This window comes from Bos taurus, chromosome 10 (genome assembly GCF_002263795.3).
Source record: "Bos taurus isolate L1 Dominette 01449 registration number 42190680 breed Hereford chromosome 10, ARS-UCD2.0, whole genome shotgun sequence".
Taxonomy (NCBI): Eukaryota; Metazoa; Chordata; class Mammalia; order Artiodactyla; family Bovidae; genus Bos; species Bos taurus.
In genome coordinates this window covers 10063515-10207693 of record NC_037337.1, presented here as the reverse complement: position 1 = coordinate 10207693, position 144179 = coordinate 10063515, and the positions used below count along the sequence as shown (strand labels likewise).

The 144179-nt window shown below is 40.4% G+C and overlaps 3 protein-coding genes across 6 annotated transcripts in view; 1 reads left to right on the top strand and 2 right to left on the bottom strand.

Moving 5' to 3' along the window:
• BHMT (betaine--homocysteine S-methyltransferase) overlaps window positions 1-15460 on the bottom strand; it is a 22563-nt gene extending 7103 nt beyond the window's left edge. The window contains 5 exon segments of one of the 2 annotated variants that reach the window (NM_001011679.1): window positions 1208-1355; window positions 1994-2185; window positions 3288-3406; window positions 10565-10697; window positions 15374-15460. In NM_001011679.1, coding sequence (NP_001011679.1) covers window positions 1208-1355; window positions 1994-2185; window positions 3288-3406; window positions 10565-10697; window positions 15374-15406 — 625 coding nt within the window. In that variant the 5' untranslated portion in view covers window positions 15407-15460. 2 annotated transcript variants of the gene reach the window in all.
• Window positions 15461-34379: 18919 nt separating this feature from the next.
• On the bottom strand, window positions 34380-64810 carry BHMT2 (betaine--homocysteine S-methyltransferase 2). Its single transcript, XM_003586514.6, is given in 10 exon segments — window positions 34380-49322; window positions 49325-49373; window positions 52580-52808; window positions 53036-53218; window positions 54554-54683; window positions 56501-56692; window positions 57690-57774; window positions 59579-59715; window positions 62293-62683; window positions 64750-64810. Coding segments are annotated over 9 exon segments (1119 nt in total). The 5' UTR covers window positions 62374-62683; window positions 64750-64810; the 3' UTR covers window positions 34380-49289.
• Window positions 64811-64885: 75 nt separating this feature from the next.
• Window positions 64886-142870, top strand: DMGDH (dimethylglycine dehydrogenase). Of its 3 annotated transcripts, none has more exons than NM_001205545.2 (16): window positions 64936-65036; window positions 65830-66004; window positions 74590-74688; window positions 76402-76566; window positions 79686-79890; window positions 86488-86736; window positions 89401-89599; window positions 97216-97385; window positions 97858-98011; window positions 100005-100170; window positions 100604-100734; window positions 102455-102672; window positions 104308-104465; window positions 106952-107011; window positions 131947-132081; window positions 137659-138615. In NM_001205545.2, the coding sequence occupies exons 1-16, from the start codon at window positions 64936-64938 to the stop codon at window positions 137872-137874; spliced, it is 2601 nt and encodes an 866-aa protein (NP_001192474.1). In that variant the 3' UTR covers window positions 137875-138615. The 3 variants fall into 3 exon arrangements, with proteins under 3 accessions (XP_059746238.1, NP_001192474.1, XP_059746237.1); XM_059890254.1 differs by lacking the exon at window positions 64936-65036 and adding an exon at window positions 65110-65213 and having other exon boundaries at window positions 74594-74688; window positions 137659-142870; XM_059890255.1 differs by lacking the exon at window positions 137659-138615 and having other exon boundaries at window positions 64886-65036; window positions 131904-132075.
• The last annotated feature ends 1309 nt before the right edge of the window (window positions 142871-144179 follow it).

Below are 144179 nucleotides of genomic sequence, written 5' to 3'. Positions count from 1 at the left end.
GAGGGGCTACTCTTTGTTGCCAGCTTCTCATTTCAGGGGTGGCTCAGACAGTAAAGAATCTGCCTACAATGCAGGTTCCAACCCTGGGTTGGAAAGGTGCCCTGGAGACGGAATGGCAACCCACTCCAGTATTCTTGCCTGGAGAATCTCACGGACAGAGGGGCCTGGAGGGCTGCAGTCCATGGGGTCTCAATGAGTTGGACATGACTGAGCAAGTAAGACTTTCTCATTGCTTGTTGCAAAGCACAGGCTCCAGGTGCACGGGCTTCAGTAGTCGCAGCACATGGGCTCAGTGCAGGCTCTGTAGTTATGGATCATGGGCTTAGCTGCTCTGCCGCATGTGGGATCTTCCCAGGACAGGGATCAAACTGGTGCCCCTTGCATTTCGAGGTGGATTCTTAACCACCAGACCACCAGGGATGCGCTCTCCTCATTTTTTGTATTTATAATCAGAAATTCGGATTCTACAATGTCATCCTAAACCTAAATAATTGTAATTATTAGTGACAAATATGAAATAACTTTCATGACATAGCAAGAGTTGGATAAAGATGAGAAATTAAATTAAATTTTGATTGGCTAGATAAGACTAGCCAATAAAAATCTCTACTTCACCGAGTGAGTAGGACTTTTCCATAGACACTGTGCTATTCCTCAGGTTTAAAATGAGGCAGCTTTGAAAACAGTCTGTGAATTTTCCCTAACTGAAATGAAACCCCATATTAGGAATGGAAATTATATAAAAAGATAAATTGAATACTCAATATTTCATATCAAAGGATTTTAAATTTTATGATACCAATTACAAAAAGTTAAGCATACCAGTAATTTATGGAAAATGGAAAAACTTTGGCAAATAGGGCAACCATCTTGAAAGATATGAATATCTAAAGCCTCAACTTGAGATAAATTTTAAGTAAAACATAATTTGTCCTAATACTCTCTATGATTTACCAAAATTCTTCTCACTTCTAGATATTAAACCTTCAGTGTAGGTCTAGTTGCCCCTTTCAAAAGGCTGATGGGTGTACCGTTTTGTTTTGTTTACACTTTTTCTCTTTGAGATGCAATAATGTATCAGCATTCTTAAAGTAAATGAATGATTTTCCTGTAACAAAAATAGTATATAGTGATTCATAGATGGACCTGTGTTTGTATGTCATTTAAAAGACACACTAGTTGCAAACCAATCAAAATCTATCATCACCTGCTTTAACCAGGCGCACTGCACACTCGCCAGGGGTCACGCTGTGCAAGTCTCCCTCTGGGCCGATGCACATAGTTGCCGCCACTGGTTTCCCTGATGCTTTCAAGGCTTCAACTGCCCATACAGCCTCTTCAACATGTTCAAAATACTGAAATAAGTTAAAGTCAAAGTACTTTTAATTTTGTTTTTCCCCAAATAATTTGAAAACTTATCCTATTGCATATTAACCTAATTATCCCCAGATGACTGTTTCTTAAACTCTTGAGTTGTGATTCATTAGCAAGGCAATGGCACCCCACTCCAGTACTTTTGCCTAGAAAATCCCATGGACGGAGGAGCCTGGTAGGCTGAAGTCCATGGGATCGCTAAGAGTCGGACACGACTGAGTGACTTCACTTTCACTTTTCACTTTCATGCATTGGAGAAGGAAATGGCAACCCACTCCAGTGTTCTTGTCTGGAGAATCCCCAGGACGGGAAGGCTGGTGGGCTGCCATCTATGGGGTCGCACAGAGTCGGACACGACTGAAGCGATGCAGCAGCAGCAGCATTTTGAAAACAGAATAGAATGGTGATTTCTGTGAATTGCAGTCCAAAGGTTTGAAGAATGCTATATTACATCAACTGAATCACATTTAGTTGAAGCCCTAAACTGGAAGAAGTTTTCGAAAATAAGTATTACTGGACTAGTCATGACTGGTACCTAACCCCAAATAGTCCTCATGAGAGTAAAGGCAGATAAAATGTACGAAGTGTACTCGTCTCATCTTTGATAGTATCTATTTACCTCTGCGATCAAGAAGTCCACGTTCTTCTTTACGAAGACCTCTAACTGTTGCTGAAAGACTTTTTTGACTTCAGTTTCGCTCTTGCAGCTAAGGTACGAAGGTGTCTGGCTCACACCCCCTGCTACCAAAGCATCTCCTTCATCAGCCACTTGCCGGGCAATGTCACAAGCGGCTTCATTGACTTTCTGCCCCTAAAAAGGGTGAATATACAGTATGGTTACATTTTCATGTGAAATTGAAGCAAAATTGTTATTCAAATGTCTACATCTCAGTTGTATGTTACAACAGTGATTTGATTTCAGAAAATGACAGTGATGGAGTAGTTCAGTGCTTTACAGAGTTGAACAATTTGTAGTAACAACACTGCCAATAACAGTGATAAAAAAATAAATCTTACGATGGTATTTAGGGAATATTACATTTATACCAAAGATCTGTGAGAGTGTAAAAGTCTTTCCGTAAAAGGATCTGGTATCTTCTGGGACTTCTCTGGTGGCCTCGTGGTTGACTCCACACTTCCACTGCAGGAGGCCTGAGTTCAATCCCTGATCAAGAACTAAAATCCCACATGCCACAACGTGTGACCAAAATAAGTAAATAAATAAAAGGATCTGATATCTTCCAATGCTTAAACTGCAGTTAGAAGAATACCTAGCAAATAGTGGTGGTGATGATGATTTGCTTTTTTGATTAATAAGAATAAACTCAATTAAAATAACTACAGAATTCATGACTTTTTGTCATTATATACTTTCTCAATTAACAGATAAATGTATCACAAGTAAGGTCTTTATGAAGTATTTAGACCCTAAAAACTGACTCTTGTCCTCAAAATATCACACAGATGCATGGATTTTAGAATTCGTTTTTCATTTTAGAGATGAAGTTATTGATATGATGGGATAGGTAAATGGTTTGCCCAACATCACACAGTTAATTGTAGCTCAACTAGGAATATTCTAGAGTCACTGATTCCTGCCACATATGACCTTTCTCCTATTCTGTCACATTAAAAAACTGTAAAGATCTAAGAGTTTGTAAGGATACTCACTCAAAAACTTAGTCAAAAGACTTGGAAAATTATTAATAGTTAAACAGTTCTTTGATCTGCTTCATTAAATGCCTTTCTGTTAATCTGGGGGACTCTAGCTAAGACCTAAGAATATTATTCACACATACATCATTTCTGTTTTGTTTAAAACAAAACGAAACTCTAACAAGGCTTAACATTTTTTTTCTCTGGGAGCTTTGTTGATGATGCACGTGCCTGAGACACAGTATGGTGATACTCACGGATATTTTCTCTGCAACATAGTTCCCCCTGTTCTCCAGCTTGTCTTCACTGGCATAGAAGGTGAAGGTCTGCATGACATTCGAGCCAGCTCTGAGGAACTCTCGATGAAGTTGGCGAACTGGGAGATTGAAAGACATTCTTTGCTATCAGTTTATCAGCCTGTGATGCTTTCAGAAGGCTCTTAGATAAACAATGAAAATATGTGCTTAAATTCCTGGTTGCCTGGCATTTGCTCATCCTGGGGGCTAATGAGAGGTCGATATGGAGTCTCTTGCTAGGAGCAATAGATTATCTCTGCCAGCAGTGTGGGGTGAAGGGAAGAGGGAGGTCCCACAGAGGAGGAATCATCTCAGCGATTGTGCTAGGCAAAGAACATGGGGAAGGGCATTCCCTAGAGAGGGAACAGCCCAAGCAAAGACAAGAAGGCAGGAACAGTCTTGGCCTTTCGGGGAATGACAAGCAGCCTGAATGGCCGGGGCTGAGGATATGCTGGAGAAGTGATGGGAGACAGACTTGGAGAGGTGGGCTGCCAGACAGAGTGCAAATGGCCTTGCACATCGTCCCAGGGACTCTAGGCTCCAGACCATAGATACTGGGGAAACATCAACGGTTTTAAAGCAATTGATTAATATGATTAGCTCAGTGTTTTTGAGAAATAATTCTGATAGCAGAGTTGGAGCAAGGTTACCAAGCTAGGTCCACAGATGAATACCATGTGGCAAAGCTTTCATGGCTGCAGGAAATATAGTGGGATGTTTTTGTTTTCTATTTAATCAAATGTATGCAATTTTAAGAGTTATCCATTATCCTTTGCTCTAAAATAGTGGTCATAGACTCTGGTTGCCCATTACATAGCCCTGCAAACTTTTAAAAAATTATGAATGTTAGGGTCAAATCCATGTATATTCTAATTTAATTGGTTCAGGGTAGGGCACAGGCAATTTTTTGGAAAGGTTTCCCAACTGATTCTTACTTTCAGTTTTGTTGAGCATCACCATTCCAAGACAGCAGAAGAATGTTCCTTTTATAAAATAATAGTGAGACTTGGTGTTTTGTTTTTGTCAAGAGAAATGACTGGGCAGAGTAAGAAATCAGCAGTTGTATTTTGGACACTAAAATTCATTTCTAAATTTCAGAGGCCTATAAAATGCACAGGTTTGGGAGCAACCACATTAGCGTCTAAAAAATTACCAGGACACTGGTGTTCTTAGTCCTTCAGGGACTAAGACTGGAGATTAGTCTGGTGGCTTTGCAGCCTAGATGCCTAGTAGAGTGCCAAGAACATAGGAAGCATTTCTGTTTGTGTTTGTTTATAACTGGACTTAAAGGTGAGGCAAAAAAAAAAAAAAAAAGACCTGTAGTGTATTTCAGAAAATGGATTCCTAAGTTTGAAGCCAAATCTTTGCTTTTAAAATCGTGGGAACTTTAGTTCTCAGTGGGAACTTGAAAACATTCATAAATTAGGGAGTTTCAAAGTTGTTTTAATTTGTAACAGAACCAACTGAAAACCCTTACATAGAGTAATCAGGAAAACACAGTGGTGTGGCTGGAGTAGGGGAGAAGGGACTACAGACTTGGCTCCTGTTCTCCGTGACAGAATTTCTTATGAAGAACAAGTCCACCCAGCTGGTCCTTTGATAGATTTCCAGAGACTGTACAACACAAAACGAAAACCCTGGAGTAGTGTGCAAATTGTTTGCATGTACAAACATTTTATGGTTCTCAGAGGGCCTATAAGTTTTATCAGATTTTTCCAGAGGGCAGTGATTCAGAAAGGTGAAGACAACTTTCACTTTTAATTGATTTGATTATTCCTTCATGCTTCTTAAAAATGGAGAGCTTCTCCAAGTGTGATCTTACTAGGTTCACCTGGGAACAATTAAATATTCAGATTCCTCAAACCCTTCCAGACCCAAATTCATTTCCAAATACAATACTAATTCCACTGAGTGCAAGAACCACAACTTTTGGCATAAACTTCAGTAGGAGAATTACTCTGGTGATTTCTGGATATCCACTCAATATCTATTTTCTGTTTCCTCTATTTTCTGTTTCTGTTTTATCCTCTCAGGATAAAACTCTTGAGTCTTTATCCTGTAACCAGTAATATAGGATGTGACTGGTTCCTACAACAATGATACACCTATACTAATTATATTCATTTTATAGCTTTAAACGCTCCATTATACTAGTCTCATTTTAGCATCATAGAAGCTAAATATTACAAAGTATGTATTATACTTGACATACAATGTAATATACAATATTATAGAAGTATATATTTGTGTATACATGTATATCGGAGAATGCAATGGCACCCCACTCCAGCACTCTTGCCTGGAATATCCCATGGATGGAGGAGCCTGATGGGCTGCTGTCTATGGGGTCGCACAGAGTTGGACACGACTGAAGCAACTTAGCAGCAGCAGCAGCATACATGTATATGCATATATATATATGATCATATATGTACATGATCCAGGTATATATGTATAGAACATTGCTTTTACCTAGTAAATTTTCTTGAGAAAGGTGATTCCTTGGAATTCCACAGCTAACTCTAAAAAGTCAAAAGAATTTTGCAATATTTCTTCACTGGGATAATAAATTTGTAGCAAAATAACTTGGGAGCAAAGTGACTTGAACTAATGTGAGGATATTTATAACTGTATCCCATTTAGAGTGAGTAGTCATATATTTGGAGAAGGCAACAGCACTCCACTCCAGTACTCTTGCCTGGAAAATCCCATGGATGGAGGAGCCTGGTAGGCTGCAATCCATGGGGTCACTAAGAATCAGACATGACTGAGCGACTTCACTTTCACTTTTCACTTTCCTGCATTGGAGGAGGAAATGGCAACCCACTCCAGTGTTCTTGCCTGGAGAATCCCAGGGACGTCAGAGCCTGGTGGGCTGCCGTCTATGGGGTCGCACAGAGTTGGACATGACTTAAGTGACTTAGCAGCAGCAGCAGCAGCAGTCATATATATTGATGCAAAAAGAGTATTAATGTGTTTGATGCAGGTTGGGGGAGCACTTTAGACCCTAAAGAGAGTGTTACACAATATATAGCATATGTAACGTATTAACTATCTAAAATTCCCTCAAATTCTGGCATTTGGCCCCACAAGGGCTTGGATAAGAGATGGTAGATCTGTAGCATAACTTTCCTTTCCTCACTGCTTACAGCCACCAAAAGTCAAGCCCAGGCACCAATCTTACAAAAATGTTTTGGGTGTCATTCAGTTTGCAGGGAAACTTATCAGAATCTATAAGAATTCCAGCTATCACCCACTCAAAATTAGAAAAGCACCTGCAGAAAATAAACTCATTTGCATAAACCAGCATGACACAGATCATTCTCTCATTTAGAGCATGAGTGTGCATGCGTGCTAAGTCGCCTCAGTTGTGTCTGATTCTTTGCAACCCCGTGGACTGTAGCCTTCCAGGCACCTCTGTCCTGTGGGCTTCTCCAGGCAAGAATACTGGAGTGGGTTGCCATGCCCTCCTCCAGGGGATCTTCCCAACCCAGGGATCAAACCCATGTCTCTGATGTCTTCTGCATTGGCAGGTGGGTTCTTTACCACTAGCGCCACCTGGTTTTAAACACCTTTCACCCCTCCCCTCCTTGAACAGGTTAAATACATCTGAGGTCCTATGAAATGTTTCTATGAGGATGCATTTACAAGCAGGAGATTTGTCTTTTCTGATGCATCCTGGAGTTGCACTGGGGTTGACAGAGTTTGATCTAGGCGCTGGCAGACTTGAATATATGGGATGTCAATCTGTAGCAGAAAGGATTAAATCTAATAACTCAGAACTATGGAGTTTTCATTAATTCTTGAAAAAGCAGGCAGCTCCCAGAAGAAAAAGTAGAGCAAATGCTCAATACATTTAAATAAGCTTAAAATATTCAAGACACAAATGGCCAAGAGATCAAACGTGCTGTTTCTGCATTAATAAAATCAAAGGAAATCAGAGCAATTTCTCTTGAGCTCCTCTAATGTGTAACTTTAAAAAAGAAAATTTGACTCACAAAATTGAAACTTGCAGTTTAAACAAGAGTCTTATTTTGTTTTCAAGGCAGAGTTTGGGCAAAGGTAGTTTATTGTTAATGTCAGTTTGGCCCAAGAAATATTTCATTCTGAGTTTACCCCAACACTCAAACCTTAAGAAACAAAACATGGATATATTAGAAATCCTCTGTCTGAGGTCTTAATTACTCCACTATGTTTCTTACATCCCTTTAATGCAGTGCTTCTGAAAGTGGGGTTCACCTTGCCATTATTTGGGGTCAGGTATTATAAATATGCAGGCTCCTGGACCCCCTCAAAACCTGATGAAATTTCTATAAATGGGGGCTAGGAATTTATAATTTTTAGCAAACTCCACTGGTGAATCTAAAATTTGAGATCTACTGTTGGTTTTGGAGAAGGCAATGGCACCTCACTCCAGTACTCTTGCCTGGAAAGTCCATGGACAGAGGAGTCTGGAGGGCTGCAGTCCATGGGGTCGCTAAGAGTCAGACACGACTGAGCGACTTCACTTTCACTTTTCACTTTCCTGCATAGGAGGAGGAAATGGCAACCCACTCCAGTGTTCTTGCCTGGAGAATCCCAGGGACGGGGGAGCCTGGTGGGCTGCCGTCTATGGGGTCGCACAGAGTCAGACACGACTGAAGCGACTTAGCAGCAGCAGCAGCACAGCAGCATTGGTTTAGCTTCCCAAGCCTCCTCATTTCACTTTTTTTTTTTTTAATAGTAGAGCACACAGTATTATTTCTACTTTTATTTGGACATATAAAAGTTGTGTACATTTGCTAGGTTTCACAGTGTGACTATAGCTCTTTTACTTTTGATACTTTTTAGGGACTGTGTGAACTGAACACCTTTCTGTACTTCTCTAGCAGAAATAGATGAATACAACCAAGAAACAGACTGTTCAATTGCTAAGTCGTGTCTGACTCTTTACCACCCCACAGACTGCAGCAAGCCTGTCCTTCACACTCTCCCAGAGTTTCCTCAAACTCATGTCCATTGAGTCAGTGATACCACCCAACCATCTCCAAGAAATACATTAATACAGCCAAAAATATTAACAAGATAAGAAACAACTCGGTCAAGTGAATAATAACAGTAGTTAATACTTGTCATGTTTAACATGCACAGACACTATTTTAAATACTGCACATATAATTTATTTAATCCTCATAACAAATTCATGAGGAAGATGTCAATATTATCTCAGTTTATACACAGGGAAGCTGTGTAATTTCCCCGAGGCCATACAACCTAGTGGTTGTGTCAGGATTTGATCCAGTTAGTCTGGGTCTAGAGTCTGTACTGGAGAAGGCAATGGCACCCCACTCCAGTACTCTTGCCTGGAAAATCCCATGGATGGAGGAGCCTGGTAGGCTGCAGTCCATGGGGTTGCTAAGTCAGATACGACTGAGCGACTTCACTTTCACTTTTCACTTTCATGCATTGGAGAAGGAATTGGCAACCCACTCCAGTGTTCTTGCTTGGAGAATCCCAGGGACGGGGGAGCCTGGTGGGCTGCCGTCTATGGGGTTGCACAGAGTCGGACACGACTGCAGTGACTTAGCAGTAGCAGCAGCAGCAGAGTCTGTACTGGATCTGAAAGCTGTACTGTCTCTGATTATGTTCTTCATTAGTTTCCATCCTTCATTTCTGAATTCATGGAAACATGCTCTCCTTTACCATAAAAAAACAACTGTTTATTATCTTATATAGTATTCACAAGAACTCTGGCTTCCTCTGAAAGATTCAGATTCTTTCCAAGTGTTGATTGCTGTTGACTTACAACCGACCCTCCTTAGGAAGTGCCTTAGCCCAAAGCGGGAGGGGAGATCAAGGTTGTATGTAGGGCTTGGTCTATTCACAGGGGAAGAGCACAAACTAGCCCCCTTGCCTCCATCTGGGGCAACTCTGAGGGGCCTGTCCAACTCTGAAGCCCCCTGAGGGGTTGGCTGGGACCTCTGTTGCAACTCATCACAGTTGAGCTCTTTCTGCTGCTCAATCCTGCTTCCCTTGCTCCCTTAGAGGTACTGTTTCTTGAAAATACTTCCTAGTAGAACTCTTGAGCACAAATCTCTGCTTCATAATGTGTTTCCTGACTGGTCTGACCCGCAAGAGCTGAAGCCACAACCAGCCACAGGAAATTACTCTTCAAACATTGTTCTGGAGTCAGATCTCTTTCTGGCCAGCTAGAACACCCACCCATTGAGAGTTCTCAACCAGAAAAGTATTCTATTGCCAAAAGTTAAGATCTGATTAGGAAGAAATGGGACTTGAGACCTGGAATAAAGACATAATTGGATTAACCCATCAACCTTGAGAGCCCCACATCCTCCTGAACTCTCTGGGCCTGTAGAAGTGGCCCATTTCCTCCCCTTTTAAAGATTAATCCTTCTCTATTGCTTAAGGATGATACAGAGGCCCTGAAGACAACATTTATTCCTTTCAGACTGCATCCTACCTCCCTTCCTAGCCAAAAAGATCTGTAATCAAGAAGATAAAGTGAGAATAAGGTTTGTGGATACAGATGCAGCATAGGTAGATGGTTGAATTTAAATAGGGTGGAGCTAGTATACAATGAATTTAACTAGTTGGCAAATATATAATGGAAGAGGGCTTATCTGCAAGACGGTGACTGATGCTGTATCATGGAACTTAAAGTGGGTTAAGGAGGGAAGGTGGACTTATGGGGAAGAATGGCTAAAACTCACTGAAGGACAGATGTGATGAGACTGAAGAACAGGAGTACTAGAAAGAATGAGCAGAAAAGATAGGAGGAGGCGTGGTCAGAGAATGCAGTACTTGTCCTTGAGATTTCAGAGGTGGACAGCTATTGATGGAGTGGGTTGCTGAGGTGGGGAAGGAAGAACGTTTGTTGGAGAGGAAGTCAGGGTACTAATAGGAAGAGTGCTGGATGAATCACATGTATGGATGTTGGAGTCATCTAGAGTGTTGGAGGAGGTAGGTAGGGGCAGAGGAGGAGGAAGAGAGCCAGGTGCTAGACTCATCTAGAGCAGGGAGCAGGGAGCAAGAGGTAGACACAGGTGACAGAAATAAGGAGGGGCCACTGGTATTTACCCAGCAGGTGGATCTATATTTATACACTGGCACAGTGCCCAGCAGGCAATAATAAATACTTGGAAACCATAGCATGGAGGCATCTGCTTGATGGCATGCTCCTAGGCATGGGTCAGCACAGTGGTCTTTTACGAGAGCTTAAAATAGAGCTGTGCACCAACCTGCTTCTGGGTGTTCCACAGCAGCTTCTGGGGTCCAGGGCCCTGCCTTCACGTAGCCCCTCTTCTCCAGCGCAAAGACAAACCCTCCGTCTCCGATGATGACCTCTCCAGAGTTTAGCCGTTCTAGGATGCCCTAAAGTTATGGGGCGGGGGAGGGAGAAAATGGATAAATGAAATATTTGAATGTTAAATACAATTTTCTACTCATTTCTACAACAGAACTTTTGCTCCCATATTGTTTAAAAGTATGATTTCTTTTAAATTCTCAGAAAATATTGTTGAGAAGTATGATTTCTTTAAAATTCTCAGAAAATACATATATATTTTATTCAGAAATTTGTGACTATAAGGCAAACCATCAGAATGCTCGTATAATGCAAGCTTGTGTTTCCATGTGTATGTGCCAGGGATGGGGGCTTTTCAGAACACACTAGATAGTATTTGAAGGATACTGTGGGAGATGTTATGTTTGAATAAATATCTTCAGAAAGATTAAATGAAAAGGTTTTGTTGTAAAGCCTCAAATGAATACTTAAGCACACATTCTTAAAATGGTGACTGTTAAAGTCTTTCTCCTTTTTCTATCAATAAACAAAAGAGAGGATTATATTTTATAAAGAAGTTGAAGTGGCATATGACGCTATGAAGGCGTTTTGAGACTGAAAAGTCAAAATATATTTGGTGAGAACAGAAGGCAGAATATACCACCACAAAGATGGCCAAATCAATTGGCCATGTCTTTGGTGCTAAAATTCAGTTTCCATAACAGCAGCTGCATTATGCTGTCCGGAAAGTTGTAAGTATGCACGGCCTGCTCTCTGCAAGTGAGAGAACTGGGAAGAGACCAGTAAATAAAATATTTGTAAACTGATTTCTAGTCCAACTTGCATACCTATTCCATTTACTGTACATGCAATCATTACCCTGGTGTTAGAACAGCAACTTTGAACTTAATATTTTTAAAGCGATTTGTGAATTAGTAATATTCTTGTAGAATCATTTTTTTATTTCAAAATATCATAAATTTTAAAGTAAAAGGTTACTCTGATTTTGTGTGCTTGTGTATGCTAAGTCGCTTCAGTTGTGTCTGACTCTTTGTGACCCTGTGGACTGTAGCCTGCCAGGCCTTTCTGCCCATGGGATTCTCCAGGCAAGAATACTGGAGTGGGTTGCCATGCCCTCCTCCGGGACATCTTCCTGACCAGGAATAGAACCTGTGTCTTCTGAAACTCCTGCATTGCAGGCGGATTCTTTACCACTGAGCCACCAGGGAAACCTCTCTCTGATTTTACAAAGTCCAGAGTCTCTGAGTAATTTACACAGTCTCCCAGGTCAGCCCCTAGAGGGCTCACTGATTCTTTTACCCTCAAATAGTATCTAGATTTGATTTTAAATGGGAGAGAGGAGAGTGGGACAGCCCTGAAAAAATCATGTAAAGTAATAACCTGGAATGTACATATCTACTGTGTTCCATTTATTGCCATTAATGGTTAATAAATGCTGATATAACAAGGGTTACAAAAATATGTGAGAGGCATTCATAAGAATTTGAATGGCATCTTGAGTCCTTATCGCCTTCTGCCCCTCCCCATGTGAACTCAACAGCTGGTGCTCAGAGAAAAGAAACATCTGAAAAGAAACATTTTTACTTTAAAGCAGTAAAACAGGAGGATTGTGCTATCTATTCTTTTTTAATTGTGAAGTAATTTTACAATTGCTTCACAATGTTCCGTTAGTTTCTGCTGCACAGCAAAGTGAATCAGCTATATGTATACATATATCTGCTCTTCTAAATTTCTTTCCCATTTAGGTCACCACAGCAAAGTGAATCAGCTATATGTATACATGTATCTGCTCTTCTAAATTTCTTTCCCATTTAGGTCACCACAGCAAAGTGAATCAGCTATATGTATACATATATCTGCTCTTCTAAATTTCTTTCCCATTTAGGTTACCACAGCAAAGTGAATCAGCTATATGTATACATGTATCTGCTCTTCTAAATTTCTTTCCCATTTAGGTCACCACAGATCATTGAGTAGAGTGTCCTGTGCTAAACAAGAGGTCCTCATTAATTATCTATTTTATACACAGTAGTGTACATACATCAGCCCCAATCTCCCAGTTCATCCCACCCCACATTTCCCTCCTTGGTAACCATAAGTTTGTTCTCTACATCTGTGACTCTATTTCTGCTTTGCCAATATGTTTATCTGTACTATTTTCCTGGATTCCACATATATGTGTTTTCTATTCCTGAATAGCTTTTCCAGATAGAAAAAATTCAAGTGTTGAAGTCCGTGAGATAACAACTACAAAGTATAGAATTCACCACATGCAATTTTGAAATCCAAATACCTGTCATGATTACAATGTGTCTAAATGTCACATCTTAGAACTACAACTTTGATCATTATGACCCAATTAATAAGAAAAATGGATATATTGCTAATCAGTACAGTTGTATAAAAATATGAACAACAATCAAATACATGAAATATGACTGGCTACTAATTTTAATTTGCGTGAAATAATTCATATTTTTTTCAGTCACCTAGAAACTCTCATTGAACTCTTGTGTGTGTGTTCAGACTTTAGTGCCACAACATCTGGATGTACAGCATAACTAACAATATGATATTTGGTGGCAAAGTGGCTAGTGGTGATTCAGTTACCATGCTGTCCACTAATTTATTGAACAATTTCATCAGGAAAAACACTTGGATTCTACTGCATTTTAATTATAAAATTTTATTTATTTTTAATTGGAGGATAATTTACAGTGTTGTGTGGGTTTGGATGAACCCAGAGCCTGTTAGGCTTTCCTGGTGGCTCAGATGGTAAAGAATCTCCCTGCAATGCAGGAGACCCATGTTCCATCCCTGGGTTGGGAAGATCCCCTGGAGAAGGGAATGGCTACCCACTCCAGTATTCTTGCCTGGAGAATCCCACGGACAGAGCAGCCTGGAGGGCTACATCCATGGGGTTCACAAAGGGTCAGAGTCAACTGACTGACTAAGCACATGTGAAGCCCAGAGCCTGTTATACAGAGTGAAGTAAGTTGGAAAGAAAAAACAAGCATTATTTATTAATACATATATATGGAATCTAGGAAAATGGTACTGATGAGCCTATCTGCAGGGCAGAAATGGAGATGCACATGTATAGAATGGACTTGTCTACTGCGTTTTTAAATAACTTGAACTTCAGACTTTTCTGTTCCTTTTTTTGTTTTAAAATGGAATGTGCTATGAGAAATTGCTCAAGACATTTTTTGTGAAAAGGTGTTGCAAAGCAATGTGTTTAATATCAGACTGTTTTTGTTTAAAAAGTACATATTTGCTTAGACAAACTAGCAGAATATACATCAAAATGTAGCAGACACTGCTGTTAGTGTTGTTCATAGTTGTTTATAATGAACAAGTGTTAGCTTTGTAACATTTTAATTTTAATCAGAAGTGTAGACATAGTATTATCCATATTTTAACAGTGACATAGGGGTGGAAACCAGGTTACCAAAGAAACTTTTTTCTCCTCATTTTATGTCCATCTTGCTAAAGTAATCCTTTAAAATGTTTCATTTTGTGAGTTTGGGGAGTGGATTAGAATTTATGGCAATGCAAATGGGGCCAAAGCAAAAATATTTTAAAAATCTCTATGGGAATCATCCTTTCCAGCCATACATTATTTTAGTAGATGTAGGGATTGGCAAAAATTCTCCCCCGAATTGAACAGGTGACAGTCTATAAGCAATTGCCATCTCAACATCTTAAATCTTTGACTTCATGGCATTTAAAATTTTTAATTGAATTAATTTTTGTTTTTCCTTATGTGGAGGTGTTCTTGAGGCGGGGTCATCCCCTTAGAAACTAGGTACAACCCATTTCTAGAGGCATGTCTGGCAATGAATTTGTCCTCACGGGTATAGTTGGCCGGCCCTGTCTCCTTCCCTGCCATTCCCGGGCCTCTGCCAGACATGGGGCCGGGCGCTCTGACACCCAAGGGGCAAGGATACTCCCTCCTCCCTCCGTCCTTCTCATCCCGCTTCCAGCTGTAACCTTATTATCAGTCCATCCACCCCTTCACCCACCCCTTCCCTCCCCCACTCCCCGAAGGCCCACAGTCTGGACGGAAAGACTAGTCCCAAGGGAAAGGTGGGCATCTTACTGCGTTTTTATTTTAGAAACTCAGCAGTCCTTTCTCAGTATCTTAGGGCCATTGTGCTTAATGTTTCGTCAACAGTCTTTTCGAGGCCTGCACGGTACACTGTTCTGTGATTTCTAAATCCAGACTGCCTGCGAAAACTTACCATCATCCAACCAATGGCAGAGCCTTAGGACTGGCGAGAACCTTGCGGGGTGGGGTCCCCAAGACGAAACGGTCGCAGCCTAGGCTCGCGCCTTCTCTTGCTAGGGGCGCCGAGGGGTGCGCGCAGACCCAGAGGAACCCAGGGTGCCCAGCAGGCGACCCCAAGTCCCACCGCCGGAGGGGAGAGAAGTCGCACCTCTGGGTCTAGGAGCCACATCTTGGGGGAGTGCTCTGGTCTTGGGGTGCGGGACTCAGAGTTTTAGGGGTGCCCTGGAATTGGGGGGGTCACACAGCTCTAGAGGGCGCTGTGGTCAGAGGACAGGGGTCGGGGCTCAGAGGTGCCTTGGTGTTCCGAAGCAGCAGTTCGGGGTGGGGGGCGGCCCTCTGCTCTCCCCAGGTTGGGGATGGGGGTGGGGCTGGGGGCCTTCTGATCTCTCCAGGCTGGGGTGCGGGGCTGGCCGATCTAAACCCAGAGCACCCTTGGGTCCCCCGCACACTCACCTTCTTGACATTTTTGCCCCCAGCCGGTGCCATCTTCCTGGTGTCCCGGACTGCACCTAACACGGATGAGGATGGACGAGGAGAGCGCTTCCCCCTACGAAGCCTGGAGCCGTGGCCGGGTTCTTTATACCCGTTGCTCCGGGTGTGGGTTTGTTTCCCCAGCCTCTGCGCGGTCCAACAGGGGCCTTGGGCGGGGAACACGCCCACCAGCCCTTTATCCTTGCCCGTTGCTGCTTGGGAACTTGTATTAGGAGTTGGTGATCGAAATTGTTCTCCCAAATGGGGGAAATTATCCAGAAGTAAAATAAGAAAAATATAATTAAACAATGAGGTTGCCACTCGCTCAGGTTTCAGACCTATCTGAGCTCGGCCCTTCTTTTCCCCTCTCAGGTCCACGAACTGGATTTCTCCCTTGCCTGGGATCATGTCCCATTAGTCATGCACCTTCAGTCGCTAGGCCAGACCCCCAAGAATTCCATCCAATGCCCAAACATTTGTCAAAGGCCAAGGATACAAGGTTATTGAATGAGGATTATTGAATGACTATAAAATGTGACCTCCAGTGTGATACACACCCAGTGGTTATGTATCTGAACAAAATATGACATTTTCCAATACTAACTCTGCGTGTGTGTGTGTGTGTGTGTGTGTGTGTGTGTGTATGTTCAGAATGAACTTTGCCCTTATATCCAAACATGCCTTACAGTTTCTAATGATATCTTTGCAATATTTGACAAGGACAAACACTTGATGTTTATATATGATAGTGGAAATGTACTTTGTAGACTTAAAAATTCAGTGTGAAAACTGTGTTTAAAAATGAAAAGCATTAGAGAAACCGAAGGAAAACAGAAATGTTAACAGTAGTTATCTGTTGATGTTAGAGTTAGGTCTTGCTTTTATTTTATTCATTATGCTTTACTGTGCCAAAATTTCTTTACAGTGGGAACATACTTTAAAATAATGAAAACATTACTTTTAAAAGTGTATAACATGACAATAAATAACATAAAGAACAACTAAAAAGTATGAAATAAAGTTCAGAAACTTTTACCTAAATACATAAAAGGTTTGTATGTGGAACAACACCTCTATTTGAACAAATGAAGAGAGGGAAATTACTGCAGTAAATGATGATTTAATACAAATAAAATGATGTACACAAGATAAAACTGAAAAAGCAGAGAAGTCCTTTTGCTTCAGGTAATTGTCTAGAATGGAAAAAAAAAATGAATGCATATATTGTAATGCAAATGATCTATTATTTCACTTGTCCACCAAGAATGAGGCATGAGTTATTGTAGGCATTCTTCACAGTGCCTAGATTTTTGATCATGACAGGGTTGGACTATATGAGTAGGTAATAGTTCAGTATTTTAATGCATTAACTACTCATAGTCTTAACCAGGGGATTTTAGATTGAGCCTGGCTAGGGTGGCTCAGACTGTAAAGAATCTGCCTGCAATGCAGGAGACCTGGTTTCAATCCCTGGGTTAGGAAGATCCCCTGGAGAAGAGAATGACTGTCCACTCCAGTACTCTTCCTGGAGAATGCCATGCACAGAGGAGTCTGGCGGAACATGGTCCATGGGGTCACAAAGAGTCAGACACGACTGAGCAACTAACACTTTCACACAGGACTTCAGAGGAGGCCCTAGTGGTAAAGAATCCACCTGCCAATGCAGGAGACATAAGAAATGCAAGTTCCATCCCTAGGTCGGAAAGATCCCCTGGAGAAGGAAATGACAACCCACTGCAGTATTCTTGCCTGGGAAATCCCATGGACAGAGGAGCCTGGTGGTCTATAGTTCATGGGGTCACAAAGATTCAGGACCGAAGCACCTTGGCACAGGGTTTAACAAAGAAGTTGTGGTGGCGGGTACCAGGCGCTAGGGGGCGGTATCAGTGCTCGACAATTAAAAACTGAAAACAGCCATTCTCAATTTCAGTTTGTCCACCTTCAACAAAATTTAGGATAGATTTTAAACTAGCAGCGATTAATTTTAAAATGAATTGCAAATTTTCAGTAGATAATATAGACACCTGGCAAAAATTTAAAAGTCTTTCCCCAGTTGCTGTTCCCAGGTCAAGGCGTCCCTGGAGATAACCACTGTTATCTGTTAACTATTCTTCCAGAATCCTATGTGTATCTAAGTGTACACATGTATCCACAAATATTTGTATTTAAATGAGGGGAATTTAGTTTATTTAGACAACTGTCCACTTTCACCTTTTCTAAAATGACTAATAAACAGCTGTTGAAATACTTTTGTTTTTCTTCAGCTTCTCAGTTTGTTCTACCTCACCCCCACCCCGCCCCCGCCCCGCCACCACTCCAATTAGGTCAATTAAAAAAAATTCATGAGCCTACGAATTCCTGTAATAGCTAATAGTATCCACAAGGCACTTGGTGCTTACAATGGGCCAGGCACTACATTAAGCCTTTTATGCATATAATGTTATTTACTCCTCACAATTCTGTGAGGTAGACACCCCCTCTTTGTCCTTAAGAAGCATGAAGTCGGGGAGATATAGAAAGGTTATTGGTGTGATCGCTGAAGGCCTTGTGCCCCATTTCCAAAGTACCAAGTGCTGAGGTGGCTGGAGGCCACCTGGGGAGTGAGTTCTGTGGTAGCTGTTCTTGGGAAGCTGCCCATGTTCTCTGTTCTCTGCTGGAGCAATGAGATGAAGAAAATCATACAGCATTGAAGTCTTCCGCCTCCTATGAAGACATTTGGCTTCAGTCGAAATGGTAAATATTCATGATGTTTGAAACAGCATGATACGTAGCTGTATGATCTTACATAAAAATGGATGCTTAGTTGTGAAAAGGCACAAATGAGACCTAGAGAGGACACATCAGATGGTAACCTGCTTGTGATTATGAATGACTTCATTTTTTGCTTCTTGTGTTTTTTGGTTTCCTATTATGCACATGTTAACTTTTAAGAAATAAATGTTGTTTTAAAAACTTACACACACACACACACAAAATCCTGAAGAGAAAGAGGAGGGTTAGAGTTGAAGGTCCACTCTCCTACTTTTATAACCTCAAAAACAGAGGTCATGGTTCTGTCTCCAGCTCTAACGCTTTGCTCTGCTTATAACGCCATGCATTCATTTAACAGACACTTAAGGCCTGTTCATGTTCATGCGTGCTCAGTCGAGTCTGACTCTTTGGGACCCCATGGACTGTAGCCCACCGGGCTCCTCTGTCCATGGAATTTTCCAGGCGAGAATACTGGAGCAGGTTGCCATTTCCTACTTCAGGGGATCTTCCTAATCCAGGGATAGAATTTGTGTCTCTTGCATCTCCTGCATTGGCAGTCAGATACTTTACCACTGGGAAGCTCAATTTATACAATGTTTCAAAGACCAAGGTTGGGGGTAAAGGACATTTCCTCCTTTTCCCCAAGGGGAAAATAGATTTCATCTTGTGTAAGAGTTAAAATGTCCCCTTTATCAATATGCAGATGAAAAAAATGTCAGGACTTTTCATTCCATTCAATTTGGATCATCTTTAAAATGAAAGTGGCTTTTCATAGAGCTTTTTAGACTAAAAATGTTTTAGCCTTTAAACCATTGAACACATTTTATGTTTTAACATCATGTAGAACAGTGTTTGCAAACTGGTGACATAGAAATGGGGCCAGCTTCTATGTTTCCTTTGGCAAGGTCAGTGTTGTTTGTTTTTTAATAGAATGTGGATTCCTTTATGTGGCGCCTTCCCGTTTGCCAGTCTGATCCACACCCGGTTAGTTGTTCTACTTTCAGAGATTGGTTCGTGTACTCACCTTACCTGGAAGGCATATGAGGTTTTGACCTCTGCTATAAACAGAAGGAATATGGCTGCTGCTGCTGCTGCTGCCAAGTCGCTTCAGTCGTGTCCGACTCTGTGCGACCCCATAGACGGCAGCCCACCAGGCTCCCCTGTCCCTGGGATTCTCCAGGCAAGAACACTGGAGTGGGTTGCCATTTCCTTCTCCAATGCATGAAAGAGAAAAATGAAAGTGAGGTCGCTCAGTCGTGTCTGACTCTTTCCGACCCCATGGACTGCAGCCTACCAGGCTCCTCTGTCCGTGGGATTTTCCAGGCCAGAGTACTGGAGTGGGGTGCCAGAAGGAATATTAGGGATTATCAAATATATGTGAGATGTCCTTTGGTCCAAGTTCTCCCAAATAGCCCCCAAACCGAAAGTTTCACTTTCCTTACATTTTTTCATTGCCACTAATCTCAGTTACTTTTTTGTTGCCACTGCTGGGGATCATCATAAAGGGTTGATAAGAGTGGGCTTTTTACCTAAAACTCTCTTCCCTGGGTACACAGCCATTCCTCATTTTATCTTTTCTGGTAGTCCAGCTGGTGCCAGCATAACTCAGGAATTAGGGAGCCAATCCTCTGCACAGTTGAAAATCTGCCTCCTTATCAGCAGTTCCTCTGTATCCATGATTCAGCATCCTCAGATTCAACCACCAGCAAGTTGAATATTTGTTGTTTAGTTGCTAAGTTGTGTCTGACTCTTTGCGACCCCATGGACCGTAGCCCTCCAGGCTCCTCTGTCCATGCGATTTCCCAGGCAAGAATACTGGAGTGAGTTGCCATTTCCTTCTCCAGGGGATCTTCCCGACCCAGAGATGGAATCCGAGTCTCCTGCATTGGCAGGTGAATTCTTTAACACTGAGCCACCTGGGAAGTGAAATTCCATCTTACTGTAGTATTTGCTATTAAAAAAAAATCCATGTATAAGTGGACCTGTGCATTTCAAACCTGTGTTGTTTAAGGGTCGTCTGAGCTTCATTCCCTCCGCCCATTGCAGTGGCCGCACTCAACATGATCCCAGGACAGTTAACCCACATCACACAGTTCCTCCCCTTCTAAGGGCCCTGTTTACTTATTTAAAATTCAAGTTAAAGCCAGGTGACTTCTCAGATTCTTTTCTTGCAATTGGCTTAGCATATGCTTAGGGCAAAAACCAGCCTTTTCCCATGTTCTTCTTTTTTTTTTTTTTTTTGCATTCCTCTTGTAATCAGCAAGCACTTGCTTGAGCTGGCTAGGAGGATACCTCTGGCTCCTATTCCTGCCTTCAACTTCTGCCCATTCCTAGTTTCTGGAGAAATAGTGGTTTTCATTTTTGCTGGACTGTTCAGAGCTTATTTCCACCACAGGTAAAAATGCTTCTCTCAGAGCTCACACATCTGCCAACTTGTTCAGTTTCCTGGATTCCACAGAGAAACCCTGTAGCCAGTGTTCCTGTAAATTCTGGACACCCCCAGTCTCCCAGACTGTCCTCCCAGTATAATTGCTTCCCAAGTTCTATTTCTAGCTCTGAAATTTTCTCTCCTCTCCTGCCTTTCCTTCAATGCCTTCTAATGGCATAATTAGCCAGTCTTCTTCAGTCAAGTGCCCTTTTCCTCTTTTTCTTTAAAAAAAGAAAACCCAGAAACTATAACTTATGAGCACTTACTATGTGGAGTTTGCTGTGCTAAGTGCTTCATAGGCATCGTGTAATCTTTACAGTAACCCCAAGAGGTAGGTATTTTGCCATTCCCATTTTATTGATGACAATACTGAGGCACACAGGTTAAATGGGAACCTTCCCAAGATTATGCCAATAAGAAGCGCAGAACTGAGAGGAGGACTGCAGCCCAGGCCAAATGACAGCAGAGATCATGGTCTTTAAAGAGACTTTATTCTTCCTTTTTAGTAAACTGTTTCTCTGAAAATAACTCCCCAAACTCTCTATAACCTCATCCAACTCATGGCCCTTCCCACTCACCTGACCCAACACAGAGGTCCCTTCCCCTGATCAAGAGAAGTTTAGATTCGCCGGACATACAATTAGTTACTGACAGAAAACAGTCTGCCCCGTTCAGGCTATCATCCACATGACGACTCTTAGATTGTGTGTAATCCCTGGCTTGTCCAGTCATAGTGAAACTTTGATGTTTTAAGTGGGTACGGGAAAAGGAATACCATAATTCCTGAGATAGGCAATCTAACCTTGATTTCCTTCATCTTTGAAAGATCAGTAAGACTTCATTTGCTTCTTTGAATGGGAGAAGCTGGAGCAGAGGCCAAAGATTCCCTTTTCCTGTGGGGCTGGCATGTGATGTTTATATGGCCCCATCAGCTCCCACACAATTCCTGATTTAGGAGTCATACTCTGGGGACAACCCCGTGTCTTGGTCTAGACCCTTCAGGGGAAATACTCACCAGGTTGGTGGGTGTGCGGCATGAGAAGGGAGACATGGTGGCATAAAGAAAATGTCATGGGTGTTGGGGTGAGAGTGGTATCCAGCCCAGGAAGTATTAGACATGAGGACCTCGCTGAGGAGTTTATATTTGATGGGAAACTCTTTTGGACTAGACCAAAAGATTCCCTTCCCTTTTTCTTTCTTACAAAAGAGCATGCTGTTTTCTCTTTTCTGTTTCCTATTGGTTTGCACATCACTGTTTTATTCATCAGTTGATTCTGAAGAGGATTTGGTGAGGGTTTTTAGCTTGGTGATGATAGTAGAAATCTTTGTCCATGTAAAGCATTTTTTGGGTACAAGCTGGTATATGACTTTAGTTTAAATGCAAGAAGGTAAAGTGGTTGTCTGAGGAGGCCTTAAAAATAGCTGAGAAAAGAAGAGAAGTGAAAGGCAAAGGAGAAAGGGAAAGATTTACCCATTTGAATGCAGAGTTCCAAAGAATAACAAGGAGAGATAAGAAAACCTTCTTAAGTGAACAATGCAAAGATATAGCGGAAAACAAAGAATGGGAAAGACTAGAGATCTCTTCTAGAAAATTGGAGATACCAAGGGAACATTTCATGCAAAGATGGCCACAATAAAGGACAGAAATGGCCAGGACCTCACAGAAGAAGAGGTGACAAGAAATTAGAAAAGAATTGTACAAAAAAGGTCTTAACGACCACACACGATGTTATGGTCACTCACCTAGAGCCAGACATCCTGGAATGTGAAGTCAAGTGGGCCTTAGGAAGCACTGCTACAAGCAAAGCTAGCGGAGGTGATGGAATTCCAGTTGAGCTATTTCAAATCCTAGAAGATGATGCTGAGAAAGTGCTGCACTCAATATGCCAGCAAATTTGGAAAACTCAGCAGTGGCCACAGGACTGGAAAAGGTCAGTTATCATTCCAATCCCAAAGTAGGGCAATGCCAAAAAATGTCCAGACTACTGTTTAATTGCACTCATTTCACACATTAGCAAGGTAAGTTCTTGCTAACTTACCTCCAAATCCTTCAAGCTAAGTTTCAACAGTACATGAACCTCCAGATGTACACAGTGGGTTTAGAAAAGGCAGAGGAACCAGAGATCAAATTGCCAACATCCTTTGGATTATATAAAAATCAAGGGAATTCCAAAAAGACATATACTTCTGCTTCTGCATTGATTATACTAAAGCCTTTGATTACACTATGTGAATCACAAAAAACTGGAAAATTCTTAAGAGATGGGAATACAAGACCACCTTACCTGCTTTCTGAGAAACCTGTATGCAGGTCAAGAGGCAAAAGTTAGAACCAGACATGGAACAACGAACTGGGTCAAAATTGGGAAAGGAGTATATCAAAGCTGTATATTGTCACCCTGCTTGTTTAGCTTATATGAACAGTACATCATGTGAAATGCTGGGCTGAATGAAGCACAAGCTGGAATCAAGATTGCCTGGAGAAATACCAACAACCTCAGATATGCATCTGATATCACTCTAATGACAGAAAGCCAAGAGGAATCAAAGAGTTTCTTGATGAGGGTGAAAGAGAAGAGTGAAAAAGTTAGCTTAAAACTCAACATTCGACAAATGAAGGTCATGATATCTGGTTCCATCACTTCATGGCAAATAGACGGGAAAAAGTGGAAACAGTGACAGACTTTATTTTCTTGTGCTCCAAAATCGTGGAGAACACTGACTGGAACCACAAAACTAAAAGATGCTTGCTGCTTGGAAGAAAAGCTGCGACAAACCTAGCCAGTATATTAAAAAACAGAGACATCACTTTCCTGACAAAGGTGTAGTTTTTCCAGTAGTCATGTATGGATGTGAGAGGTGGATCATAAAGAAGGCTGAGCACTGAAGAACTGATGCTTTCAAATTGTGGTGCTAGAGAAGACTCTTGAGAGTCCCTTGGACTGCAAGGAGATCCAACCAGTCAATCCTAAAGGAAATCAGTCCTGAATATTCATTGGAAGAACTGAAGCTGAAGCTCCAATACTTTGGCCAGCTGAAGGAAAGAGTTGACTCATTGGAAAAGACCCTAATGCTGGGAGAAATTGAGGGCAAGAGGAGAAGGGGTTGACAGAGGATGAGATAGTTCAATGGCATCACCAACTCAATGGACATGAGTTTGAGCAAACTCTGGGAGATAGTGGAGGACAGGGAAGCCTGGCGTGCTACAGTCCATGGGGTTGCAAAGAGCTGGGCAAAGACAGTGACTGAACAACAAAAATATCATTATCAGTGCACAGCCCTCAGTTAACTTAGGAAAGTAGTAACATATTTCTAAGTAGTAAAAGTCTTATCATCCTCCAGTTTCTGAACCTCAGGATTACAGGAACCTATATGTTTTTCAAATTAATATGTGCATATAATAGGAACCAAAAAGAGTAAAGCAAGGGATACATTACAAATAAAATTCTCTCTAATTTATTCTTCCCTGGTTTCCACTTTTCTTGGTTTTTATAACCTACCCAGCTTAAAGAATTTTAAAAAGAAGCTGGCACTTTCAGAAACGAGCTCCCAGCCATACAATTACAAATAAACTAGAGTAACTAACAAGAAAAATAGAAAATGTTGGGAAGGATGGGGAACCAGAGAACTCTCATCTCTGCTGGTTCAGTTCTGTTCAGTCATTCAGAAGTGTCCAGCTCTTTGCAACCACATGGACTGTATCACGCCAGGCTCCCCTGTCCATCACCAACTCCCAGAGTTTGCTCAAGCTCATGCCCATCAAGTCAGTGATACCATCCAACCATCTCATCCTCTGTCGTTCCCTTTTCTTCCTGTCTTCAATCTTTCCCAGCATCAGACTCTTTTCAAATGAGTCAGCTCTTCACATCAGGTGTTCAAAGTATTGGAGTTTCAGCTTTAGCATCAGTCCTTCCAATGAATATTCAGGACTGATTTACTTCAGAATGGACTGGTTGGATCTCCTTGCAGTCCAAGGGACTCTCAAGAGTCTTCTCCAACACCACAGTTCTAAAGCATCAATTCTTCGGCGCTCAGCCTTCTTCACAGTCCAACTCTCACATCCATACATGACTACTGGAAAAACCATAGCCTTGACTAGACAGACCTTTGTTGGCAAAGTAATGTCTCTGCTTTTTAATATGCTGTCTAGGTTGGTCATAGCTTTTCTTCCAAGGAGCAAGCATCTTTTAATTTCATGGCTGCAGTCACCATCTGCAGTGATTTTGGAGCCTGCAAAAATAAAGTCTCTCACTGTTTCCATTGTTTCTCCATCTGTTTCCCATGAGGTGATGGGACTGGATGCCATGATCTTAGATTTCTGAATGTTGAGTTTTAAGCCAACTTTTTCACTCTCCTCTTTCACTTTCATCAAGAGGCTCTTTAGTTCTTTGCTTTCTGCCATAAGGTGGTGTCATATGGGTATCTGAAGTTATTATCTCCCAGCAATCTTGATTCCAGCTTGTGCTTCATTCAGCCAAGAATTTCGCATGATGTACTCTGCATATAAGTTAAATAAGCAGGGTGACAATATACAACCTTGATGTACTCCTTTTCTGATTTGGAATAAGTCTGTTGCTCCATGTCTAACTGTTGCTTCTTGACCTGCATACAGATTTCTCAGGAGGCAGGTAAGGTGGTCTTGTATTCCCATGTTGTGAAGAATTTTCCACAGTTTGTTGTGATCCACACAGTCAAAGTCTTTGTTGGAGACAATAAAGCAGAAGTAGATATTTTTCTGGCACTCTCTTGCTTTTTCGGTAATCCAACAGATGTTGGCAATTTGATCTCTGGTTCCTCACCTTTTCTAAATCCAGCTTGAACATCTGGAAGTTCTAGGTTCATGTACTGTTGAAGCCTTGCTTGGAGAATATTTAGCACTACTTTGCTAGCATGTGAGATGAGTGCAATTGTGCAGTAGATTGAATATTCTTTGGCATTGCCTGTCTTTGGGACTGGAATGGAAACTGACCTTTTCCAGTCCTGTGGCCACTGCTGAGTTTTCCAAATTTGCTGGCATCTTGAGTGCAGCACTTTCACAGCATCATCTTTAGGATTTGAAATAGCTCAACTGGAATTCCATCACCTCCACTAGCTTTGCTTGTAGTGATGCTTCTTAAGGCCCATTTGACTTTGCATTCCGGGGTATCTGGATATAGGTGAGTAATCATACCATCATGGTTATCTGGGTCATTAAGATCTTTCTTATATAATTCTTCTGTGTATTCTTGCCACCTCTTCTTAATATCTTCTGCCTCTGTTAGGTCCATACCATTTCTGTTCATTATTGTGCCCATCTTTGCATGAAATGTTCCCTTGATAATCTCTAATTTTTTTTGAAGAGATCTCTAGTCCTTCCCATTGTATTGTTTTTCTCTATTTCTTTGCATTGATCATTGAGAAAGGCTTTGTTATCTCTCCTTGTTATTCTTTGGAACTCTGCATTCAAATGGGTATATCTTTCCTTTTCGCCTTTGCCTTTAGCTTCTCTTCTTTTCTTTGCTATTTGTAAGGCCTCCTCAGACAACTGTTTTGCCCTTTTGCATTTCTTTTTTTTAGGAATGGTCTTGATCATTGCATCCTGTACAGTGTCAAGAATCTCCGTCAATAGTTCTTAATGCACTCTAGCAGATCTAATTCCTTGAATCTATTTGTCACTTTCACTATATAATCATAAGGGATTTAATTTAGGTCATACCTGATTGGTCTAGTAGTTTTCCCTACTTTCTTCACTCTAAGTCTAAATTTTGCAATAAGGAGTTCATGATCTGAGCCATAGTCAGCTCCTGGTCTTGTTTTTGCTGACTGTATAGAGTTCCCCATCTTCAACTGCAAAGAATATATAATCAATCTGATTTTGGTATTGACTCTCTGGTTATGTTCATGTGTAGAATTGTCTCTTGTGTTGTTGGAAAAGGGTGTTTGCTATGACCAGTGCATTCTCTTGGCAAAACTCTATTAGCCTTTGCCCTGCTTCATGTTGTACTTCAAGGCCAAGCTTGCCTGTTACTCCAGGTATCTCTTGACCCCCTACTTTTGCATTCAGTCTTCCCTATGATGAAAAGGACATCTTTTTTTGGTGTTAGTTCTAGAATGTCTTGTAGATCCTCATAGAAGAGTACAACTTCAGCTTCTTCGGCCTTAGGGGTTGGGGCAGAGACTTGGATTACTGTGATACTAAATGGTTTGCCTTGGAAACTAACAGAGATCATTCATTCGTTTTTGAGATTGCACCCAAGTATTGTGTTTCAGACTCTTTTGTTGACTCTGAGGGCCACTCCATTTCTTCTGAGGGATTTCTGCCCACAACAGTAGATATGATGGTCATCTGAAATAAATTTGCCCATTCCAGTCCATTTTAGTTCACTGATTCCTAAAATGTCAATATTCACTCTTGCCATCTCCTGTTTGAGATGGCAAACACTTCCAATTTACCTGGATTCATGGACCTAACATTCCAGGTTCCTATGCAAAATTGTTCTTTACAGCATTGGACTTTAGTTCCATCACCAGTCACATCCACAACTGGGTGTTGTTTTTGCTTTGGCTCCATCTCTTCATTCTCTCTAATTATTTCTCCACTCTTCTCCAGTACCATATTGGGCACCTACGGACCTGGGGAGTTCATCTTTCAGTGTCGTATCTTTTTGCCTTTTCATACTGTTCCTTGCTGGTAAGAGTACAAATTGGTACAACTCTTTAGGAAAAATGTTTGGCGGTATCTTTTGGAGCTGCACATATCTGTATCAAGCAATTTCGTTCCTGGGTGAAACATGTATAATTGTTCCTCAAAAGAAATGTACAACAAAAGGCCCAAAGTGGGAACTGCCCACTGATAACAGAGTGGATAAAGGAATTGTGACACACTTACACTGCGGCATTCTATACGTAAAGTGAATGATTCACTTGTAACTACGTGCAACAAAGTGGATGAATGTCACACTGTTGTGTAAAAGAATCCAGACACAAAAGGGCATTATTGTAAGATTACATGTATATTGTGTACAGAAGCAGGAAAATGAAACTGTGCTCTTAGAAGTCATGATATTTGTTACCCTAGGGGAAGCGGGGAGTGACAGGAAAGGCAGGGAGTACTTTTGGGTTGCTGGTAATGTTTTAGTTCTTGGATATTAGTGCTGTGGGCACCATGAACTTTGCCCATACAAAATGACAACCTTGGTAAATGTTGTGTGTTCTGCCTATTACAACTGATTTGCCATTACCCATCTCTCTCCCTCTCCTTGGGCTTCCCTATTCCCTGAGACACAACAATACTGAAATTAGGCCAATTAATAACCCTGCAACGGCCTGTAAGTGTTCAAGTGGAAGAAAGAGTCACGTATCTCTCAACTTAAATGAAGTATCTTGGTTTAAGCAGAGATAGGCTGAAAGCTAGACCTCTTGCATTAAACAGTTAGCGAAGTTGTAAATGCAAAGGTAAAGTTCTTAAAGGAACTTAAAATGGCCCCTCCAGTGAACTCACTATAAGAAAGTGAAACAGCCTTATTTATTATAAGATATGGAGAAAGTTTTAGTGGTCTGGACAGAAGACCAAACCAGCTACAACATTTCCTTAAAGGAAGATCTAATCCAGAGCAAGGCTCTAATTATTTAAGTGCATTCCCTTTGTCGTGTACTCTCTACTACCATCCCTTTCTAGAACTTCTCGAACCTTTAAAAATATCTTCTCAAACTGAAACTCAGTACCCATTAAACAATTAATCCCCATTTTGACCTTCCCTCATTTCCTGGACCATTCTATTTTCTGCCTCTATGAACTTGACTACTCTGGGAACCCTATATAAGTGGGATCCTATAGCATTTTTTTCTTTTATGACTGGCTTATTTCACTTATCATAATGTCTTCAAGGTTCATTCACGTTGTTGCATATGAGAATTTTCTTCCTCTTTAAGGCTAAATAATATACAATTTTGTGTATATACTACATTTTGTTCATCAGTCCATCTGTCAGTTTACACTTGCGTTACTTCTACTTTTTGGCTATTGTGAATACTGCTGCTGTGAACATAGGTATACAAAAATATGGTTGGGTTCTGCTTTCAGTTTTTGGGTATACGCCCAGAAGTAGAATAACATGATAATTCTTTTAGGTAAAAATAAAAAGTCAATCTAAAAGTGAAATCGAGAATTTTGTTCAAGCCAGTCTGACAGATATAACCCAAGAGACAGTCTTCATAAAACTCCGAGGACTATTCCTTTTGTTAGAAATCAAAGGCGCAGTGTTACACATTTTCAAGACAAAGGATTATACATCAAAATGACACACTGACGTTTTACATAAAGTTTACCAAAGATACATAGTCCAGATAAACTTGTACTAAGCAAGCTACAGGTCACCATGATCCTTTACAGAACTAGGAAAGGAAAAATTAATCTTCTAAGGAGTTACACTGCTGTCATCAGAAGAAGTAAAAAAAAGCTCATTGATCTTAATGATCTACCAGGGGTTCCTGGCTTTGGTTAATGGTTAATGTAAAATGAAGACACACATCACGCGTAAGGGAGCAGTCAATATAGACAGAAAATATGTTATGCTAAATTTTCTTGTCTTGCCTTAAAACTTAAATTTTATCCCATCAGTTCTATTTTTAATTTTGTAAGGAGCCACTGTACTCTTTTCCTTAGGGGCTATACCATTATACATTCTTGCCAAGAGTGTGCAAGTGTTCCAATTTCACCACATCCTCACCAACACTTGCTATTTCTAATGGGTATGAGTTGATATCTCATTGTGGCTTTGGTTTGCTTTTCCTTAAAGTTTAGTGTTGTTGAGCATCTTTTTATATGCTTGTTGGCCATTTCTATATCTTCTTTGGAGAAATGTCTATTCAAGTCATTTATCCATTTTTCAATCAGACTTAAAAAGTGCTGAGTTGTAGGAATTCTTTATGCATTCTGGGTATTAGCCCTATTCAGGTATATGATTTGCAAATTTTCTCATTCCTTGTTGTTGTTTAGTTGTTAAGTCGTGTCTGACTCTTTTGCAACCCCATGGACTGTAGCCCAGTAGGCTTCTTTATCCATGGGATTTCCCAGGCAAGAATACTGGAGTGGGTGGTCATTTCCTTCTCCAGGGGATCTTCCTGACCCAGGGATCGAACCCACATCACCTGCATTTACAGGCGGATTCTTTACCCCTGAGCCACCAGGGAAGCCCTCTCATTCCTCAGTTTGTCTTTTTTCCTGACTCTCGTTTGTTTTTAAGAGACTGGGGCTGAGAGTGATTTAATGATTTGTGAAGGTCACACATATCTTTATTGGAGCCTTTATTGGACTTGAACATGGGTCCCTACTCTTTACCTAATCTCCTTTTTTCACTATCTCACCCCACTCTCTATCATTTGGTCATATCAACATTAACAGTAGTTTGTCCTATGGCAATTGATACTGTGTAGGCAAAGAACCAAGCAACAGAATTTTAACTGGTCCTTTGGATGGCCCAGCCTCTTAGTGCTCCTCTCCCATTATCCACTGGTGATGCTTATAGAGATATAGAACATAGCTGGGTGCCTTTAGTTACATTAATTAGCTAATTAATTAAATTTGTTTTCCACATCATATCCTCCTTAAAATGTTCTATTCTGTTCCTTAAAAATGTTTCTAAGAATCAGAACATGTTCTTCAAAGGCTATTTATTCACTTTAACAACTGCCCATTATTTCATGGTGATGACAGCCAGTGGGTTTTTCTACCATATTTTAAAGAAGAGACTAATTAGATGGAGAGCTTCTGTGCTCTCCAAATTAATCCCAAAGCACTAATGCATTTAGATTCAGACCATTGCCTTGTATGGTGCTTGACACAAAGTAGGCCTCCAGTAAATATTTGTCAAATAAATGTCATGATGCTACAATGAAGGGAGAGGATTTGCAGGGAAAGCTGATTCAATTGTTTGATTTAGCAGGGGGAAATAAGCAGTATTTTCCACATTATAGCCTCTGTGGAAATTGATTTTATTGATCTCATTCTTCATGTCTGAGGCTTTGGGATGCAGCATTCTTGGGAGGAGATGGGGATAAATCTCTCCAAAAGAATGGACACGGCGAGTGCAAGCAGCCCTTCTCGTTGGATGTTGAAGGCAGCCAAGATTTGGGCTCTTTTGATCAAAGAAACTTGCTTCCGCACTCTACTGTGGGAGGCTCTGAAAAGGAGTTCTTCAAACAACAGGAAACTATTTGGCCTTTCAACATCATTTCTTTTCAACAATGACCCTTGAGTAAATCACTGAGCTTTCCTGGGCTTCAGCGTCCTTTCATCAACAACAATAGAGTCAAACCAGAAGAGTTATTCTCCCTGGGCTCTAAGATGCTGTATTTCTATTTTCATTGGAAAGAAAATCTGGAAAAATAAATTGAGCAGATCTAAGAGTTATATGTACATACTCTATTTTAAATCAGATCCTCACAGTCATTAAAGTTAATGGAAAACTTGAATAGATTTTCCCCCTCTTTCTAGTTTTGATTTCAATCATTATCTCTAACTTGAAATTTCAGTTTACAACCTCAATTAGAAAGAAAGCTGAGTGCTGAAGAATTGATGCTTTTGAACTGTGGTGTTGGAGAAGACTCTTGAGAGTCCCTTGGACTGCAAGGAGATCCAACCAGTCCATCCTAAAGGAAATCAGTCCTGAATATTCAGTGGAAGGACTGATGTTTAAGCTGAGACTCCAATACTTTGGCCACCTGATGCAAAGAGCTGACTCATTTGAAAAGCCCCTGATGCTGGGAAAGATTGAAGGCAGGAGGAGAAGGGGGCAACAGAGGGTTAGGTGGTTGGATGGCATCACTGACTCAATGGACATGAGTTTGAGCAAACTCCAGGAATTGGTGATGGACAGGGAAGCCTGGCATGCTGCGGTTCATGGGGTCGCAAAGAGTCGGACACGACTGAACTGAATTGAACTAAACCTCAGTTATGCATTCAACATGATATATATCTCATATGTATGGTTAGATTCTCATGTGAGAGTACCATAAGGGTTTTTTATTGCTGCTGTTCTGTCACTAAGTCATGTCTGACTGTGACCTCATGGACTGCAGCACGCCAGGCTTCTTTGTCCTTTGCTATCTCTCAGAGTTTGTTCAAATTCATGTCCATTGAGTTAGTGATGCTATCTAACCATCTCATCCTCTGCTGCCCCCTTCTCCTTTCACCCTCAATCTTTCCCAGCATCAAGGTCTTTTCCAATGAGTTGTCTCTATTTCTAGTCAACTGAATATTTGATTTCTCTTGGTTAATGTGGTCGTATTTTCTGGCTGCCTACCAATCTTTGACTATCTTTCCTATGTTTGGGGGTAATTTCCCATTCTAGAAGTCTTGCCTCAAGTTAACCACCCCCCCCACCCCGCAATTCACTTTCCCAGCTTTCCTGACAGCGAGGATTAGCAGGTGCATGATTGAGGCCATACATCAGCTTGAGAGTATGAGTGAGAAGCAGTGGGTGTATTGAAGCAGGCATCATGTAGACCCCTTATTTGAAGTGGGTGTGGCCAAAGCAGCAGTGAAGGAGGGACGTGGGCCTCATATTTCGTGTCAGCAGTGGGCTCACTCATGGACTGGTTTGAATGTTCCTTGTTAAGATCAGTCTGACTCTAGTCCTCCTGAAGGTTCTTTGAACTTCTGAATAGTCTTTAATGAACCTTTTCCTGCTTAAACTTGATAGAATGTGTTCTGTTGCTGGCACACCAGAACACTGGCTGATAGAACTTATTTCTAAGATAATCTCTCTTGTGTCCAGGGTTTAAATATTTACTTTCCAAGGCAAAAGATGGTCTTTAAATTATCTGTTCTTAAACTCAATTTTTTAAGTTCATAAAATAATATAACTGTTCTTCTTTTTCCTGTTGCTTTATGTGTAATATTAGGTTGTCTATTTGATGTTTCTCTTTTTTCTTGAGGTAAGATTATATTGGTGTAAACTTCCCTCTTAGAACTGCTTTTGCTGCATCCCATAGGTTTTGAGTCATTGTGTTTTCAGTCATTTGTTTCTAGGAATTTTTGATTTGCCCTTTCATATTTTTAGTAACCTGTTGGTTATTTAGAAACATTGTTTAATCTCCATGTGTTCATGTTTTTTTTACAGTTTTTTTCCCTGTAATTGACATCTAGTCTCATAGCATTTTCATCTGAAAATATACTTGATATGATTTCAATTTTCTTAATTTACCAAGGCTTGATTTGTGACTCAAGATGTGATCTATCCTGGAGAATGTTCCATGTTCACTTGAAAAGAAAGTGTTATTTTTCTGTGTTTGGATGGACTGTTGTGAAGATATCATTTAGGTTCATCTGATCTAATGTGTCATTTAAGGCTTGCGTTTCCTTATGAATTTTCTGTTTTTATTATCTGTCTATTGGTGTAAATGGGGTGTAAAAGTCCCCTCCTATTATTGTGTTACTGTCAATTTCCCCTTTTATGTCTGTTGCTGCTGCTGCTGCTAAGTTGCTTCAGTCATGTCCGACTCTGTGCGACCCCATAGACGGCAGCCCACCAGGCTCCCTCGTCCCTGGGATTCTCCAGACAAGAACACTGGAGTGGGTTGCCATTTCCTTCCCAAACGCATGAAAGTGAAAAGTGAAAGTGAAGTCGCTCAGTCGTGTCCAACTCTTTGCGACCCCATGGACTGCAGCCCACCCGGCTCCTCCATCCATGGGATTTTCCAGGCAAGAGTACTGGAGTGGGGTGCCATTGCCTTCTCCTTATGTCTGTTAGTGTTTGCCTTATGTATTGAGGTACTCCAGTGTTGTTTGAATAAATATTTAGAATTGTTGTGTCTTCTTCTTGGATTGATCCCTTGATCATTTTGTACTGTCCTCCCTTATCTCTTGTAATCTTCTTTGTTTTCTCTAAAGAAGACACACATATGGCTAGTAAACACATGAAAATGTTCAACATCACTTATTATTAGAGAAATGCAAACCAAAAACTACAATGAGGTATCACCTCACACCTGTCAGAATGGCCATCATCAAAAAAATCTACAAACAATAAATGCTGGAGAGGATGTGGAGAAAATGGAACCCTCTTATACTGTTGGTGGGAATGTAAATTGATACAGCCACTATGGAGAACAGTATGGAGATTTCTTAAAAAATTAGGAATAAAGCTACCATAAGACCCAGCAATCTAAACTGGGCATATACCCTTACAAAATCACAATTCTGAAAGACCCATGTACCCCAGTGTTCATTGCAGCACTATTTCCAACAGCCAGGGCATGGAAGCAGCCTAGATGTCCATTAATAGATGAATGGGTTAAGAAGTTGTGGTACACACACACACACACACACACACAATGGAATATCACTCAGCCATAGAAAGGAACAAATCTGAGTCAGTTCTAGTGAGGTGGATGAACATGAACTGTTATACAGAGTTAAGTATGTGTCAAAAAGAGAAAAATAAATATGATGTATTACATATATACGGAATCTAGAAAAAATGATACCATTTGCAGGGCAGCACTAGAGATGCAGACACGGACAACAGACCTGTGGACACAGTGGGGGGAGGGGAGGGTGGGATAAACGGAGGGAGTAGCGTTGAAACATATACACCATGTGTAAAAATAGATAGCCAGTCAGAATTTGCTCTATGATGCAGGGAGCTCAATCTGGTGCTCTGTGATGACCTAGAGGGGTGGGATGGGGTGGGAGGTGGGAGGGTGCTTCAAGAGGGAGGGGACATATGTATACCTATGGCTGATTCATGATGATGTATGGCAGAAACCAATACAACATTGTGAAGCAATGATCTCCCAATTAAAAATAAATAAATTTTAAAAATATGATGCTTTAGTAACAGTTTTTTATTCATTCAGCAAATGTTGTGCTCAGAGCTAAATATGGATGATTAGTAAGTCACAAGCCCTATCTTTGAAAGCTCACATCTGTTTCAAAGCTGAGCCTCTGTTGCTGGATGACTTAATAATTATGAGAATGCATAACATTAATGAGCACTTATGCTGCTCCAGGCACATGTGTTAACTCATTGAATTGTCCCAGTAGCTCTATAAGTACAGCTCTTATTCCTACAGATGAGAGAACATTCCAAGGAATGTCTCTAAGCTAAGCCGCTTGTTCAAGGCCAGATAGTACGCAGCAGAACTGAGATTCAGACTCAGGTGGTCTGTCCCCAGACCGCACATCCTTAACAACACTCCATGGCAATAAGTTTGTGCCACTGTGAGACTTTCAATTTCGATAATACTGTTAATGTTCATCATGTTTAAAACTGCTTCCCTCATTATAAAAGTGAGAATCAGCCATCACGATTAGAGAAGGAAAGAGTAAAGACTCCTCCCCCTGATCTCTTTCTTTTAAAGATAAAACTGAGCCCCCAGATGGGCAAAAATTTTTCCTTCAGTTTCCGTGGGTACAGCTAAGAGGAATCAGAACTTTCAAAAAGATGGTTTAAATCTTATACCTCTCTTTCCTCTCTCTGACATCTTTGTGGTTTATTCTCAATGCAGCAACCAAAGTAATCCCATCCTCTCTTGGTTCAAACCTCTTCTGTGTCCTCTCATATGATTCAGAGTAAAAGCCAAGATCTTTGTTAAGACTGCCAAGTCCTGACATAATGAGACTTTCCTAACTTCCAGATCTCAGCTCCTGTGACTTTCTCATCGTGTCTCCTGGTTCCTCAGCTGTTCCTCGAAAATGTGGGGCAAGCTGGCTACCTTGGGCTTTGACCTCTTTGGACTTCTCCAAGATATCCTGTGTTGCCATCCTTATCTCCTCCAAGTGTTTTCTTGAAAATAACCTTTTGAGTAAGGGGCCTCTCTATTTAAAATTTCAACCTCACCTCACTGATACAGGCTTTAGGAGGACCAACTTTGGCCTAGGAGAGAGGGGTTTCCCAGGACACAGGGCTTTCAGTGCTAAAACTGGATTTGTCCCAGGCCAACCAGGCCAGTTAATCACACTGTGAATTTCTAGAACAGTGTCTGACTCATAGCAGCCTTAATAAATATTTATTGAAGAGAATGAATGAATAAGTAGGTAAGAGAAACAAGTACTTTTAGAGGGGAGTGAAAAGGATTATTTATTGCCCCTGAAGTCAGAAAATATAGGTATATCTGTTCATCATAGCCATGTTTAAAGCTTCTTCAGCATGGAAAGAAGCCTACATTTCATGAGTGTGGAACCAATATTTCTTAATCTACTAAACAGAAAGGTATGATTTATCATTTTGCAGTTACCAAAAGTAGTTTGTAATCGTGTGTTCCATACTCATCTTCTCCAGAAACAGTTAAAATGGCTATGTTGGCTTTACTTTTTTTTAGACTTCAAAATGGTTTCCACATTTTAAAAACTATGTATGTATTTATTTTTGGGTGCTCTGGGTCTTCATTACTGTGCATGGGCTTTCTCTAGTTGCAGGGAGTAGGAGCTATTCTCCAGCAGTGGTGTGCAGGCTTCTCATCGCAGTGGCTTCTCTTGTTGTCAAGCACAGGCTCTGGAGGTTGGCGGGCTGCAGTAGTCCTGGCCCATGGGCTCAGTGGTCGAGACTCGTGGGCTCCAGAGTTGTGGCACACAGGCTTAGTTGCCCCAGTCATGTGGGATCCTCCCAGATTAGGGATTGAACCAGTATCCCCTTTATTGGCAGGTGGATTCCTAACCACTGGACTACAGGGAAGCCCTGGTTTCCACATTTTAAATGGCAATGATGCATTTTTAAAGGTGAAGTTTTTTCCCATTGGTAATGGTCCTGAGTGCGAATTCCCCCCTCTACCCTAACACTTCTTCTAGCTACTCCAGCTAGAACCTGCCTGGGGTTGCTTCCTGAGCCATTCTTCTTGTATAATGTGCTGTTCCAATGCCTCTTATTTTCTTGCACCAGTCTCTCCAACACCAGCTTCTTCAAATGAACACAATCTGATGCTGGTCTGTCATATATCATGTACTTGTTCCTCAAAATATTTTTGGCAAAGTGAAGTGAAAGTTGCTCAGTCGTGTCCAACTCTTTGTGACCCCATGGATTGGATAGTTCTAATAATTCTATAGTAGACTGTATAGTTCTAATATAATTCTCCAGGCCAGAATACTAGAGTGGGTAGCCTTTCCCTTCTCCAGGGGATCTTCCCGACCCAGGGACTGAACCCAGGTCTCCTGCATTGCAGGCCAATTCTTTACCAGCTGAGCCACCAGGGAAGCCCAAGAATACTGGAGTGGGTAGCCTATCCCCTCTCCAGTGATCTTCCTGACCCAGGAATCAAACCAGGGTCTCTTGCATCGCAGGCGAATTCTTTACCAACTGAGCTATCAGAGAAGAGAATTCAACAAAGCAACATAGAGAGTTACTCATCTTTGCATCCCTTGACCCTAGCGTGGTTTGTACATTCACTCGCCCACTCATTCATTCATTTAACATATCTTTTTTCAGTTCTACAATATGTCAGGTGCTGGGAATACATCAATGAAGAAGACATCTTCTCTGCTCCCTCTAGTGGGGACAGGCAAGTAAACAGGAATGATCAGGAAGAGCATTAAAACTACATTGTACTTATTCACAATAAATATAGGGTACTACAGAAGCACATAGAAACAGGGGGCAGTAACTATCAGAAGTCAAGTACTAGGGAAATGTTTAACAAATGGATGAGTGAGTGGTTGGGTGAATGAATGAATGAATATAACTGGTATGGGAGCACAGAATCTTCAAGGTGAATAGTCACCATCACATGGAAAGATGCTTCTCCAATTTCAGTATTTTGAAAAGGTCAGCTCATATGAATCCATATCATGAAAAATACAACTTTTATTTCCCCCTCTCTCCTCTTCTCTCCTTTCTCTTCTGACCAAATATCAGAATGGAATGAAATGTGATTGTCAGAGTGCCAGCAATGTCCGAGTCAGCAGGCCCCCATCTGCTTTGCTCAAGACTCTAATAACTCTGATGTCAGGCAAAATTGCACCCTTCTGAAACTCTTTTCAGCATTTTCATTATTGATTAGACAGAATATCTGCTCGTCTTCAAGGCAGCAGGCTGTACAGCCAAAAGGAGTTGCTTAACTTTGCTTACGATTTTGCTCAAGGGTATCAAATTCTGGCTGTGTTCACTGAAAAGCAGGAATTGTTTTTCCAGCTGAACTTTGCCTCTTAGCTTCAGCACATCTCTTCGATCCTCTGTGATTGTTTCCATGCCAGCTATTTGCAGGTCTGCATTGCTGATTCTACACACAGCACAGCAGGGTTTATCCAAGGGCCATCTACTGTTCCTGGTAACTCCCCAGTAAGGTAAACATCTGCTGTGGAACTGGAAAGAGCTGGTTCAAACCAGTTGTTCTTAGTTTCACTGATCATTTTTAACTTTTTACAATGACCTTTTCTTAATTTCCCTGTACCAAGTCAGAACCTGTAAGAATTTTGCTTTTGAGGAAAAGCCTCATTTTTTTCTAATTTTAAAATTTGTTTTTAATTGGAGAATAATTGCTTTACAATATTGTGTTGGCTTCTGCCATAAAACATCGTGAATCAGCCACAAGTACACATGTGCCTCCTCCCTCCTCAACCTTCCCCCCACCTGGCACCCCATCCCACCCCTCCAGGTTGTCACAGAGCCCTGGGCTGAGCTCCCTGTGCCCACACAGCAGCTTCCCACTGGCTCTCTGTCTTACACACGTTAGTATACATATGTCAATGCTATGCTCTCGATTCAGCCCACCGTCTCCTCCTGCTGTGTCCAAAGTCTGTTCTCTATGTCTGTGTCACTCTTCCTCATTTCTATATGTTAAAATAGTTAAAGTGAATTATAAATAGTAATTTAATATTTTAGAATGTATCAAAAAAGTCATATGCATCTTTGAAAAGGAAGGACAAAATTAATTCAGATTCCTTAATACCCAGTACATATTAAATTTTACCCAATTTGTACCTAACAGGCCTTTTATAGTATGTTTGTCAAATCTAGGATCCAATCCAGAACTTTGTATTGCATTGGTTTGTTTTGTACATGTGTGTGTGTTAGTTGCTCAGTTGTGTCCAATTCTTTGTGACCCCATGGACTAGAGCTGGCCAGGCTCCTCTGTCTGTGGGATTCTCCAGGCAACAATACTGGAGTGGATTGCCATTCCCTTCTCCAGGGCATCTTCCCAACCCAAGGAAAAGACCTGGGTCTCCTGTACTGCAGGCAGATTCTTTACCATCTGAGCCATCAGGGAAGCCCTTTATACACGTCAGCTTTCCCAATACACTGACTTGTGGAATGGACTGGGCCAGCTGTCCTGTAGAATATATGATTCACCTGATTGCTTCCTTGCCGTATTATTTACCTTGTTCCTGCTGCTGCTAAGTCGCTTCAGTTGTGTCCGACTCTGTGAGACCCCGTGGACGGCAGCCTGCCAGGCCCCTCCGCCCATGGGATTTTCCAGGCAAGAGTACTGGAGTGAGTTGCCATTGCCTTCTCCACCTTGTTCCTAATCATCTATAGTTTCTCTAAATTGGAAGTGGGATCTAAAGGCTTGATTAGTGTCCAGTCAGGCACCCTTGGCTGGTACATCATTGATGATATAGTGTTTCTCATTCTGTATCATGACAGGAAACTCATCGTAACTGATTTTCCCTCTTGCAATCAGAAATCTTGATATGAACTTTAAGATTATAAAAAATAAAATTTTTTATTTCATTGGAAAAGTAGTAACTACAAAATTAACATATTTGAACACTAAAAAGGTATCAGAGAAAAAGAAGTCTTCTACACTAAACTTTCAATCACAAGTTTCCCTTTCCTAAGAGGGAAGCAATCCTCCCAGAAATATTCTACACACATGTAATGGGAGCATGCTTTCACTTAGAACTTATTTTGGGAATCCTTCCATTTCCATACATGTTGAGCTCATGTATTCTTTTTCTTTTTAATTTTTGAATATTTTTTTATTGAAGTATAGTTGATTTACAAAGTTGTGTTACTTTCAGATACACAGCAAAGTGATTCAATTATACACATGTATATATGCATATATATACATATATATTCTTTTTCAGATTCTTTTCCATGATAGATTATTACAAGATAAGTACAAGATAATGAATGTTGTTCCCTGTGCTATCCAGTAGATTCTTCTTGTTTATTTTATATATAATATTGTGTGTATATTAATCTCAAACTCCTAATTTATTCTTCCCCACTTCCCCATTGATATCCATGTTTGTTTTCTATTTCTACTTTGTAAATAAGTTCATTTGTATCATTTTTTAAGATACTACACATAAGCAATATCATATGATATCACAGCATGTATTCTTTGGAATGACTCCATGGTCGTTATCCTGTACATGGTCCATAAATCACTTAACTAGTATTTCATTGACTGATATTTTGGTGGTTTCCAGACTTGTGTGACTAAGTAAGTGAAAGTCGCTCAGTCGTATCCAACTCTTTGGGACCCCATGAACTATACAGTCCATGGAATTCTCCAGGCCAGAATACTGGAATAGGTAGCCCTTCCCTTCTCCAGGGGATCTTCCCAACCCAAGAATTGAACCCAGGTCTCCCGCATTGCAGGCAGATTCTTTACCAGCTGACCCACAAGGGAAGCCCTTCCAGGCTTATGTGTTTTTGCACAAATATGAAAATAAGAGTAGGTTACATTCTTAGAAATGACATTGCTCATCCAAGGGTCTCAGTTCAGTTCAGTTTGCCGCTCAGTTGTGTCCAACTCTTTGCGACCCCATGAATCGCAGCACGCCAGGCCTCCCTGTCCATCACCAACTCCTGGAGTCCACGCAAACCCATGTCCATCAAGTCAGTGATGCCATCCAACCATCTCATCCTCTGTCGTCCCCTTCTCCTCTTGCCCCCAATCCCTCCCAGCATCAGAGTATTTTCCAATGAGTCAACTCTTTGCATGAGGTGGCCAAAGTACTGGAGTTTCAGCTTTAGCATCATTCCTTCCAAAGAAATCCCAGGGCTGATCTCCTTCAGAATGGACTGGTTGGATCTCCTTGCAGTCCAAGGGACTCTCAAGAGTCTTCTCCAACACCACAGTTCAAAAGCATCAATTCTTTGCTGCTCAGCTTTCTTTATAGTCCAAATCTCACATCTATACATGACCACTGGAAAGACCATAGCCTTGACTAGATGGACCTTTGTTGACAAAGTGATGTCTCTGCTATTTAATATGCTGTCTATGTTGGTCATAACTTTCCTTCCAAGGAGTAAGTGTCTTTTAATTTCATGGCTGCAGTTACCATCTGCAGTGATTTTGGAGCCCCCCAAAATAAAGTCAGCCACTGTTTTCCCATCTATTTCCCATGAAGTGATGGGACCAGATGCCATGATCTTAGTTTTCTGAATGTTGAGCTTTAAGCCAACTTTTTCACTCTCCTCTTTCACTTTCATCAAGAGGCTCTTTAGTTCCTCTTCACTTTCTGCCATAAAGGTAGTGTCATCTGCATATCTGAGGTTATTGATATTTCTCCCGGCAATCTTGATTCCAGCTTGTGCTTCCTCCAGCCCAGCGTTTCTCATGATGTACTCTGCATATAAATTAAATAAGCAGGGTGACAATATACAGCCTTGACATAGTCCTTTTCCTATTTGGAATCAGTCTGTTGTTCCATGTCCAGTTCTAACTGTTGCTTCTTGACCTGCATATAGGTTTCTCAAGGGGCAGGTCAGGTGGTCTGGTATTCCCATCTCTTTCAGAATTTTCCACAGTTTATTGTGATCCACACAGTCAAAGGCTTTGGCATAGTCAATAAAGCAGAAATAGATGTTTTTCTGGAACTCTCTTGTTTTTCGGTGATCCAGCGGATGTGGGCAATTTGATCTCTGGTTCCTCTGATTTTTCTAAAACCAGCTTGAACATCTGGAAGTTCACGGTTCACATATTGCTGAAGCCTGGCTTGGAGAATTTTGAGCATTACTTTACTAGTGTGTGAGATGAGTGCAGTCGTGTGGTAGTTTGAGCATTCTTTGGCATTGCCTTTCTTTGGGATTGGAATGGAAACACCTTTTCTAGTCCTGTAGCCACTGCTGAGTTTTCCAAATTTGCTGACATCTTGAGTGCAGCACTTTCACAGCATCTTTCAGGATTTGAAATAGCTTAACTGGAATTCCATCACCTCCACTAGTTTTGTTTGTAGTGATGCTTCCTAAGGCCCACTTGACTTCACATTCCAGGATGTCTGGCTCTAGGTCAGTGATCACACCATCATGATTATTTGGTCATGAAGATCTTTTTTGTACAATTCTTCTGTGTATTCTTGCCACCTCTTCTTAATATCTTCTGCTTCTGTTAGGTCCATACCATTTCTGTCCTTTATTGAGCCCATCTTTGCATGAAATGTTCCCTTGGTATCTCTAATTTTCTTGAAGAGATCTCTAGTCTTTCCCATTCTGTTGTTTTCCTCTATGTCTTTGCATTGATCGCTGAGGAAGGCTTTCTTATCTCTCCTTGCTATTCTTTGGAACTCTGCATTCAAATGGGTATATCTTTCCTTTTCTCCTTTGCTTTTCGCTTCTCTTCTTTTCGCAGCTATTTGTAAGGCCTCCTCAGACAGCTATTTTGCTTTTTTGCATTTCTTTTTCTTGGAGATGGTCTTGATCCCTGTCTCCTGTACAGTGTTACAAACCTCCGTCCATAGTTCATCAGGCACTCTGTCCATCAGATCTAGTCCCTTAAATCTATTTCTCACTTCCATTGTATAATCATAAGGGATTTGATTTAGGTCATACCTGAATGGTCTAGTGGCTGAAATTCTAAATTTAGATATATATGGCCAAATTATTTTACAAATAGTTCCTACAAGTTTACAATTCTCCAAAAAGGTATGTATGATAATAGCTTTTCCTTTACATCCTCATCAATGCCAAGTATTATCAAAAGTTTTGTTTTTGTTAATAATAGAGGGAAAAATGGCTTATTCCTTTCATATGCATTTACCTAATTTTGAATGTGTTGCATATCTTTTCCTATATTTAATAGGTTAAGGAAATCTTTTTTTCTAATTTACAGGTTAAGGAAAATCTCCTTTGGTATATCAACTGTATGTAAATATTTGTGGCAGGATATTGGATTGCTTTGTACATAATAAAAATTTATAGATTAAAAATAAAAAATTATTGTTCTTTCCCCCGTCTTTTTCTTGCAATGGAAAGACGAAGAGCAAATACTTTCCACACTTCCAATAAGGGTGCCTTTTAGGAATGTGGACCTCATTTCTCCATTATATTTTGTCTAATATACTGTTATATCGACAGAGCAAGAGGGAAAGAGGTTTTCCAGAAAATCTTAAAAGATTATAGACATTGGAGAATGTGGAGAGGAGATGGTATGAGCTGCATGTGGGCTATGGGAGCTGAGAGTTAACCCCCAGAAGTTTCCTAAGAAAGGAGAGGGCCTGCTGCCTAGGAAGGAAAGAGTTAAGTTGGACCCAGGAGGTACCACATTAAGGGATACTGTGTCAGCACTCAGAAGTTGCCTGAATTCTCTGTCAGTGCCTGCAGACTCACTACCATCACCTCACATCATCTCTACCAGGTGCCCTGTGCTTCCAGGGGCACCTACCTCACAGCATCATATCCTATAGTGGAAAAGTGATCATCAGGCAAGGGTGATGATGCTAGCACTGACCCCAAGGCTTTGCTTGGTCCCTGGCTGTGTACATTTCCCTATCATAACACTTGTGTGCCCAAGAACCCAGGGTGGAATTCTGAAAGCCAATAATGTAGGCAGCCCCTCACAGCATCTGCATAGATGGGAGGACGCTTGAACTAAGACAGTTCAAGACCCCTAACTGGAATCATGGTTAAACCCTTGTTACACATTATTCCCACTTGACTTTACCTTTGTTTAGAGTATTTCAGGTTTTGTGCACACATTTAAATTTTTTATATGGTGAAATTTATGAGTTTTTTTTTCTTTTATGGCTTTTCTTTTACAGATTTATATTTCAAACTTTGATCAACCTTGAACTTGTTCCAAGAGATCCAGTTTTTTCTTTCTAGGTGATTGATCAAATGTCCAATATTATTAAACAATTCAGCTTTTCCTGACTGACCTGAAATACCTCCTAACCAATCCAGTTTTTCCTTACTGATTATCCCTTTATCTCTCTCTTTCTCTGATCCCTTTATCTCTCTCTTTCTTTCTCTCTCTCTCTCTCACAAACACACACACACACACAGACACACACAGACAGACACACACACACATATATATATAGGCTTCCCAGGTTGTTTAGTGGTAAAGAATCTCCCTGCCAATGCAGGAGATGCAGGAGATGTGGGTTCGATCCCTAGTTAAGGAAGATCCCCTGGAGGAGGAAATGACAACCCATTCCAGTATTCTTGCCTGGGAAATCCCATAGACAGAGGAGCCTAGCAGGCTATAGCCCATAGGGTCACAAAATAATTGTAGGTGACATTCTATTACCTTTCAAAAAAAAAACCTATGTTTTAAAAACAAATTCCATATATATATATATATTTTTTTTTTTTAATTTTTGTGATTGATTTTGTTCTGTATTTTTATAATGTATTTTTGAGAGTCTAACCTCTAGTCTAGGTTTTTAATCTTTGCTTTTTGATATTTGCTATCACCTTTATGAATCTAATCTTCAGTACCCATTTTCACTTAGGGATTTGATTACTGGCTTGATTGCTGTCTCCCTTTTTGACTCTCCCTTTCCTCCTCCAAGTCACCTCTATCTCCTTCCTCCCTCTCTCTTCTCTACATAACTCTCTGAATCTCTCTGGGTGTTCCTGGCTGCAGAGAATTGCTTCACCATTAATCTAGGGGTTTTATCTTCTGTGTGGTATGGATGGAGAAGTCCTGAGGCTACTGTAAGAGGACTGAAAGTCAGAGGCAGGAAGCTTAACTCCAAAACTTTAGAACATCAGAGAACTCCTGATTCCAGGAACATTAATAGACAAGAGCTCATGCAAAAGTCTCCATACTTATCCTGAAACCAAGTTCCACCTAAGAGCCAACAAGTTCCAGCGCAAGATACACCACACTAATTCTCCAGAAAACAGGAACACAACCCTGATCATTACAAGATGGGCTGCCCAAAGCCATGCCAAACCCATAGACACCCCAAAACTCACCACTGAACACTTCATTGCACTCCAGAGAGAAGAAATTCAGCTCTACCCACCAGAACATAGACGCAAGCTCCCCCAACCAGGAAACCTTGACAAGCCACCAGTCCAAGCCCACGCACAGGGAACAGACTCCACAGTTAAAAGGAGCCATGAACTTCCAGCCTGCAGAAAGGGCACCCCAAACACAGCAATCTAAACAAAATGAAAAGGCAGGGAAATATTCAGCAGGTGAAGGAACATGATAAAAACACACCAAACCAAACAAAAGAGGAGGAGATAGGATGTCTACCTGAAAAAGAATTCAGAATAATGATAGTAAAGATGATCCAAAATCTTGAAAACAAAATGGAGTTACAGAAAAATAGACTAGAGACAAGGATTGAGAAGATGTAAGAAATGTTTAACAAGGACCTAGGAGAAATAAAGAAGAGTCAATCAATAATGAATAATGCAAGAACTGAGACCAGAAGCACTCTGGAGGGAACCAACAGTAGAATAACTGAGGCAGAAGAGAGGATAAGTGAGGTGGAAGATAGAATGGTGGAAATAAATGAAGCAGAGAGGAAAATAGAAAAAAGAAAAGAAAAGAAATGAGGACAACCTCAGAGACCCCTGGGACAATGTTAAATGCCCCAACATTCGAATCATAGGAGTCCCAAAAGAAGACAAGAAAGGGCGTGAGAAAATACTTGAGGAGATAACAGTTGAAAACTTCCCTAAAACGGGGAGGGCAATAGCCACCCAAGTCCAAGAAACACAGAGAGTCCCAAACAGGATAAACCCAAGGTGAAACATCCCAAGACACATATTAGTCAAACTAACAAAGATCAAACACAAAGAGCAAATATTGAAAGCAGCAAGGGAAAAGCAACAAATAACACAAGGCTAACAGTTGATCTTTCAGTAGAAACTTTTCAGGCCAGAAGGGAATGGCAGGACATACTTAAAGTGATGAAAGAGAAAAACCTACAACCAAGATTATTCTACCCAGCAAGGATCTCATTCAGAATTCAGATATGAAGGAGCAGTCAAAAGCTTTACAGACAAGCAAAAGTTGAGAGAATTCAGCACCACCAAACCAGCTCTTCAACAAATGCTAAAAGATCTTCTCTAGACAGGAAACACAGAAAAGGTTTATAAAAATGAACCCAAAACAACAATGGGATCATACTTATCAATAATTACCTTAAATGTAAATGGGTTAAATGCTCCAACCAAAAGACAAAGATTGGCTGAATGGATACAAAAACAAGACCCCTATATATGTTGTCTACAAGAGACCCACCTCAAACACAGGGACACATACAGACTGAAAGTGAAGGGCTGGAAAAGGATATTTCACGCAATTAGAGACCAAAAAAAAGCAGGAGTAGCAATACCCATATCAGATAAAATAGACTTTGAAATAAAGACCATGATAAGAGACAAGGATACTACATAATGATCAAGGGATCAATCCAAGAAGAAGATATAGCAATTATATATGCACCCAACATAGGAGCACCTCAGTACGTAAGGCAAATGCTAACAAGTATGAAAGGGGAAATTAACAGTAACACAATAATAGTTCAGTTCAATTCAGCCGCTCAGTCGTGTCCGACTCTCTGCAACCCCATGAATCACAGCACACCAGGCCTCCCTGTCCATCACCAACTCCCAGAGTTCACTCAGACTCACGTCCATCGAGTCAGTGATGCCATCCAGCCATCTCATCCTCTGTCGTCCCCTTCTCCTCCTGCCCCCAATCCCTCCCAGCATCAGAGTCTTTTCCAATGAGTCAACTCTTTGCATGAGGTGGCCAAAGTACTGGAGTTTCAGCTTTAGCATCATTCCTTCCAAAGAACACCCAGGGCTGATCTCCTTCAGAATGGACTGGTTGGATCTCCTTGCAGTCCAAGGGACTCTCAAGAGTCTTCTCCAACACCACAGTTTAAAAGCATCAATTCTTCGGCACTCAGCCTTCTTCACAGTCCAACTCTCACATCTATACATGACCACTTAGTGGAAGACTTTAATACCCCACTCACACCTATGGATAGATCATCCAAACAGAAAATTAGCAAGAAAACATAAGCTTTAAATGATACAGTGAACCAGTTAGACCTAATTGATATTTATAGGGCATTTCATCCCAAAACAATGGATTTCACATTTTTCTCAAGTGCACACAGAACGTTCTCCAGGATAGATCACATCCTGGGCCATAAATCTAGCCTTGGTAAATTTTAAAAATTGAAATCATTTTAAGCATCTTTTCTGATCACAATTTTAAAAAACAATTAAAAATACATTCCTACTATATATATAAATTCCATTGATTTTTAAAAATTCATCATATCTGGTACCTTTAACCACTAGGTTATATATAGAGATTATCTGGCAAGGCCACACCTTTCTTACTATCTCTCTTTTTCTAATTTTCTCATGAGCCCTACAGTATCTGCCCCCATGTGAACTTGAGAGTTTGCAAGTCTATTTCCCCTCAATCTTCATGATTTTTCCCCTGGGATTTTATTACATTTATTAATCAATTTAGAATAACTTTGCATCTTAAAATACTGTCTTTCTCTTTATGACCATGTGTATGCTATGCTATGCTATGCTAAGTCACTTCAGTCATGTCCGACTCTGTGCGACCCCATAGATGGCAGCTCACCAGGCTCCCCCATCCCTGGGATTCTCCAGGTAAGAACACTGGAGTGGGTTGCCATTTCCTTCTCCAATGCATGAAAGTGAAAAGGGAAAGTGAAGTCGCTCAGTCGTGTCCAACTCCTAGCGACCCCATGGACTGCAGCCTACCAGGCTCCTCTGTCCATGGGATTTTCCAGGCAAGAGTACTGGAGTGGGGTGCCATTGCCTTCTCAGGACCATGTGTATAGATTTCTTCATCTTATTTTGCATCTTCAAATTTACTTCAACAACTCTTACACATTTTTTGTAATATTATTCCTAGATATTTAATCATTTTGCTGAAAATATAAAATAGATCTTTATCCACTATACTTTCAAAATAGTTGTTGAATGTGTATAGAGAAGTGATGACTTTTGTATATAACATTTTCAACCAGTCACTTTACTGAATTCTGTTGTTTGTAAGAACTTTCCAGATCATCTTGAGATTTCTAGCTATATAATCATTTCATCTACATAAATTTTAATTCACTTTTATATTATTTTAAGTTATCTAAATGCATTGTCTAGTATTGCCAGACCAAGGTAATAACAGAGAGGAACTGACCATACTTCCTTGACTTTATTTGGGGGCACTTTATTGATCTTATTAAATTGGAGTTAGAACCACATGGTTTGAAATAATTTTCCCCAACTTGTTTTTATTATTACCTAAAATTTGATCCAATTATTATATAAAATTTGAATCTTTCAATGTAGGAAATCTATTTTTTAAAGACTTTATTGGCTATCTGTTTGTCTCTTGGAAGTTTTATCAATGTCCGTCTCATCAACATTCTATTCTGACCATTGTACTTATTATACCCAAAATGAAATCTGTGTGTTTCATAAATCTAGGATGACTTTTGTCATACATACATATATATATTACAGAGAGAGAGGAGAGAGAGAAGGAGATGGGGAGAGAGAGATAAGGAGAGGGAGAGAGAGAGAGAAGAAAGAGCCTGGAACATAATAAATGCTTGTTGCTATTACTTTGCAAAAATATCCATGAAATTTAAATGTTCAAACACTTATAAAAGATGAATTATTTTTAATTTTATTAATTATTACAAATTGATATATTGTTTTGAAAAATAGAGAAATCAGCACATAACAAATAGCTCAAACATGTCAAGAAAATATTAGACTATGACAAATTTCAACTCTGACTTTTATAAATGTCTTCTTCAGCTGTTAATCTATTTTTACTTATTTAATTTATTTATTTACTTATTTAAAACAATCAACAATAAGTGTTTCACTGAGCATCTATTATATGCCTGGCACAATGCTAAATACTTTGAGGAAAAATATAAGAAGCATCTCGCATGGTCTTGTCCTTAGTGGTTTATAATCTAGATATTTATGATTTATAGAGATACACTGAAAAAATTCTGGGACCTAATACCTTTAAGTAAAATTATCTTTGAATTTAATCACTTTGGAAGGCTATATGATTTTTTAAAAATCCTAAAATATTTTATGCATCTGTTCCTTTGGGATTGCCTTTGGAGTCATTATACAAATCACTCAAGAAAGGCAGACTCATTACTTTAATTTTAGTTTAGAATGCTGCTCTATCCTTCTGTACCTAGTTTAGTCACTTGAATTAATCACTGCGTTTGTTGCTCACTAACTTTGGGTTATTTTAAAATCTCACATTCACTCTAACTGACACGTTTTACTATTCTTGATGCCCTTCCAAGGGATGTCCTACAGCAGTACTGGACACTCAGTACCTGGAGGACGAGAAGCCTTTCTCATCAGCTTTGCATCTCGCCCAGCATCCAGCTCTCGCTTAAGCACAGCAGGACTGTAAAACGAACCCTGTATTGAATTGTCAGCGCATAAGCTGACACTTGTTCAACAGCTGGAGACATCAGGGTAGGCTGAGGATAGAGGCATGGAAAGGTTCCAGATGGGGCTTGAGGGGGATTTCTTCCCATTCTGCTATTTCAGTATTTTCGTTCATTACTCCTTAGGCATCTGGCTTTGACAATGAAGGACAGAAAGAGGTCTGCCAGAAGCCAGCCGCAGATTCTCCCAATACTCCCTTCTAGCCCTGTGTTTGAAAAGATATATAGTTAGTCAATTAAAAGATTTATGTCTATTGTATAAGTCAATATATTATATGTGTGTGTGTGTGTGTGTGTGTGTGTGTGTGTGTAGGCTAAATACACCTAAGTTTGGTGGATGATCAGGCTAAAGTTGAATTTCAGTTTTAACATATACACAGAAAAACTGTGCCCATATCCATTAATTTCAGGAGTCTTTCCATATTTCTGTTCTTAATAACAGTCAGGGGTTTCAAATCACCTTTCAGAAAAAGACAATGTGTTTGAATTTTACATGTTTTTGTGAATTTTATTCATCCAGAAATATCTAGCAGGATCCTACTAACCCTATTCAATATTTTAACATAATGACAAGTATATGAAGCCAGTTTTTAAAAAATTTTAATCAATTTACTTTTGGCTGTTCGGGGTCTTCACTGGTGCGTGGGCTTTTCTCTAATTGCCGTGAGCGGAGGCTGCTCTCTAGCTGCAGCATATGGGCTTCTCATTGCAGTGTCTTCTCTTGCTGAGGAACACAGGCTCTAGAGAGCGCAGGTTTCAGTGGCTTCAGTTCTCGGGCTCAGAAGTTGAGGTTTCCGGGCTCAGAGCACAGGTTCAACAGTCATGGCGCCTGTGCTTAATTGCTCTGAGGCATGTTCGATTCTCCCTGACCACGGACTGAACCCGTGTCTCCTGCAATGGCAGGTGGATTCTTTACCGCTGAGCCACCTGGGAAGCCCCTGAAGCCAGTTTTTAACATAAGGAGACAAAGTAAAATTCTTCAGAAACTAAAAACAGAATACAAATTACTCAGTATTTGTATCTTGTTTTTAGAAAAAGAAAGAACACAAGGTTCCTGGTCACAGACTTTTGTGTTAAAAATATTTTTACAGGTTTTTTCACTTTACCTATTAAACAACTAATAAGCCAAAAAAAATGTCAGAAGTCTATAGGTTTTTGGGTAATTACGAAGTTTTGTGAACATCAGTATGTTTGGGAGTTTAGGGTACAAGAAATGTCTGTCTTTAGTCTACAGAATAATGTTTTAAGTTGCTAATGAATTTCAAAGATCCTTAGACAATGTATATTAAAATAAGCCATTTCTCACTTATCTGAACTATTTTAATCATCATCAAAGTATGCTTTCCTCACCTTTTAATTATATTTCTATTTAGTTGTTTTTTTTTCTAAGCATGAGACCTTAAAAAAAATCTTTCTGAATACATTTCAGAAATACATTCAGAAATACATACATTTCAGGAGAAATGTTCGCCTAAATGATTTCTTGCGTACGTCTACAATCTAAACATATTTGCATTCAGAAAATGTCCCAGTTCAAAAATGGAGACTATTCTAAATCTCTTCCCCACTGAAATGGATAAAGTACAAAAATGGATTAAAGACATAATAGCACTGATTAGAGAAGATGGCAGAGAAGATAGCTGGTTTATGAAAGATGGAAAAGGGATGGCATTGTTTGACAGGGGAAAGAGAGAGGGAGATGGGAAGAGGATAATTCGAAACAGAACAGTGATTTAAGAAGCCTCCCAGAAAAATGTCTCCAACAATAAAGTGATTGATTATAACAAACAGCATAATTTAGATACTGGAGAACCTTAGAGAAGGGGAAGGCCTGTTATTCTTCTTTCAAAAATAGAAAAGAAAGTTAATTAGACTTTCCTGTAAAACCAAATGTTGTATAAAGGAAGTTGTGTCCATCTATGATGTAAATTAAAATGTCTGAATTTGGACTATGAATGAAATGTGAAAGGAAAGACTCAGTTTGACCTTGATGCTTGGAACATTCTCCTACACAGGGCTCAGGTTCTGTGAAATAGGTTTATTCCTATTTCTCTTGGTTCTCTAATGAATAATGTTTAGAAAATCATGACATAGTACCAAGATATTAGGTTGGAAACTTGATTAGTGGCACAAGATACGATAGAGATCAGATATTAAAGCAAGACGGACACTGCAGAATTTTCAGAGTAGGTGGCTAAGAGCCAGTCAGCTGACTCACTCACTCACTAAACACTGGAAAATCAGATCATAGAGACCAATGAGTCAGATACTTTGCTTGTGGTTAAATTGAGATTAGACCACACTCTTAGAATTCGTCTCCATGAAGGAAGGATGAAAAGTCTTGTAGTCAGTTTTGAGCCTAATAGGAGAGGGTGCGCCTAAAATCAGGCTCAAGAGAAACACCAAGAAGGAAAATGAGACTCTCACAAATAGGGTATATCTGTAGTTGATCCATTGAGAAAGTCAGGATCTGAGAGTGAAGCAGAGAAAAAAAATTTACAGAAAAATGCAATGCCTGTGGCATGAGAAATAACAAAATTTCCTGGTGGAAACCTCTGAAGAGCTGTAAATACGCTCATGAGGACCTGCCAGGCCCAGGGCGTGTGGTCTTGTAACAGCGTGCCCGTCAGGCAGTAGCAGTTTACTGCTTTTCCAGCTTCTCTCCTCACTCTTTGAATCTGAAGAGGTCAGAAAGAGTGGTCAGCAACATGGGAAGGGAGGGTTGGGAGCAAGACAGAGAAAGAGAAAGATCAGAAGAGCCATCCCTGTCTTCCTACATGTTAAAATCTTCTGCTAGAAAAAAGGAGAATTTTAAGCTTGAAACAAGTTCCAAGTTTTGATTTCACATGGAATTGAACACTTAATTACTGAATTGCTGTTGTGTTTTCTTATACTGTGTTTAGTTATAAACACTGATGATCTAAAAGGAATGGTATACCATAAAGAAACCAAGTACATGAGGGAGGAAAAGCGGGAGGAAATAGAGGGAGTCAATTCTTATTTTACAGAGAATGGAATCAAGAGATACTGCCTTATATTAATGGATTAAAAAATAGGTGGTTAAATATGAAATTCCAACTTGTAAAGATAACTAACAGAATAAGCAAAAATGTGACAAGGCAAAATTGGCAAAAGGAGAACAGGGAAAGTGGGAAGATCATCTGATTTAAATTTTTCAGCTTTCATAATTACCACTTAAAATTGATGAAACAAAAGTTAGAGGAACAAGACTTCAAAATATGAATGGCAAATAGGTTATCCTTGGGATAGGATGGATGTCAGGAATGGACTGGCTTTTACCCTTCATTTTATACATCTCTATACTTATGAATTTTTATTACCATGTGCATGCATAATGTTAACAATAAATGAGATTAGAGGAAAATAGTAATGTTAATTTAAAAATTCCTACCTGGCTCTAATCCAGGGTTTGGTGTGCATATTGAGACCACTTCCCCAGCTGCCATGTTTTTCTGAAGCTGGTGACAAAAATCCCTTCTCTGGGGCCAGCTCCTCTGCAATCGCTCTGATGTGATAGGGCTCAAAGCCACAGCACCCGCCTATGTACCTGACCCCCAGGTTGTAGGCTTCTCTGGCGTTCTTTTGAATATCCCATCTGGTTGCAACTCTGGGCTCCAGCACTGTAATACTATAGATATGGTACTATATTTTCAAATTTTTTTTTTCCAATGACAAAACTAAATTTTAGAGTATGAGTTCTTCAAATAGCTCATTTTTGGTTGACTTGAAAGCCTTTGTCTTATGCAATCTCGTATGATAAGTCTGTGTTGTATTATAGTTGTTCCTTACAGTCATTTCTATTTTGTCACAAGAAATCACAAGATTGCTCATATGCGCCCGAGCTCACCAAAGGGATATTCAGGGAGATCCAGAAACCCTCCTTTGCCACAGTCGGGCATGTGGAACCCCAGGGACCACACCATCAAGGGCGCTTTCAGCTCTGCAGCCTGTCGGGCTTCCTTCATGAGGCTCATTGTCTTCAGGCTGGTCCAGGGCCCAAATCGGCAGTTCACACCAACAACTGAGGCCCCTGTGCAAAGAAATACATTTATTTACTTGTTTCACAATTTATTTACTTGTTTATTTTTTAAAATTGAAGTCTAGTTGATTTACAATGGTGTGTTAGTTTCAGATGTACAGTGAAGTGATTCAGTTAAACATATATCTAAATATATATATTCTTTTTCAGATTCTTTTTCATTATAGGTTATTACAAGATATTGAATATAGTTCCCTGTCCTATACAGTAGGTCCTTGTTGTTTATCTATTTTATACATAGAAATGTGTATCTGTTAACCCCAAACTCTTAATTTGTCTCTTCCCACTTCCTGTTCCCCTTTGGTAACTATAAGTTTGTTTTCTAAGTCTATGAGTCTTTTTCTGTTTGGTAAATACATTCGTTTGTATTATTTTATTAGATTCCACATGTAAGTGATATGATATGATATTTGTCTTTCTCTGACTTCATTTCTATAGACTAACAACAAAACATCAGAAAGAGAAATTAAGGAAACAATCCCATTTACCATTGAATCAAAAAGAATAAAATACCTAGGAATAAACCTACTTACCTAAGGAGGCAAAAGACCTGTACTCTGAAAGCTATACGACACTGATGAAAGAAATTGAACATGACACAGACAAATGGAAAGATATATAGTGCTCTTGGATTGGAAGAATCAATACTTTAAAAATGATCATACTACCCAAGGCAATCTACAGATTCAATGTAATTCCTATCAAATTATGAATGGCATTTTCCCCAAAACTAGAACAAATAATTTTAACATTTGTATGCAAACACAGAAGACGCTGAATAACCAAAACGATCTTGAGAAAGAGGAACAGAGCTGGAGGAATCAAGCTCCCTGACTTCTGTCGGTACCACAAAGATACAGTTTGGTAGTTTGTACCAAGTACATTTTGGTGAAGTGAAGTTGCTCAGTCGTGTCCGACTCTTTGCAACTTCATGGACTGTAGCCTACCAGGCTCCTCCCTCCATGGGATTCTCCAGGCAAGAGTACTGGAGTGGGTTGCTATTTCCTTCTCCAGGGGATCTTCCTGACCTGGGGATCAAACCCGGGTCTCCCGCATTCCAGGCAGACGCTTTAACCTCTGAGCCACCAGGGAAGCCCCTGGTACAGTACAGTTTGGTACTGGCACAAAAATAGACACAGAGATCTTTTTTTTAATAGTTGGAAGGTGCCTTAGAAATTAGCTATCCCCCTCCACTTCTTAAGTTTTACTGATAAATCAATTCCTATTAATGATTTTATTTCCAAACTGCTCTCCCAATCTTAAGAAACATTGTTAAATTTCATAAACAATAACTGAACTGCTTATCACACCATGGGTCCACATCACCTGCCTTCACCAGCTTCACAGCACATTCTCCAGGTGTTACACCATGCATGTCTCCCTCTGGGCCGATACACATAGTGGCTGCCACAGGCTCTCCAGATTCTTTTAAGACTTCTACAGCGTGTTCAAAATACTAAGAGAAATTTAATGTTTTTCTATTGGTCCAAATAGAAAGCACACTTTAAGTGGTAGACCATAAATGTTGCAAAAAATAGTTATAAAAATTACCAAATATATATAACAAAATGTGCTAAGAAATGTGTCTCTATCAGACTGACTAAAGAATATTTTTTCTCAGTAAATTTTAATTCTTTTAACAATAACATATAGATTTTCATTCAGATATTATACTACTAATTAAAAAGATTTTAAAGTAATTAAGTACTTAAAATTATGACTTTGAAGGAACAAAAGTTTTACTTATAAATTTTGGACTCTTTTTTGTTTTAATGTAACTAGGGTGGTCTCTGAAGAATAGTGAATAGTAATAGTTTTTTATGATTTACACTTCAAAATACTTTTCTATTCACTTCTAGTTAGATAGTCGTACACTCATGACCACGTTCAGTCTCTAAGTCATGTCCTACTCTGTCTGACCCCAGGGACTGTAGCCCACCAGGCTCCTCTGTTCAGGGATTTTCCAGGCAAGAGTACTAGAGTGGGTTGCCATTTCCTTCTCCAGGGGATCTTCCTGACCCAAGAATTGAAACCATGTCTCCTGTGTCTCCTGCATTGGCAGGAGGATTCTTTACCACCGAGCCACCTGGGAAGCCCTGTTATTCATAAGTGCTTCATGAAATAGGAATGGAAATCTGATTATTTCCCCAGGTGAGAATACTGAGGCCCAGAGAAGGGAGGGGTACCTATTGAGTGTCTTTGCTGATGGTGGAGAGGACACCTTGTCTAGTAAACCCAGGCCATTTGCTGGGGTGCGTCCCCTGCACTTAAGGAACCCCCTAAAGAGCCACAATTGAAGAGCTGATCTTAGTTTAAGTAGGTGGAGAAAAGCTAGCAGAAATCTCTGTGTTTCTTCCTTCTTGACTTAGATTCTGCAGAAGCAATGGAATCGTGGAGAAAGTCAAAAGAGAGGCTTTTAAAAAACAAACTTATGTTCTCACCCATGTGGAGAACATGCAGGGTGGAGTTTGCCTTCATTTTTGTAGATGACTTTCCAGGTGGATTAGCCAGGCATGGGTAGCCCTAAGCCTTGAGAAGGATGATGAAGCAAGGTTTCTCATAGACTCGGTAGGATGACTGGGGAACTGGCAGTTGGGAGGCTATTGTCCTTGTCAAGGGTAAAACCTGGGTTGAGGCCTTGACTCAGACAGTAGCAATCATGATGGGAAATTAGGGAGATGGGAGGAAGAGAATACTCTGGGACTTCATGTGTAGTCAGTGACAACTTTTATTGATTCTAACTTCAAAATATTGCTCATGTGTTACAACTTTAGTGAAAGCGGAGAGATGGGGTGAGCAAGGCATGGACGGAGGTGGGCAAGTAAACACTGCTTGGCCCTGAGTGTTACTGGGGGGCCTGGAGGAGCCCCAGCAGCTGCCTGTCCCCTAGGTTTCGCTCCCTGACAGCCTCTGCTCCCCAGCCCCCAGCTCCTTCCTGCCCTGCCTCTCCTGTAGGAGAAGATGCTCCCAGAATCCCTGTCCCCGTTCACTTACCCTACATTGTAGGGTCCCCCAAGAGTCAGCTGCTGCAACCACCCAGAATGAAACCAAAGGCTACAGGTCGGCCTGTCCTGGCTCTGTTCTTTGGCTTCACAGAGAATCTAGCACACAAGTGAGAGGATGTTGGCTTTGACCATAGTGCATGTAAGCAAACCTTTGACCATGCACAGGGAGGGAATGAGGCCACAGGGCAGTCCCATACTCTTATGAAAGTTGAAGACTATGCAGTTATATCAAAATAGAGTTAATTTTTTCCCTATAACATTGGCTTACCTCTGCAATCAAGAAATCTACATTTTTCCTGGCAAAAATCTCTAGCTGTAGTCGAAAAAGCTTTTTAATTCTAACTTCATCCTTGTGGTGTGCGTACAACGATGTCCGGCAGATCCCCCCTGCTACCAAAGCATCCCCTTTGTTGGCTCCTTCTCTGGCGAGGTCACAGGCAGCGGTGTTTACAGCTTCCCACTGAAGTTAGAGAGCAAGAGTTCAGATGGTGAGCCTGGCATTTGAAACGTGGAATGTAATAAGTAACAAAGAGGGCAATGAGCAAGTGGCATGAGTACAAGTCACTGGTTTAACCTGAAGTTCGAGAAGACCAGCAGAGTTGGGTACCATCTCCTGTACTCCCAATGAGCTTGTATTTCCATTATTGTACTTACCACGCTGGTCTTAGTGAATGCTCATTTTTGGAGAATCCCATGGACAGAGGAGCCTGGAGGGCTACAGTCCATTGGATTACAAGGAGTCAGACACGACTGAGCGACTTAGCACGCATGCATGGGCCTCCCCACTGGGCTGTGAGCCACTTCAGAATAGAGTCTATGCCTTTGTATTGTCTCTGTATTTAGCACAGAGAATGGACTATAACAGGTACTCAGTAAATGTTGGTTGGTTGAATGAATAAATGTGCGTTAATGTTTACAAGTATTAATACTCTCCATTTGCAGAATATCTAGCAATACTTCCATAGCCTTCACCTTATCCATTTTTCCCAACAACCCAATGCATGTAAACATGTTATCACACAGCCAGTAGATGGCAAAGTTGGGTATCAAACCCAGTTCTCCTCATTCCTAGCCAGTGATGCTGTCTTCCCTGGAACCATCCTGTCTGCAGATGTCAGAAAAAGAAGAATGTGAAATGAGAAGGTAAAGAGAGATCTGTAGTGTCCTTTCTCAACAAAAACCTAGCACGGAGAATGGCCATGCCCTTCCAATAGCCTGTTTTCCCCCAGTCCCATCCTCTACCCTTCCCCTAGATAAACAAACAAAAAATAATTATTTTTTTATATAAGTTTACATAATGATGAATTACTTAATGAATATTCTATGTGGAGGAATTTGTAATAAAGCACAGTACAGCATCAGGTCAGTTCCATGGATTCTCTTCAGGAGGTTATTTCTATTATAGATGACCCCTCTTCCCACCCCACCCTACCCCCAGCTGCCACAGTGCAGTCTACCAGGCTTTCCATATTGTTCTCACTGGCAGAAAAAGTGAAAGTCTGCATGACATCTGATCCCACCCTCAAGAATTCCATGTGAGAGCTGGCGAACTGCCAAGGAGTTGTTTTTTATTTTCCATTGAAATTTTGAAAAAGTAAAAAAATCACAGAAACTATCATTTTTAGCAGCAGCTCATCCACTCACATCTCTTTCAATCATACACACTTCCAAACCAAGGACTTATACAGAAATTGCAGATTCAGGTCAGTAGAATTCAGGGATGGGAAAAGGCAGAGTCCATATCAAACAGGGGCTGTTGAAAGTAACCTCATGTTGACCTGCCAATGGGCCTCTTGGCCTGGTGCAGTCACAGGCAGGCCTTAAGGCTGGGTTGGCCCACTGATCCTTGGTCTCTTAGTATAACAAGGGTTTATTCATTTGCCAGTGTCAAGAAGGATGTAGCTGGTCTACTTATAGTCAGTAGTGGGAAGCCCTCCAAGTAGAATGAGGGAATTCTCACAGCAGGCAGAATGCAGATGGTAGAGCCCCCACCAAATGGGGTCGAGTCAAGCAGCTGGGAGATGCGGCCAGAGAGCTTTCCTTGTCCATCGGACTCGCCTTCCTCTTGCTCTTCATCCCTCTCCCCCCACTTCAATCTCCATCCTACTATTTCAGCACTTTGTTCCTGAGAGTGCAAAAAAGATCTTCTAAAATTAAGAATGAGTTCTTCTTGGGCCAGATGAAGTCTCTCTGCTAACACCAGAAAGACAGAACTTTGTCCTACCATCTAACTCTGAGTGTCTGATGGAACAGTAATCGTGGCCATTGGGTACTTATATGCTGGGCATTTCATGTGGGTTAACTCATGAGTCCTCACAAGCAGCCCATGTCATGCTCCCGTGTGACAGATGAAGAAACTCATCCTCAGAGGTCAAATGACTTGCCCAGGGTCACTCAGCTGGTCAGTAAAACCCATGTTTGTCTGACACACTGTGCATGTATGAACAAAAGGAGAACAAATCAAAAGTCCCATCCCAGCTTGTATCCTGTTTCACCCATTTCTTCTTTGGCTGTATTTCCCACTTTAATTTAGGAAGCAAATACAAAGAAGAGCAAACTTTACAGAATTAAAGTTTCAATTTGATGTTACCAACCAATTCTATCACAGTTTCTACCTCCAACTCTTTTTTTTTTTTTTTCCAGCCAAGAGGACGAAGTAAAACTGTGTTTATTTCTTTGCCGCTTTTCTCCCCACAACAGAACCTGGTTGTCTCCTGTCTAAGCTCTGTTAAGTTTAAAAGTGAAAAGTGAAAGTTCCTTAGTTGTGACCAACTTCGTGACTCCATGGACTATACAGTCCGTGGAATTCTCCAGGCCAGAATACTGGAGTGGGTAGCCATTCCCTTCTCCAGGGGATCTTCCCAACCCAGGGATCAAATCCAGGTCTCCCGCATTGCAGGCGGATACTTTACCAGCTAAGTCACCTGGAATTACCATTAATCATCCCTATCAAACATACTGTTTTAATATCATATGCAAATTAGCCAGACGGATGATTCTGAAGCAATAATAGTTTTCTTGTGTTACGGAAACTCTTGAATATACATAAGGTAAATAAATATTCATGGAACAAATATTAGGATATATATTTTAGCACTCCCTATACGTAAAGATGTAAGTGTATGTGTGTGAGGGAGAGAGAGAGAGCTCACACACACATGCAAGAGTGGGGAGGATGGGAGAGAGAGAAGCCATTTTTTCTATTTGATTCGTTTACAGCCAGTATCACCACATCTTAGCAATTCTGGCAAGTGAAACAGTGCTTAGAAAACACTCGCTGTTTAGCTTCTCTCAGCCAGATCTAAGCAATTGTCACCCAGTTAACCACTGAGGGTGATGCTGGCACCGACCTGCGTTTGGATGCTCTACTACGGCTTCTGGAGTCCAGAGCCCGGCCTTCACGTAGCCCCTCTTCTCCAGAGTTAGGAGGAAGCTGCCATCTCCAACCACAACCTCCCCACTATCCAGATGTTCTAAAAGGCCCTGAAGAATAGAAAGAAAAATCACCTTCTTTTTATTTTTCCTAAAAGCAGTTTCCAGTTGTAGGAAAGGTGGGTACAGTGGTCTTACAGCTCCAGTTTTGTGAAAATCATCTGTGCCTGATAGTATTTCAGAAAACTTGAGTAGACTCTATTGGACAATCCAGGTACTTATTTTGCCCCAAGTTCTGTGACTATTTTTTCTTAAATACCATTTAATATGAATCAAATTATAGTGAAAATGCTGATTCCATGATATTTTGATTTTTCAAGATGTTTGTGGTAGACACTGCTTATCGCCTAACTAACATTCATTTTTTTCTCCTCGTGTTTGCTAATGTATTTTGTTTGGGGAGACAATGTCCCCAACTTAAAAAAAATTCTCGTGTCTCAGGCTCCTTTGCTGTGGGGGACTGGCCATGTGATACAGTGGTGGCCGATGGGTATAAGTGAAAGCCTGCTGAAAATTTCTAGAAGAGATTTGTTTTCCTGATAGAGATGCCCACACCCTTCCATCTTGTCCCTTTTTCTCCTTCCTGTCTGGACTATCAGCTCAAGTCCTGGTGCCACAGCCATCATCTTGCAGCCATGCCATTGAAAGCCACGTGCTAGGGCTGAGGGCACAGGCTGATACCTGCAGCCTGGTGTCTTGACCACAGCTTAGAGGAGCTGCAGAGGCCGTGGACCATGACTGCATTTTTTAGGTGAGAAAAATAAACCTCTTTTTTTGTGTGAACCATTGGACATAATCCTACTGGACACAGCATTTCATAGTTCTGCCCTACATTTTTCCGGGATGTCCCCAGACTTGTTATCATTTGGTACTCCTAACAAGTCTGGGAGCTAGGCAGGACAGACAGTTTTTATTGCAATTTTATAAATGAGGAAACTGAGGTTCAGAGAGGCTGAGTGAATTGCTCAAGATCATAGAGCTCAGTAGCTAAAACAGTAGACGTCAGACCTTCTAAATTTCTAATCTAGTCTCTCTTTTGCCTCCTTTCTAGTCAGCCCACCTATAACCTGAATAAAAGATTGCATCCAGAGCAGTTATCCAAGGGCTAATGGTGTCCATTGAGTACAAAGTACGTCCCCAGATACCTACATGGTTCATCCTCTCATTTCCTTCAGGTCATTTGTCAAGTGTCATTTTCTTCCAGAGAGACCTTCCTTTTGATTTATAAAAACTGCAAATAGCCCCATGGGAATCCTTATCCTTCTTGCATAGACTACATTAGTTGAAGATATAACCTTTTCCTCTCTTTTTTATTTTTACAATTTTGAAAGTATGATAACACATTTACAGGAGACTTGGGAAATACAGAACAAAGTTATGTATAGTTTATTTTTTAAGTAGATAAATTAAGATTTTTAGTTGGGGTTTCAATATCAAATTCTCAAAAATTAGTAGAATGAATATACAGAAAGACAGAAGAATATAGAAGATCTGAAAAGCACCAAGTGTCTCCTAGTTTATAGTCTATGGGAACTTGAATAAAATTTGTATCCTACTGTTGTGTGAAAATTGTATGAATCTTAACTAGGTTGAATTGGTTTGAAGATACAACCTTTTAGTGAGAATATCAGCCAGTTCATCTCAACTCTGCCTACAGCTAGACACAGAGCAGTGCGTGAATAGGGGAGCTGCCCCTTGTAACCAGTCACATCTGCAGCTCAGGAAAGTATGTTAGAAGTGGCTGCCCTGAGGCTAAACCCCAGGCCACCGTCCTCCTCCGTTTTCCTGTGGAGGGAAGTGGAACGCAGCCCAGCTGTGTCAACCAGCAACACTGTTTCGGCAGAGAGAGCTCCTGACTCTGGTTATTTTTCCATACTTCATATCCAAAGATAAATTTTAGCTGAATGTAGAAGAAATGCTAATGTATTCTATGATTCTCACCTCTCTCCCTACTCCCTCCATAGAGTGAAATTTGCTCCTTTCATTTTGTACTTTTGAAACATAAAAAGGACTTAAACTTTCACTGAGACCTTCCCACATACTAGATCCAGTTTCTAGGCAAGAGGGATAAACATTGGAATAATGGTCACTGCCCTCAAGAAGCTCTAAGTTCTGGTTGCCTTGGGGAAGGCCATTATATCGACAGACCATCACAGTACAGGGTAATGACTAAATGCTGTGGAGGGATGTGGAAGAGAGAATCAAAGGTATCATCATTTGTCTCAAATTCCAAATTGAAAATCTAACATATTTCAATGAAGCTAACTTTGTTAAGAGTTGGATTGAATATTACACATTCAACAATTCTAGAGGGGAAAATATTAACACACAATCTGGCTATTATAGGTTGATCTCTCACCTCCCACATCCGATCTGTCATAGGGTTACACCAAGCATATCTATTTAACACATCTCACATATGCCCCCTCCCCTATCCTTACTGCCCTGGACTATTATGATGGTCTCCAGTTCACTCCAGCCCGCTCTAAACTATCTTCCACTGCTGCCAGAACAAAGCCTTGTCTGACCTACTCTTATTTATGATTACATCCCCTTTTGTCTCTTGCTGAAGTTCGTATAGCTTCCATTCCTGCATCCATCATCTGTGTTGCATATCTGGTCACTTACCTGTTGCCTCTGTTTGGCTGTAAGATGCTTGAGGCTCAGGTGACAGGCCTGTCTTGTCACCTTCTTGTCTCTCCACCTCATATAGCACCCAAAGTGAAGTGAAGTGACAGTCGCTTAGTCGTGTCCATTCTTTGCGATCCCATGGACTGTAGCCTGTGAGGGTTCTCTGTCCATGGAATTCTCCAGGCAAGAAAACTGGAGTCAGTTGCCACTCCCTTCTCCAGGAGATCTTCCTGACCCAGGGGTCGAACCTGGGTCTCCCGCATTGCAGGCAGATTCTTTACCATCTGAGCCACAGGGGAAGTAGGCCCTTAATAAACTATGCCAAGAGTTAGCAGATGACTGGATTGTTTTGAAAATGTCACGTATCTCATATGTTACAAGTTTGGTCCTGACAAGGAGGGAAAAAAATAATACTTTAATAGAAAATTAGCTAGGGTTTTAAGAAAATGATGGTGGAAATTCGACTGTTGCCTTCATGATAACAAGTAAGACATTTTTATCTGTCATCTGGATGTTTGTCCAGTATTTTAAAATTTTGCCAGTTTTCTAAACAGCTATTAGCAAAATAAATTATCAAGATATGCAATCAGAGCATCTTTTAGCCCCTCTTTCACTGCTAGACTTAACACCTCAGTTAACTGCTATACCTTTACAATCTAAATATAGCTCTAAAATGACAGAGGACTGTGTAAAATAAAGAACACTGTAAATTATTTGCACTATATCTATATTTTCATTCCAGCCTCCCTTTCTGTTTGGCAGTGACTCTCCCTGGGATCTGAGTTAGCTCTGAGAGGCACCGATGCCCTTTTTGCAGATAGCAGTATCTAGACCTCTTGGATTTAAGATCTGGCTTCAGGGCACCTTTATTCACATACAGAGGAGTAGGGCAACTTCACTTTGTGGCAGGAAGCTGCCAGAGGTCCAGTCTACTTAAAATCTCTCTCCATCTGCCTGAAATTGCTACCAGGACTGCTCATTTGTATTAAAGAAAGCAATTGGAGCTGTCCTCTGTGGCAGTTAAATGAATACTTAAGATGCACCTGTTAGCTGAGAAGAGTGGTGAGCTTAGCTCTACCCCACTAACATTTAACTCCCAGGCCCATATTAGCATGGGCTCTCGTATGAAAATCTTGGTATTGCAAAGAGCAGAGCCCAGCAGGAAATAGAACAGGGAAAGCATATTGAAGAAGAAAAAAAAAAAAACCTTTAAAGAAATGAACTGAAAAGTAAACATAATATTAGAGAAAGAAATCATCATAAGGTTCTTTTTATCATGCTTATTTTCTTCAATGCCCATATTTTACTTTTATAACCAGAAAAATATATCCAAAATATGTTTTTTGTTAAGTTTTTTAAACTCATATTCCACATCTTATGTAATTACTATCATTATTGTGTCTTTCTGTACAGTGTGTGTATAAATATTTTTAATATAGTTGGGATCAGTCTGTGACATTTCATATCTCCTTTTGTAACTTATTGCCAAAGCACTTTGCCTGTTTCCACACTCAACTTTTTAATTGGCTGCCTAATAGCTTATTAAGTGAGTGATCTTTATTTACAGAGCCAGGACTGTGGGGCATCTTGGTTGCCCCTATCTTTTTAGTATAAATGAAATGGTGGTGCACGTTTCCACTTCTATCCTGTCGCTGCCTTGCCCACCCTCTCTTCTGAATTATCTGGCACAGTTGGCTCGCTTTGAGGAGTTTGGAGATGTTCCGCGCCCAAGTTCACGCCCTTCCTAATTGTGTTTTGTCACGTCTCCTCCCCACCACGCGCGCATCTAGTGTGAAAATGGGGGAACAGGGCGACAGCTGGGAAGCACATCAGGAAAGGGGAGCTAGGAGACCGTAACTGCCGGACTACATGAGGTGGAGCCCCTACCCCTCCGCCCAGCACACCCCCACCCTAATCCCCGCTGCGGGTCTGAGATGTCCGCGTCCGGGACTGGTTTCAGGCCAGTGCGAGGCTTGGGGGGTTCAGACAACCTCTCTTCTTCAAACGTGAGAGGAACGCGCTTTGGGACAGTTGAGTGGAAGAGCTGTGGGTGCAGGTGGGCTGAGGGTAGAAAACGTGAGTGCCATCTAAGTCTGAAAGGCTATATTTCAAATACCTGCTCCACCTGGACCCGATCTATGAGCCTGAACTAGTCTGCTGACTCTGAGCCTCAGTTTCCTCACCTGTAAAGTGGGAATAAAAGTGAAGCGGAGATAATTTGCATAGAGCACTAGAGCGGTGCAGGTACCGAGGCGAGGCTCCATAGCTGGTACCTAAGATTGCTATCTCATTCTGACACCGAGGCGGTACTGTAGTCCTGCGGACTCGCGAGGGGGTAAACGGAGGCTCAGAGCCCTCCAGGTGCCTCGCCCGGGCCGCAGAGCTTGGCCAGAAACTGAGGTGGAGCCCCCCGGCCAGGAGGGCTGACTACCTCCCGGGCTCCCCGAAACTCACCTTCTTGACTCTGGGCCCCTCGATCGGTGCCATTGCGCCTCTCGGTGCAGCACAGAGTGGCGGGAGCGCGCGCCGCCAGGAGCCCGCCCCACGTCCGGGGGAGGGTCCCGCCCGCCCGCCCGCCCGCCTGCCCTTTAGTCCGCTGGCTTGGGAGCCGATGCCGGCGCCCTCGCCCTCAGCCTCGCCATGCTCCGTCCGGGCATACGGCGGCTGCGGGGCCTCAGGCTGCTGGGCTTCCCGCCGAGGGGCTCCCCCGGCTGCCCGCGCTCAGTCTGCAGCCGCCAAGGGTGAGTGGGGCCGGTCTACGCGGAGATCCGCGCCTGGACAGCTGCGGGGTTGCAAGCGAGGGGCCGAGACGTCTCCGGCTATGGGCACTTGGGCACTTCTAACCCTCACCTTCTTCAGTCAATTGTAGTGTCTTCTGTATTTATCCAGAGATGGTTCGTGGGAAGGCAAACACAGGGGTATATATGATCTTCCTTGGCTTATTATACCTTGTTTCTTTACAGTTCATCCTGGAGAAACTCATGATCTAGCTAGCTAGGAAGACAGTCATGCATATAAACATATCCAGCCGCTGAGCAATAATTATAATTAGAGAAGCAGGTACACGGAGAGAGGACCTTAAGCGAGGAAGAACATTACACTCCTGGCTTTCTTCAACCTGGAAAACATTGGAGAGAGGAGGTGATCCAAGATTTATAGATAATGGACTTCATGATGATTATGGTTTTTCATGTAATAAAATGATAAGTGTGTTTTTAAAGTAGATTGAGATAGATTATTCTCTATGTTTCTTTGCGAAAAAGAAGTCATTTGTTCAATTCTTTAGCTCTATTAGTTATCTACAGTTGGTCAGAATTATGGAAAATGGGGTTCAGATCCGTCCTCCTCCCTCTCCCAACTAAGTCAGGCTGAGGCTCCCCAGATGATTAGATCAATAAATGCAAATCTCACAGACACTAGATGTTAAGTACTAGAAGAATAAATAAGGAGACTCATACTAGTCAGAAAAAAACAAACAGAAAACTTTAAGTATCATAGCCTAGTAAAGCTATTATTAAATAAATTGTCTTCCAGAGAGGAAAACCCACCCTTATCTGCAGAATCAAGATGGAAAGACAGAGCAGAAACAGTGATCATTGGAGGTGGCTGCGTTGGTGTGAGTCTGGCTTATCATTTGGCCAAAGCAGGCATGAAAGATGTGGTCCTTCTGGAGAAATCAGAGCTCACTGCTGGATCCACCTGGCACGCAGTAAGAGAACACCTCAGCACTGTCACAGGCACCAAGCTATGCACTTGCAGGATTGGTTTCTTTTCCGTTCACAGCTCCCCACTGTGAGCCCTTTAGAGTGAGTTCCCTTTTCATAGTGTTGGAAAGTGCAATTGCAGCTTAGCTGATGGACTTCCAGGGGGGTGATCAACATTTATGATGTTGGTCATCTTGATAAGATCATCTTGAACATATGGCTTCTGGATTCACAACCTGGTTCTGTCCTTTTCTACTTGTGTGACTTCCAGCAAGTTACTTAAGCTTCCATTTTCCAATATGTGAAATTGGAATAATATTAATAAGTGAAAGTGCAAGTCGCTCAGTCATGTCCGCCTCTTTGCGACCCCACAGACTATACAGTCCGTGGAATTCTCTAGGCCAGAATACTGAAGTGGGTAGCCTTGCCCTTCTCCAGGGGATCTTCCCTGGAGTCGAACCCAGGAATCGAACCCAGGTCTCCCATGTTGCAGGCAGATTCTTTACCAGCTGAGCCATAAGGGAATATTAATGGTCCCTACCAAATAGGGTGATGATGAAGATTGAGTTAATATGTGTAAAGTTATTATGGTGAGCAATTAGTAAATGTTAGCTTTTGTATCCAAGGATAGTGGCTGAATATAGGCCTAAGACCTATGTACCCTCACCTGGCTTTAGTCATCCTTTTATATTTATTAATTTAGAATTTTAGTTTAATGCTGGGCGACAACAGCTTGGCTTCATGAGGACTTAACTATGACAGCTGAGAACGTGTGACATAGCTCTCGTGTTAATTAAGACACACAACCAAGTTTATCTTGCATATTTAATGGTATGCACAATTGTTCCAGTTCTGTACAATAATTGGGCTTAGATGGAAAGCTGCTCAAGTAAATGAGGTGATTGGCAGTACTTTCATACTGCCCATCTAGTTATTTCTGAAGTCAGGATGGGAGAGGAAGTTTTTAACAACATTAGATTCCATTTATGTTTGGAAGAAGAGTTGGGATAAACAACAAGTTCCAACTATATAGTACAGGGAACTGTAATCAATATCCTGTAATAAACCAAAATGGAAAGAATATGAAAAAGAATATATGCATGTCTATTTACATATATTTGAGTCACTTTGCTATACACCAGAAACTAACACAACATGGTAAATCAACTATCAGTTCAGTTCAGTGGTTCAGTCGTGTCTGACTCTGTGATCCCATGGACTGCAGCATGCCAGGCTTCTCTGTCTATCACCAACTCCCAGAGCTTGCTCAAACTCATGTACATTGAGCTGGTGATGCCATCCAACTATCCCATCATCAACTATTCCTTGATTTAAAAAAAAAGAGTTGGGTAGTGTTACCTTCTGCCTATCATCCCTTTCTGTCATTGGCTTTCTTCCATTGAGACAAGAGGGAATGCCACTTTTAGAGCCTTTTGACACCCAGAATGTACTCTTGGTATGGGATATAGTGGATCTCCTTTCTCCAGCCGAGTTTGGGGGAGGGCACTGCCCAGACTTAAGCCTAGTTCACTCCAGAGTCCCCATGGTCATGTAGTCAGACTACACCTGCCAACTGGACGGAGACTTCTAGAAAAACAGCACCAAGCCCAGTTTCTCTCCCTTCTTTCCTGCCAGCCCCCTCACCCCTCAGTCTGGGATGGAGGCCGGGTCCTCCTTGAGTGTCTCTCTCTGTTTGTTTTTCCCGAGTATCTCTTCTGCGCCCCCACTGGCACACTTGTCTCTTGTGTCACCGGTCCTGGCTCAGCTTCTTTCCTGGTATCTGGAGAGACGGTCCAGGAAGCCATTGACACTTCTGGCTCTTCTCCCCTCCCTGAACCAGACTTCCTAGGCAGGCTTCCTGTTGTCATGTAATAGAAAGCTTGTATTTATCCCCCACCTTTCTCTAACTCCTTTTTAGCAGACATTTGGTCATTCTTTCAACAAATATTTATGAAGAGCCTGTATTGTGTCAGGGCTTCCCTCATAGCTCAGTTGGTAAAGAATCCGCCTGCAGTGCAGGAGACCCCAGTTCGATTCCTGGGTTGGGAAGATCTACTGGAGAAGGGATAGGCTACCCACCCTAGTATTCTTGGGCTTCCCTGGTGGCTCATCTGGTAAAGAATCTGCCTGCAATGTGGGAGACCTGGGTTCAGTCCCTGGGTTGGGAAGATCCCCTGGAGAAGGGAAAGGCTACCCACTCCAGTGTTCTGGCCTGGAAAATTCCATGGTCTGTAAAGTCCATGGGGTCGCAAAGAGTTGGACACGACTGAACGGCTTTCACTCACTCACTGTATTGTGTCAGGCCAGAACTGTTCTAGGAGATGAGGACACAGAAGTGCCCAAAAGAAAGCCCTGCCCTCACAGAGTCACATTCTGGTGGGGCAGATGGAAACCAAATCAGCGATGCTCTTGAGTAATCAGTGCCAGAAGAGTAGAGCTGGGTAAAGGGATTAAGAATGATGGGGGCTGAAGAGCCTGAAGGCTACTTTGAAAAAGTGACACTTGAGCAGAGATGGGCAGAGGTGAGGGAGTGAGGGGGCCATGAGGCTGTCCTGGTGAGAGCAGGTGGGAAGATGGAAATTTTTAATGAGTGGGAATACCCGAGAGGGTGGGCTTACACCTTTGTCACACTTCTGGATTGTAAAAGGAGGGTGTGCATTTTAACATTTTAATTACTAATTTTTTGATTTATAGTTGATTGATTTGATGTAACCTGCATTTTAGTTACTGGATTCCCTGCACTATCACTTCTTAAACATCTCATGCATAATAATGGTAACAATAAAATGGCATATCCTTAGCTTAAGATCTTTTTAAGAAAAGTAGGCAAAATTTTTAAGATGAAAGCTTCTTGTTAAAAGTTAACTGTGCAAAATAATTTCTATTTAAGCAGAGAGATACCAGGATGAGTTGGAAAGGCATTATCTGCTTTGTGAACAAAGTTGTAGACTCTGCTTCACAAAATGAGGTTCATGCAGTATGAATTGAAGGTGGACTCAGGCATCAGGAGCCAGGTTATACGGGTCCCTGCAAATACAGACAGCAAAAATAGAATTGTCCTAGGAAGCTGATTAGAGGAATTCTTGCAAATCAAGGGGTCTCCCACTAAGGAGCATCATGAAGATATCCCACATGTTAGAATTTTTTGAGATGTAACTGACATATTAGTTTCAAGTATACCACATAATGATTTGATATTTGTATATATTGAAAAATGATCACAATAAGTCTAACATCCATTACCACACATAGTTACAAAACTTGTTCTTGTGAAAAGAAAAATGTTTTAAGATTTACCCTCTTCAGTTCAGTTCAATTCAGTTCAGTCACTCAGTCGTGTCCGACTCTTTGCGACCCCATGAATTGCAGCACGCCAGGCCTCCCTGTCCATCACCAACTCTCTTAGCAATGTTCAAATATGCATTACTGTATTGTTAGCTGTAGTCACCATGCTGTACGGTACATCCCCTGGGACTTATGATCTCATAACTGGAAGTTTGTGCTTCGACTTCACTTTCACTTTTCTCTTTTATGCACTGGAGAAGGAAATGGCAACCCACTCCCGTGTTCTTGCCTGGAGAATCCCAGGGACAGGGGAGCCTGGTGGGCTGCCGTCTATGGGGTCGCACAGAGTCGGACACGACTGAAGTGACTTAGCAGCAGCAGCAGCGGCAGCACCCATTTTACCAATCCTCCAACCCTTGCCTCTAGGAACCATCAATCTATTCTCTATATTTCTGAGTTCTGTTGTTTTGTTTGTTTGTTTTTAGATTCCGTATGTAAATGAGATCATTCAGTATTTGGTATTTGTAGTTCTTTGCCTGTTTTGTTTAGCATAATGCCATTAAGCTTCATCTACGTTGTTGCAAATGACAACATTTCTTTCTTTTTTATGGCTGACTAATATTCCATTATATATATATAATTATATATATATCTATGTGTGTATACATATATATGTATCTCCATTCATTTTTAACATAGAGAAGTTTTGGAGGTGATATGGAAATGTGGAAGTTTGAGGGGCCAGCTGGAGGGACAGACTACAAAAATAAAGGCAGTTTCACTGAAGTACAAACATGTGCTCAAGACTAAACATTTCTGGAGCAAGGGGAATCAGATGCTTTGGGGAGGAAGGCGCAGCTTGTGAATATTCAAAATGGAGTCACAAATCCCCAAAGTCCTGAGGTTTCACTATATTTTAATGAGACTGCTTTGTCAGCACCTGATACTACTATTGATACTAATATAGAACATTTCTTGTAGGATGGAAGGAAAGGGGAGAGGATGGCGTAAGAAATGGTTTTGGCCCAAGAGGTCCCTGGGAGAGGCTGCCCCTGGGAACGGTGCTAAAGAGGATGTTTTGGAGGGCTGAGAACTAAAGATGCAAAACTTTCCATTTAGGGTATAAGAAAACAATATCAGGCCTTCTATTTATTTTATGTAAAATATAAGAAAGAAATTAATCTTTATTGATCTTTATAAATAGCCCTTGCCTTTGATGTGGTTGACGTATTGTGTATGATGACAAGGTTGGCCAGGGAGAGGTTGACAGTCTACAGTGGAAGCATCCTCATTCTCTGGTCTGTCTTCACTCAACCATGACATACTGCAGATCACATGTTGTAGGATATCAACAGGATACTGAGCTCCAGGATATTGTGATTGATTTTACAGAAACAAGGCTTTAAATAATATTGTTTGTGATGAAAGGGAGAGTGAATGACTTTGAGAGTGTTGTACTACACAGAGATTAATTGGTTATACTGTAACAGTAATTAAAAGAGTTGTAAAACTTAAAGTTTTTCTTTTGAAAAAAGACAAATGTCCCCAGTTTGGTGATCTTTGTAGTAATGGAAATAGCTTCAGGCAGTCTATGTAGTATAAACATATAAAACAATAGACATAGTCTATTCCTTCAAAGTCAAGGTGATGTTCACAATAAGTGAAAAACAATGAATTTTAGCAAAATAGTCCTGTTGGAAAGAAAGCATTTTGAGAAGGGATGTTTGGAAATGTTGATATCATGATTAGATTTTTTTCTTACCAAAATGATATACCACCTAGAAAAACTCTCATGTATGCAAGAGATACATTTAAATGTAAATACATTTAATGTTTTCCCAAATAAGGAGTTTCAGTAGGGTTTGTATCCATTTGTTAAAAATATAAAATGTGAAAGTGAAGTGAAAGTGTTAGTCACTCAGTCGTGCCCTACTCTTTGTGACACCATGGACTATAGTTCACCAGGCTCCTCTGTCCATGGGATTTTCCAGGCAAGAATACTGGAGTGGACTGCCATTCCCTTCTCCAGGGGATCCTCCCAGCCCAGGAACTGGACCCAGGTCTCTCGCGTTACAGGCAGATTCTTTACTTCTCACTGCCCTAGCAGCAGGGAAACTAGGCTAGTGTGAGTTGCTAATAGAAATAGTTATTCTAGTTCAGTAAGAAAGATGAACTTTTCCTTCACCAGAAATTCATAGAAGAATTTGTTCCCTAGGCAAAGGATATTGGGCTAAACATTTTGAGTAAAAGTTTTACAAAAACAAATCCGTGTGACTCTTTCAGAAGAGAGATCATTAACCTGTGAAAATAGCTTCCCAGGCTGGGAAAGAAGACTGATGTAGTGTAGATAGGTCACTTTCTGGTGGCCTGACTTAACCTAGGTTAAACTTAGAGGATCTTGAGGAGTGAATGATGGACAGAATCCTAGGCCCAGGCTCATGAAAATACATTTTCTCAATTGACAAAAGATACAAGGGAGACAAAATTGAGTTCTCTAGAAGATACCTGAAAGCCAAAGATTCTCTATTATTGAACTAGAAATGTTCCTATCAATCTAGATACCAATCATGTAAATAAGGATGAGATGTTTGGCTAAAAGTTAGGGAGTCTGACTCACAGTTGCATCATTACGGGGCTGGACTATGAGAGAACTTATAAGTTGGGGCAACATTTTTCTCAGAAAAGTGGCCAAACACTTGAACAAGTACTTGATAGACACCCCAAGATTCTGGTCCATAAAAGATGATTGATGAACTTTGATGGTTTGTTTTTTTTTTTTTTTTTTTAATATAAGTACAGTTGATTTACAATGCTGTGTTAGTTTCAGGTATACCATTAGGTTGGTACAAACAAACTTTCAGTTTTGGACCATGAATTTTAAATCATTATAAGTAGACTTAAACACATCCTTATTAATCAAAATAGAACCATTACGATCAAAACATTTTTGCCAACAAAAAATAAGTATGTTTTTTCCTGTAACATAAAAGTCTGTGCTTCGGGGTTTTATGAGTTCTTGGAAAGCATTTTCTGCTTACCGCCAGTTGTAGATGTGTGTTCGCTGTAAAAAGTTGTCAAGATGCTTGAATAAGTGTAATCAGTTGGCAAGAGATCAGGTGAATATGGCAGATGAGGCAAAATGTTGTAGCCCAGTTGTTCAACTTTTGGAGCGTTGGTTGTGCACCGTGTGGTCAGTCATTGTCTCGGAGAAGAACTGGGCCCTTTCTGTTGACCAATGCTGGCTGCAGGCATTGCGGTTTTTGATGCATTTCATCGATTTGCTGAGCATACTTCTCAGATGTAATGGTTTCACCAAGATTCAGAAAGCCGTAGTGGATCAGATGGGAGCAGACCACCAAACAGTGACCATAACCTTTTTGTGTGCAAGTTTGGCTTTGGAAAGTGCTTTGGAGCTTCTTGTCAGTCCAACCACTGAGCTGGTCATCACCAACCAATTGTCATATAAAATCCACTTTTTGTCACATGTCACAATGCCATCAAGAAATGGTTCATTATTTTTACATAGAATAAGAGAAGATGACACTTCAAAATGATGATTTTTTTCTTCAGTCCGCTCATGAGGTGCCTACTTATCAACTTTTTTCACCTTTCCAATTTGCTTCAAATGCCGAATGACCATAGAACAGTCGATGCTGAGTTCTTCAGCAAGTTCTTGTATAGTTGTAAGAGGATCAGCTTCAACAACTGCTTCTCTATTGGTCATTGTCAACTTCCAATGGCCAGCTACTATGCTCCTCATCTTCAAGGCTCTCGTCTTTATAAAACTTCTTGAACTGCCACCGCACTGGGTCAAATGAGTTGTTGATGTTGTGAGTTGTCTCTGCTGCTTTACGAGCCATATTGAACTCAAATAAGAAAATCACTTGAATTTGCTTTTGTCAAAATCATTTCCTTAGTCTAAAATAAATATAAAATACATAGCAAGTAGTAAGTCATTAGCAAAAAAACATAAAGTGAGAAATGTGCATTGAAATGATGTATAGCATAACCACACTTATTTAAGAATGTATTCCAATATCAAATGGCAAAGTTCAACAATGCAAAACTGCAATTACTTTTGCACCAGCATAATACAAAGTGATTCAGATATATATTTTTTTTCAGATTATTTTCTATTATAGGTTATTACAAAACATTAAACATAGTTCTCTGTGCTAAGCAGTGGATCCTCATTATTTACCTATTTTATATATAGTAGTGTATATCTGTTCATCTCAAGCTCCCAATTTATCCCTCCCGCAGCCCTTTCCCCTTTGGTAACCATTAGTTTGTTTTCTACATCTGTGAGTCTGTGTCTTTTTTGTACACAAGTTCATTTGTATCTTTTTTTAAATTCTGCATCTAAGTGATATCATATGATATTAATGGGGGTGTCTTTGAGTTCAAGAGAACCAAATGCCCCATACAATCCTAGAAGAACCTTATAAATACTCCTAAACAGATTTTATTTTAAACAGATTGTGTTTGGATGAGCCTTCCAGGGTAAATTAGCTACAGAATGGGGCCCCAGACATTTAATTGAGAAAATTTGCTTCATATCATTGCTTCAAATTCTTTGTCTGGATGCTATATCATATCTGCTAGAATTGATATAAGAGCTTTTGGAATGTAGTATTTAGATATTTTCTTGAAACGGATTATTCAGTATTGACTTAGGAAATATTTGTGGGGTAGAGTCTATGTGCTCATTCATGAAACTGGTTAAGCTATGACCAAAGTCTGTTTACCACTCAACAGGCTCTAGTTCTTGGGAATGTTCTAGTTCTTCACTTTTGGAAATTTCAAGAAATGAAACAGGAGGGCTGCTCAATTCAAGGGAATGGTGGGGACTGGGACAAGGAAAACTTTTTGTTTGCTTGTTCATAGTTCTTCTCCTTAAGGGAACGCATATGCTTTGTTAGTTTGAGTCCACATTATATGTCACCCCCCGCCATTCTTCCTAATAGTGCATATTCCTAACATAAGTGATTCCATCTAAGTCATCCCATTTCTGAATCTGCAAACAACTCTTTCTCTAATAACTTTTATGGACTTAACGTATATGTTTGTTGGCTGGTTCTTGCATTATTTATGTGGTTCAGATGGGTTCTTATAACTGTCATGAGCCTTAAGCAATGTGTGTTCAAACTGATTCTGATGTATTTTCACCCCCAAAGGACTGGCTGGTACTTCTCAGTTTCTCACCAACAGTAATTTAATTCTTAACAGATAAATCATTAACATTTTGAAAATGTTAATTTTTTTTTTTTTTTTTTTGGTATTTCCTTTCCTTCCCACTTTTAAGGCAGGTTTAACAACTTACTTTCATCCTGGAATAAACTTAAAGAAAATACATTACTATAGCATCAAACTTTATGAGAAACTGGAAGAAGAAACTGGACAGGTAAATGCATTTAACTTGAAATTATCTTTTAGGTCAGTTTCTGAGATACAGAAGATTACTGAAGGATTTTGATATCATCATGTTTCACTGTCTGTAGTGATGTCTATGGGACGTGAAATGTCTAACGTGGTAGAAGATTCTGATGAGAGTTTAAGATGAGAACCTCTAGAGCTTGCTTTTCAATCAATTGAATTTCTTGAAGTATATTACCCATGTAACTACCTGCTCCTCTTGATTTTTTAAATGAGAAGAGAATAAAAAGCAGTCTTTAAAAATATCTTTGGTCAGCTACTATATCTGGAAACTAAGAAATCAGAGCCTTTCAGCCCTGATTTGCAAAGGATCTGATGATCATACATGCCAGATTGTCACATGACTTTGAAAAGTACTTCCCTTAAAGCCCCTTACTTTTATTTTCATCTCATCTCATTTGTATTAGTACTTTCAAAATAAAGTGGCAGGCAAAGAGTATCCATAGACTGACTGAAGTCTACTTAAAATTTTCAAGCCATTTCCCTTTCCTAAAACCATCACATGGCTCCCCACAGTCTACAGGACAAAAGCCAGAGGGCCCTTTATTAGCTAAGCCCTGCCTGCTTTCCCAGCATTTTCTCTTGCCACTCTTTGCTCTGCTTATATGCTTCAGCTATTCTTAATTATATACAGTTCTAGATTGAGCTGATCTCTGTCTCTGAGACGATATTCCCTCTGGTCCCCGTTTCAGCATCACCCTCCACCTTCCCGGCAGTCATCTGCGCTTTGAGAAGCCATCCCTAACTTTCTTCACCCAGCAATCAGATGGGACTGAGCGTGCATCTCTTGGTTCTAAGAACATGAGTGCACGACCCTCTTATAACACGAATCTCTCTCAGTTGTGGTAGTTGCTTTATTTACTTTATTTAATTGGTCTTTCCTACAGACTCTGAGCAAGTCGAGGATAAGGAGTGCATCCTTGTGACTCTTCTGGGTCTTCACTGCTATGTGCGGGCTCTAGTTGCTCCGGCAGGGGCTGCTCTCCAGGTGCAGCGTGCAGGCTTCTCAATGCAGTGGCTTCTCTAGTTGCAGAGCATAGGCTCTACGGCATGTAGGCTCAGTAGTTACAGCTCTTGGGCTTTGCTGCTCCACAGCATGTGGACTCAAACTCATGTCTCTTCACTGCAGATGGATTCTTAACCCCTGGGCCACGAGGGAAGTCCAAGGACTTCGTTTTTGATCTCTGTCACTCAGGGCCTCGCTGAGTGCTTGGCCAAGTAAAGAACTTCAGTAAATGCCAAATGAATGTTTCTTTCAGTTCATACTTATTCTCCTTGTTGCAACATTCTAATTCTTCATGTTCCTTCTTCAACTTTTTCTTTTTCCACAGAATTTTCTTCCACTCTGTAGATGAACACCATCTCACGTTGTAATTATGCATTTAGCTATCTGTCTTTACCTGCAGACTGTAAGCTCCATCCAGGCAGGGTCTTCCTCTCTCTTGTTCACAACAGCATCTCTAAGGGCTTAGTGTGGTGCCTGGCTCAGAGGAGGCACTTAGTGAATACTCCTTGAATGAATATCTTTTTGTATGCGGCAAACATGGTGTGTAGTTATCACTATCATGCAGAGTGAATCTCTTTTCTGGCACACCTGCATTTTTACTGTGCTGGAGAAGAACCATGGTTGAGTGCCAAATCATGATTTACTTATGAGTTTTTATTGGCATCATTGTTGCAGGTGGTGGGATTCCATCAGCCAGGTAGTATCAGAATTGCTACCACTCCTGTAAGGGTAGATGAATTTAAATATCAAATGACTCGGACTCGCTGGCATGCAACAGAGCAGTATATTATTGAACCTGAAAAAATTCAAGAAATGTTTCCTTTACTCAACATGAATAAGGTATTTATCCTAAGGGCATTTTCACCATTTGTTAATTTTAATTAAGATTAGAAAATGTTATTTTAGACAGTTAATTAAAAATAGAAAAACTTTGTGCATACATTTTGAATGACAAAATCAGATGTTTAATGCTGAAATTTGGGTAAATGAGAAGGTGGGATATTATGTATGTTAAATAAAGCAAAAGTAATGAACAATCTGATTAGTTTTCTACCTATGACAACCAAGGAAATATTTTCAATACCTCTCTATTACTGTGTCCCTCAGATCTAGAGGTTTTTATAATAAACCTTCTGCTTGAGACATGCAAAGAAAATAACTGCGTGTGATAAATGTGTGTGTAGAAAGAATATATTAATAATTTTTTTATAAAATCAAAGATAGAAATACATGCTGTCCCTAATATATATTGCTACACAAATATCACCTAACTCAAATAAACTAGCTTGACAATCTCTGTATCAGGTTATTGATCTATTTAGTGTCTTTTTGCTGAGTGATAATCCCTTTTGAATAATAGTAAAAATGACTAATACTGCACTACCTCACACTACAGCACATAATTATGTACTAGATATTTGCTAAGCCTTTCACATGTATAATCTTATTTAATCTTCACAATAAAAATAAGAAGCATTTGGGCTTCCCAGATGGCCCAGTGGTAAAGAATCTGCCTGCCAGTGCAAGAGACACACAAGAGATATGGGTTCATTCCCTGCGTCAGAAAGATCCCCTGGAGTAGGAAATGGCAACTCACTCTAGTATTCTTGCCTGGAAAATTCCATGGACAGAGCAGCCTGGCAGGCTACAGTCCATGGGGTCACAAAGAGTCATACAGGACTGAGCGACTGAACCTACCCACACCAACACACCCACACATTATCAAGAAACAGGAAATTGCAGCGTGGTTCACATAGTGGGCCCAAGACCATCCAGTTAGAAAGTTGGAGCAGAGATTTGCACCTAGGCTCTCTGACTCCTTTATACCTACTACCTCAGGGTATCAGGCAGGGCTGTTCAGGGAAGCAGAGGCTTGTGTTTCTCCCTGGTAAGTCCGGCAGTGTCTCTGATCCAAGAGAGTTCATGGCTTTGATCTGGGAGCTGGGGTTGTTTGCCTCTGGGAGTCTTTACAGGCTGCTGCACTCCCTTGTCTATAGTTTTGTGTGATTCCAGTGCGATGGCAGTTTGGTGTTGCATCACATTGTCTGCATTAACATTCTGCCACCACTACTAGGAAGCATATTCTATTTATATGTCAATCTTGGGGTGCTTTGCTGCAAGTCCTCACCATCACAGATTTTTCTCAAGAAAATTAGGCAGTGGGAATGTGTGGGAAGAGTATTCTCTGCATATGGGCAGGGTTCCAAATCAAATAGATAGAGGATCACTGCATAAGGACATATCCATTATAAAAGACCAGTGTGATGTGTGTGTGTGTGTGTGTGTGTGTGTGTGTGTGTGTGTGTTAGTCACTCAGTCTTGTCTGACTCTTTGCAACTCCATGGACTGGAGCCCACCAGGCTCCTCTGTCTATGGAATTCTCCAAGCAAGAATGCTGGAGTGGACTGCCATTCCCTTCTCCAGCGGTTCTTCCCGACCTGCATTGTAGGCAGTTTCTTTACCATCTGACTAACCAGGGAAGACAAGTGATATTTAGAAGTTTACAATAATACAAATGCCATTGAAATAAAAATTCTCTTGCACTAAACCTGTAACCAGAGATTGGATTAGTAATCCAAAACTTCCCACAAAGGAAAGCTGGGCCCCAGATGGCTTCACTGGGCCCAGACATTAAAGAAGAATTACTACAATTCTTCACAAAGTCTTCCAAAAATAGAAGAGAAGTGAACCCTTTCCAACTTAGTCTATGAGGCCAGAATGTATACCAAAACTAGACAAAGATGTCATGAGAAAAGAAAGACCTGTATCTCTTATGAATACTGATGTAAAAATCCTCAACAAAATACTAGCCAATTGAATTCAGCAACTTATAAAAAAAAGATTCTTTAGCATAACCAAGTGGAATTTATCCCTTATGCCGGGTTAGTTTTAACATCTGAAAAATCAACCAATGTAACTTTGGATAAATAGAATAAAGGATAAAAAACACATGATCATCTCAATAGATGCAGGAAAAAAAAAAAATTGACGAAAGCCTCTTGCCCATACTTGGTGCTTAATAGATTTTTGTTGAATAGGTGAGAACTAAGTATATATTTCACTGCTCCCTCCTTGTTTCATCTGAGCTGGATTCTTCTTTGTTTCTCCCTCAGTATCTCAAGCCCTAGCACAAAGTAGGTATTTAAGAACAAGTTGTTGAATGATTGAATCAAGTACACATTTCCCCGATACCAGTTATATATTTAACATGTGAATTTATTAATAATATTAAATAATTAAATATAAATAACTGATCAATTAGTATTAGATTTGACTACAGATGTCAGAAACCAAAATAATAATGCTTAGACAAGATAGGTGTTTATTTCTCTTTTATTTAGGTAGTCCAGGGCTTGAATGGTGACTCTTCTCCATGAAGGCTTCAGGGACCCAGTTGCCTTCTAAATCATTGCCCTGCCATTCCTAGGGTGTGGCTCTTTTGTTCTTATTCCAGGATGGCAGCTAGAGCACCAACCATCATGTCTGCCTCACAGGCAGCAGGGTGGAGGAAGGGACAAAGAAGGGACAAGAGGCATATGCCAGTTGTTTTTTAAAAATGATTCATGTGACTGTGATACTTTCATTTGCATTTCATTGACCAGAATTTTGTAACAGTTTCAGTTACCAGCTGGAACGAATGGCTGCCAGCTATTGGACACTCTTTGTTCTTAGTGGTTATGTGTCTAAAAAAACATTTGTCTTCCATTGCTTTCTAGGGGAGGCAAGAATGAATGTTGGAGACAATTGCAAACTTCTTTCAAATAGCTTGTTTACTTGGCTCTAAATGTGATTCCTACCTAGGTCTGACCTTGGACAGGGAAAATAAAGTGAAGATGGAGCAATCTGATGCCATGATGCATTTTTAAAGTTAAGCTTTACTAAGTATTTGCTGGCAGGATAGTGAGTGAGTATATATATATAAATTCATTTGAATATTGACTCTTGTATGATCCATTTAGATTTTAGCTGGACTGTATAATCCTGGAGATGGTCACATTGATCCGTACTCTCTAACTATGGCCCTGGCGGCTGGGGCTAGGAAATATGGTGCCCTTTTAAAATATCCTGCCCCAGTGACTTCTTTGAAACCAAGGTCAGATGGAACATGGGATGTTGAAACACCACATGGATCTATGAGAGCAAATAGAATTGTGAATGCTGCAGGTAAGCATCTTTTCCAATAGTGGGTTTTTGTTTTTTTTCAAGTGGCAAAGAAATAAGATATTTAGCTATAAAGTAATGTTTTATACTCTAAACATTGTTATGAAACACTGTGATGCTCTCATGTTGAACATTTTGTCTGTTTCTGAGCTACAAATCTCTCCCTCCATCACCTTGTTCTTCATATGTGAGATATGATGCTGCCCTTGGTTATCCATAAGAAGTTGGTTTTCCATCTTATTCTGTTCCGGGTCATATTTTGCCAAACTATGCTTCTTTTTCCTTCCTAAATTTTTGCCTTCTTTACAATAATAACCAAATTCTAATGTTCAAATTCATGAGCATTGTCTTTTTGATTTTTAGAGCAAATTTGATCATTTGTATCCTTTCTCATCCATTTTGATTACTTGACTCTATTCAAAAAACTTTTAACTCATTAATGTATTGCCTAATCTTTTCTTTAGTATGCTCTGTTACAATTTAGACTCAGAATGTTGAAGCCAAAAGGGATATTTGAGATAATCTAACAACTCACTCATCTTCCATTTGTGAAGATCAAAGTCCAAGAAGTTTATGTTTATTGCAAAGTGACAATTATGCTAATTGGCAAAATGACAGTTGTGTCAAAACCAGGACTTGAACCTGGGTCTTTGGATTCTTGAGTTAACATACTTTCTATCAGGTCCTTCGCCTATGAAGTAATTTTCAAATAACACACTAAAAATAAATTATTGTGCAAATGAAACTGCTTGTGCAGTCTAACCTGGGATAATAATTTATATTTACCTATGGTACATAATGGTTAATTTAAAACCTAAAATAAGCATGAGGCAGCTGTTGATTTTCTCATGGTCTGCTCTTTGAGTCATTGCTTATATTTACAAAGTGAAAACAACCTTTATTATTTATCAGATCAGATTATATGCCATGAGAACATGCCAGAAGCAAGTACTCTTAGGATTCTTTCCTTTAGATTGTATCTTCTGTTTGATGTTATTTTTTTAACAAAACATTTTTAGTGACCCTGGAAAAAGTAATGTCTTCAATATTTAAGAGTTTATGTTAGTATTTCTGACTCTTTCCAATCCATGCTCCCATTTGTAAAGCATAAAAATCTCATTCTTTGCCATCATTTGAAATTCTAAATAATGTAAGATGACTTGCCTAAAAAATAAAAGCAAAAGCATTGCTTTGTTTTTGAACTTCACTTGCCCCGCCCCCAAGGAAATCTCCATCAGGAACTCCCTCCAACCCTCCCCCGTCCCCCATCACTGTCCTTGGGCACACCTGGTCTAAATTCTGCCAGAAGATCTAAGGCAATAAAACTGTTCGTTCTCTTTTTCCAAGTAGCAAAAATTCTTTGTCATCTTGCAACTTTCTTTATGGTCTCATGAATTCAGCCTCTAAAAACATTTGACAGTTTTCATAGTGATAGTAAATACTAAACAGACATTCTCTGACTTCTTATCCAGCACCTGTGACAGACATTGCTCATTGATCACTGAACTCATTTCAGAGAGACTTGGACAAACCCCATGATTTTTCTTACACAATGGTTCAGGCAGCCACATGCTCTTAACTGTTTTGAGAAATAACATAGAAGACCTTAATTTAACACATTTATCTCTTATTTTCCTAAAATGGATAAATATTTATTCATACAATTCATTGCCATCATAATATTTCTTTTTTCTAAAGCACAATTTGTGAGGAATAAGGCATCATTGAAGAGAAAGAATAATTTCCAAAGAGATCTGACCTAAGTCTAGGACATTGGTTACCAAATGAGGTCTTCTGTGCAGCTGTGCAATCCTGTGGGGTGGCCTGGGCAGAGGAGAACAAGAGCAGAAGGTCCTGGAGAAATATTTCTGGTGCTGGCCTCAAAAAGCAAATCCCAGAGCAGCATCAGAAAAACTGTTCTTCAGATGTCCTGCTTCTGAATGCCTTTGCTCCTGATGCCTTTAACTCAGCCACATCTGAGTTCCATCCTCAGGTCTTGATAACTCCAGGTAGCTCCTTGTTCACAGTTGTATGAAGAACTGTGTGCTTGTGCACTTGGTTGGTCAGTCGTGTCTGACTCTTTGCGACCCCTTGGACTGCAGGCCACCAGGCTCCTCTGTCCATGGGATTTCCCAGGCAAGAATACTGGAGTGGGTTGCCGTTTCCTTCTCCAGAGACTCTTCCCAACCCAGGGATTGAATCTGCTTCTCTTGCATTGGCAGGCAGATTCTTTACACTGAGCCTCCTGGGAAGCCATACAAAGAACTGTGTTGTCTCAATTCTCAGTTCTTTATGCCATTCAGATCACATCTCAGCCCCATATCTTTTTTTTTCCCCCTTTTCTTCTCCATCTTTTCTTCTATTGGCAAACATTATTGGAGAAAATCTAACTTATCACATATTAGTAGTCTGTGGAAGGTATGGAGGAGTCTGTTTTTTTAAAAACACCTTTCTAAAGTATGGAGGTTCCCCTAAATGTAAGCCTTAGCAATTGGGGGTGAAGTTTTGGATATACCCTCTTCTGTTCTTCAAGCTAGCAATGATTGATTTTATGAATAAAAGCAACCATCTGCAGAAGGCATTGTACTGACCTGATTTAGAATGTGTGTCTGATGGAATGTTTCCCAGAGTTATTTGGTGAGACCAAGATGTCTCATAAATTTCAGAGCTAGCCTTCTGGCAGCTCTGAAACCTAATTAACATCACTGGGATATAGATTGGAAATAGAACCAAAATGTAAAAGATGTAAAGGCCGCTATTAGTTACTCAACTGCACCATAACCATGGGAGGCTGCCAAGTCTTCAGGATACCATGAAAAGGGAAGTCTAAAAGCAAAAATTTTTCAGTTTGCTGATGTATCTCCAGCACTGTCCAGGGCAGTGGGGCTCTCTTGACCAGAGACACATTATTGCCAGCTGTGTGACCTGGGAAAATTGCCCATTTGTAAAACAGATGTGTGTGAAAGTGTTAGTCATGTCTGACTGTTTGAGACCCCATGGACTGTAACCTGGCAAGCTCCTCTGTCCATGGAATTCTCCAGGCAAGAACACTAATTGCCATCTCAACAAGTTGTTATGATCAGTAAATGAGCTAATAATGCGAAGTACCCAGATAAGAGACTTCCCTAGTGGCTTAGTTGGTAAAGAATCTGCCTGCAATGCAGGAGACCCAGGTTCCATCCCTGGATGGGGAAGATCCCCTGGAGAAGGAAATGGCAACCCACTCCAGTATTCTTGCCTGGGGAAATCCCATGGACAAAGGAGCCTGACAGGCTATAGTCCATGGGGGCGCAAAGAGTTGGACACAACTTAGCCACTAAACCACATAGAAAGCACTAAACAAATTCAGTAGAATAATGATAATAATTTTGATTACTATAATTATTTCCTGGAAGACCTATGCCCTGGTCTAGGAAACACTAGCATTGGGTGTATAGCTTCTTGGTACCCGCCTTAAGATTTCCCCGCTCCTTTCAGTTGCTCTGTGGTCATTCAGCACACATTCTGCTGGTAACCTGACTTCCCACAGAGCTTGGTTTTCAAGCTAGGTACATAAGAGTCACCATGAGAAGTTTCCCAGGTGGTCTGGCTGGGGAAGCTGTATTTTAAACAAGGCTCCAGGTAGTACTATACTGTCGTACCAGATGGACTGTAAATATCTTTTGAGAAACACTGCTATATCAGTGTTTCCTGTATATCTTGTTCCTTCAGAAGAGGGAATGTGGGAAGCTTTTAGTTGTGCAAGCAGAGCTGAGGAACTGTTTCTCACCCTGCTGACCTCTTGGTGTGCAATAAGCTAACCTGCCTTTAACGTTGCTCTGAACACAGCTTTGTTCAGATCCTTGGGGATCCAGCCTGAGCTCCAGTGCAGCTCAAAGGCAAGGGCAGGAGCTATTTGCTGTGATGCCTGATGATGAATGTTTCTCTTGACCTCATTTCCAATCTACTCATTAAGCCCAAGTTAACACTGTAAATTTTACTTCAGAATTTTCCTAACATGGTAAATCAGAAATGTGACTGGGTCATGCCAACATGAAGTCCAGTATTCAGCCAAAAAGAAGTGCTTAATTTTGTCCAGGCTTTGCCTCAGAGAATGTCACTGTATAAACCATCTACTAGAAGTAAACTTGTCCACAAACCCGTACTGTTCATTTAAACTCCATTTCTATTAATCACTGCATTTTTAAAATGGAAGCCATTTCTAGTGATCATTTTTATCGACTCTTCTATGTTTTTCCGATGATAATGGTAGATTATAGAAGATTCCTCCACACTTGTTTCTCTTCCCTTTGAACTTGGTCAGTGGGTGATCTAGCAAGGGTTAACGTGTAATCCTGGCAAGATTTAGGTTAACTTGATTGACATATAGAGGAAGAGAATGCCAACAAACACCACCACAGTGTAGGGGAAGACAGTGTAGGGCTTGCTATGGGATTTGGAGTAAGATAGTTATATGATGCTTATACATACATTTCCACTTTATTTTAATGATGAAGTATATTAACAAGCAAACAATTAGGTTCAGAAATTTGTAAATATGTTTGAGTAGGACAGAATTTATTTTCTTTAATTTTTGTTTTTAATTGAAATGAGCTTATTAATTACTGCAGTGGTTTGAAATGCTAGGCTAAATATTTTGGCTTTTTATATTTTAAAACTGCTCCAGTGCATATAACTAGAACATGTGGCTTTACTATATTATCCTGCAAAGTCTTGATATTGATAATCTACATCTTTCTATTAACAAGAATAAATTAAATCTTTAAATTATTCAAAGACCAGCAGGCAGCTCTAATGCCCCCAGGTAAGATTTTTGGTTTGCAAATGGACACCCATTTCTGTTATCCAAGTATGACCAGCTTAGCTGTCAGGCTAAAACAAAACGAGAATCCAAGAGTGATGTTTGGATGTCACATAAGAGAACACCATCAGGGTTTTCATATTCGATTGATAATTTGTGTCTGGCTCTGAACTTCATAGTGACAGAGACTTCAGGACTGCTTACCAGGTTGCCCCCACCAAAAAGATAACCAACAACAACACCCAGAAATAGTTAAAAGTTCAGAGAATGCAACCTCTAAAGAAATAACTTGGGGAAGATTCCCTAATCATTAGAATGATCATTCAACATTATTATGAAACAAGCAAACAGGACCCACCATCCCCTCAGTAAATCATTGGTGGGTCAGGTGGCCCTGTATCCCTGACAAATAATCGTTTTTGTCATTTTAGGTTCTAAAATACCTTTATTCAGTTGAATATGTCTCAGATTTTTAGAATAGTCTTTCTGTAGCCAGAAAACCAATAAGATGTGACCACTCCAGAGTCTCCCAGTATGAGCTTGGGCATGTCTCCTTATCATTTTGGACTTGAGCTCCACATCGGTAGACTGAAGAGTCACTGAGGAGGGGAGAGAATCAAGGGTCCTTTCCGCCACAACTTATCTGGTTCTGTCTTTTGCAATTAGAAAAAAGTAATATTAGTTACTAATATTAGTAATATTAGTGCACAATGCTCCCATGCACACTGTGAAGGGAGAAGCAGGTTGTGAGAATGCTCACTTACCTATGGGCCCGCTCCCCTTTGCTGGGGCACTACCTCCCTCCTGCTCAAGATGCCTTCTGCCTTTGCAATAAAGGGTCTTACAAACATATCCAAACTAAACTTTTAATATAACAGAGAACTTAAGTTGTTATCTTTCCCAAAGTATATGCATTTTCAAATTTTAAGTTGACAGAACAATTCTGTATTTGTAGAATTTTAGGCTCCCAGGATTTGAAGAGAGGAAAGTCTGGGGGATAGAGGGCTGACTAGCAGGGTTTTATTATGCATATTATTCTGCTGATCACAGCTACACGGGGTCTCTTTCATTGCCTGACCTCCCTGTTATACAAGTAAGATCAGTCCATTACTGTCTTTTTAATATTTATGACATTTTATTTATTTGGGTTGTTTATTTTTTCCTTCAAAGAATTTTTTCCCCCATACCTTTGCTTATAGGCAAAATACTTTTTCAGGAATGGAGTTCCCTTAGATTCTTCAGAACTCTGGGGTGGTATAAAATATTGTCTTCTCTTCCCCCATTCAGTTTTGCAATGACAAAAAGTTTAAAGTTGTTATGGACATTCATTTCTTAAAAATTAATTTTAAGGAAGTATAGTTGAATTTCAAAGTTGGGCTAATTAATTCTGTACAGCAAAGTGATTCAGTTATATATGTATATACACATATACACACATATACTCTTTTTCATATTCTTTTCCATTATGGTTTACCACAGGTTATTGAATATAGTTCCCTGTGTTATACACTAAAACCTTGTTGTTCATCCATCCTATACACACCAGTTTGCACCTACTAACCCCAAACTCCCCTTCAGTCCCTCCCCTTCCTTGGCATCCACAAGTCTGTTCTTTATGCCAATGAGTCTATCTCTGTATCATGGATACGTTCATTGGTGTTGTTATGACGTTCTTTAGACTTTGCCATGAGTACTGAATTCTTCTAAATATTTTATTTTAATTGAAATAGCCATATCAATGGCATCTGTGGTACATTTTTATGTGAAGTGACATCTTCTAATACTTTTTCTTATTTCAGGATTTTGGGCTCGTGAAGTAGGTAAGATGATTGGACTGGAACATCCTCTCATTCCAGTTCAACATCAATATATTATCACATCGACCATCCCTGAAGTGAAAGCTTTAAAGCGAGAACTCCCGGTGCTCCGTGACCTGGAAGGATCATTTTACCTCCGACAGGAAAGGGATGGGCTTTTGTTTGGTCCATATGAAAGTCAGGAGAAAATGAAGGTTCAGGACTCATGGGTCACCAGTGGAGTCCCCCCAGGTGGGTTCCGCAGATAGAGGCGTGTGCAGGTCAGACACATATATGTTGTCCTTCCCATTGCTCTGGGTTGTTTGTAGAATGAGATGACACCATGATACTAGACTATCAAATAGATAACCTGGAACATTGGAGGTGAGGGCTTTGAGGTGAATTCTGTTCTCATATCCCTTTGAACAATAACAGCAGGGAGTAAGGAAAGAGAGTTGGTTGTAGAAAGGCTGAAAAAAAGTTCTCCCCTCTGCTTTGGAAAGCCCCAGGTAATTTTTACCTGGCCACACCAACCTCCTGCCTCCCCACTTCCTTCTCACTCCTCTGCTTACTTGGTTTAGTTTTTAGATTTGTACACAGCTCCTCTTGTGCTTTGTCAGTTGGTAACACAACAGGTATCAGAGATAGGCATGCAGCCTGTTAAGAATGAAAGCCTTGAAATCTACAGCAGAACAGGATAGGTTGAACTGCGAACTGAAGCTGTCTCATGCTGCATAAATGGATGTGGAAAAAGCTTAGGCCTCCTTGCTAACTCTGGAGGTACCATAGTTTCTCTTTCAAGTTCTGTAAGGGAGAAAAGAACCTGTTGTATTTATTTACTTTTTTTTTTTTTTAATTTTTTCATGAAACTTTTCTGCAAAGCCAGATGAAGGATTGGGTCACCTAAGCAGGTATCTTGGGTTTTAATCTATCAGTTCAGTTCAGTTCAGTCGCTCAGTCGTGTCCGACTCTTTGCGACCCCATGAATCGCAGCACGCCAGGCCTCCCTGTCCATCACCAACTCCTGGAGTTCACTCAGACTCGTGTCCATCGAGTCAGTGATGCCATCCAGCCATCTCATCCTTTGTCGTCCCCTTCTCCTCCTGCCCCCAATCCCTCCCAGCATCAGAGTCTTTTCCAATGAGTCAACTCTTCACATGAGGTGGCCAAAGTACTGGAGTTTCAGCTTTAGCATCATTCCTTCCAAAGAAGTCCCAGGGCTGATCTCCTTCAGAATGGACTGGTTGGATCTCCTTGCAGTCCAAGGGACTCTCAAGAGTCTTCTCCAACACCACAGTTCAAAAGCATAAATTCTTCGGAGCTAAAATGTCATTGGCACAAAATATTATAGAGAGTATGAAGAAATGCAGATAATAGTGCTGTCTGGAATTGTACTTTGATAAGCTGCTTGGGCTACAGAATGAATCCCTCCCTCCTAGTCTTCAAAGAACATCTTTGCCCAGTTACTGCACATGATAAACCACCTTCCACAGACGTCAGGCCAGCCAGTTAAGGGCTTGGCTTTGCACAGTGGGCTCTGCACTCTTGGGCCTGAGGGGAGTAGCTCCGATCCCAGAGGGAGGGCTGAGCTGCCACCTGGGAGCCTACTTCTAGGTCCTTCCCCTGTGCCAGCAGCCTCTCCGCCACATAAATGTTGAAGAAATATTTAAATAATTCTGGCTGGAGGAAGAGCCAGATTGTTGGCTGGCCCTGGGTGCCCACATGCTCGGGTCTAACCCGCATGATCTGCAGGCCTCCCTGACCCGACATACTGTCCACAGAGGAGCAAGAAGCGGCTGGCTGGCTGCTGTGCGGAACGCCGCCAGCACCGCTGGAGGCATTCTTCTAGCAGCTCATCCGTGGCCCTGCCCCCAGTCATAGTGCCTTTCACAATGGAGGAGACGACTGTGTCCCAAGACCTTGACTCTTCCCAGTGTTCTAGTCCTTGATGTGTGTGTGGCACAGGGCTTGAAGAATGAGGCCTCCTTGCCATTCCTTCCCTACTGAGAGTTAAAAGGTGTCTGGAGTCCATCATCTGCATCTTAAAGTGGTTTTCCATTTATCCCCAGTGTCCTGACATGACTTTGTAAACTCCCATTTGCCCTTACTTGAGAGGATGAAACAGAATTTTATAGTTAATTCAAGGATAAAAGATCTCTCTTGACAAACCAAGTTATTATTGTTGGTTTTTAAAATTGTGATTGGATTAAATACTGGAAACTGCTAATATGAATAAAATAAAATGTTCTATTATAAAGGTTACCTTTCATGATTTAATGTTTCAAAAAATAACTATTATTCTCAGTATATAATATGGTAATATAACAATACTCATCTACTGATATCAAATATCAAACATAGAATTTAAAAAGAAAGAAGAAAAGTAACTTCCTTATAGACCATCTTTAAATGCAAGCTTGGATTCAGGGATTTAAGTCACTTTGGAGCACATGTCAGGACAGGTGTGGTATCCTCACCGCGATGACATTTCTTTTTTCTTTTTTTTAAACTTTTTATTTTGTTCTGGAGTCTAGCTGAAAACAATACTGTGATAGCTTCAGGTGGACAGCACAGGGACTCAGACATACATATACATGTGTACTCTTCCCCACGCTCCCTTCCCATCCAGGAGGCCACGTAACATTGAGCAGAGTTCCCTGTGCTATACACTAGGTCCTTGTTGGTTATCCACTTTAAATAAGGCAGTGTGTACATGCACATCCCAAACTCCTTAACGATCCCTTCCCCGGCCCCCTGACCCCCCCCCCCGCAACCTAAAGTTCACTCTCTAAGTCTGTGAGTCTGTCTCTGTTTTGTAAATAAGTTCATTTGTATCACTTCTTTTTAGATTCCACATATCAGGGATGTCACACGATATTTCTACTTTTCTGTCTGAACACTGGCATTTCTTTTCAGGTTTTGGAAAGGAGCTCTTTGAGTCTGATCTAGACCGAATCATGGAACACGTTGAAGCTGCCATGGACTTGGTTCCAGTCTTGAAAAAGGCTGACATCATCAGGATCGTCAACGGTCCCATCACCTATTCTCCTGACATTCTGCCTATGGTGGGGCCCCACCAGGGGGTCCGAAACTACTGGGTGGCTGTAGGTTTCGGGTGAGTATCTCTCTGTAACTCAACACTGATTCGAGTTACATATTTTAGAGAAGTCTTGCCCCATAATCTCAGGCCAAAAATGGAAAACGGGGGAGAGGCGAAGAGTTTTCTCCCTTTCATGAGCAACGACGTGAAAGGAATAAAAACTTTCAGTCTTAAAACTTTGACTTGTATAGGTTTGACAGATTTGTTCACAGACGGGCAGTGATTTCCTGGAATTTTCCCTTTGCATATTTCTTGCCATTTCCATTATTTATGTCTCCTTTCATGCTGTGAAGTGTTCAGATAAATGAATTTGCCCCACTTTTACATGGATGTTTTCATAACACAATATGACAAAGATAATTTAAAATATCAAATGTGAAATATATCTGATGCAGTTTTCACCATAATTCATATTTGTTCAACATGATTTGTTTCTTTATGATTACTCAAGCTGCTTACTATTTATGATTCCATTACCCATTTGATCTTTCATCTCTAACATTTTGTCCCATTAATTTGGTGAATATTAATGTCAAGCCTATTTTACTGTCAGATCACAGTTTCTAATATTCTATTTTCCTTCCCCATTTTGTTTGGCCATTTATTCAACTGATGTTTGGTGATTGGCCAGCTTTGTGCCAGGTCTACTGCTGGGCACTGGGCTAGAGCTGAGAACAAGGCGGGAAGTCTGACCAGAGGCACAAGACTGCTAGGGGGGCTGTTCTTCTAGGACAGTAGAGAGGTTGGGGTCTGAACTAAGGAAGCAGCAGTGGGGACTGAGAGATAGGAAGCAAAATTACTTAGATTTGATGACAGATTGCATTAGGTTTTAAGGGAGAGAGAAAAGGAGCAAATGATGGCAACCTTTCCAACTTACTCCTGTGGTTGCTGAGGTCAAAGGAAGCAACAACCAGGAAGATAATGAGTTGAATTTTTGACAGTGTTAAGTCTTCAGAACATCCAGAGGTAGAAAACCAGATGGAGCTATGAATCTGGAAGGTATCATGGAACTGGGAGCCTAGGGAATCACCTGTAGAGTCAACACGTAGGCCTGTGCATGTGGGAATGTTTCTTTTGTGCATCCCTCTTACATCTTCTTTGGAGAAATGTCCGTTTGTATACTTCGCCCATTTAAGAAATTAGATTATTAGTCTTTTTATTGTTAAGTTGTAAAAGTTCTTTATTTTAGATATAAGACCCATATCTGGTACATGATTTGCAAAATTTTCCCCATTCTGTGGGTTTTTTAATTTTCTTGATGATATCCATTGAAGCACAAAGTTTTAAATTTCCATGAAGTCCAAAATGTGTATGTGTTTCTTTTTTTTGAATGTAGTTTTGATATCATGTATAAGAAACTATTGTTTAATCCAAGTTAATGAAGATTTATACCTTTATTTTTTTCTAAGAGTTTTATAGTTTTAACACTTACATTTAGGTCTTTAATCAATCTCGAGTTAATTTTTGTATGTGCTGTGAGGTAGGTACACAGCTTGATTCTTTTGAGGATAGCCAACTGTCCCAGCATCACTTGTTGAAAGACTGCTCTTTACTCACTGTGATGTCTTTTTTTCTGATGTTGCTTCTGACACCAGCACTTAGTTCTCCAGTTCTCTGACACCAACTGAGTGTCCTACAGTTTCACTTCAAATCTGCTGCTCACTCTCAGGGTGCAGACCCCACTAGTTAAGGACTCAGTCTCACAAAACCATCCTCACTTCAGATGCCAGTTTCAACTTCCAGGGATCACCTGTCCTTCTGACTGAATGGCTAGAGATTTGGAGGTTCCTACAACCCCTCCTCAGTTTTGATAATTACTAGAATGACTCTCAGAACTCAAGAAAAACTTACTTAGTTTTACCTGCTTATTCTACAGAATGCAGCTCAGGAGCAGTGTGTATCGAAGGGGAGCTCAGGGCAAAGTCTGGGAGGGAGGACCTGCTGCAGGGCCTTCGTGAGCCTCTCTGGTGCATCATCTTCTAGCACTTCAGTCGATTCACCAACCCAAAGGCTCTTGGAATGCTGTGGTTTGGAAGTTGTTGTAGAAGCTTCATTATATAGGCACCATGGATTAAAACCACTGATCACTGGTGATTGAACTTCTGGTGGCCAGCCTCTATTCTGAAGCCTTCTGGTTCCCCTGCCCCCTCTCCATGGAGCCAACTGTTAGCTTAGCATACAAAAGAATATAAATTCCAAAAGTGTTAGGACCTCTATGCCAGGAACTGAGGACAAAGGCCAAATATTTATTTTTTTATTGTCCCACAGCATCCTTGTAAAAAAATCAGTTTACCATATAAGTATGGATTTATTCCTGGACTTTCGATTTTATTCCTTAGTCTGTGTGTCTATTCTTAGGCCAGTACCACGCTGCCTTGATTATGGTAGTTTTTCACTAAGTTCTGAAACTGGGAAATATGACTCTTCCAACTTTATTCTTATTCAGTATTGTTTTATCTATTTGGGCTTCTCATATTTTGCGTAACATTTAGGACCAGCTTGTCAATTTCTCTAAAGAAGCCACCTAGGATTTCCATAGGGATTGCGTTTTTGTAGATCAACTTGGGGAGTGCTACCATCCTAACAATATTGAGTCTTGTGATTCACACACAAGGGATGTCTTCCACTTGTTTGTGTGCTGTGTGTGTGCTCAGTCACTCAGTCGTGTCCAACTTTTTGTGACCCCATGGACTGTAGCCCACTAGGCTCCTCTGTCCATGGGGATTCTCCAGGCAAGAATACTGGAGTGGGTTGCCATGCCCTCCTCCAGGGGCTCTTACCAACCCAGGGATCAAACCCAGGTCTCCCACATTGCAGGTGGATTCTTTACCAGCTGAGCTACCAGGGAAGCCCATGTGTTTAGGACTTTTAAAATTTCTTTCAACAGTGATTTGTAGTTATCAGAGTGTAAGTTTTGCACTTCTTTTGCTAAATTTATTCCTAAATATTTTTTTTGATCCTGCAATTAACTGAATCACTGAATTATTGATTTAGTCAATAGATTTTGTGAACCATTGCTCTTTATCTATGAACAAACAGACAGTATGCCTTGTCTCATGATATTTATACTTTAATAGAACACCTATTACTAAGGTAATCAGGAAGTTGCTTTCTTTAGAACACTATTTACTTATCACCTAGACACTGTATCTGCTTGTGTGGGGTTGATGTCGGCATCCAGCTGATTGTTCTGAGTAATTTCCCCAGGTTGTAGACACTGTGAGGTGAATGGGAAGGACGACAGGTAGGGTCAGATCAAAGTGCCTCACTCTCTCTGACCAATCTGGCCTAATCCCAAAAGGCGTTATTGTTACTTAAAAGTTGAGATTGCTAAAATAGTTCTCACGGAACACAGTGGAATGCTTACGTCGACTACCCCTTCCAGCTTATACCAGGGATCCAGTCCATGGTTCTGAAGGCCAGCGGTTTCCATGTATGTGGCTGAGCACCAAAATCACCTGTTGTTGTTGGGTCACTCAGTCGTGTCTGACTCTTTTGTGACCCCGTGGACTGTAGCCTGCCAGGCTCCTCTGTTCATGGGATTTTCCAGGCAAGAATACTGGAGTGGATTGTCATTCCCTCCTCCAAGGGATCTTCCTGCTGCTGCTGCTAAGTCACTTCAGTCGTATCCGACTCTGTGCGACCCCATAGACGGCAGCCCAACAGGCTCCCCCGTCCCTAGGATTCTCCAGGCAAGAACACTGGAGGGGGTTGCCATTTCCTTCTCCAATGCATGAAAGTGAAAAGTGAAAGTGAAGTCGCTCAACCCAGGGATTAAACCTGAGTCTCCTGCATTGCAGGCGGATTCTTTACCACTGAGCCACCGGCCTTGTTAAAAAGCAAAGTCTCAACTCTGTTCTTAGTTGCACGTGTGTTTCATCCTCCTTTGTATCTTACCTATGAAATTCCTATTATTTGTCATTAGAATCCATGAAAGACATGTTGAATTTGAAAACCAACAAGCAAACATATTCACATACAACCCCCTCCTATAGATTCTGATTCAGTAGTCTGGAGAGGAGCCCAGGGATTACACTTCAGTATTGTCTGTTATTCTAGTCCAAAGAATAGATATTTGCAAACTGTCTACAGATATGCCAGTGCTCATTTTCATTACCCTAGTCAAAGCTGTTTTACTTTTGTCCCAAATATAGCAAGTTCTCCTGCTTCTAGGCAACTAACACAGTGCTCCCCAGATGTTTAATGAGCTGTACTGAACTGAATCTGGTTATCTTGGCTTAGAACAGATTACAAACAGCAAATTTAAAGACAGGAGAGTGCTGTAAGATGTAATGCCTGACAGCTTAACAGTTGTTATAAAAAAGCAGACACAAACACTCAGAAGGCATAGCAGCTGGGCCATGTAATAATGGGTTCTGCAGATAAATGCTAGACATAGAAGAAAAGCCTAACTCTTCTTTCCTCATCGAGTTCCCTTCCACTTCCATGTTATACATTACTTCCTTATGAAAATCTTATCCACTGGGCAGAGGCATACTCTGTTGTTGGTTATACAAGGACTCAACAGCCCCCGTGTATCACTTGCCTACTATATGCTTTAAAATGCCATGTCGATTAATTCTCCACCAGCGTCATAAAGTGTGCACATGAGGAGACTAAAGCTCAGGGTGGTTACGCAACTTGCAAGGTCACATAGCTGGTAGTGGCAGAACAAGAATTATACCCAGATCTCTCTTGCTCTATGCATTTCACTCTCAACCACTCTGGGCTTTCAATAGATGTTTCATCCATCTCAGCAGATGTGTTGTATGAGATTTTACATATAACTTAATGAGGGTTGTAGGGCTAAAGTTTGTGGAAATTTCCTTTTTGCTATGTTTAAAATGGATAACCAACAAGCACCTACTGTATAGCACACGGAAGTCTGCTCAATGTTATGTGCCAGTCTGGATAGGAGGGGATTTGGGGGAGAATGGATACATATATATGTATGACTGAATCCCTTCGCTGTCCACTTGAAACTATCACAACATTGTTAACCAGCTATACCCCAGTATAAAATAAAAAGCTTGAAGTTTTTAAAAAAATAAACACATTTTAACATAAAAATAAATAAATAGATTATATGCAGGATTCGCCTCAAGCAACAGCACTCTGCCCTATTTATTTACTCATATGCCATTGTTGAAAGATAAAGAACATGATGGTCTGGTGGTGAGTCCGCACGAAACCAAAGCACAACCCTGGCTATGCCCAAGGAGTCTGCCAAGGATATAAATTCTGTTATGTGTGTCTTGGCAGAAAAAAAAAAGAAGAACCATTAAAGAAGTAAAGTCCAATAACAGAGTGTGTACTGGGGTCAGATGACTGAGTTTGTATCCTAAATCTGCAGTCTGTTGCAGTGTGACAACCTTATTTAACTCCTGTGTGCAGGTTGGTTTTCTCACTGGTAAAATAGAGTCGCTAAAGCATAAATCAGCTGGTAGATGTCAGGGGGAAACAATGCCTGGTAAATGGTAAGCTCTCAGTTCAGTTCAGTTCAGTTCAGTCGCTCAGATGTGTCTGACTCTGCGACCCCATGAATCGCAGCATACCAGGCCTCCCTGTCCATCACCAATTCCCGGAGTTCACTCAGACTTACGTCCATCGAGTCAGTGAGGCCATCCAGCCATCTCATCCTCTGTCGTCCCCTTCTCCTCCTGCCCCCAATCCCTCCCAGCATCAGAGTCTTTTCCAATGAGTCAACTCTTCGCATGAGGTGGCCAAAGTACTGGAGTTTCAGCTTCAGCATCATTCCCTCCAAATGCCAAAAGAACTTCATATAGTTTCAAGTCTTGTAAACAGTATCTCTAGCTCTCAAAATAACAGTTGTAGTCACACACTGGAACTGGTTAAGCGAATACACAGTTTATGCAAATAGTTCATAATTATTTTAAGCATATATTTAATTTTTTTTTTGCTTTCTTGATACTTAGTGAGATTGTGGGTGATTTGGATGAGCCAAATCAAGTCTCTTTTCAAAATTATCTAGAGAAGTATAAATTGCTATCTCTTTATCCTGCTTAAGAAATGTCCTTACAACAAGTATAAGGAAATATATCACTATAACAAATGATATAAATCACTTTTATAAAATAGTAAAATTGGTATCTTGTTGTAGAAAAAGGTAGTTAGCATTTCCAGTCTTTGCTAAGGTCCTCCCATGTTTTCAGAAGCGTCAGTGCTGGCTAAGTAGTTGTCATCTGGAGTACTGGAATTTCTTGCATTTTGATGTTTGCTCATGTGACTCCTTTTTGCTCCTAGTCCTCTTCCCATGACTCCCTACTCATCCAATTCCTTGAAAGCTTCTCTTGACTTAAACCACAGATGAACCACCCGAGACTTTACCCATAAGAGTGAGTGGGTAGAACCTCACATGGGTGACATTAAACCCTGATTCCTCCATCTGATATAAAATTATTTGCCACTTATGTTCTTGGTCTTTTAAAAAAATAATTATTCATTTGATTTTGACTGCGCTGGGTCTTCACTGCTACATGGGCTCTTTCTCTAGTTGCAGCAAGTGGCAGCTCCTCTAGTTGTGGGGCACAGGTTTCTCGTCACGGTGCTTCTCTTGTTGAGGAGCATGGGCTCTAGGGCACACAGACTTCAGCAGTTGCAGCTTCAGGCTCTAGAGCACAGGCTCAGTAGTTGTGGCTGTGCTGTGCTGTGCTTAATCACTCAGTCGGGTCCGACTCTGCAATCCCACAGACTATAGCCCACCAGGCTCCTCTGTCCATGGGGATTCTCCAGGCAAGAATATTGCAGTGGGTTGCCATGCCTTCTTCCAGAGGATCTTCCCAACCCAGGGATCGAACCCAGGTCTCCCCCTTTGCAGGAGGATTCTTTACCTTCTGACCCACCCAGTGGGCTTAATTGCTCTCCAGCTCTGCATAAGATCTACAGGCATGCTCCCTGATCTTAGTTGCTTCCCAGATCAGGGATCGAACCTGTATCTCCTGCACTGGCAGGTGGATTCTTCACCACTGAGCCACCAGGGAAGCCCGTGTTTTTGGTTTTAAAGTATCTTCATGTGGATATAGACAAGCTAATCCTCCACACCGAGGGACTCATTGGTTGCAAAATACAGGAGCCACTGTTTCTCCCCTTCTTCCCCACAAGTCCCTGGGTGACTGCCTCTTTGTGTGCCTCTATGATAATGGCCCAAGTCCTTGTACAGAGATCGTTGCTAAAGGGACCTAAACTAAGCTGAGTCTGGGAAGGGATGGGTATGCCACACCAGTGTGCAGATATTTCTCTTGCAAGATTCATATTAGTGAGAATAATCATAGCTCAAGATAAGGTACCAAGCACATCTGCCTGTGTGCTTCCTTGCCTCTATTTTCCTAGAGCGAGATCCTTACTAGCTAAGAGTCATAGGCTATTTTACAGACATGCATCTCTTGAAACTGTGGAAACTAACTAGTTATCAAGTCAGGCACATTTAATTTGGATGCTTAAACTTTTTTTTTTTTTGAGGAAAAAGATGATAGTATAAAGATTATGTTGATTGTGTGTTCTGAATAGCATAGAACACTCCAGCTTTGAGGCCTTGTGAAATATTTGGACATGTTTCATTGCTGGAAAGTAATATGCGTTAATAACAGGGTATTTATTTCTATATTTGAAAGATACGGCATAATCCATGCTGGTGGTGTCGGGAAATATCTCAGTGACTGGATCCTGCACAGAGAACCACCTTTTGATCTGATAGAATTGGATCCCAATCGCTATGGCAAATGGACGACAGCTGAGTACACCGAGGCCAAAGCAAGGGAGTCATATGGATTCAACAATATTGGTAAGGTGCAAATTTACTGTTGTCTGTGAAGTGTGTTCAGAATTGACTTACAGCACCTCTGACTTTAGATGCTTTTTATTCTGTGCATCATTGGGGAATGGTTAGGGAGTCTAAAAAGCATATGCTTCTAAAACAAAAAAGGAATCTATGTGAATATATGCCTTTAATGTGAGGAATGCATCAGTGATTTTAACTTTTAAATCTATTTTTACTTTACCTTTGATGATCATTATAAATGATGGTTTTGGTTTCTTGAAAATATAAATTTAATATGTATTATATATATGCTTATGTATTAAGCTTATATATGTTTATTTTACATATATTCTGTGTGTTTGTGTGTGTGTGTGTGTATATATATATATATATATCTTCTGGATTTTAAGTACTGTGTTTGCCATTTTCTGAATCCCTTCAGAATACTTTGTAGTTTTGGTTCTGTGCTATTAGAGTATGGGTTTTCCTTTTTCAGTTGGTTATCCTAAAGAAGAACGATTTGCTGGGAGGCCAACTCAGCGAGTCAGTGGGCTTTATGAAACCCTGGAGTCTAAGTGTTCCATGGGGTTCCATTCAGGCTGGGAGCAGCCACACTGGTTCTACAAACCAGGCCAGGACCCTGGGTACAGGTAAATGAGTGACTTAATCTACGCGTGGCTCAGACTGCAAAGTCAACTTTGGGAGTGGGATGGAGGGACCCAATGAAGCCCCGTATCCCCCACACTGGCTCTACAAACCAGGCCAGGACCCCTGGGTACAGCTAAATGAGTGACTTAGCCTACCTGTGGTTCTGACTGCAGAATGAACTCTGGGACTGGGATGGAGGGACCCCAGAGAAGCATCATATCCGCCTCCCACCCCTTCACTCTACCCTATTCCAAACAGCACTGAGCCTTTTTCCATAAAAATAATTTCCGTGCAGTGGAGGCCTTAGTTTATCCCACGTGACACTGGCCCACATTAAGGACCCATGTGGCCTCGAGAAACCTACAATCGGCCCAAGTGAAGCGTCTGCTTGGAATTTTCCAATTGCTCAGAGGAACCTTCCCCACCCTCTCCAAGCCCCTTTATTTGGCCTTTAAAGGTTTACCTTGATTTAAGATGCCTGGTCAAATCACATAGTATGGAAACAGTGTGTAAATATGGATTTTCTGTTTATAAGGGAATATCTGAAAGCTACTGCTTTCTAATGTGTGTGCAATGAATTATGCAAATTATATGCACTGTTGATAAACTAGGGGGAAAGATCATTTACTTACTATTTTAGGTTAAGCTAAAACATAAAGCATATAACTGAAACAATTCTCTGATTTCCTCTGAAGTTGTTGACATAGTACTTGGATTGCATACCATCCTTGTATTTAGGATTAATAATGATTACATACTTTTTTCTCATGAGAAGACACAAACCAAAAGAAAGCAAGTTTTCAAGTTGTTACCTTTTTTTGACTGATACTTTGCTTATTTAAGCAGATTTTGATGTCTGCTTTACAATCAGACCTAAATGGTCCAAAGCATAGTAGTGGGCCAATTGTTGATTAATGAATTTGAACTCTGCAGTCAGCCAGTGGAGATCACCTGGGGGCAAAATACTGGCTTGGTTTTTTGCTAAGTGACCCAGATAAATGCCAGATCTATTCTTCATGTTGTACTATTTGGACCTGGCCTGTTTTTTCTACTATTTTAATAATTAAACCACTGAAAACATATCCTCCTCTGAAGTTAAAATACCACATTAATAGTCTACTCCATAAAGTAGAAAGGCCCCTGCATAATGAGTCAGTAGACCTTTGCTCCAGGCCCCGCTGTGTCATTAACTAGTACAAAGGCCTCAGAAATCACTTTGTGCCTTTTCTCTAAAAACGGAAGATATTGGGCCAGATGCTTGCTTACTCCAGGTGGCCAGCACGAGCATCACATGGGAGCTTGTTAGAGGGCAGCCTCTAGTGCCCTCCCCAGACCTGCTGCATCAGAATCTGTAACAAGTGCAAGTGACGTATTTACAGCAACACTTGAGAAGCACCAGACAAGATAGCTCTACCCCTCATATATTCTGATTTATGTCCCCCAAATTAGTATTTTTAAAATGCTCCCCCAGGTGATTCTAATATGTAACCAAGGTTGACAACTAAAGGACTGGGTGACTTTTAAGCTCTTTTTCAAATCTGAGAGCCCACATAGCCCACCTTATTTTCTAGTTAATTAATACTTCATTCGCTGGGAAATAGATCAAGGGATAGATAAGTAACTTAGAAAATCAGTTTCCAATATATATGTATGACGTGTAGAACAGGTGGCATTTTTCCCCCAAATGAAAGTGCCTAGACAAGTAGGGCTTGTTAGGGCTTCCCAGGAGTCTCAGCGGTAAACAGTCCAGTTGCCAATGCAGGAGATGTAAGAGACACACATTTGATCCCTGGGTCAGGAAGATTCTCTGGAGTAGGAATCTGGAGAGATAAGCCACTCCAATATTCTTGCCTGGAAAATTCCATGGACAGAGGAGCCTCGTGGGCTACAGTCCATGGGGTCACAAAGAGTCGGACATGACTGAGCACACAGAGCTTATAAAAATATTCTTATTCTGAATTTTTTTGAAAACAAATAACTTGTTTTGTGTTTCAGGCCAAGTTTTCACCGCACAAACTGGTTTGAGCCTGTGGGCTCTGAGTATCAGCAGGTTATGCAAAGAGTGGGGGTGATTGACCTGTCACCATTTGGCAAGTTTAACATCAAAGGCCAAGACTCCATTAGATTGTTGGACCATCTCTTTGCAAATGTTATTCCCAAGGTAAATAACATTATAGGGGTAGGGGTATAAGGTCCAGGATCCTGGCCTGCTTCATTTTCTATCCCCTCATTTTCAAAAAATTATTTCAATTCACCTAATGATTTCTGTATGAACATGAGAATTCTTCAACTAGTGAAGGGCATTCTAGCTAATTTTCAAACTTAAATTTTTGTTGACTGAATTATTATCTAAGGATCATATGGCTTTGTCTAATTGTGTCAATAGGAACCCCCAGCTTGGTTGAAATGTAATTTTTATGATCAGTAATTATAACGATCATTTAAACTGAAAACTTCAAAATGAATGGGTTTAGGTTTACAGATAGTTCACACAATTGATATAAAAGATTCAGATGTCTTACATTGTTGACATCCACATTTTTTATTTCCATATGGCGTTGAAAGGATACGTAAGATTTTATTCTTTTCTGTAGGTGGGTTTTACAAATATAAGTCACATGTTAACACCAAAAGGTCGAGTATATGCTGAGTTGACTGTCTCTCACCAGTCTCCTGGGGAGTTTCTATTAGTAACTGGTTCTGGGTCAGAACTTCATGATCTTAGGTAAGTGTACATGTACTAAGAAAACTATATGCATCATAACTGATCCAGTCTTGCACCGAGGGTGCTTATGTTTGTGGGCTTTTTAATCAGTAATTGAAAATACAACTTAAAATCTTTAAACCTTATTGTTCTAAATAAATGTCATGTCATAGGAAATTACTCAAGTGAGGGTCCCTATAACCACCCCCCTCCCAAAGGTAAAGTGAACCAGTGAGTTTACTGGTTCTAATAATATTAGCTCCTATTTACTAGGGATCACTCATATGTCAGAACTGTTTTTGCACATTATCTCAGTAAGTTCTTTTAGTAGATTTATCTGCAAGGTGTTTATTATGCCCATTTTCAGGTGAGGAAACAAGTTTGGGTTAAAGTAACCTGCTCAAGTTAGTCTTGTTGATTCTGATGCTCACATTCGGTTCACATTAGTGACTGAGCGACTTCACTTTTACTTTTCACTTTCATGCATTGGAGAAGGAAATGGCAACCCACTCCAGCGTTCTTGCCTGGAGAATCCCAGGGACGGGGGAGCCTGGTGGGCTGCCGTCTACGGGGTCACACAGAGTCGGACACAACTGAAGCGACTCAGCAGCAGCAGCATGTTGCCTTCAGGGTTTTCTTTTTTTTTCTCTTCCATACTTTGTGCTCCCTGGCCCATCATGGCGTTGAAATCATTGATTTGCCAACTCTGTCCTTCACATAAATCTTCAGTCTACTATTTAGTCTACTCTAAAATATATTGTCTTTAGTATTTCAAGAATATTTGGAATATTGTTGCTTGATAAACCTCTTACTCCAACAGACTCTCACTCTAGTTGTAAGGTGATGCAAATTCTATCCTCCTTTCCAAGATACGTTAGGAGCCACCTTAGCCACTTAGCTTTGTGTCAGTCCAGATGATCGTTTTATGACAGACTTGTGTAGCTCCAGGGACTGCTCAGTAAATTATAAGCAAACCCTCTCACTGGCTTCCAATCAAGACTCAGAAATTGAAACCAGTCTTTAGAGTTTTAATCTTCTCCTTGTGATTGTCAAAGCAAGCATGTGTCTGGTGGCAGGCACATTATTAACCTTTCGCAGCACGATTGTGTCTCCTATGTATGGGTATTAGAGAAAATTTGGATTTAAATTAACTTCCCAAGATGGACTCATTAGTTTAAATGTAGTAGGGCTGTCACTGTTTGAAAAAATTTTGTGGCAGAGCTTGTCTAAATGGAAGGATCCTTCTGTACTGTGAAAAATCACCCACATATTTGTAAGTGGGTAGCACAGCACCCCATTCCAGTACTCTTGCCTGGAAAATCCCATGGATGGTGAAGTCTGATAGGCTGCAGTCCATGGGGTCGCTAAGAGTTGGACACGACTGAGCGACTTCCCTTTCACTTTTCACTTTCATGCATTGGAGAAGGAAATGGCAACCCACTCCAATGTTCTTGCCTGGAGAATCCCAGGGATGGCAGAGCCTGGTGGGCTGCCATCTCTGGGGTCGCACAGAGTCGGACACGACTGAAGTGACTTAGCAGCAGCAGCAGCAGCTTAAAAAGAATCATTTACTATCTCTGAGACTCAGTTTCCTCAAGTTTAAAAATTTATTATATGAAATGACACTCTAGGGATTTTCTGGTAATTCTAGACACACAGTATATCTTCAGAGAAATAATCTGTTACCAACACGTGTTATTCCAGCAAGATTTAACACAGTGTTTATGAATCTCAAATGTAGATGGATTGAGGAAGAGGCAATCAAAGGTGGATATGATGTTGAAATTAAAAACATAACTGATGAGCTTGGAGTCCTTGGCGTCGCAGGGCCATATTCAAGAAAGGTCCTACAGAAACTGACCTCTGAAGATCTTAGTGATAATGTTTTCAAGTTTCTTCAAACCAAGTCTTTAAAGGTTTCCAACATTCCTGTCACTGCTATCAGGATATCTTATACTGGTAAGAACTGGAAAACAACCTAGAGTAAGTCTCTAAAATTTAGAAGCACCCGGAAATGTGTGCATACACACATGTTCAGTCTCTTCAGTGTAACTTTGGAGGATGATTTCTCCTGCCCAAGTCTTCTGACAATTCTGTTTATCCACTCTAAGTCTGAGAAAGTCATTCTGCAGACTTCCAGTTGTGGTTCCAGGCCCATAGCTAGCTGCCTACCATTCAGAAAGGTAGGTGAGAAAGTGCAAAGAGGATAGTTGTTGGAATAGCTGGAAGGGATGACAGAATGTTCAGGCCAGCTGATTCTGTGTTGTTGTTGCGCAGTCGTGTCTGACACCGTGACCCCAGTGGGGTCACCCACAGTGACCAATGTGTTCTGCATGTGGCATGCCAGGCTTCCCTGTCCTTCACCATCCCCTGGAGCTGCTCAAATTCATGTCCATTGAGTCGGTGATGCCATCCAACCATCTCGTCCCCTGTCACCCTCTTCTTCTCCTGCCCTCAATCTTTCCCAGCATCAGCGTCTTTTCTAAATGAGTCAGCTGTTTGCACCAGGTGGCCAAAATATTGGAGCTTCAGCATCAGTCCTTCAATGAATATTCAGGATTGATTTCCTTTAGGATTGATTCCATGTGGGAGAATTCAAAATGGTCTCCCTTAGAGAACATCTTGAATGTGTCAGGCACTGCCCTTAAAGCATTACCCCTGTTCATCTTTCTTTCTGACTAAGTGCATTAGAGAAGTCTTCCTTGGCACCTAATGGCACGTAGTAGGTACTAGAAACAGGGATGAATGAATGCTCTCCAGTTCCCCACTGGTTCTCTGGGCTCCCTCCTAACCTCCTCTAGACTCCTTGTCCCTTTGCAGAAGGAGTGCTAGGCGCCCAGCATTCACTCGGGTATGTGGTGCTCGTGTCCTGGAGAAGCACCGCACCGTTAGCCCTTCGCCTGGGGAGCAAGGCGAGCACACAGTATAAAGGCCATAGCTCTTCCCTAGGCTTCTCTTTTCCCCATCCTCCCTCCACCCAACCTTGGAAAACTGGCGACCAGAATAAAACATAAGCAAAATAAAAATAAGCCTACCCTTTGAGTTGGGTTTCATTTTCTTTTCTTTTTTGCCTGTGGTTCTAATGGTGAATGAAATGACCAAGTAGGGGAGAAGGAGGAAGCGGGGGCCATTAGAAGCTCTGGCTATTCCACAGTTCAATGATTGAACATTCGAATAATTGTCATCAGTGGCCTGTATGTTTAAGCCTTGCGATTTGGGGCCAAGGAGTTGGGGGTTGAGATGTTTAAACCTTGAACCCCTTATCTTGATAAACTTTGCCATGCTAATTCCTCACTTAACATTATGAAGCCAAGGTGAGAGGTAAGCTTAAGTCCTGAATTGTCTGAGTTGTCTTAAATGCTGCTCTCTGTGTGGGGGGTGGGGCAGTATTGGGCCCAGAAGCATCTGTCATATGGCAGGCTCCTTTGCAGTGCGGCTTGGTTGCAACTTTTTTGGGAACCGAGCTTTCATCACTCTACAGTGTCTATTTTGCAGAAATGGAACCTCTCATTTGTTGATGTGTTTTAGCTAATGCACATTAGACCTAGAGATTGTCATTCCTACTCTGGTGTGGCCCTTGTGGGTGTATTTCAGGTGAGCTGGGTTGGGAGCTGTACCACAGACGAGAAGATTCTGCAGCGCTTTACGATGCCATCATGAATGCAGGCCAGGAGGAGGGAATTGACAATTTTGGAACCTATGCCATGAATGCCTTAAGACTGGAAAAAGCTTTCAGAGCCTGGGGGTCAGAGGTTTGAAATGCTATCATCTTTATTAAAATTTTACATGTGTTGTATCTGATTTTTATGCAAGTGTTAGTTTAACTGTGTTAACATTGGCTCTGACTGTAAGAGAAAGAATGTATTGTAAGAAAAAAAATTTTTTTTTGGCCACATTGGACAGCATGCCAAATCATAGTTCCCTGACCAGAGCTGGAATCCACACCACCTGCAGTGGAAGCATGGAGTCCTAACCACTGGACCACCAGGGAAGTCCTGAAAACTTTATTTAATTAGGGACAAAGGTTTTTCTCCTCAATTTCCCAGTTACAAATTCAGGGAAACTGTGATGTAATGTTTATTCTGCCTTAATTCCCCTTGCTTGGCAGAGAGCCCTGGACATCTGCCTCTGTGTGCTGACTTTGGCTGCCCCAAGGGAGCCTGTCTACCCCGTGGGATTTGAGGACCACCTTTCAAAATTCTTCCTTCTCCTCTGTCGTATTGTCTATCATCATTTCCTTCTTCTTATGCACCTTTTGGGGAAGTAACAAGAAAAGCTGTCTTTCTGAGGGGCAAGGTTGGTGGTCTGGAATGTGCTGGTCCAGCCCACACCCACCGTTAATAATGAGAACTCAGGGTTTCTGTTTGTGTAGTTACACACCATTTTTATAGGCATGATGTCATCTACCTTCTCAGCTCTCCTTGAAGAGGGTATTATTGGTGATTCTTGGGCAAAGAGGTGGGAGTTATACACACAAGCACGCTAAGAAACAATAAACAACTTGGTCTAGATTGCACAGAAGTGTCCAAACAGTGGTTCAAACTCCGTTCTCTTATTTCATCTCCAATACAGCAGACTATCTTTAGATCTCAATTTTCTCAGGTCCACTAGCTGTTTTCTTGGAATACATTGAGGTTTTAGGTATGAGAGCTTAGATAAGGGACCTTTGTAAAGGGTGTACTTCAGGGTAGGGTCTCTGGGGTTTGAATGTATTCTCTACCACATATTATGTGGCCTTAACCCTCCAGAAACTTCACTTCTCTGTAAGAGAGAGACAGTCTTTATCCTACAGAGTTATTGTCAAGATTAGGTCATCTGCAAAGTGCCTAGGACATAAAGCGTGAATTTGAGGGCAAAGTGGGTTTGAAAGCTCAGGCAGGGTCCCTAGGACATTTAGATCAGGGGCAGAAGAAAGTGGGTTTTGAGGTGGACAGTACAGCCTCCTGGAGTCACTGAAAGAACAAGAGCCCTGGGGCAGTTGTTGCTTTACAGAGGATGTGCTCTGTTGCAGGGATCCTCAGCCTACCGGGGTCGGGGGCGGTCCTCAGAGGACGCTGCTGCAGGGAGAGACGGAGAGGACAGCTCTGCCTCCACTCTCCACAAGGAATGAGCAGCGTTTCTCTGCTCTCCCCCTTTCATTTCCTTCTGTCTCCATCCCAGCCCCTCTAATTTCCCAGCGGTGCCAGCACGCCCTCTAGCGTTATTACAGCAATCAAGTATCTGGACTTTTAAAATTTTTTCCTGAAATTCTGAAACTTTTTTTTTTAATCAATGAAATATTGTCTTAAAAGTAGACTTTTTATCATAAAACACATGCGGGCTTTAGAAATGTCAGTGTGGTAAGGACAACATCTTAAAATCAACAAGATGGTATCGCGTGCTCTAGTAAGCATGAGGTTTGGGGTGAGACACTGAGAAAACCCTAAGTAATAAATTCTCATCTTGTTTCTGGAATTTTGAAAATTTGAGCAGGTAAAAAGTAATCTTAGAGTTGCTCAAATTGACTAGGAAATATGAGTTCAAATTTTATATCATGTAAAACAAATTTATATTACACATCTAGGTCATGCAAAGGCTGTGTTTTCTTTTAAGTTTGGCTACCTTTCATGGGGTTTAGATCAGTTCTCTTGGTGCAAAAGAGACTGATGACATCAAAACAAACAAAAATCATGTCTAGTCCCAAATAATGGCTTTAGCTCCCCTTGAAGTGTATTGTAATGATAGCCAAATTCAACCTCTCTCTTTTTTTTTTTTTCCCTTTTCCCTCTCCTGGACTCTGTGGAAACTATTTTCCTACCATATGCTTTTTTCCTCCACTTATCCTGATTTCTGGATGATTGCAAGATAAATAAATTACTTAATAATGTTTCAAATCACATTTATGCAGAATTAGTAGGTAAAAGCTTATGAGAATCTTGTTTCTGGGAAGAACATCATTGTTGTGGCATCCCTCAGACGTTTATTATACCAAAAGAGCCTTGGAAACTGGGAAACTTGGAAGCTGGGAATTTTAGCATCTAATTTGCTATTAAAATAACAGTATTTGCTGAAAGGCTACATTTGAATTTTAGATTAAAAAAATTACTTTAGAGGCCAGTTCACAATCTATATCTATGTCTATCTGTCTATCCATATATTTCAAATGAAAAAGTATTCTCTTTAAAAAATAAATATGAAAGTGATGTTACTAAAACCACTTATACTCATCTAAGATTTAAAATGCATGTTTCCCTTTTAGATGAACTGTGATACAAATCCCTTGGAAGCTGGACTGGAATCTTTTGTAAAACTAAATAAGGTATGTTTACATTCCAAAGTGTACTTGAAATAAATCTTAAAACTATGCTGTTTCATGACAGAGCCATGCTTTAAAATTTAACCAAGTGTTACTTTAGGGCAAATGAGTTGAACATAAATAGTAAGCATTGCTTAAGTGCTTCATGTTAAGCTTTGTCAAAATTTGATATCAGTTCAAATGATTCTAATGTATGTGCCTGTTGATGCAAGAATCCATCAACATTGAAAACCAAATCTAAATTCTAAGATAAAAATCAGTAAGGATAAGATGTCAGCAGGCTGTCTTGTAAATCCTGGTGACTTGTGAAGTCACAATTAGCTGATGAGACATACTGCATTAATTGACTCTTCCTGGGTGCTCAGCAGCATGAAGCAGCCTCACCCAGCAGATCTGTCCATCTACTTATTGCGCATTGTGCTTTGCAACATCTGTGTGTGAGCAACTGACACATTTCAAATATGTTCAGCATAAAAGTTATTACTGAGGAGACAACACAGGCCCACAGAGTCATAACTGATGCTGACATTCTAAAGTGAACCTGCATCAGTGGTTCTCAGATAGCATCAGTATCATCTGGGAGCTTGCTGGAAATACAAATCCTTAGTTCCCTACTAAATGAGGAACTGACTCAAACCTCAAACCTACTAAATGAGAATCCCTAGAGGTCAAGCCAAGTGTTCTGTGTTTTAACAAGCTTCAGGGGATTCCAATGCACCTAAAGTTTGAGACGCACCAGCCTGTACAATCATTGTGGAAAAGCCTATTATGAGACCAGTTTATTACAGTCTAGCTCACCTATTGCAAATCCTACAAATATAAACCAGGTTATCCCATTATGGACTAAGTGATTATGTCCCTCCAAAATCCATATGCTGAAGTCCTAACCCCTACGTGGTGCTATTTGGAGGTGGGGCCTTTGGGAGGTCATTAGGGTCAGGTGACATCATCCTTGGGGTCCCCACATTGGGGTCAATGTTCTTATGAGAAGGAGAGAGATCAGAGCTTGTTGTCTGCCGTGTGAGGATGTAGTAAGACGGTGGCTATCTGCCAGCCAGGAAGAAGAACCTCACAGGGGAACCAAACTGGCCCTGGATCTTGGACTCACCAGTCTCCAGAACAGTGAGAAGTACATTCCTGTTGTTTAGGCCACTCCATCTGTGCTATTTTGCTATAGCAGCCTGAGCTGATTCAGATACATATTAAGCAGTGTCTTAGTTACTGTATGAGAACTTAGTGGAGGTAGTCAGTGGTGATATTGAAGGATAAGGACAGCAGCTGTCTTTGTTTAGGATATTTGTTAGAATTCCAAAATTCCTGTCCTGTCCTGCCTTAGGTGTTAATCAGCTAAAGGAAAAGCTGTTTTCACATTCCATGGAAATCTGTGAACACATGAATATGAATCAGGCTAAGGAAACTTTTTTAATGCCCCGAATCAGTTCCAAATTTTAAGCTAAGATATTAACATAAACATGTATATTTATGGCATTAGATTTTAGGAAAAAGAACCTCTTAAAGGATTTTAAAGGGACTATCTTTCTGTACATTTTCCCCATAACTTTTGTTTTTACAATGTACCATCTGCTTCCAGACCAGAGAAAGCAGGTTCTTGGAGTTCGGGCAGACCCTGGCAGCAGATTGCTCCTTCTTCTAACATTAAGTCTTGGTTTAGCCATGTAAAACTAAGGATCAAAATGGCCTGACTCCTGAAAGCACTAAACTTCTGTTGTTGGTCACCAGTAGGTAAATAGATAACTGACTTCTTTGCTCCAGTATTTGGGTATTATTGTTTGGGAATAAGGCACAGACAGTCTCTTCATGTTGTAAATGGATTTTTAAAACTCCCTTTATGATTTATAAGCAGGTGTAGTGTGACTTGCATGTTTATTAGTTCCTTTAAATTAGTTCAGTAACCAAATCTCAGCTTAGAACTAAGTTAGTTGTTTCATGGATAGTGACTTTGATTTATGTTGTTTTTATGATTTCTGAATCGTTTGTTCTCATTTGGGTGTCATAAAGTTGATTTCTAATGCTTTCACCGGGTGAAGGTCCAAGGACCGGGACCTAATCAAGCCGGTGTTTTTCAGATGCATAACTCAGGTGGTTAGTGGGCTTCAGCCTAACCATAGCAATGCTTGCTAATTTCCAAGACAGGTGAATAGGTTGCATCAGCTTTGTTTTGAGCTTGTTTGGTGGTTTCACAACAATTTTATCTTGGTTCCATAGCAGTCTCTAGTGCAAAACAGGTTCCTGGAAAACTTACTTATATTACAAACTGAACCGTGCCACTTGATAAGTTGGCTCCTGTGCCAGGCTGTTACCCAGCCTGGTTTCATACCTTTTAAAGAATAATATAATGCAAGTCCATATGGCTTTCAGAAACTGATGTTATATGAAAACCAAAGCAGCAAATATAGGAGAACATTTGTATTTAAAACAAAACCAACCCCCCAGATCCTGGCATTCTCCAATTATTATAAATAATTTCTTTCTTTTTTTAACCCTGCAAAGCAAATACGTAGACTTCCCTGCTTAGCCCCTCTGTGTCTGCACAATGACTGTGTATGCCATAACATGAAGACAAATACAGAAATGCAGGCTGTATCAGAGCTAGGAAGATACCTACACCTCTTTATTTGAGGATGAGGAAACTGAAGCACAGAGAAGTGACCCAGGTGCTGTGCCGTGTGTGGCCCAGGTTGAACTCTGACCTCGCTGCAGTGAGTGCTTTCTCACCCACCACTTGCTCAGCCAGGTCCTTTCTTGTAATGGGCTTTGTTGTTGTTATTTTGTTGGTAAGTTGTGTCCAACTCTTTGCTACCCCATGGACTGTAGCATGCCAGGCTCCATGGGCTCCTCCAGGCAAGAGTACTGCAGTGGGTTGCCATTTCCTTCTCCAGGGGATCTTCCCAGACCAGGGATTGAACCCAAGTCTCTTGTGTTGGCAGGCGGATTCTTTACCGCTGAGCCACCAGGGAAAGCTCTATAAAGAGCTTATCAGCCTTGAAAAACTGCCCCCAAATTTTCTGGCAACATGTATCACAGAATTTGCATGGCTACATTTTGTCAGTCAGTACCTCCCCCAGTCATGTTTTTGTTATAATGAATTTTGTATCTTGTGGTAGGATCAGAATAGCTGCTTTGGCCATTTTAAGAAGGAAGATGGGTGAGTGAGGACATACGCTAGCCTCATTAGGGTGAATTGTGTTCTTATCAAAACTGGTACCAAAGTAGGGAAGATAAAATTGGTGCACTGAAGAAATCTTAGATCGTAAAGATGGCATTTGTCTTCCTTAACTCTTAAAGCTCTCCGAGTCAGTCTCCCAGTGGTGCCGGCTTATGTGAAGCAAATACACCTGTGTGTACACATTCATCCATCTAGTCAACATTTATTAAGGACTATTTGCTGAACACTTTGCTACACCACAGGTCTAAAAATTAAAGATGTGGCTCCTGATGGCTCTTAGATCTCATGAAGCTTGAAATGAGCGGAACTTTAAGAACTAAAGCTGTAGGATGTATTCTTAACCTTGATTCTAAAATTAATTCTCTGCATGAGGTGGGTTGTGCAATAACATGTATCAGAACCATCTCTTGAAGAGATGGGAAGTGCTATGAGACATGTAAATACTGAATGTTTCCTGGGAAGTCTAAAACCCCTTGACCTGAAGCAAGTTATATCATTGTGCTTAATAGTATTATAATTTGTTCCCGAGGAAGTTACTTTCTGGGGAAAAAAGTTAGTGGTTTTTCGTTGTTGCTGGAAATGAAAGAAGTGCATTAATTAAAAGCAAAAGGAAAATCAGCTGCCTTTGGTCAGAGTCATAAGTGTTCTTGGAATTTTCCTCTTGGAATTACTGAATCTATAAAACCCCAGCCAAGGGCCACAGAGGATCGAATACTAAGGGTGAAGTATTAAGATCAGAAGATTTTTTCCCCTCATAAAATGCCCCCTGCCTTTTCTCTGTCTCTCCCTCTCTTCCTGTCTTGAGTTTCTCACCAGTAGAAACAGAATAAAATGTGATACATAATTCAAGAGGGAGGAGATATATGCATGTGCTATGCTGTGCTGAGTTGCTCAGTCGTGTCCGACTCTGCAACTCCATGGACTGTAGCCTGTCATCCGTGGGGATTCTCCAGGCAAGAATACTGGAGTGGGTTGCCATGCCCTCCTCCAGGATATATGTATACCTACAGCTAATTCACATTCTTGTACTGCAGAAACACAACATTGTAAAGCAATTATCCTCCAATTAAAAAATGTAATATTTATTAACACCAAATTGGAAGACAATATTACTTCTAGAAATTAGAAGGTCTCTTTGAGGAAAAAGGATTTAAAGCATAACCATTCAGTAAGCAAAGCCTAACCTAGATAGCATATTAAAACAGAGACATTACTTTGCCAACAAAGGTCCATCTAGTCAAGGCTGTGGTTTTTCCAGTGGTCATGTATGGATGTGACAGTTGGACTGTGAAGAAAGCTGAGCGCCGAAAAATTGATGCTTTTGAACTGTGGTGTTGGAGAAGACTCTTGAGAGTCCCTTGGACTACAAGGAGATCCAACCAGTCCATCCTAAAGGAGATCAGTCCTGGGTGTTCATTGGAAGGACTGATGCTGAAGCTGAAATTCCAGTACTTTGGCCACCTCATGCGAAGAGTTGACTCATTGGAAAAGACTTTGATGCTGGGAGGGATTGGGGGCAGGAGGAAAAGGGGATGACAGAGGATGAGATGACTGGATGGCATCACCGACTTGATGCACATGAGTTTGGGTGAACTCCGGGAATTGGTGATGAACAGGGAGGCCTGGCGTGCTGCGATTCATGGGGTCGCAAAGAATCAGACACGACTGAGTGACTGAACTGAACTGAACCATTCAGTAAGCAAAGCCTAACCATTCCGTGAGCAAAGCCTAACCGTTCAGTGAGCAAAGTGGAACAAAAAGATGGTAAAGAGGCAAAACCCTTACCACCAGGCCTACTACATCCAAGTATTCAATAAATATTAGCATTATTAAAACATCAAACTGGAAATTCATCATTGTTCATGGACAACAAGTTAGAAAGGAATTTCTCTTATGTTATAGTGGTGGAAGTACCCAGCTCTGGGGATATTTTAGGTAAATGGTAATAGGATTTGAGGAAGCAGAATATTTTCAGCAACTCTCAGTCTTGACTGCACATCAGAATCACCTGAAATATCATTCCTTTATATCTTGCAACCTTTTAAAAAAAACCTCAACACTCAGGCTGTACCCCAGATCAATTAAAATAGAAGGTAGAGACTTAGGCAGCAGTATTTTTTATTTTGTTTTAATTCCCCAGGTGATTTCAAGAAAGATTGAGAATGACTGTTTTTAGGTAAGTGACTTTCAACTGTCTAAACATTACTATCTTGGAGAACTTAAAGAAAAGTTACCTGATGCCTTACCCTCAGGGGTTCTCAAAGTGTGGTTCACAGACCAGCAGCATCAGTGTGACCTCAGGATTTATTTGAAATTCAAGTTATTGGACACCATTCCAACCCCCCAAATCAAACTCAGCAATAGTGTCTCTCCGTGTGATTTTGATGAACACAAAGTCAGAGACCTGCCCAAACCAACTGGATCAACCCTAGGGTTAGGATCTGGTTTCTTGTTTTTGTTATGCAATGAAGACTACACCAAAACCTTTGACTGTGTGGATCACAACAAACTGTGGAAAATTCTTCAAGAAATGGGAATTCCAGATCACCTTACCTGCCTCCTGAGAAATCTGTATGCAGTTCAAGAAGCAACAGTTAGAACGGGACATGGAACAACAGACTGGATGCAAATTGGGAAAGGAGTACGTCAAGGCTGTTATTTCTCACTCTGCTTATTTAACTTATATGCAGAGTACATCATGAGAAATGCCAGGCTGGATGAAGCATAAACCGGAAACAAGATTGCTGGGAGAAACATCAGTAACCTCAGATATGCAGATGATACCACCCTTAAGGCGGAAAGTGAAGAACTAAAGAGCCTCTTGATGAAAATGAAAGAGGAGAGTGAAAAAGTTGGCTTAAAACTCAACATTCAGAAAACTAAGATCATGGCATCTGGTCCCATTACTTCATGGCAAATAGATGGGGAAACAATGAAAACAGTGACAGACTTTATTTTCTTGGGCTCCGAAATCAGTGCAGATGGTGACTGCAGCCATGAAATTAAAAGGCACTTTCTCCTTGAAAGAAAAGTTATGACCAACTCTAGATAGCATATTAAAAAGCAGAGATATTACTTTGCTAACAAAGTCCATCTAGTCAAAGCTATGGGTTTTCCAGTAGTCATGTATGTATGTGAGAATTGGACTATAAAGAAAGCTGAGCACCAAAGAATTGATGGTTTTGAACTATGGTGTTGGAGAAGACTCTTGAGAGTCCCTTGGACTGCAAGGAGATCCAACCAGTCCATCCTGAAGGAAATCGTTGGAAGGACTGATGCTGAAGCTGAAACTCCAATACTTTGGCTACCTGATGTGAAGAACTGACTCATTGAAAAAGACCCTGATGCTGAGAAAGATTGAAGGCAGGAGGAGAAGGGGACGACACAGGATGAGATGGTTAGATGGCATCACTGACTCAATGGATATGAGTTTGTGTAAGCTTCAGGAGTTGGTGATGGACAGAGAAGCCTGGTGTGCTGCAGTCCATGGGGTTGCAAAGAGCTGGACATGCCTAAGCGACTGAACTGAACTGAACTAAGACTGAGAACTACTGTTTTAGTTCTTTTAACCTCATACCAGCTATGGTCCAGTGAATAAACAGGAAAGTGGAAAAACAGCCTGGTCAGATGATTGGCTACCAGTTAATATGTTGCTTAGTTGTGGCTAACTCTTTTGTGACCCCATGGACTGTTGCCGGCTAGGTTCCTCTGTCCTTGGGATTTCCTAGGCAAGTACTGGAGTGGGTTACCATTTCTTTCTCCAGGGGACCTTTCCAACCCAGGGATCAAACCCGTGTCTCCTGCATAGCAGGGGGATTCTTTCCCACTGAGCCACCAGGAAGCCTACCAGTTAATAAATTCTGTCCCAAATCTTGTTTTTAACAGAATTTTTTAAAATGTCACTAAATTCTAGCTCTGTGACCTTGGGGAAGCTATTTAACTTAATTTTCCAACTGAGATTGCTAGTCTGTAAAATAAAGGCTCCCTTTCATGTCTAAGATTCTATGCAGTACCACCTTGCAGAGTGCTTGGAGACTCTATGTTATAGCAATCTTGGAGACTGCTATGTTATCTATATGAGCTGCATGATTATATCATTCTAATTAAGCCATCCTTAGTCTCTTACCCATTTCTGTTGCTGAAAGACAAAGGAGGGAAAAAGAGAAGAAAGAAAAAAGGAAATGAAATCGAGTTTGAGATCTAGTTTATCATCCTTGAAACATGTGTCAGAGTATATTAAACTAACACCCATTGAATCATTCAGTTCAGTTCAGTTCAGTCACTCAGTCGTGTCCGACTCTTTGTGACCCCATGAATCACAGCATGCCAGGCCTCCCTGTCCATCACCAACTCCCGGAGTTCACTTAAACTCATGTCCATCGAGTCGGTGATGCCATCCAGTCATCTCATCCTCTGTCATCCCCTTCTCCTCCTGCCCCCAATCCCTCCCAGCATCAGAGTCTTTTCCAATGAGTCAACTCTTCGCATGAGGTGGCCAAAGTACTGGAATTTCAGCTTCAACATCAGTCCTTCCAATGAACACCCAGGACTGATCTCCTTTAGGATGGACTGGTTGGATCTCCTTGCAGTCCAAGGGACTCTCAAGAGTCTTCTCCAACACCACAGTTCAAAAGCATCAATTCTTCGGTGCTCAGCTTTCTTCACAGTCCAACTCTCACATCCGTACATGACCACTGGAAAAACCATAGCCTTATCCTCATATATCCAATTTCTGTTATAAAACTCTGTTTCCATTGTAAAGTCTTAAGTATGCTATTTAGCTAATTATTTTCTAATTTGGAAATGTATGGGAACCCTTGGCTAGGAATTAATTGAAGTAATTCTTTAGGTTGCCTTTATTTTAATTATTTTAACAGTTTCCTGCATGCATGCGAAGGTGCTGCAGTCATGTCACACTCTTTGTGACTCAATGGACTGTAGCCCACCAGGCTCCTCTGTCTGTGGGATTCTCCAGGCAAGACTACTGGAGTGGTTGACATATTTCAAATGTACCACTGGATAAGTTTGGATGCAAGTCTGTACTCATGAAAGCATCACCACTTCAAAGACAGTGAATGCACCCCTCATCCCCGAAGTGTGTTCCTGCCCCTTGGTAATCCATACTCCCAGCCTTCCCTACACTCTACATGGCCCCAGGGAACTTTTCATCACTGCAGACTATTTTGCATTTTTCAGAGTTTTATATAAATTGAATCATACAATATATACTCTTTTGGATATATGAAGATATAATACACAGCCTAGGAAAAAATATTGGCAAAGTATGTACCTGACAAGGACTTGTATCTAGAATGTATGAAGAACTTTCATAATCTTTGAGCCTAGATTCAGCATAATTGTAGAAGATTCAGTTCAGTTTAGTCGCTCAGTTGTGTCCAACTCTTTGTGACCCCATGAATCTCAGCACGCCAGGCCTCACTGTCCATCACCAACTCCTGGAGTTCACTCAGACTCATGTCCATCGAGTCAGTGATGCCATCCAGCCATCTCATCCTCTGTCGTCCCCTTCTCCCCCTGCCCCCAATCCCTCCCAGCATCAGAGTCTTTTCCAATGAGTCAACTCTTTGCATGAGGTGGCCAAAGTACTGGAGTTTCAGCTTTAGCATCATTCCTTCCAAAGAAATCCCAGGGCTGATCTCCTTCAGAATGGACTGGTTGGATCTCCTTTCAGTCCAAGGGACTCTCAAGAGTCTTCACCAACACCACAGTTCAAAAACATCAATTCTTCGCCACTCAGCCTTCTTCACAGTCCAACTCTGACATCCATACATGACCACAGGAAAAACCATAGCCTTGACTAGATGGACCTTTGTTGGCAAAGTAATGTCTCTGCTTTTGAATATGCTATCTAGGTTGGTCATAACTTTCCTTCCAAGGAGTAAGATAATTTAATTTCATAAATTAAATTGATAATTTAATTTCATAAATTAAATTAAATTGATAATTTAATTTCATGGCTGCAGTCACCATCTGCAGTGATTTTGGACCCCAGAAAAATAAAGTCTGACACTGTTTCCACTCTTTCCCCATCTATTTCCCATGAAGTGATGGGACCGGATGCCATGATCTTAGTTCAGAAGAACGTTGAGCTTTAAGCCAACTTTTTCACTTTCACTTTCATCAAGAGGCTTTTGAGTTCCTCTTCACTTTCTGCCATAAGAGTGGTGTCATCTGCATATCTGAGGTTATTGATATTTCTCCCGGCAATCTTGATTCTAGCTTGTGTTTCTTCCAGTCCAGTGTTTCTCATGATGTGCTCTGCATATAAGTTAAATAAGCAGGGTGACAATATACAGCCTTGACGTGCTCCTTTTCCTATTTGGAACCAGTCTATTGTTCCATGTCCAGTTCTAACTGTTGCTTCCTGACCTGCATACAGATTTCTCAAGAGGCAGTTCAAGTGGTCTGGTATTCCCATCTCTTTCAGAATTTTCCACAGTTTCTTGTGATCCACACAGTCAAAGGCTTTGGCATAGTCAATAAAGCAGAAATAGATGTTTTTCTGGAACTCTCTTGCTTTTTCCATGATCCAGCAGATGTTGGCAATTTGATCTCTGGTTCCTTTGCCTTTTCTAAAACCAGCTTGAACATCAGGAAGTTCATGGTTCACGTATTGCTGAGGCCTGGCTTGGAGAATTTTGAGCATTACTTTACTAGTGTGTGAGATGAGTCGAAGATTATAGAGATGTAGAAGCAGAAGATTATAGAGATGTAGAAGTAGAGATGTAGAAGATTAGCTATTACCAAAAAACTGACTGTAAACATCCTTGTAGAAGTATTTGTATGGACTATGGCTTTCTTTTCTCTCAAATTAATACCTACAGGTAGAATGGCTGGATAAAATGAAAGGGATATGTCAACTTTTTAAGAAACTGTTTTACAAAGTGATATACCAGTTTTTATATTTTATGTTCCCACCAGCAGTATATGAGAGTTCCAGTTTCTCCAAATCCTCATCAAACACTTGCTGTGATCAGCCTGTTTAACTTCAGTTATTCTAAGAGATGTGTAGTGGTATCTTATCATGGTTTTAATTTGTTTCATTAATGACTTGATGCTTAACATCTTTTTTATGCCATTCCTGTCTCTCTTTTCATGAAGCATCTGGTCAAATTTTTACTCATTTTTAACTGGGTTCGTTTTTTCCCTTATTTTTGAGTGTTGAAAGTTCTTCATACATTCTAGGTACAAGTCCTTGTCAGGTACATACTTTGCCAATATTTTTTCCCAGGCTGTGTATTATATCTTCATTTGTCCAATAGTGACTTTCAAAAAGAAGTTTTTAATTTTTGAATGTTTAAACTCCTTATCAGTTTGTTCCTTTATGGATCATGTTTTCATGTTGTATCTGAGAAATTTTTGCCTAACCCAAAGTCACAAAGATTCTCTGCTATCTTTTTCTACAGGTTCTGCCATCTTTTTACATTTAGATCTGTGATTCAGTTTTAGTTAATTTTTCTATCTGATGAAATGTATGAATGGAAGTTTATATTTTAGCATATAGACATACAATTGTTTACAGGACCATTTGTTGAAACAGACTATATATTCAAACTACTTTGCCTTTGTACCTTTGTCCAAAAAAATTTGTTGATATAGGTTTAGGTCCGTTTCTGGACTCTATTGTGTTGTATTGATCTATTTATCTTTCTTGATGAGGATACCATACTGTCTTCATTATTGTAGCTTAAATTACGTTGTGATAGCCCTGAAATTTCGTTGTTTTTTTACAGTGTTGTTTTAGCTATTCTAGGTCCCTTGAATTTCCATGAATCAGAAAGCCTGCTGGGATTTTGATTGGAATTGCATCCTGTCTATAGGTTAGTTCAAGTCTTCCAGCTCATGATGAGGTATATCTCTTCATTTATTTAGGTAGTCTTTAATTCCAATGATGTTTTGAAGTTTATGGGTCTTGCATATCTTTTTACAGATCTATCCTTAAGTATTTTGTATTTTGATAGTGGGCTTCCCTGGTGGCTCAGGTGGTAAAGAATCCAGCTGCAATGAAGGAGTCTCGGGCTCAATTCCTGGATCAGAAAGATCCCCTGGAGAAGGAAATGGCTACCCACCCCAGTATTCTTGCCTGGAGAATTCCATGGGCAGAGGAGACTGGTGGGTTATAGTTCATAAGGTCGCAAAGAGTTGATCATGACTGAGCGACTTGTAAATTTTTAACTTCAATTTTCAGTTGTTTGTTGCTAGTATGTAGAAAACAGTGGGTTTGTATATTGATCTCACATTCTGCAATGTTGTTAAACCCACTTAGTAGTTCTAGTACTTTAAAAAAATTTTTTCTTTGGATTTTCTACAATTGTGTGTATGAAAATAAAACCTTTCTTGTCTTTTTTTTTTTCTAATCTGGATGCCTTTCTTTCTTTTTCTTTTTTTTTTTTTGTGGGTTTCAGTTTTATTCAGAGAATTTATGAGAGCTATAGCCTAGGAAATAGCCTCTCTGTAGATCTGAGGGAACTGTTGGGGGGAAGTAGGGGAGAAGCCCTAATATATAATTTAGGGTTAAGAAATACATGCAGTCAAGCATACATCTCAGTAAAAGGTCACTGTTAGTCACAAGACACAGATATATCAGTTAATGATTTTAGAATGATTTCTACGTATGGGAAAATGTAAGAATCTGGGTTCATAAAAAGTCTTCCTGAGATATACATCTTTCTTTTTTTGTTTGTTTGTTTCATACATGGTATTATACATGTTTCAATGCCATTCTCCCAAATCTCCCCACCCTCTCCCTCTCCCACAGAGTCCATAAGACTGTTCTATACATCAGTATCTCTTTTGCTGTCTCGTACACAGGGTTATTGTTACCATCTTTCTAAATTCCATATATATGCGTTAGCATACTGTATTGGTGTTTTTCTTTCTGGCTTACTTCACTCTGTATAATAGGCTCCAGTTTCATCCACCTCATTAGAACTGATTCAAATGTATTCTTTTTAATGGCTGAGTAATACTCCATTGTGTATATGTACCACAGCTTTCTTATCCATTCATCTGCTGATGGACATCTAGGTTGCTTCCATGTCCTGGCTATTATAAACAGTGCTGCAATGAACATTGGGATACATGTGTCTCTTTCCCTTCTGGTTTCCTCAGTGTGTATGCCCAGCAGTGGGATTGCTGGATCATAAGGCAGTTCTGTTTCCAGTTTTTTAAGGAATCTCCACACTGTTCTCCATAGTGGCTGTGCTAGTTTGCATTCCCACCAACAGTGTAAGAGGGTTCCCTTTCCTCCACACCCTCTCCAGCATTTATTGCTTGTAGACTTTTGGATCGCAGCCCAGATGCCTTTCATTTATTTTTCTTACCTTATTGTACCAGCTAGAACCTCTACTGGTTGAAACTGCAACAAATAGAAGTGGTCAGAGCAGACATGCTTATCTTGTTTCCCAATTTTAGATGCAAAACATTCATCATCATCATCAGTCTTTCATCATTAAGTATGCTGTTTGCTGTAAGTTTTTCATAGAGAAAGCTGTAGGGTTTTCATAGATGCTGTTTGTCAGGTTGAGGAGACTCCTTTCTGTTTTTAGTACTAGAAGTTTTGTGTTTTGTTTTGTTTTAAAATTAGGAATATTAGATTTTGACAAGTGCTTTTTCTGGATCCATTGAGATCATCATATGGCTTTTCTTTTTTACTTTGTTATATGATGAATCGCATTTATTCTCAAATGTTAACCCAATTTTAATTTTGCCATAAAATCCATGTAGTAATGATGTATTATGTGTTTCGATGTTATTGGGTTTTATTTGATAATTTTTAAAACAAATTTTGTAGCTACATCTTCTTTATAGGATGTGTTACAGCTTGCAACTATTTCGTTCATATTTCTTGATCTTTTGATATAATCTTCTTGAGTACAGGCTCTGGTAATACAAAATACATTTTCAGCATTCTATCCCCAACACCTATCAGGGCTGGCATGTAGCAGATGAAGATAATGCCAGAGAAGTATTGGGACCTCATCATGCAGGGTCTCATCTGCCAGGCTGGGGAGTCTGGAGTGTATCCTGGAGACACTGAGAAGACTTTAAAGGATTTTGTGCAAGGAATGACATTCTAGTGCTGGAAAACAGATTAAGAGGGATTTACTCTGATAAGTGGGAGATCATTTTCCCAAACTGAAGCAATCCAATGGAGAGATGTTGAGGGCTTCAACTAAGGCAGTGGCCACAGGATGGAGAAGAAAGAGGTATGAATGATGATAAGAAGGTAGGATGTAGACCACATGAAGGACTGTTTGTGAAGGGAGTGGAAAATAGGATCTAGGATCCTGTTAATGAACTAGGAAACACAGGTGGGGTGTGATTGAGAGGTTGGAACGACTTGTGAGATGTGGGGGGCGGCTATGGGACAGCCAAGTGGAGAGTCTCAGTGGCAGCTGAGCACGTGAGTTTGGAGACTGCTCTGAAAGTATGGATTTGGATCATTCATATGTAGGTGGCAATTAAAGCCAGGGGAGTTCTGGGATCCCTTCTATAGCACCCTGTACTTACCTCTACTATGATATTTTCACACCCAATAATACTGGCTGCCTCCTCAGCAAGACTCTGAGCTCCTGAGGACAGAGGCTGTGTGCCACAGTTTGCACAGTCTTAGTAAGTATTTGACGGGTTTGAACCACGGCTCTGCCACCAACTGGTTCTAAAATAAACAAGTTGCCTAATCTAGAAGTGCTTCAGTTTTATCATCTCTAAAATGAAGAAAACATCCACCTTTTAAATTTGTTATAATATTAGATGAGCCAAAGAACATTTGATACCTCAATAAATGTTAGGCCTCTTCCAATCTTGTTGAATGGAATCTAATCAAATCTTTTATGGAAAACCAACTTTAGATCAAACCCTTTCAGTTTTTGAAGACCCTAGCTTTATTTCTTTGTATTTTCTTTAAAAATCATTTACTTTGCATTTAGGCTTGAGTGCTCCACTTAAAACACCAAATAGGCAATTGTTCTTCACTATAGTCTAGAGAGATGAGCTGTTATGAAACCTTGGTATTCTAATTGTTGCTAATGCGGTTAAGCATGAAAGTACCTCTGCTTAACTGCGGAGTACAGCACTTTGCTGTACACCTGAAACTAACACACCGGTGTTAATCAACTATGCTCCAATTTTTAAAAAAGTACATTTGACAAAGCCACAAGCTCATGTCCCTGTTTTCCTGTGAATCAAAAGACTCAAAGACTGAAAAGTACAATTTTCTTTAATATTGAATCTATTAAAAGTCATTAAACACACACAATGAATGCTATTTTCATTTTGAAACATCTAGTTTGGATCAGATGCTAATTAACCTAATTATTGGCCTGGCTCATGAGTCATATTTTAATTATTTTCTCCAGGTTTTAATGTATCCACACTTTTCTTCTGGTTAATAGATTCCCTTTTCTAGTTGTATCAGACTTTATCAAGAAGGAATGCTTAATTGATTAGCAGTTTTGGTTAGAAAAATGCTAGATGAATTTTTTGTTTTAAATATGCCAAGAGTAAAGAATAAAAAACTATATGAATATGAGAATATTCATTTCTAGCCAATAATAACAGACTGGAATTGCTACACTCATAGTTTAATATTTTGCTAATAAAGAGATAGGAAAACTGTGGTTATTATAAACTTACATGGAGTGTTATAAAATTCTGCCAAGAGGAAAAGGAATCAACAATGGGAAGCCTGGTTTTGAGGTTTGGTGTTAACTCACTTTGTCACTTTGGGCAATAACCTTAACTTTGGGTCTCAATTTTCTTATATAAAAAATGACCTTGCACTAAGTTTTCTGCCTGCTTAAATCCTGTATGGTTCTAATCGTGTGACAATGAAATGAATGATGGTATAATTTGTTTTGATGGGGTGGTGGGCTGGTCAGATCCATTCCCTCAATGGAACAAACCCAGTATGTGATTTTATCAGTTTAACTGTTAAGACAAACATAGATGCACATGGTATTTGACAAATGACCAGAGAAAGCTAGTTCGTTATAAGGACCATAGGTTAGTCATAATTAATTAACCTCTTCCAACAACACAAGAGAAGAATCTACACATGGTACATCACCAGATGGTCAACACCGAAATCAGATTGATTATATTCTTTGCAGCAAAGATGGAGAAGCTCTATACAGTCAGCAAAAATAAGACTGGGAGTTGACTGTAGCTCAGATCACGAACACCTTATTGTCAAATTCAGATTTAAATTGAAGAAAGTATGGAAAACCATAGACCATTCAGGTATGACCTAAATCAAATCCCTTACAATTATACAATGGAAGTGAGAAATAGATTTAAGGGACTAGATCTGATAGACAGAGTGCCTGATGAACTATGGGTGGAGGTTCGTGACATTGTACAGGAGACAGGGATCAAGATCAGCCCCAAGAAAAAGAAATGCAAAAAAGCAAAACGGCGGTCTGAGAGGTCTTACAAATAGCTGTGAAAAGAAAAGAAGCGAAAAGCAAAGGAGAAAAGGAAAGACATAAGCATCTGAATGCAGAGTTCCAAAGAATAGCAAGGAGAGATAAGAAAGCCTTCCTCAGCGATCAGTGCAAAGAAATAGAGAAAAACCATAGAATGGGAAAGACTAGAGATCTCTTCAAGAAAATTAGAGATACCAAGGGAACATTTCATGCAAAGATGGGCTCGATAAAGGACAGAAATGGTAGGGACCTAACAGAAGCAGAAGATATTATGAAGAGGTGACAAGAATACACAGAAGAACTGTCCAAAAAAGATCTTCAAGACTCAGATAATTACGATGGTGTGATCATTCACCTAGAGCCAGACATCCTGGAATGTGAAGTCAAGAGGGCCTTAGGAAGCATCACTACGAATAAAGCTAGTGGAGGTAATGGAATTCCAGTTGAGCTATTTCAAATCCTGAAGGATGATGCTGTGAAAGTGCTGCACTCAATATGCCAGCAAATTTGGAAAACTCAGCAATGGCCTCAGGACTGGAAAAGGTCAGTTTCATTCCAATCCCTAGGAAAGGCAATGCCAAATCATGCTCAAACTACCGCACAATTGTACTCATCTCACACGCTAGTAAAGTAATGCTCAAAATTCTCCAAGCCAGACTTCAACAGTATGTGAACCATGAACTTCCAGATGTTCAAGCTGGTTTTAGAAAAGGCAGAAGAATCAGAGATCAAATTGCCACATCCGTTGAATCATCAAAAAAGCAAGAGAGTTCTAGAAAAACATCATCTATTTCTGCTTTATTGACTATGCCAAAGCCTTTGACTGTGTGGATCACAACAAACTGTGGAAAATTCTTCAACAGGTGGGAATACCAGACCACCTGACCTGCCTCTTGAGAAATCTGTATGCAGATCAGGAAGCAACAATTAGAACTGGACATGGAACAACAGACTGGTTCCATATTGGAAAAGGAGGACATCAAAGCTGTATATTGTCACCCTGCTTATTTAACTTCTATGCAGAGTACATCATGAGAAATGCTGGGCTGGATGAAGCACAAGCAAGAATCAAGATTGCAGGGAGAAATATCAATAACCTCAGATATGCAGATGACCACCCTTATGGCAGGAAATGAAGAAGAACTAAAGAGCCTCTTAATGAAAGTGAAAGAGGAGAGTGAAAAAGTTGGCTTAAAACTCAACATTCAGAAAACTAAGATCATGGTACCTGGTCCCATCACTTCATGGCAAATAGGTGGGGAAACAGTGGGAGACTTTATTTTTGGGGGCTCCAAAATCACTCCAGATGGTGACTGCAGCCATGAAATTAAAAGATGCTTGCTCCTTGGAAGAAAAGTTATGACCAACTTAGCATATTAAAAAGCAGAGACATTACTTTGTCAACAAAGGTCTGTCTAGTCAAGGCTATGGTTTCTCCAGTAGTCACGAATGGATGTGAGAGTTGGACTATAAAGAAAGCTGAGTGCCGAAGAACTGATGCTTTTGAACTGTGGTGTTGGAGAAGACTCTTGAGAATCCCTTGGACTGCAAGGAGATTCAACCAGTCCATCCTGAAGGAAATCAGTCCTGAATATTTATTGGAAGGACTGATGTTGAAATTGAAACTCCAATACTTTGGTCACCTGATGTGAAGAACTAACTCATTTGAAAAGACCCTGATTCTGGGAAAGATTGAAGGCAGGAGGGGAAGGCGACAACCGAGGATGAGATGGTTGGATAGCATCACCGACTCAATGGACATGAGTTTGAGTTAACTCAGGGAGTTGGTGTTGGACAGGGAAGCCTGATATGCTGCAGTCTGTGGGGTTGCAAAGAGTCAGACACGACTGAGCAACTGAAATGAACTGAACTAGTTTAGTCATGGCCACGTGCTTTCCAAAGGGAGTCCCATGAGTACTGTTTTTAATGCGTGATTCCTGGCGTCATTTTAAATAGGAATTTTCCAGGAATGTGTTAAGGGGCAGTGGCGGAAGTCTGTTACCGTGGTTTCCGTCTCTGCTCTGTGACTGGTGGTAGCTGTGCTGAGCGGGCTCTCTGCCACTCCCCACGTCTCTAAACGCCAGGGTATGACCCTCACTAGTGCTATACCTGGTTTCCAAATGGACTATCTTGAAACCCAGTGTGTTACACTGACTCTCTTATGCTTTTGGAAACTTTTAAAAGGATCTTGGCCAAAAGTTAAATCACAGCGATGACTGCTTTGAATTTTCTGATGGGTTTTGACTCCAAATGTATGAAACAGAAAAGAAGGTTTTTAACGTTTCTTTCCCAGTCTGTAGGAGCCCACCACCCTGACTTCATCTCAGAACATTCCTTCCACTGCTCTTTTCAAGTTCACTTTAGCTACATGTGTGAAAACCCTCCACTGTTCTGAGAATCCCAACCCTAAATATACTGGTTTAATTGATTTCATTTCCATGTGCTTTTTGGTAATATGTGTGTTTTTAATAAAACTAAAGAGAGATGATTAATTACATTTCACTTAAAATCCACTTAATGTTTTCATCTGTGTGGATGTTATATTTAGGATATATCACAGGTGACTGCATTAATGACTCATTGCTTTTTAAAAATTAATAGATTAACAATATAAGCCAAAACTATTTTAAGGTATAATTTCAGTGCCCCAGAAATGTTTCTCAAAGACTTTAACAGCTATTTATATAGTTAATTTGGTAGTGACTCATTAAGAAATACAGTTCTGTTCCCAGGTCATTCTGAAGATACCAATTTTAATCCCAGCACTTACCTTCAGACACATTTTCCTTTCTCATTTGTAATGAATAACTATATAATAAAGCCTATAAACTTGGGAGGACAGGCAAGTAAAATGAGACTGGACTGCTATCATCCCACTTTAAATCTTCCCAAGTCAGGGCCAAGGTTAGCTTCAGTTCAGTCACTCAGTCATGTCCGACTCTTTATGACCCCATGGACTGCAACACACCAGGCTTCCTTGTCCATCACCAACTCCTGGAGTTAACTCAAACTCATGTTTATTGAGTCAGTGATGCCATCCAACAATTTCATCCTCTGTCATCCCCTTCTCCTCCTGCCTTCAATCTTTCCCAGCATCAGGATCTTTTCCAATGAGTCAGTTCTTCACATCAAGTGGACAAAGTATTGGAGTTTCAACTTCAACATCGGTCCTTCCAATGAATATTCAGAACTGATTTCCTTCAGGATTGACTGGTTTGATCTCCTTGCAGCCCAAGGGACTCTCAAGAGTCTTCTCCAACACCACAGTTCAAAAGCATCAGTTCATTGATGCTCAGCTTTCTTTATGGTCCAACTCTCACATCCATATATGACTACTGGAAAAACCATAGCTTTGACTAGACAATTGTTGGCAAAGTAATGTCTCTGCTTTTTAGTATGCTGTCTAGATTGGTCATAGCTTTCCTTCCAGGGAGCAAGCATCATTTAATTTCATGGCTGCAGTCACCATCTGGAGTGATTTTGGAGCCCAAAAAAATAAAATCTGCCATTGTTTCCATTGTTTCCCCGTCTATTTGCCATGAAGTGATGGGACTGGATGCCATGATCTTAGTTTTCTGAATGTTGAGTTTTAAGCCAACTTTTTCACTCTCCTCTTTTACTTTCATTAAGAGGCTCTTTAGTTCTTCTTCACTTTTTGCCATAAGGGTGGTGTCATCTGCATATCTGAGGTTATTGGTATTTCTCCTGGAAATCTTGATTCCAGCTTGTGCTGCATCCAGTCTGGCATTTCAGATGATGTACTCTGCATATAAGTTAAATAAGCAGGGTGACAATATGCATCCTTGATGTATTCCTTTCCCAATTTGAAACCAGTTGTTTGTTCCCTGTCTGGTTCTAACAGTTGCTTTTTGACCCACATACAGATTTCTCAGGAGACAGGTAAGGTGGTCTGGTATTCCCATCTCTTGAAGAATTTTCCACAGATTGTTTTGATCCACACAGTCAAAGGCTTTGATGTGCTCAATAAAGCAGAAGTAGATGTTTTTCTGGAACTCTCTTGCTTTTTCTATGATCCAATGGATGTTGGCAATTTGATCTCTGGTTCCTCTGCCTTTTCTAAAACCAGCTTGAACATCTGGAAGTTCATGGTTCTCGTACTGTTGAAGCCTGGCTTGGAGAATTTTGAGCATTCCTTTACTAGCATGTGAGATGAGTGCAATTGTGCATTAGTTTGAACATTCTTTGGCATTGCCCTTCTTTGGGACTGGAATGAAACTGACCTTTTCCAGTCCTGTGGCCACTGCTGAGTTTTCCAAATTTACTGGCATATTGAGTGCAGCATTTTCACAGCATCATCTTTGAGGATTTGAAATAGCTCCACTGGAACTCCATCACATCCACTAGCTTTGTTCATAGTGATGCTTCTTAAGTCCCAATTGACTTAACATTCCAGGATGTCTGGCTCTAGGTGAGTGATCACACCATTGGGTTATCTGTGTCATGAAGATCTTTTTTGGACAGTTCTTCTGTGTATTCTTGCCACCTCTTCTTAATATCTTCTGCTTCTGTTAGGTCCATACCATTTCTGTCCTTTATTGAGCCCAGCTTTGCATGAAATGTTCTGTTGGTATCTCTAATGTTCTCGAAGAGATCTCTAGTCTTTCCCATTCTATTGTTTTCCTCTATTTCTTTGCACTGATCACTGAGGAAGGCTTTCTTATCTCTCCTTGCTATGGCTTCCCTGATAGCTCAGTTGGTAAAGAATCCACTTGCAATGCAGGAGACCCCAGTTTGATTCCTGGGTTAGTAAGATCCCCTGGAGAAAGGATAGGCTACCCACTCCAGTATTCTTAGGCTTACCTTCTGGCTCATCTGGGAAAGAATCTGCCTGCAATGTGGGAGACCTGAGTTTGATCCCTGAGTTGGGAAGATCCCCTGGAGAAGGGAAAGGCTACCCAGTCCACTCTTCTGGCCTGGAGAATTCCCTGGACTGTATAGTCGATGGGGTCACAAAAAGTTGGACATGACTGAGCGTCTTTCACTTTCATACGTTAGCTTAGGAAGCAACAATTGTCTCACAGGACAAGTGTTATCTCTTATCTGTGTTTTTCAAGTATGTGTTCCTTACATTTTTATTGTTTGAGTATTAGTTTTCATTCATCTGAGGACGATATTGCTGACAAGATCATTTCTTAATTCAGGGATATATAGGCATAGAGGTTAAGTTTCATTAATATTAACTTCCAGGACATTTTCAAATTCTTTCATATAGTATAATAATGTTACTGTGTAGTGAATGTCATTCAAAATAGGTTCAAGGTACCTAAAAATAATATTTTTAATTAGTTGATTTATTTTGGATTGAAATATAATTCATTTACAATGTTGTGCTAGTTTCAAGTATACAGCAAAATGATTCAGTTATACATATTTTTTTCAGATCTTTTCTCATATAGGTTAATACAGAATATTGAGTAGAATTTCCTGTGCTATACAATAGGTCCTTGTTGGTTATCTATTTTATATGTAGTTATATATATATGTTATTCCCAAGTTCCTAATTTATCCCTCCGCCTTTCCCCTTTGGCAACCATACATTTTTTTTCCATGTCTGTGAGTCTTTTTCTGTTTTGTAAAATAAGTTCATTTGTATCATTTTTTTAGATTCAACATATATGTGATATCATGTATTTTTCTTTCTAAATAATTTAAAAGAAACATTTTTTAGCTATGCAGGCCAATGATATACTCTAGGCACAATCATTTAAAAAATTCATATGGATAAAATCTAAAGCTGAGTCTCATGAAAGACCCTTAACTTTGTTAGGCCTTCTCTTCATAAGCTGGGCATAAAATCATCAGTCTTATAGAAACCTTGCAGGGATTAAATGAGCTCATGATTGTAAAGCCCTAGGCATAGTCTCTGGCACATAGCAAATGCCTAATAAATTATAAATATTAATATTACTTATCTATTATGTATTTGTTACTTTAATTTTTCTCTTTTAAAGGAAGTTTTCTGGGGTTCCCCACTTTCCTGTTTCTTGTGATTAATGGATCCCTTACATTCCTGCTTGTGTTGTTTGGTCACTAAGTTGTATCCAACTCTTTGTGACCCCATGGACTGTAGCCTACCAGGCTCAGACTCTGTCCATGGGATATCCTAGACAAGAATACTGGAGTGGGTTGCCACTTCCTTCTCCTGCTTAGACTTAGTTTAAATTGTGAATTTGGTGGAGTTGGGCTCCCCTTCCAGCGCACCTTATTCCCCCACCTGCCAGCACCCCTTAAAGTCCCTCTTCTTGGAAATTGTGGTCACGCAAGGTTTCACCACAGCTCCACTGAAGATGTGTCAGATACCGGCTTAAATAGCTCGGTGAAGGCAGCTCAAAGTAGATGAAAAGAACAGGGTTGGGACTCCTGAGATCTTGGTTCAGTGTCTTTGTCTAGGTTAACTCAAACTTCTTTTAGACCCCAAATCCACCTCTATGAATGTTGGGAAGATCGACTTATAAGTGCAAGGGCTTTTGGAGAAGGTTATTCAGACAATAGCTATCAGAAAGCCCCATCTTTCAAACCCTTTACAAAACTGTAGCTGACAGAAGGGTGCCCTAGCCCCCGTCTCTTACCCCAGAAAGAGCTAATTATACTCCTTTTTGAGCTCCCACTGTAATACCTCTATCATAGCATCTGTCTGTGGGCCTTAGACATGCATTAGACATTTTTTTTTTGTTTTAAATTTTCAAAACACTGTGATTTTAACACTCATAGAACAAGCAGAAGTAACACTGAATCACATTTCAAATTGGTATAACTTATTTGTACATGTCATATTTTACCATGTTTCCAGTAATCTCAAACTATTCTTTTTTTCTGCTGATATGTTAAAACACTAAGCAGATGAAATAATTTCAGCACTGAGCATGTTGTAATGTGGAGGGGAAGAGGTCGTATCTCCTGCGGGACCTCCCAGAGGCTGCAAGATCCTGTGGTTTTAGCTCTGAATACCCTATATCTAGTATCTGATACACAGCAGGGGCATGACAACAGTTGAGTAAACAGTTGAAAGAAAATTCTTCAATAGGGACTCAGGAGAACCTCAAAGCTTCAAGATCTAAGTGAATCTCCTAACAGCAAAGATTCAGATTCCATAACAGGAGGTGAGGACTCTATTCAGGGTTTCCCAGAGCTCCAAAATTACACTGTTTAGAGCATGGCCACTCAGCATTGTGTGCATACAAGAATGTGTGCGACTTCTTTTCATTGCAATCATTCACTTCCTATATAGACAGTAACTCTAAAAACACTCCTTGTCATCATATATCCACGATAGCAAGTCTTCTTTTTAAAAAGATTACAAAAATTAAAAAAAAAAAAAAACCTGTTGTAGAATTCTTTCTGTATTTAGACAAACATTCTAACTATAATGAACTTGGTTTGTTTTGACTTGTGTTATCCTGAATTTATCCTACATAGAATTCAGATGAACCACACTCTTTCTGTGTTTGTTGCTTTGTTTAGCCCCAGTTGTCCCAACTTAAATAACATGGATTCTAGTCTTCTTTGAATTTTTATCTGGCTTCATAATAAAGCCTGTAGTTGTCCCTCACTATCTGCATTACAGTGGAGGGGAAAGAATTGGACTTTGGTTTTATAATTCTTTTATTCTTGGCCAGTGGAAGCTTTCTTTAGCTTCCTGTATAGTCAGCAATGTAAAGTTGCAATATCCGTAGAAATCATACTGAGTTAACTTAGACTCATACATGTCTAAGTTCTGAGTCAGTAAAGGAGTGAGTTGGAGAGGCTCTCAGGCAGAGGGGGTGTGAGGACTGCCCCGCTGCTTCACTGAGAGGTGAAGTGAAAGTGAAAATTGCTCAGTTGTGTCTGACTCTTTGCGACCCCATGGACTATACAATGCATGAAATTCTCCAGACCAGAATACTGGTAGCCTGTCCCTTCTCCAGGGGATCTTCCCAACCCAGGGATCGAACCAGGTCTCCTGCACTGCAGACAGATTCTTTACTAGCTGAGGCACAAAGGAAGCTGAGAGGTGAAGGGGCTTATTACACCCAGTCCTAAATGTTTTGTGTGTAGAAAGAGCTCCATAAATCCCAAATGTTGGTAGTGGAGGACATGTTTGGCATGAAAGAGCACTTCCTTTCTTCTTTGACCAGTAAAGAAATCAAAATGATTGTTTCCTTCCTTTTCTTTCAGAGAATAGTTAGTCTAGAACTATTTTGAGAATTTTGTCTTCCACATTATAAATCTAAGTCGTCAGAGATGTGACTTGAATATCACACATTCTTTTCCCCCTTAAGAGATGGACACATACGTGTCGAAGCCTTACCCCCCGCGCCTCACCGGGGCCAGCCATCTCCCTCTGCACCCTCAGTGCTCTTAGCCTCTGACTAGTTTCTCATGTCTGTCTCGTGTCCTTGGCATTCTCGTTGCATAGAGCTGTGTCTCCTTTACTAGCTAAGTGTCTCTGCTGAGGAGTCATGGCTCACCTGTTTGTACGGTTGGTTACTAATAAATATGAAACTCCTGAAGTTTGCATGATTCCTACTTTTCTCAATGCATAAGAGTGGACTCAAGGTCATCCCTATAGCATTGTCACTCTCACTCGCTTGCACTGCATTGGGAAGAGCCCTGAGTGTGCCCAGGGGACTGCACTAGGCATGAGACTGTCATCTGTCATGTGTTGTGGGAAAGGAGGTGGGGGGAGGTTGAAAATCGCAGCATTAGAGAATAAGCTCTTTAATCAGAATGTCTGTATCTGACTAATTTTGTAGCCCACCCAGGGCTCAGTGTGATGCCTCTCACAGCTCAATATGTTTCCTGCGTGAACTGACAATGCAACCCAGTGGGTTAATACATTCCAGGAACCCTTATTCTGAAGAAGGGGGAAAAAAGTAGATATTTTGGAGTTGCTTTAGCATCATATTTCCAAAAAGTGTATTTCCTTCTTAGGAAAGGCTTATTTCGGGTAGAAATTGAGCCACACCTTGCCCACTGCCCACCAGTCCCACAATCATCAGGCGCAAGGGTACCTTTCATAACCCACCATCACAATACCCGGCCTCGTGTATTTCTGCTTAGGTAGTTCTGGTACAATTATCAGAAGTTATTACCCTTAAGTCTCACCTATTCTGAAGCAATACATGGCCGATGCTGTCAACTGAGGACTAAGAAATATTTGTCTAGACGTTTGATCCAATCTGTATTTTTATTTAATGTGTAATTGGCGAGAAAATAGCAAAGACAAATTTAAATGCTTGCATCTCTAACCTTGTCACAGTGTCTGAGCATTCATTCATCATCATTATCTTGGATTCCTGCAGCCAGCAGACTTCATAGGAAAGCAGGCACTGAAACAGATTAAAGCCAAGGGGCTGAAACGGAGGCTGGTCTGCCTCACCTTGGCAACGGACGATGTTGATCCGGAGGGAAATGAAAGCATCTGGTATGATGGCAAGGTGAGTGCTGAAGCCCCATAGTGAGGGGCCATCGCAGTTCTGCAGCAGAAGCTCCTTGTCTGTGTTTCTGTTTACAGTTTTTTGCTAGCTATTTATCTGTTGTTGAGATGACACTCTTTTGGATTCAGAACTGACAGTCAAGAGACAGAGATTACTTAACTGAAAGGAAAATGTGAAATGTTGCCCATTTTGGAAAACATGTTCCATATGTTTTAATGAAAGACAATAAACGGCAAGACTTGAATACACTGGTCAGTGAGGAAGGTACGATTTAGAAGGTTAGGAGGTAAAATGACCTATTGACTCGCCACATCCATATCAATGAATACAAGAGTAACGTTTTATAAAGAACTTGGTGTTCTGACTTAGCTTCTCTGGGATCTTTCAGAAGGAGGCAATTCTGACCTCAGCATATTAACAGAAAAAAAATTCAAATGAAAATTTTTATGACAAGGGAGGGTAGAACTTTAGAAAGTAAAGTGGAAATCTTTCAGTTCTTCAGGAGGAGTTAGATCACCTTCTTCTCCCTTTGGGATGCTACATTTCATTCTCTCTCTTGGTAAAGCTAGAGTTAGATAACTTATCAACATAACTTCACTTCCTCCCTCTTTTATGACTATTTATAAAACCCACTTTGGCTCAGCATTTTGCTGTGTTTTACCCGATGTTGCCAGACAGTGTAAAGAATCTGCCTGCAATGTAGAAGATGGGGTTTGATCCTGGGGTCAGGAAGATCCCCTGGAGAAGGAAATAGCAACCCACTGCAGTATTCTTGTCTGGGAAATCCCATGGATGGAGGAGCCTGGTGGGCTACAGTCCATGGGGTTGCAATGAGTTGGCCATGTCTTAGTGACTAAACAACAAACAACAACAACAACAACAAACAACCAGACAGGGGTTATCAGGCAGGGACAATGTGGCAACCAAAGGGCCTTTAAGACTCATCTAATAGCTGTTCTGTATTGAGCAGGGTCTGCTCGGCCAACACTCACAGATTCAGAGATTCTGTGCTAAAGTGTTTTCTCATGCATTGCAGCCTACTTAATATTTGTTTCCATTTTCCCATCAGTTCAGTGACAAAAAGCACTGTTGTGGGGAGAGCCAGTGGGATCAAATCTTAGCTTTCAGTTTACTAAAGAAATGGCATCTGGGCTAAGGGGTCACTTTGACATGGAGCTAACATGTACAGATTTCCTACTTGTGCTGGATATTTTTCATGTCGTTCCATTTACTTTTATTACTACCCTCTCAGATACATATGATGGTTCCTATTTAAAGATGAGGCTTTGGGATTCAGAGAGATTAAACAAGTTGCTTGAGGCCACACACTATGACATGTGGCTGGCAGAGTTGATTTCTGACCCAGGTACAGTTGGACTTAAAATTGCTTATCCTCTCTTCTAAGCCATGTTGAATTCCCCCATTTTCTCCCTTCTCTGTCTCTTATGGCCCCTGTATTCTCCTAAACACTTCATTGTATATCCACAGTTCTTGCACATCTCAGTAACAGATGGATGTCATAGTTGATACTATGAAACCAGTAGATCTTTTCTCAGATCTGAAGCTTTTTCTCAAATGCCTCAGCTTTAACTGTGTTGAGTTTGCTCTTCTGTTTGTACCATACTTACTCTTAACTCACAGTCTCCACTTCCTCTTTCTGTTCCAGATCCCTGGTTCAGTCCTCTTTTCTTAATCTGTTCTTTTTCTGGTTTCAGATTTGCCCATGATCTCCACTTAAAATCCCTCTGCCATCAGCTAACGCATGAGCCTCTCTGTGTCTCGGTGTCCTTATCTGTAAAATGAAGCCACTTAGTGTGATAATGTCTAAAGTTCTTTCTGCCTCTAATTAATTTTTCCCTTGTCACTATATTTCATCCCCCACTTCATCTTTGAATTTGTTCTACATTTTTCACTCTATTCTCATTCAACTTTCTTGGTCTTCTGATATGGTCCATACCCATTCTTCTTCTGGCTGTTTCACTTGGCCATGGAATGAAGGACAGATTATGTTGTAACATTCTGTATGCAACCCCACCACTGACCATGATCCACTGACAGATTTCTAGTCATCTTAAATGTGACCATACCCAAGTTAAAAAAACTGGAATTTTATACCTTAAACTTATACAATGTTATATGTCAATGATAGCACAACAAATCTGGGAAAAAAAAGAAAAACCCTGGAAACCCAAGTTCTATTTTTAAATTTTCTTTCCTTTGCCCTCTCTGTGCACTGAATTATCTTTTTATATTTTTCATCTTTCCATTACATGCCATATGTTTATAGAGCTGCCAATCCAATTGCAATTTTAGTTATTAATAATATTTCTGAGGGACTCCCCTGGTGGTGGAAATCTCGGGCAAATCTGAAACTAGGGACTTTTCTGGTGGTTAAGACATTGCCTCCCAAGGCAAGGGTTGTGGGTTCGATCCCTGGTCAGAGAGCTAAGATCCCACGTGCTACATGGCCAAAAAAGCAAGACATAAAACAGAAGCAATATTGTGGCAAATTCAAAAAAGCCTTTGCAAAAATATTTTTTAAATACTTCTCTTAAATTTCCTGGTATCAGCGTGTCTGCTCTTTGATGCTTAAATCATTTTATCATGGGGGTGACCCTCTTTGACCTACTTTATACTCTAGAATGATATGAAATCTTTTTTTTTATTTTTATTTCCTGACTTTATCTGGACTTATACTACCTTTGGTATTTGATATTATATTCTTGCAGGTAGATATTTGCAATGCTAACAATAGGATTAATTTCTAGCATTGCAAATATAATTAATTTGTTTGTTCAACAAATCTGAATGCCTATAAGTGATAGCAATATTCTAGGTACTAAGGATGCAGCAGTGAACAAAACAAATCAGACAATCACTGCCCCCATGGAGCTTATATGCTAGGGAGGGGAGAGACAAACAATGAACATTAAATAAAATAAATAGCATGTCAGAGGGTGATGAGTACTTTGGGGAAATGTTAAGTCTCGTTGGGAGATGGCAGTGCTGGAGGAACGGATTATGATTTTAAGTAAGGTTTCATTTTTAAAAATCAAGGCATAAGAGTATGCATGCTGCTGCTGCTGCAGCTAGGTCTTTTCAGTCACGTCTGACTCTGTGTGACCCCATAGACGGCAGCCCACCAGGCTCCTCTGTCCCTGGGATTCTCCAGGCAAGAACACTGGAGTGGGTTGCCATTTCCTTCTCCAAGAGTATGCATGAAAAAGGTTTTAATTAGTTAAAAAAAAAAAAACAGCTTTGCTGGGAAGTAAGTTTTGAAGAAAAACTTTTTGATAAGGAAGTTGGGAGAGTTTAGAAAGTTTTCTTTTTCATTATTAATAAACCAAAACACACAGGGATAGCCAAATAAATATATCATCCAATTTAAATCATGTTCACTCTTTCAAAGACTATTTACCATGTTCTCTTCTCTATGTCTGTTACAGGCATCTTTAAGTCTAATAATTAAGAAAAGAATGAGACAAGGCTAAAAATAAATGAAGCTTGAGTTCACAAAGAATATGAGACTCTGTTAGGCAGAGGGTGAAGACAAGTTGTTCTCATGATTCACTGAGCAAAATGAAGCAATGAATTTAATTGAATTTGGAAAATGTTAAAGTAGAATGATATAAAATTTAAGCTAGGGAAAACCTTTCCCTGGAGACATAGTAATAAGATCAAAGGAAAGTCCAGAGTTCTAAAATACTCTGAGCTACCAATTCCTGGATTAGACAGAAATTAAGGGAGAAATAAAAGTAATCAAACAGAAGGTGACACATTCAATAAATATTTTAAGAATAGCATTCACAAAATAAACATGCTATTTAAGTTACCAATGCAAAAATAACTGCCAGATGAATTACTGCTGGATTTTAAGAGATCAGGAGACCTGAGGAAATAGGGCACGCAATCTCTGAAGGGGGATTGTGGGTTTTTGATCCAGTGAGTTAGGGAATTTGACCAAGAGATTTGCTTAGGATTCTTCCTGTTTTCTTAAGATGCCCAAGAAAATCAGGTTAACTTTTCCAGAGTTCCAAACGCAGATCTCTGTTTGAGAGATTTGGAAGTGAAACCAAGTTATCAGTATCTTTCAAAAAGCAATGGTTAGAACTCCCAACTACCTTGACCCAAATCCCAGCTTTATATCATGGAACTCTGAGCTAGAGTAGAAAAACTATTTTGAAACATGTGTGTTATTTCAGAAATACCTTAGCAGCTAATAATCTACCAGAGAGAAGCTTTTACTAATGAATGCATTCACTTTATAAATCACCATAATACGTTCAGAAATTATATGGAGAGCTTCTGATTTGGGGTTTCAGTGAGATAATTAAAAACTGGGGCTGCAGAGATAGGAGCCTGTATTTAATGTCATGAATCTGTAAGCATCTAAAAGACTAGAAATGCTGTGACATGACTGTTGCCTGTTGTAGGCCCTTTGCTGAGGCAGCTAAAACATCACCAGGCTGCTTCCTGCTCATGGATGTTTGCAAGCACCAGCTATACACAACCACTGTGCTAGGCAGTGAGGCTGTAAGGATTAGTGCGACATCGTGTAGCCAGGAGAAGCCGTTTTGAGTTGGGCTATATATCATATTTTGCTTTTGTTGTCTTAGTTGTAAGATATGTGGCATTTAAATCTGTATTGTAATTTTTTGGCATTTGACTCTTTTTCTTGCATCTAGAGCTAAAGAAGATAAAGTTTACATTGATTTAAGTGCCTAGCAGTTATCAGGAATTGTTAAATGCTCTCTCTATATTCATATGGGCTTCCCTGGTGGCTCAGCTGATAAAGAATCCACCTGCAATGCGGGAGACCTGGGTTCGATCCCTGGGTTGGGAAGATCCCCTGAAGAAGGGCATGGCGACCCATGCTGGTATTCATGCCTGGAGGCTCCCCATGGACAGAGGAGGCTGGTGGGCTACAGTCCATGGGGTCTCAAAGAGTCGGACATGACTGAGCGACTAAGCACAACAACAACAATATTTATATAGAAGATTCACTTTACACTGACTGTTGATATACTAACAGTTTATTTCAGCACTGTTCTGACAGGTCATTTTCTAAATGCTAACAGGAACAGTTGGCTAAGTTTGCTTTAGGATTTTTAGGTTTTTCTCCTTTATATCTATTATTGCCATGCTAGTTTGATGGAAGAGAATTTTTTAAAGTTTAAAATGGAAATATGTCATTCTTCCTATCAAATCATTTGGCATGAAACTGAGCAAAATAAATAGATATATATTCTGAGAAATGATTTTAAACTTTCATTAATCTTCTCAAAAAAGTGAAGTTTTTCTCCTGGTATTATCCTCACAGACGGCATATCATAAAACTGTAAGTTGAACATATCTTTTGAGAGTTTTCATCTAAAGAGGAAGCACACAGTTCAGTTCAGTCACTCAGTCGTGTCTGACTCTTTGCAACCCCATGAACCGCAGCATGCCAGGCCTCCCTGTCCATCACCAACTCCCGGAGTCCACCCAAACCCAAGTCCACCGAGTCGGTGATGCCGTCCACCCATCTCATCCTAGCCGTGACAAAGATGCCGAGGACGGTGGGGTCTTGTTTTTCAGGTGGTTGGCAACACGACCTCCGGGAGCTATAGTTACCGCATCCAGAAGAGTCTGGCTTTCGCGTATGTCCCTGTAGAGCTCAGTAAAGTGGGACAACAAGTTGAAGTTGAACTATTGGGCAAAAATTACCCTGCAGTTGTCATACAAGAACCCTTGGTGTTAACAGAACCAACCAGAAGCCGGCTTCAAAAAAAAGGTGGAAAGGACAAAATTTGAAAAGACTTTGAAGAGGCAAATGTATTATGGTTTCAATATGCTTGTACTCAGAATTATAACTGATTGGCTGGGGAATGGGGAAACCAAAGATTTATTTCAAAATCATCAAAATCTAAATTAAGAATTCTAAAACCTTTCTCTTGTTTTCTAAGGAAGGTAGAATAATGGATGAATGATTTACATTGTTTCAAATGAAGATACTTGAAATCAATGTTTTTGTTATCCTATATTGTTGTTTATGAAACTCCATTAGCAAAACATTTAAGCGATTGCTAACACACAACCGAAGTAGAAAACATTATATAATTTTAGAAACATTTGCATATGGTTCTTGTTAGCTGAAAACAAATTATGTTTTACATAAAAACAAATGCAGTATTGATGGATTTACTTCTTTGAGAAATACTCATTGAATAAGGTATCGTTTTAATTTTTCATAACATGTCTAGGAAGAAAACACTAAAATGTAACATTGGTATGTGTAACATTTTTATTCAGCTCCTTGAGATATTTACTTTCTTAATGACCTCCCTGAAGGCAGTTTTATGGGACATCATTATTGTCCTTTCAAAGGTTGTTTTAAACGAGAAATTGCAAAAAAGAAGAGAGTCTTCCAAAGGAAGTGGTACTTGTAGACCTTCTGAGATGAAGCTGAAAAATAAATAGATTGTGCCAGGACAAACACAGCCTGAATACTGAACACCTCTCTTTGGGCAAGAATTACTGCAGGTTGCCATCACATTGTGCTGTTCTGGACACCATTTCACAAACAGTTGACAAAGCAGGTCAAATAAGAGCTGAGGAGCGGACAGGATTGCCCTTACCACTGTGTATAGCAAGAAAAAAACAAGCCATTTAAAATAACTCTTTGATACGCCTCTTGAAATTATTTGCATTTAGTTGAATAAATCAAAATTTTCAAAAAAATGTAGTTTGTCATTTATCATTTGTCCTGTACACACATTTGCTGCCTAGGATATTCAATAAATGTGTATTAAAGACAGCTGAATGTGAAGCATGATAAGATTCTGTAGTTAGATTTTAAAATAATTTCTTAACTTGTAAGTTTTGAAAATGTGCCAAATTTACATGTAAATTTTTATAAAAGTAGTCATGTATTGGAACTCTTCAACATGCTATTCATTTACCTTTGGTATCTCCTCTTACATAAGAAATGAAGAAAATCCCTTTGAAAACACACATTTTCTAATTATCAAGAGTATTATCCAGAGCCTTTCTCTCAGCTCTGATATAGGTATAGGTATTTTTCATTCTTTGCCTTTCTGTAGTCTAATTGCTAATTGTGTTAAAACTAATGAAACCTTTGAAAAAATTTAACACTATATCAGTAGTACAATTTAATAGTTACCTAAGTTGTAACTTTTCAGTGATGAATTACTGGAAAATTATTGACATAAAATATTATGATATCAGACTCTAATCAAAGGAACAGTACCAGGAAGGAGAAGGCAATTGACTATGCAAAAACAAAATCCAAAAACAATGGTCATTTTTTTAAAAAATAAAATTCAAATTTCAAAGAATGCTGGAGAAACAACAAAAGATTCTGATCTTACATTGCTAGATGAGATCAGTAAAGCAGTATTTGAATGTCTTCATCTTTTTCACCAAAAATTGGGCACTTGCTCTAAATCAATAGACTGAACAATGTCATCTGCATATCTGAGGTTATTGATATTTCTCCCGGCAATCTTGATTCCAGCTTGTGCTTCTTCCAGCTCAGCGTTTCTCATGATGTACTCTGCGTATAAGTTAAATAAGCAGGGTGACAATATAACAGCCTTGACGTACTCCTTTTCCTATTTGGAACCAGTCTGTTGTTCTATGTTCAGTTCTAACTGTTGCTTCCTGACCTGCATACAAATTTCTCAAGAGGCAGGTCAGATGGTCTGGTATTCCCATCTCTTTCAGAATTTCCCACAGTCTATTGTGATCCACACAGTCAAAGGCTTTGGCACAGTCAATAAAGCAGAAATAGATGTTTTTCTGGAACTCTCTTGCTTTTTTGATGATCCAGCGGGTGTTGGCAATTTGGTCTCTGGTTCCTCTGCCTTTTCTAAAACCAGCCTGAACATCTGGAAGTTCACGGTTCATGGATTGCTGAAGCCTGGCTTGGAGAATTTTGAGCATTACTTTACTAGCGTGTGAGATGAGAACAATTGCACAGTAGTTTGAGCATTCTTTGGCATTGCCTTTCTTTGGGATTGGAATGAAAACTGACCCTTTCCAGTTCTTTGGCCACTGTTGAGTTTTCCAAATTTGCTGGCATATTGAGTACAGCACTCTCACAGCATCATCTTTCAGGATTTGAAAGAGCTCAACTGGAATTCCATCACCTCCACTAGCTTTGTTCATAGTGATGCTTTCTAAGGCCCACTTGACTTCACATTCCAGGATGTCTGGCTCTAGTTGTGTGATCACACCATCGTGATTATCTGGGTCGTGAAGATCTTTTTTGTCCAGTTCTTCTGTGTATTCTTGCTACCTCTTCTTAGTATCTTCTTCTTCTGTTAGGTCCATACCATTTCTGTCCTTTATCGAGCCCATCTTTGCATGAAATGTTCCCTTGATATCTCTAATTTTCTTGAAGACATCTCTAGTCTTTCCCATTCTGTTGTTTTCCTCTTTTTCTTTGCATTGATCGCTGAGGAAGGCTTTCTTATCTTTTCTTGCTCTTCTTTGGAACTCTGCATTCAGATGTTTATATCTTTCCTTTTTTCCTTTGCTTTGTGCTTCTCTTCTTTTCACAGCTATTTGTAAGGCCTCCCCAGACAGCCATTTTGCTTTTTTGCATTTCTTTTCCATGGGGATGGTCTTGATTCCTGTCTCCTGTACAATGTCACGAACCTCAGTCCATAGTTCATCAGGCACTCTATCAGATCTAGTCCCTTAAATCTATTTCAATCAATTTCTATTTAAATCTAGTCCCTTACATCTAACCTTTATGGCAGAAAGTGAAGAGGAACTAAAAAGCCTCTTGATGAAGGTGAAAGAGGAGATTGAAAAAGTTGGCTTAAAACTCAACATTCAGAAAACTAAGACAATGGCATCCAGTCCCATCACTTCATGGGAAATAGATGGGGAAACAGTGGAAACAGTGTCAGACTTTTTTAGGCTCCAAAATCACCGCAGATGGTGATTGCAGCCATGAAATTAAAAGACGCTTACTCCTTGGAAGGAAAGTTATGACCAACCTAGACAGCATATTGAAAAGCAGAGACATTACTTTGCCAACAAAGGTCCATCTAGTCAAGGCCATGGTTTTTCCAGTGGTCATGTGTGGATATGAGAGTTGAACTGTGAAGAAAGCTGAGCGCTGAAGAATTGATGCTTTTGAACTGTGGTGTTGGTGAAGACTCTTGAGAGTCCCCTAGACTGCAAGGAGATCCAACCAGTCCATTCTGAAGGAGATCAGCCCTGGGATTTCTTTGGAAGGAATGACGCTAAAGGTGAAACTCCAGTACTTTGGTCACCTCATGCGAAGAGTTGACTCATTGGAAAAGACTCTGATGCTGGGAGGGATAGGGGGCAGGAGGAGAAGGGGACGACAGAGGATGAGATGGCTGGATGGCATCACTGATTCGATGGACGTGAGTCTGAGTGAACTCCGGGAGTTGGTCATGGACAGGGAGGCCTGGCGTGCTGCGATTCAAGGGGTCGCAAAGAGTCGGACAGGACTGAGCAACCGAACTGAACAATGTCAAAGTTTGTTGTCAGCCATTTTCTCTAATTTTTAGCCAATGAAGAAGAACTTCAGAAATGTTTACTGTATGTAATACAAATGTATGATGAATTTTCTGATGAAGATATTTTAGTGGAAACTTTTAAACACAGACATGTTTGAAAGCCACTATAAATGTTCCCAAAGCACTAAAGACAGTAATGCAATTCCTGGAGTTTGTTGTGAAAGATTTTTACGAATTTCTGTCAAACTGGTACATCTGTTGCTCATGTAAAATAAAGGCTTAAAAAAATTCTTCAATCAACTTTGCAAAAATAACTGGACAAATCTGGGTATACTGCCTGGTAAACATTAATATGTGAAGAAGAAAAAAATTCAGTGAAATCACTACAAAGCTTAAAAAGGAAAAGGTTTATTATTCACAAGTAGCAGACCAATTTGTGAGTATAAATATTCTCCTTTTTCAAAACTAATATAGTTTAAAAATATTAATTTCTTTTTTATACTATAACATTTATTTCTATTTTTCTCATTACTGGCCTGACTATATATTCAAAGTTTAATAGAATTTTTTATCCTGTGTATTTTTTTCCTGGTAGTTATTATTCATTTCATTATTATTATTCAAAATAGCTGTACGGGACTTCCCTGGTGGCACAGACAGTAAAGTGTCTGCCTACAGTGCAGGAGACCCGGGTTCAATCCCTGGGTCAAGAAGATCTCCTGGAGAAGTAAATGGCACCCCACTCCAGTGCTCTTGCCTGGAAAATCCCATGGACGGAGGAGCCTGGTAGGCTACAGTCCATGGGGTCGCAAAGAGTTGGACACGACTGAGTGACTTCACTTTCACTATTCATTTCATTATTATTACTAAAATAATTGTATAATGTAAAAGAGGGAGAGAATCACTAAAAAGTGGTCATCCAGGCTGGCTTCTTCTCTCGTGTCTGGCACCTAGCTAAGGCTGATGGCAACACCTTGGGGTGGCAGGGCACTTGTTTCCATGTGGCCTCACTATGTGATTGTCTTGCCAGGAAGTTCAAAGGAGGGAACTTAACTTGGAAAACAAGTAAGCGATGCCAGCTGCCAAGCTGACACCATGACTCATACAGGTTGGAGCTGCTAATGGGAGCTGGAACCATAGAAAAGATATATCCATGTCGGTAACATCCTGTTTCTTGACCAGAGAGGTGGTTAACTTGAGTCTGTCCACTTTGTGAGAATTCATTGACCTATGTACACTTTTGTGCACTGTCTTAAGCACACAAAAAATGCGATGTCAAAATCTTTTTATACGAATGGTACTATTTTCCACTCTCTACTCTCATCTAGTTGGTTTTGAGGAGGTGATAAGCAACAAGCAGCATAAGGAGGTCAAAGGCGTTTCAATTTGAATTCAGTTTCAGACACTGGGAGAATTTTCAGAGATAAATGAATTATCTCTTCTTTTAAAAAAACTGATCCTCTTCTTCTCAATGCACATACTCACACTAACACACAAAACAAAATCAACAATAAATGGAAGATACTTCTTAGAGAGAATTACCTTCCTACAAGCTGGTAAGCTTGATGATTCTTAATGCCTTGACAGTAGTTAGCACTGATAGTGGTTAATGCATATAACTGATGCATGTAACTACTGGCAACTTAAACTCATCTCCAAGTTTAAAATAGGACCTTATAGGCTTTTGAGAAGACTCTGACCCTCTCTGCTTCCCTTGTGGCTCAGTTGGTAAAGAATCCGCTCGCAATGTGGGAGACCTGGGTTTGATCCCTGGGTTGGGAAGATCCCCAGGAGAAGGGAAAGGCTACCCACTCCAGTATTCTGGCCTGGAGAATTCCATGGACTGTACAGTCCATGGGGTCACAAAAAGTTGGACATGACTGAGCGACTTTCACTTCATTTGACCCCCTCACTTAGATATGGTAGAAACAAATCCCATCCCAAATCAATTCTCAAAAGTAAATATATTTTGAAAATAGTTTAATAGCTAAACATCTAAAATGACAAAGTTTGTCTATTCTTTCTGATTTTTAAGTCTATCTCCTTCTGAACTATTCAAGGTAGTAATGGGCAATGAGTAACACCAACCACAATTTACCACACTTGGTTAGTAAACTTCAGTTTTTCTCTCTGAAGAAAGGCCTCTTGCCATTCTTATCTCTACCCCAACGGTTAAACCTTTAGAGAAACATGTTTAAAACTGTTCAGCCTTTAGACGCAATATTTATCATATTCAGAGGCACTGAAACCAAACATGTTGAAACAAGCGTTGAACAGAGACTTCATGACTTCTGAGCATAGCTTTTAGCCCATTAGAAACATTGGACATGACTGAGCGACTTTCACTTCACTTGACCCCCTCACATAGATATGGTAGAAACAAATCCCATCCCAAATCAATTCTCAAAACTAAATATATTTTGAAAATAGTTTAATAGCTAAACATCTAAAATGACAAAGTTTGTCTATTCTTTCCGATTTTTAAGTCTATCTCCTTCTGAACTATTCAAGGTAGTAATGGGCAATGAGTAACACCTACCACATTTTACCACACTTGGTTAGTAAACTTCAGTTTTTCTCTCTGAAGAAAGGCCTCTT

Excerpts from the sequence above, each read along its gene's own strand:
- DMGDH (NM_001205545.2), top strand. The coding sequence starts at position 64,936 with ATGCTCCGTCCGGGCATACGGCGGCTGCGGGGCCTCAGGCTGCTGGGC. Across the intron at positions 76,567-79,685 it reads CTTTACTCAACATGAATAAG|ATTTTAGCTGGACTGTATAA; the intron begins GTATTTATCCTA and ends TGATCCATTTAG. Across the intron at positions 107,012-131,946 it reads CTTTTGTAAAACTAAATAAG|CCAGCAGACTTCATAGGAAA; the intron begins GTATGTTTACAT and ends GGATTCCTGCAG.